The sequence below is a fragment of the Kryptolebias marmoratus genome, linkage group LG15 (genome assembly GCF_001649575.2).
Source record: "Kryptolebias marmoratus isolate JLee-2015 linkage group LG15, ASM164957v2, whole genome shotgun sequence".
Taxonomy (NCBI): Eukaryota; Metazoa; Chordata; class Actinopteri; order Cyprinodontiformes; family Rivulidae; genus Kryptolebias; species Kryptolebias marmoratus.
The window spans coordinates 6,770,047-6,914,225 of record NC_051444.1 but is presented as its reverse complement, the minus strand read 5'-3'; the positions used below and the strand labels follow the sequence as shown (position 1 = coordinate 6,914,225).

The following is a 144,179-nucleotide window of genomic DNA, read 5'->3' as shown; positions in this document are numbered from 1 at the left end:
GGCTGATGTATTTTGAAACACTGCTATGGATGATACTGATGAAAATGATGACAGGTGCACTTGTTCCAGGTGCATTTGTTTGATAATGTGATGCTTAATTTCCCAACTTATCTCATTCTGTGTATTCACTACACTGGTAGCTAACACATTCTTATTCAGTGCAGCTGGGAGCTGGAATTATAGGGGCCCCTGAGAGAAAGGCCCACCCAGGGACCAGCCTCCAACTCCTTAAAAAGCCCACCGCCCTCCCCATGAGTCAGGAAGGCTAAGCAATTTTCATCAAGATCCTTTACCTCCCTGTGAACCAGCTAAGTCGGCATCACAACATGGCGTCAGTGCTTTTAATTGATCAAAAGGCATTTAATGAAACACCGAAGCAGATGCAACTGTTTCTTCTGCCATGAAAGGTTGACTGCCTGTAAGAGCAGCTGTTCCACTGGTAACATGGGAGCTGTGTGCTAATCAATGGATAACAAAGTTAGTTTAATCAGAATTTTCAAAAAAAAGGGAATAGTTTATCACAAAAAAAAAATATAGCATCTATTTTACTTTGGGATCACTGATTGGTTCATCTATTGGTTAAGTCAGTTTTAAATAAATAGCATTGATGTGATCTGAACATACTAAGATTATTAAAAGACAGGTACATTTGTGTACCGAACAGTGCCGTTACACTCGACACTGCGCCCTTCTGTCAATTTACTTTCTGTAACAAAGGTGCCTTTCACAGCAGGGCTGTTTTTTTTTTTTCCAGCACAACAGAATATTATACTAGCTTGGAAAAAAACTGTCATTATCAGGGGAATGGTAAGCTCTTTTTTGTCTTTCATTGCTTTATATATTTAGTTGGTTTAAAGGGAAATGTTACTTTTACTGAAGAAGTATGGACTTCTTTACATTTGGAATAACATTCAAGCCTCAACAAGTTTGTATTAGTCTCCATATCTAAATCACTGACAGACAATAAGTGTTTGTTTTAATTCCAATAAATTGAAATGTTTGTGACTAATAAACTGGTAAATTTACATGCCAAAAACAAACAAATCAGCTTTATAAATGGGCCATTGGTTGCCCTCATTTCTAAATATCAGAACTGGCCATTGAAAACCACCATCAGTCAAATTTTTACCTTAATAATTGCTTGGTTTCTGAAAACCTTCAACATTTGTCACTTCAACTTAGCACAAATTAAAGAAGCAAAAAGTAGCAAAAAAGTCGTGATGTGATTATTTGGCGTAATACTGTAGTTTATGTTAAATTGAAAACCTGTCAAATGGATTGATAAGAAATCTGTTTTTACTTGACTCAATACAACATGCTATTCAAATGCTTTTAAAAAAAAAAACAGGAACCAAATCTTTTTCACAATGAAAGTAAATAGAGGTTATGAGTTCTTTTAGTTTTGCCGTGTTTATGTAGTAACTGTATTTTTCTGTTTCCAGACTTTTCCATGAGTGCTCTATGCAGCAGCGTATTTTCTCTTAAAAACTTCAATATATATAAGAAAAAGGTTAGTGGACAGATTTGGTTGTTTTGATAGCTGTAAAAATGGAAGCGTAAATAGGGTAACAGAAATCGGATGCTATCTATAATGAAAATACATGCTCCGACAGAGCGCTTGGGCTGAGTAAAAACTAACTGTACATATTCTTTAAAGATGTAATCTCAAAGAAAGAGAGCGAGAGAGATGACAGGGCTTTACACACAGTACTAATGGCAAATTAAATTCCCCCCTCAGGACGGATATTTGGCAGGACAAGTGCTGTCTTTCCACTTTGAGGGGTAAAATGCATCCCTTGTTGGAAGAATGAATTGTGATGTGGAGAGGCATGCTTTTGGTGACATCAAATGACATCGGAAGGTCAGCGGCACTTGTATCTGTTAAATGGAATGGATTAAGTGGAGGCTGCCTCCTAGTCTGCTGCTTCCTTTCATAATGCTGCTTTTCTTTCTGGAAGGTGCCAAGAATTGGAGGTTCTGTTCTACTTCACTGTTTTGCAGAGTGGTGACAGGTGCAGGAAAATGTCTCGTGGCATTAAGGAGAATTGAAAAGACATTTACTTTACACAATCACTTTCTTTTTGTCACAGCTGGGATTTTTGTTTGTTTGTTTGTTTGTTGTTTGGAAGGTTTTAGGTACTACTGTTTTCCAGAAGAAGCTTTGGTAGAAGACATCAGACTTATGGTTGTCTCAGCAATGGCTTCAGGAAAGAGGTGTCAGTTGAATATGGAAACTTAGACAGCTCTACAACATTTAGGACCAAAGGACCAGCATACGTAGAAACAAATGTCAGATTAACTGCAAACATAGAACCTGAGACCTATTAGACACAAACTATGGTGTCGCATTAATGACGCTGTGCAGAGTTTTAAACATCCAGCAGTGGCCATAAGCAGCATACAGTAACTCCAGGATAGGTTAAGCTTTGTCCTTTTCAAATGTGATGTAAAAGACACACAATATGTTTGAGTGTGTGGTGGGTGGTGGTCTCAGCCAATTAGGAGTAGTTCTCAGGAGGTGGAGGAACGACCTTTTTGTATAATTAGTTCTCTTATTTAAAGCAAAGATTTTGAGTAGAATAACTAATTAGGTGTCATAAAAGGCAAATTAAAGATTTTTGTGATCCTTCAGGGAATTGCAGCAACTTTTTTTTTACTGCTTAACACAAGCTCTGAATCACACATGTACACATACACACACAAGCTCTCCCCTCATTAAGACTGTTTTTAGTTCTGTAGAAGCCTGTCAGGCGAGCGCTGCTGGCATACCTGCAGAGAGCTCCCCTAACAAGGCATGAAATACAGTACAGGTAGAGGAGTCCGCCCTTAGTCAGTGTGGCTTGAATTTGAAGCTTTTTAGCTTCATTTACACTGAACATTAGTATTTATAGCAGGTTTTGTGATCCTAATGCGGCAGCTTCAAGGGGTCTGTTTTGAGGAGGGAGAGAGATGAGGGAGCTGGAGGGCATGCAGAACACTAATTGATGGCTCCCATCACTAGCACTGGACCAATTAGCCTCTCCTTTCTACTTCTGATAAAGAAATAAGACTGCTCAACACCACTGGAGCACTTACACTGACATACAAACTAGAGCCATAAATTTGAATAACAAGCTTTCCTATTTCTTTCACATCTAATTTAAAAGGGGAATGCTAATTATATCATACTCATAGCAATATTGATGCAAGGATGGGTGGAATTTCCAGGGCAGATCTGGATACAATAATTCCTTCTTCGTGTATGTGGACATGTCGCACAGTTGAAAGGGGGAGAGAAAAAAGGATTTTCTATTCTGAAACAACTTCTTCTGAAATGTGGTGTAAGATTTTTCTGGGAGAGCAAACTCAATAAACTTAGCTGAGAAAAACAGCACAGACTGAAGCAGTCCCTTCTTACCCGCTGAGGTTGTTTTTTTATCGCGCAGCAAAGCAAAGCCAAATAGCAGGTCTAACTACACAATACGCCGTCGCTGCTCTGCATACTTTCCTGCCAAAGAGATGGAAATAAAAAACTTTTATCTGAACTGCTCGTGATAATAAATCAGTGAGTTTTTATATAAAACTTTGTATAATGTGTCAAATAGGTCTTTACACCCACTCAGACATACAAAATGTTGGCCTAACCCCCTGCGGAACAGATGTCCAGCCCATTTTTTCCTTTCTTTTATTTTTTTCTTAGGAGAGAGACAAATGTGTTTGGAAAGTAGAGTTGCAAGTGGCGTCCACTGTGTGTTCTTTTAGACGGATCAATAGCTCAGTGTGTGAGAGAGTGTCTTAAGAGCTGTTGTCTTGTGCTTTCAGCTGTGGCAGACCTGTTAGTGCTACAGAGGGGAGCTACGCACCCCTGCCTCCGTACCAGCAGTGGCCTGAGGGGGGCTTTTAGTCCAAACACAAATGTCAGCCACACATAGACTATTAGTGTTTAGTGCAGTTATTAAATGGACTTTATTTGTCCTTTAGGAGGCTAAAAGGCGCACTTAAAGGGGACCTGCGTGACAGCAGGGCAATTTGCGAGTTTGGTAACTTAGGCTCGCTCATTGCAGACACATGAGTACAGATAAGTGTAAAAGGAGGAAAGGCTGTAATGCTCACAGAGTGGGGAGCATTGTGTGTGTGTTTGAGGTTTGTGCGCACTTGTGTTTGTGTGTCCCTTTATGAAACACACACAGAGTGAGTGTATGCTAAAAGGCACTTAGGCCATAACATATCTCACTGGGGTCTGGCAGCAACGTTTTTGTGGTCAGAGGCTTTTTAAAAGGTTAATGTTAATCTATACCAAACAAAGCCCATGAGGAGCTTTTACAGCTCTGGACAGTTGAGTGAAATGGGTTTTGATGAAATGGTAGGTAAGTAACATGCTACACAGCTTGTTGTAAATACCACAGTAAGCTAAATACACATTGTGTCTTATATTCTCAGAAATTCATGAGACATAGCCCTTCCTTTGAAGCCCCTAGCCAGTGATCATGTAACTTTTGTAACACAGCATGTTCTTAGTTGAACAAGTAAGTCAAGGCGGTGTAGTCCAATGTGACCTGGGTGCCTATCTACATGGAAGAGTGTTTTCTTTAATGCATATGAAGCAGGTAGGCAGTGTGCCGTGGCCGTGTGCGAGGCCAAGCTTAGACGCCCCGAGAAGCAACCAGCTTATCAAAAAGAGAACATGAAAAGTCACTCGTGTTCCCGGGCCGTAAATCACGCGTGGCTGTTTGTCTCCTTATCACTACAGGTGTGCCGATGCTCTCTGTCCAGCCCAAAGGGAAACAGAAGGGGTGCGCTGGCTGCAATCGCAAGATTAAAGACCGCTACCTGCTCAAGGCCCTGGACAAATACTGGCATGAGGACTGTCTCAAATGTGCCTGCTGCGACTGCCGCCTGGGGGAGGTGGGCTCCACCCTGTACACGAAAGCCAACCTCATCCTCTGTCGCAGGGACTACCTAAGGCAAGAAAGACACGCGCTCATTTTCCTCCATTCACAACAAACACAAAACGCCATGCCTTTACAAAAGCTGTGTGACTTGAAAGGTGTTTTCTTTTAATCTCTTGTAATCTCCTGTATCTATGTAAATCATGCAACGACTTGTCAATGTTGTAACAACATCATGACAGAACCCAAAATGAGTCTGTTATCTTTCACTGCCTGCAAATTGCAGAAGGTAACACATTGTTTGTGGAACTTTGATCACGTGCAGAAAAAAATAAAACACACAAATGTTCACGCTAAACCGTAAAAAGTATTTTTAGCAATTTTTAATGTAAAATTTATAGCATTAATTTAAGTTACGAGGTCCCATTAGATCTAATAATTGTAGTTTCTATTTTATTTTGTATCTATAGAGAACAATTGCCAAAATTGGATATAGAAAAGCAAAGCACATTTGTTTTTTCTTTTAACTGATATAATACTTCATACTAATTACAAATAACACCAAACTGATGTACATTATTTTACATCACACAGTCTTAGTGTTCTTAGCTTGCCTTAGTGTCTATAATATTATTTTTTTAAATGAACTTATTTCAAACATTTTTTTGTCAAATAAGTAAATATTTAAAAAACTAGTGGGATATATTGCTCTTGGTTTATTTTGAGTGGTTTCTTTAATTTTTTTAGATTTATCACTGATGGGACAGCAAGACTGTTCAAAAAGACATTCTGACTCTGTTGTTGATTTTTTTGTCATGCTTGTTCCCTGTTTACATGAAAACCAAGACCTCTGTCATGAAACCTCTCAATATTAGAAGAGCTGTAGACTGTGACAATCCTCCAGGCAGGCTTGTTGCTTTACCACTAACACCCCCAAACAGACACACACATGCACACACACATGCACACATACTCATCATATGCCCCTGCCATCTGCTTGTTAAATTAAACATGACCATTTCCTGGGCGTTAGGTCACATTCCCCACCATTTATCTGAGAGGGAATCCCCCTGAGGCCGACTTAGGGATGCCGGTGCCCTGTGCCCTCCCACCCTCCACCCCCTTCTCCTCTCTTCCAAAACTCCTTTTCCAGCATTGTCCCTGCCTCACCCCCTTTCAGTGTGTCCTTTTATTTTGTGTCTGCTTGCCTCTCAACTGTCTCACTGTTACCTTTGACCTGCTACCCCCTTGTTAGCTTCAGATTAGCTGAATGTTTTAGTTTGAAAGGCTTTAGGAAACAATTTTAAATTATACTTAAAATCCAGCATAACAAGAACCCTAATGAGCTACAGTATTTTTCTAAAGCAAAAAAAAGTTGGTATTTCAATAAAAGCTGGGAGGAAACAAGACAACAAGAGGAAAATCAAAGATAATGTATATGTTTTATTCTAAAAGAAAACAATGTAGTTTGTAACTGTGACATATTATTCCACAACAGTGACTAATTCATTGTGAACCACTTCAGATGAGCCTGATCTCCTGCTCCATCTTGTATAAAGACATTTTTTAGAAGAAAAAAAGCCCTGTTAGGAACAGAAGGGGTTTTATCCAATTACATTCAGAAGGGATTTTAATTTGATAGACTCCAGGGAGTCTGTGATATTAGGCTAGTTGTAACTTTATTCATCCACGCAAAGCAGTCGCTCTTAGAAATCCATCATTAAAATTTAAACATTTTCAGATGTCCTTTAGGCAAATTTTGAAAAAAGAAAAAACAATGGAAGGACCCGTTTTCTTATTAACAATTTACCGTTTTCCCAGTTTAAATGAATGCACTTCCAGTTGACTTGGTACACATATGAGGAAACAGAAACAAGGGTTTATGTGCACCTCAGACCAATTTAAGGCCTGGAATAACATGACAAATCAAGCTAAAAATGAGAATGAGAATTAAAAGCCTGCCTCTTATAAAGGGCTGGCATCCTGTGTAGTTAATTAAATAAAGGCCTCAGTTTTTATCTGAGGTAATACATTAACTTTTTTTTCCTGTCTTACCCATGGTTTTCAGTAACATTTTACTTTCATCTTAGCTCTTCCTCTGACCTGGAAGGAGCTCGCAGCCCACTTGAGAGGCGCTCAGGGACGTTACGTTGAGATAGGCCATTACCATCCATCAGTCCCCACCCACAGTTAATGCTTTTAAGATGCAGTGAGAGGTCCACTAAGACCTGATGTTGCCCCCAGAAGGGGCAGATGGCAAAGATGAGGTTATAATAAATGGGAAAATGACCAAGAGAAGGCAAAAATGATGAAGCTCTTAGTTTCACTTAGTAAAATACATCAGCTGAAAGGACAGCAACCCCAACCCTGAAGCTGTAAGTGCCTAACTGGCATAGTGAAGGGAGAAGGAAAAGCTTTCTTGCACATTAGACCGGTAAGATGTAGAGGTCAGGCAGGGGTTGAAAAAAGGAGAGTGACATATGAAATCAAGAGTTAGGAACACTAAAACAAGAATAACATGAAAAGAGGAGAGGGAAAGAGCTTCCTGTGCGCCTCTGCTGCCCCAGATTGTCTAATGAAATCCATCCAACTCGGCTGCTCTTCAGCCTGCGACAAATGCAGAACACTTAATGGCTGAGATGCTTGAGATGAATTCTATTATGGAGCAAATTAAAAACCTTGCCTTGCGTATAGAGAGAAGAGGCAGTTCGAGAGACCAAAGCATTTGAAAGTAGGTGATGCAGTGTCCAACTGGCTCCAGTTGTATTTCCATTCCCTCTTTTTTGAGTGTAAGACAAAGTCTGCCCTCACCTGCAGTAATGAAGTTGAATCTGTGCACTGAATTAGCCTCCTGCACTTCATTAAATACAAGCAATGGATCAAACACACATTTCCCAGGCTTTGGAACCCTGCCATGCTCACATTAATTTTTATAGGAGCTCCATCTGTGATTGTCCTTCAGTGGCATTAGCAGCTTGAATTCACTCAGTTTTTGCCTGGATCTTTCTTTACAACACACACACGCACACTCAACAGAAATATCTGCACACACCTCTGCTAGTGTTCCTTCCTGCTCTTCCTAAGCAAACACCAAGAAGAAAGTTCAGTTCCAACCTACACAACACTCACTTTCTAAGAGTTTTTTTTCTTTTTTAGGCAAAATCTTTCATCAGAGTAACAAATTAATTAGGCCCTCATGTCCTGGACCAATATAGTTATCATGTGATAATCAGGACTTGAAGACTGATATAATTCCTTTCATGTCCTGTCTTTCATTTGTGCTAGAAATGACATAATAGTCATCAACTTATCAAAATGGAGTATAATTAACTGTAAGAAGAAAACGTGCTCAAGATAAAGAACATTATAAGCTACTCACCAACCAATCAAATAGTAGGGGAGAGATGATAGGGGTGAGAATGTTTTTCAAATGTGTCCTTTTCTCACTCCTTTAGGAAGTAAAACAGTTGCTCTTTTTTAAGATAAGACAGATCAGAAGAGGAAGGTTTACACTTTAAAAATGACACAATGGTTGGGGAAGGTCAGAACATGCGATGCATGCATTACCAGCTTTCCCTCCTATGAAATCTGAAAAAAAAAACCTTCAGAGGCACAGGGATGTCTCAAAGAGCACAGAGAACAGGTAGAAAACTTCAAGAGCCACAGTCCAAACTGAGGGAAGCAATACAGAGAGGCAGCAGACACACTGCAGGAGCTTTAAGGGTTTGAAGTTAGCAAAGCAGCAAGTTGAAAGGACTAAGAGAAGGGCCTCTTTTCTCTGAAGACCCAGAGTAATAAGACAATAACAGACGAAGGAGAGCTTCCGTATGGTGCTGCTGTCTAACTCTGATCACTATATCTACATCAGCACACACCGTTACATATTTAGCTACTAAATAATAACTCTTCTAATGAGTACAGTTGTTCTTGTGAAGCATGGATCAGGCAGAAAGACATTCTGCCATATAATTCATGTTGCTGTAAGAAATTATTTTATTTCCATGCTTCAAAACAAGCCAATAAAAGTGAAAAAACTAGAGCAAAAGTTTTAAAAGAAAATGTATTGTTTACAGATCAAAATGTGTACATTGAATTAAATCTAAGTTGCAACAGCAAAGTGTCAAATCCTTTAATCAGAGACAGCAAAATTATAATCTCAATGAGAAAGAATATAGAAAAATATGTTACATCTGTAATATGTGCAGCAATGAGAAGTGGATGAAAGAAAACACAAGCTGAAACTTTGTTACTTTGTCCTTTAAACACAGGAAAGGAAGTCATGCAATTTTATTTTACAAATAGTCAAGTTCAGACCTCCAAAATGATATTTTTCATGAAAATAATTCATTTTCAAAAGCAGCTAGCAGTCTGTCTTATTTTAAAAGGCTGTTGCTTAGAGAATGAAGCTTATCAAGTGTATTATAATGATTTGTGTAACAGTACAAATCAGACAATCTTTGCTTATATTTTCAGTTTATATTTCCTTGTCAAGACTGTGAAAGTATGTGTAAGTTTAGTACATCAATGGTTTGTGTAGGGAGAATAGAACATATGTGTCTCTGTGTGAGAGAGATAATTAAAAGATAATTATGTCGCATGTGGATTTAAAATGCAATATTTCCCAATTTGTATATACATGATAATAAATTACTCAAACAGGATCAAATCATAAATTTAGAATTAATTTTAACAAAGTATGTTGAAGTTTAAAAATATGTCATGCCACATACTGTACAGAACTCAGATACATCAGCTGTTGGCTGAAGAATAAGTGGGACACAACTATATCCAGGACACTTTCTTACATTACCTTTGAAACTTTGTGACAGATTTATGCCTGCAATTTTAAATCAGAAAGCAATCAGGTTTGCACGAAAGACATTAATAACTATGTGCTTCAAAGACAATGAAGAAACAACAAGATTTATTTTAAAAACCATTGCACAGTGCTGGAGTTACAATCAGGTTACTTAAAAATCTGCACAGAGAACTTACAGTACCTTTCAAATCTTTATGCAGAATACTTCTGGTTCCTCAACATCATTAATCTGGGGATGTGGATTTTGAAAAAATATGGGTAAACCAGGTTCTGCAACTTCAAGGTTGGAAACGTTGAGGTCCTTTAACTCTTACAATGAGACTATACTCAGTGTTTTGAATGATATATGTAGCTGCAAGTTAATAACTAGCCAAAACGTGACCTGCTGCTTTCTCTGAAGGTAGAATTAGCATCAGCAGCAACCTGGACTTACCCAGGTGTGTTCACAAGCTGAATGTACGAAGTGTGCACCATGTCTGCAGCTCCACGGGATGTGATAGAGATGGGTTAGAATAATCCGTCAAGGTGTTTTAAGTGTGTGAATAACAGTCTGTATAGGTGACCAGCACTCTGTAGGTTCTTCTGTGGCCTTTTCTACTCTAAAGAGAGAAAAGGACATCACCATGGGTGACCCAACTCAGCACAGTAAAGTCTCTAGAGGGAATGTCATCCCTTAAAGCTCCTAAAAAACAAAGAGAACGTTTTATACATATAATCGCAGCATCATTCAGAAGTTGAGGGGCAATAAAATAAATAATATGCTAAAAAATATTTTAGCATCATTAGTGATTACATTATAATTACTGGCAAAAACATTAGGCACCCCAAAGCAAGATTCCAGTTTGGAAGTAATTTGGTCCACATGCAGACTAGTGATGTCTGGGTGAATAACTCAGTTTGCAAGGAGGGGGGCCATTTAGAATGTGCCCTAGATGGCATAAGTGTTGGCATCCCAGGTGTAGATATAGTGTTATCAGCCAGTTGCCAGAGCAATTGACAGTTGGGTAAAACCGTGATTAAAGATCAACGGACACAGAGTGCCTTGTAGACACATTTTGACAGCTTTTCCAGGGTTTGATAGGAGCCTCATTGTGGGTCATGTTCAGTGTACCTCCATGTGGGGTGTACAGATGTCACAGTAGCCTAATATTAGACCCAAGGTCTTCATGGGACCATGGCCTGCCAGAGTCCCCGATCTTCCCCTAGTTGAACACGTGTAGGATCAGCTAGGACATCACAAACCAGTGCAGATCTGCTGGATCTCTTGTGTCCAACTTGTGAGATGACTTCCAGCTTTGTTATGCATTTAGACTGGAATCACTGCAAAATAAAAAGTTACATAACCTTTTAACGCATTTTTGTTTTTAATTTCCACCACTCCATCTTGATGCTTAACATTTTTAGTCATAGTTTTTAATAATAAAAACAATTCTGTCTCAAAGGACACTAAAAGGAAATGCCGATTCCGCTAGAGTCAATAGTATTAGAAACATTAAGTCAATAAGGAAGTGGAATAAAGTGGAACACCACTAACAGTCACTAGGAGCTTGCTTCAAGACATTTCAGCTTCTCTCAGAAATTACTTTCTTACAAGTCATTGTGTGGTCTTTTGCTAGATTTTGCTTTTGGTCGCTGTTTTGAACATCACCGTAAAAGTAATTTTAAAGTCAAATAGATTTTAATTCTCAAAGAGACACATTTTGTTTCATTTTTATAGCAAGTATCATCCTTTTGCTATAAACATGTTCTTTTCTTGCTTCATGAGGCCTTGGAATTAGCAGACAAATGCTGTCCATTTTTTATGTCAAGTTATTAAATATCCTTATTTGATATACTTATCCAAGTTCTTGAGATACACAATAGCCTCTCTAACAACTTTAAACAGTGCATTTGTTTGTTAACTCACAAGGCTTCTGCTTTTACTCATTGCTGGATGAGTTTCCACAAACAAAAAAGGATAACTTTTTTTCAGTGGTGAGTGGGCTGGAGGATGAAACAGAGTTGTGTAAAAAAAACCAAACAAAAAAAAACTTGTAGTGTGATTTTATTTATAAATATTAAGAAACAAAAGAGAAAATAAACCTTCCTTTTAGCAGAAAACTCAATAGTTTTTTAAAATGTGTGTGTGTTTTTTGCACATACTTGTCTCTTACAAATGCTGAAATATAATGATAGCAAGGCCAATCCGTGTAGCACTAGTGTTTGATATGTTTTTGGATCAATACTGAATGCTGCGAATTCTTTTTAGATGTCTGACTAAGCGAAAGACTTTGTGTATCTCTGAAGAAAAACACATTCTTCGTGTTACAGAGCACCCTGTGGGTGGCAGATGCCTACTGTATGAGAACATTGAGGTTTTTATTTTTACTGAAGCACTAACCAATTGTAACAATGTCTCAGTTTAACACCCTGTGAATCCTTCTGATGGAACATAACAACCTTTCTCTCTCTGTTTCTGTCTCTGCTGCTCCTCTGGGGCAGTGGCCCCTAATTAGGAGCAGAGCTGCTGGATATACATTTTCCCTAACAAGGTGAAAGTAACTGAATGGGACAAGCAAAAACTAGGCAGAGTATCAACACTCAGGCTCGTCTGTCTCAGCTCTACAAGTTTGGGGAAAAGTGTTAAACATACAACTGGAATGACAATCTGCTGTTGTCTTATCCTCCCTGGCAAAGCTGTGAAACGGTCCTTCTCCTGCTGCAGAATATATAAATCTATCTGTGCTCCAAAATCTCCAATTTAAACATAGGGGCAGGCGCGTGGAAAATGAAAATGTAAATCTTACAGGGAGATGCATTTGAGGTTCCTTTGCTTTGAGGGAAGAAGAAATATTACCCAGTGCCTCTTTTTCGTGTTTATGACCAGTATCATTTGCCTCCTATCTAATAAACCTAAACAGTCTGCAGTGAGATTTGATTCTGTTCACACTAAAACATTCAGTTTACTCTTCAGCGCTACAGCTGTCGTTTCTACCTAAGGTTTTTCTCTGCATGGAAAGGAAAGATGGAGGCAGAGAGAATGGATTTGAGCCTGAACACTTGTAGCAGAAATCATTTTGAATTAATGGCTACCTATAAATCATATCTAGGTGTTTCAGACAGAAACTTTCAACTGTTCAAATGATTTACGTCAGACCTGTTTTTGTGGGAAAATTCTTATAAGGACATTTAAACCGTGTGATAATTTTATTTAGATCATAAGTCAATTATAAAGATCTATGGTTGTAAGCCTCATAATATTCATTGAAGGAATACATATCACTCGCAACCAGAGTTTTAAACTGAAATCATCTTATGCTAAAACAGAACAGAGTTACAGCCATTTTGGTCAAACCTTGAAGATGATGTTTTGCACAATCCCATGTGATATTGTGAGAATTTACAAGCTCTGTTAGAACTCGGAGAATGTGCTGAGGATGAGTTGTATCTACTACCACACCAAATTTTAGCTCAATATCTGTAAACTTGGCTGAGTGATGGACATTTCTGTGTTTTCTATTGTCATCTAGTTATGGCAGCCATCTTGAACGAAGTGGACTACAAGAGTTAATCAGTTGTAGATGTACATCTAGTAATTAATTTCTCAGAGTTTCATTAAAATCAGTCCACCGATTTTTGAGATTTTTTTGCTAATGCTACAGACAAATGAACACACACACGCACACACAGGGACAATAAAAAAGGCAATAAAAAACAAAAGTAGAAGGTTTTATTTTTCGTCCTGCATCTTTCACTAAGTCTTGTGTTTAGATTTTTGTTTACTATTTCTCTAAATTTTTGTTGGTTTCTTATGACACAAATGTAAAAGAACAAAAGGTGGTCTAATCTTTCGGTCTTCTCTCTCTGTCATTCAGGCTCTTTGGTACAACAGGGAACTGTGCAGCCTGCAGTAAACTGATCCCAGCCTTTGAAATGGTGATGAGAGCCAGAGATAATGTTTACCATTTGGACTGTTTTGCCTGTCAGCTTTGTAACCAGAGGTAAGAATGAGGATCATAACTGCAGGACAAGACTGCATTTAAAAAAACATGAATGGAGCCTAATAGCTTAAATATTAGAAGGTGTTTTTGTCTGCAAATGAAATTTTCTGTTTAATTACATTATAGCAGACCACAGCTTGTAAACTTGGTTGTCTCGTTGTGCTGTTCTACATTTGTAAAACCCTGCTAATTATTTCCACTATGACGTTGTGCCAGCAGACTGTCTTTGTTTGTGGCTAGATTTGTAAATCTTTAAAGCCAGCAGGATGTAAAATTAGCTCTTGTTCTTATGTGTGAGGTACAAAAGCTGCAGAAGTGAAGTTCTCCAGAAGTGTCTTGCAGCATAAAGGGGGAGAAAAAAAAGATCAGCACAGGGGTAACATGGTGTCTCCAAAGGGAAAAGGTTATGGAACTGGTATGATGTACATAGAATATGACATACCCAAATATTGCTTTTTCCCATTAATATATTGTCAGTAATGACACCAGTCACAGAGTCCTTTGCATGCTTGTCAGGGGTTCTGTGACCCTGTTCCTCCACACAGCACAAGCCCATTAACCTTCTGCAGGCCAGATTCAGTTACCATAGTGAACACCTGCTGTAAGGGAATTATGACTGCAGCCTCTCGACTCAGCTGGCAGACACAAAGCCAGGCCTCATCTGGCACAGTATTGCCATGGCTGTGACTGTTACCAGCTTTATTTACCGTGTTACCAGCCTGGCGTATTACTGAAGCCAAGCTATTTTCAGCTATGTTTTTATCGTCACTCGCTTTCAGTCACATTACGGAGCTGTAGCCAGAGAGTCACACAAACAAACAGCAGCATAGAGGGGAACATCAGTCGGACAGGCTGCTCTGTGTTATTTCCCCCTCTTCAATTGACTTTAGACTTTAGAGGAAAAATGATTCTGAAAACTGCAACCAAACTGGCATCTGAAAAGCTAACCCCGTGGCAGAGTTTTCTTGGAGACTCCCATCCAGTTGACCAAAGAGAGTTGACCTGCGCCAGCGCTCACATTTGTTTGCTTTCAAATGGGATGGGCTTTTAATCTCATTTCATTTGAAGGCTTCGAAACAGGCTGTGAATCTGACAGACTGCAAGTCCTGATGTGCGGGATGAAAAGTGTCTCAAACCAAAGGTGGATAATCAAACTGAACCTGCACTGCTTGAGCCACACACACTAACATGCAGCCCTTTGTTAGGATGCTGGCAGTTGCCGTTTTTGTGTTCATTACAACAGTCTTTTGTTTTGTCTTCCAACAGGTTTTGTGTGGGGGACAAGTTTTTCCTAAAAAACAACATGATTTTGTGTCAAATGGACTATGAGGAGGGCCAGCTGAACGGGAGCTTTGAGACACAGGTTCAATAGTTGGAACCTCAAGGCAGCAACAATCGGCTCTACACGTTACACACAAGATGGATGTTCTGCTGCACTTGGATCAAGACAAGCGTCCGTCTGCTTGCCTGCAATACTTTTTAAGACCCCTTTATCAGTCCCTAAGGACTCTATTGTAAATGTTCAACTTTTTGCCCCTTCCACACACACCCCACCTCCCCAAACACTGAGCAGTTACAAATTTTGATGTACAGTTGTGCCTGCTAAGCTGAGCACTGTATTGCTTGTATGTTTTGTGAAATTTGTTTCTTTTGTTTTTCTTTCTTTCTTTTAGAAATGGTTCACTGGAGGGTATGTACAGTCTGTTTTCTCTGTATATATAAACTGGAACATTTATTTTATGAAATGTAATGCAATTTTATTACTAGTGTGAATTAAAGATTCTTAAATGTTCATAGTGAGTTTATTTTTCCCCTCTTACTGGAGCCAAAGTTGTTGAGAATTTGTATTGATATACAAATATCAAAGAAATACAATCTGATAAAAGGCTTTTAAGACATTATATTTAAAATTCTGTTTAAATCATGATGAAACAAGTTTTATTACTTTTCACAAGGTGTCTGATGGAATTGGAAGTGCTGTTTAAAATGAACTCAGTCAAATTTTATTTGGAATAAAATAATGATTCTCCAAACTGTGTTGTTGTGAACATGCAGGTGTCATGGAAGTGAGATAAGCATGAGCTGCTCTCAGTGAGTCATGCTTCACTAATTGCCATCTGATTATCAGGGTAAATTGGCCTGGAAATGAAATGCAACAGCAAATAAATTAGAGAGAAAATAAATGCTCATTGAGTTTGAGCTCACTGAAACTCAGCGACAGAAACACGGGGCTGTATTTAAAAGTACTTTTCCCAGAAGACTTTGTTAATAGAGATGCATGACAGTGTCTGTTTGTCTGATGAGGTTATTTCTGATAATCACACCAGGAACCAATGTACTGTCAAATAATTATCTTATCCGTCAAGTGATAATCCACTTCAGTGAGTTGGTGCATTATATCTACTTGAATAAATTAACCTCTGATCTGAAAAAAGTAAGATATTGTTAGGATGATACTTTTAGAAACACCAATGCAGTGAGCTCTCATAGGGTTTAACTCAGATTATTTTCTGCAGCTAAAATTCATAGATGTCCACTAAAACATTTCATATGATTAAAATGAAGGCAAAAAAAAAAAAACATAGTTACCATTTTATTTGCACCGATGGGCTATCAGGAGCAATGACAGACTATCAGCAGACAACTCCTCCCACAAAACACTTTCAAGTCAGATCTGAGATGCCTTTAACCAGTGTTGGTGGGATGTATGTCAGGACCATGAACAGCTGAAGTCGACTCGTCGTTGTTACTCTTCTGAGCCACCGAGCAAGGTAGTCACAGAACTGAAACCATTGGTATGTGTAAGGAAAGGATGGCATTATGGCTGAAGGGTGTGATGTGATAACATTCGCTCTGTGTGATCAGTAACTATACTACAAAAGGGTTTTGTGAAAGGGGTTAACAACTAAACTTAAACATAAGAACCTGTCATTCAGACCACTTCATACTTGGCAGTAATATTCACTAAGGTAAAAAAAAGAAAAAGTCAGATAAAACAGTTATTGAAGAAAAAAGTGAAAATCTAACTAGAATGTTTGTTGTGTTGTAGTAGCATTTGTACAAAAGAAAAACAAAAATCTTAGTTTCTTGTCATGTTCCTGCTTAATCACATAATATTCATCACACAAATCTGGATAGGTGCTCTTCGAAATTATTTTTTCTTTGGAACATTCTGTTACCAGTCTGCACGTATATTCCATAAAGACTGAGGAATCTTTTCTTTTTCCAGTGTACTGTATGTGTAATACAGAGCTTAAACATAAAATCAATGCTTAAAGCTTAGATGTGCTAAAAACTGTTGCCGCTCAGGGCCTCAAACGCATTTGCACAATCCCAACGAGGGAAAAAGCAGAGACAACTGTCACAAATATGGCTAAATGTCCTGCATTTAGACCACTTTTTCTAGACTTATGATATGCTTAAAGCTTTGTAAAGCCATGTTGACTCATTCAAACCTTTATATTGTATTTTTTTTTGAAAATCTATAAATTAAGGATGGATTCATACCACATACTCCATCATCCACTTTTACATGTGAACTTAGGATGTTGGATATCAAACCTCAAATCACCTGATTAGCAATTGACAGCTCTAACTCTTGAGCCTCAGCCTTCTATTCTGCAAATTAACTGATGTTTGAATTAATGTGCTGTCAGGAGTATAGAAAAGGCCTTTAAACTGTTGAATGGTCATTACTTATTATTACCTCTGTACTATTCACCGCAGTGTCCTGCCTTTTTGAAATAAAAAAAAAAATAGCAGACGAACTTCATATTTCAGCCCAGGTGTGACATTCTGTAGACGCTTTTCTACCAGCAGGACACAGAACAACAATATAATTCGCTAACACATAAATGAGGTGTGCAAAGAGCATTAATTAGAAATTCATTAAAAATTCAGACTCACTGGCAGGTGTGCAAATAAAGGATTAGGCCGACATCAATTATACCGCATAAGAGAACATTTTAATTGCAATTCCTGAACTGATTTACAGAGGGAAACAATCAGGCTTCATGCAATATGCCTGATTGCTCATTTCCCTGAAAAATAATGAGGAAAAATCTCACCAGGTAACACTGTCTCTGGCTTTATACTGATGAGGATTCAGAGTCGTGTGTTGTTTCCAAAGATACATGCAGGTTTCGTTTTGTTTTCATAATATTCAAATCTAGCATCAACATTTTATGTATTTCTGTCCAGCATTCACAGATGTACAATGAACTGACTTGCACAAAGACGTTATAAAAAATACACTCATTAAGAATGTAAAAAAACACCACACACACACACGTGTGTATTCACACACACTTGAACACACATTTGCTGCAGTTTGGTGTTCCCATCTGCTTGTGCTGGTGGAGAAGTTCTTGAGCAGCAAATGTTGCACCATTATGACTCAAGTTTGTGAATTCTCCAGCCTCTTCCGTGGTTCTGATTACTGCATTATGGCATCTGCTTAATTAGCTTGGCTGGTGTCATGTGTTGCACACAAGGGGGTGTTAAAAAGTGCCCTTCCCTCTTGCTCATTATCTGCCTCGATTCATGTGATGTATAATCTCTCCTGACAGGCATTCATATTGACACAGGGACAGCTGTCAGCAGAGCGCGGTCATAAAGGGTGCACGTAGAAGAGGAAAGCACAAGTAGGACAGATAGTAGGAAAGGCTGCCAAAATTCAAGGCAAAACTAGTAGTTCTGTGTTTCATTCTGGATCCATCAGCATTGCTGCAGTCCTAATTATACTAAATTTAATTTTATGGTTGAGAGTTCTTTGGAAGAGGAAATTGATAGTAGGCTATGCATTTTGATTACTTCAGGTAATATTGAAAGTAACCTCCTGCTGGTTTATTTTTTTTAAATTGGAGAGGTGTCCAACTCTTGGCGAGGAATCAGCCTCATCACTGCCATGTGGGAAATGCTGATAATTATCTGCAAAACAGGTCCAGACTTTTCATTCCATCAGTTTCTAACAATGTAGAAGTTACTTTGGTTACTTTGAGCAATGAAATTTTTGTCTAGAAATATTTATTATTTTTAAATTCAGGATAGAATTGTTTCTCAATACAAATGGTTGATAACGCATGCCTTAAAAATAATATCTTTTTTATCTTCACAATTACTCCACAATCATTTCTGCCTTAATTGTTTTACTAATACACAAACGGCTGTGATAAAGGGCAATTTTATTAAAACACGCAATTGCAATGTTATTGGATATTACAGATGGGGAGATATCTCAAACATAATACTGGCATCCATTTTTTCTTTTGCAATATTCACTATTCAATACACACTGATATTGCAATGAGGATAAATTTTCATTAAATTGTGTAACCCTACTGTGTTTATCCTAGAGGTGTTGTGGAAATGTAGGATGAGAAAATCTTCCATTCTAGCATCAAACTTTCCATCAGAAGTGCAGCAGAGCTAAACTTAACCTTAATGACCAACACCATCAAAAAAAACAACACTTTTATTCCACCTCAAGGTTACTGGGGGTTTTTTTTGTCCTTTTCTTGGAAGCTGTGTAATTTTAAGACAAACTTTATAAAAAGATTCATGTTGTTTTACTGAATCTGTTCTCTTTTATCAGCTATTATGGTACACTTTACCCTTCTGTATTAAACTAGAGTGTCAATATGTAAAGCAAGATTAATAAAACATCTTTAAATAAGCTTTATAATTTGTATATTCTTTTAAAAGTTGCATTTAATTTAACTACTTTTTTCTCTGATAAGTTCTTGTCAGGTTGGAGATACAGTATAGCTTGTCAAAATGTACAAATAATTGCTTCAAAAACTTTTTCTATACTGCTATTGTTGTGTTTTATTAACTAGCTGTGATTTTTATTTACATTTGTACTTATTGTCCATTTATTCCTTGTTTTATGATGATAATTTGATTACTTGTGTGGTTACTGTTAGCTGCATATCAGTTTACCTCTGGTGGATAGTAAATTCATTATTGATCCCATTTAACACTGCAGCATACAGAGTGAGTGTGGGGGATAAGTCTCATGGTTGGAGCAGTAAAGCCTATAGTTCTTTTTGTTTATTTTGTTTTACTGAACACTTCTGTTTGTTGTGCCTTATTTTCCTTCATGGACAGGCTCTGCCGAGACTGAAAACCTAATAAAAATGCGTATTTATGTGTAGTTTATAATGCAGATACCTGCTCTGGCAATAACCACTGGCACTGGAGGCAAATTACAACATGAGCAATCCAATACTGAGGTAAAGAGTGAAACGGGCCAACGGCACATATGAGTCCATTAAAGTGCAGGAAAAATCTGCATTGGTAAGTGAAGTAGATTTGGTCATTTCACCAAAAAAATCTTCTCACATGGGGCTGTTATTTATTTGACTTTTTCTTTACACTTTATGTGTTTAAAATTAAATATTGTCAGATTTGTGTCATATACAATTAATCACAAAAATATGCTAACTATATCAGACAAAATTCTAAAAGTTTTGACATGATATTCATGATACTCATGATATGTCAAATCAACTCTTTACCAGTCTTGGTTTGACTAAAGAAATGTGCCCCTTATTAACAAAGAGACAAGAAATATGTTTACTTTTTATTTCCAGGAAATTTGAATAAGCAAAACCTAAATTTCCATTATACATATATTATATAATATAATTAATATATAATTTTATATATAAAAATACAATGAATAAGGCAATAGCATTTACACCAACATAGACAAAGACTGTGCCAAACAACCTGTTTCCTCTAAAACCGTGCCACTGTTTAGATCACTGTGATTGTGATCTTACCAAACGTTTTCCATGAATTAGTCCATTCCAAGACTCTTTTTAAGTCCACCACAAAAACCAGGAAAAGTAGAGCAAGAGAGCAAAAATGGCTTTGGTAAGAAGATAGTACTTATGCAATCCTTCTGTGTTTGTACCTTAGAGTGCAACAATGTATCTTTAAAGGTACTAACAAAAGGTACAAAAATGAACCATTGTTATGGGCACCATGTCTGTACCATTCTAGGACACAGCTGGTATATTCCACCATGATTTCTAACTGTGCAGAGACCCATCTGCACTTTAACAGCCTTAATTTCATCTTATCTATCCCGTACCTTTGAGCTCAGAGGAAATGCAAACAAGCCTATGGCTGAAATATTCTTTTACCTCTTAGAAAAATGCTTCAGGCTATTGTCCCCAGAAAATCCTGACAAGTGCAGTAACTCGCATTTCCCCCTGCACCCCTCCATTTACCATGCTGAAAACTCACTGCACATTAAGTTAATTATATGACAGCAAGTTTCCTATCTGAATTTTAAAAGGTTCTAAACCAGCTGAAATCACAGCACAACTGGTTTCTTTAGTATTTTGCCAGATACTGTTATAACAGTGTGGACCACTGACTCTCTGGTAACTTTAAGTTTTACTGACTAAATTGCAATTTATGGTCCATTATATGCTCGACCATCTGCTCAGTTGTGGGAACCATGAGATGCAAATGTCATTATCTATGAGTTCATGAGAGTTTCACCTTCTTGAAGCCAAGAATTATTAAGCAGAGTGGGTCGTACATGTCAGCATTACATTTACTGCAATATGACTCACTTTAAATGGTAGCACCAAATACAAAACATATCAGAAAACCAGGAATATAATACCAAGCCACTGTTTTTTAATGAGATGGTGAGCAAGGAGATACCCTGTTTTCCACATTTGTATTAATTATTACTCAGGCAAAACAAAGGCACAAAAATTGTCATTTCTGGGGAAAGAACTTCACTCAAATCAACGCATTATTGACATCTATCAGACTGGAGTGTGAAACTGTAGACTCATGACTCAAAAACTGTGAAGCCACAGCATCAAAAATGCATAGTATAAACCTCACGCTATTTGGACCTTGTATTCATGCTAGCAAGGTTCAAATAGCTTTGCATGCTAAAAAAAAGTCAAAGCCTTTACATTTTACTTTTTTTTTGCTTGTTTTGAACAGCCAAGAATTATAAGACAGAAAGTAGAAAAAGTTAAGCATCCCATATAGACCGGCTTTATTTGTATAAAAATAAACTTTATGAAAGCACAAAAGGAAACAGAAAGGAGCAGATGGTAAAGACTGACATGGGTTAACTTATGTAGAAAAAAAATACTTATTATATCACTTATTGTGTATCACCATACTGCCATTCTGTTACCAAAGCCTCGTAAATGTGTTATGAAAATAATGATATTTTAACAAATAAATTATAGTCTTGCACTCCAACCGTTATTCCCAAAGTAAAGCTACTGCATTTGTTTTAATATGTGACAAGCATAAAAATATATATTTGCAGAGATGTGTACACTGGTCAAGTGACTGTTATTCCCTTTGAAACTAAGCAGATTTTCATTTGGCACTCAAAAAACTCCAACATATGTTCTGTTGATGCCTAATGGACCTACTTGTGCTATGAGCAAAAGACTGGAGAGGGCAATTAGCTACATGTGGCTTTGATTAGCACCAATTCCACAACAGAGCTGGAGGGAGTCAGGAAAACAAAATACTAAATTACTGTTGAAGCGCTTTGTGACAGAACGCAATAAAAAAGGGAAAAACTATTTAAATTCATGGTAATAACAGGTAAATGTGAACACGTTAACTATAGCATTGTGCCTGTGGCTAAGATTATGCATATTCTACCTACAAGCAGCTTGCACCAAGCAGTGCATATAAAACTGAAATAAATGGCTACAGATGCATGAACTTGCCCTGAAAGAGGTTTGCTTACTCTGTGATCTCATTCTTAAATGAAACCAATTTGCCTAGAAATTGGTTCTAAGGCCTAATGTTGAACTCTGCACATCAGCTACACAACACACACACACTCACAGTTGGCTTTTTTTTTCACAAACACACTTTCACAGTCACACTGCTTCCACCCTTTCCCTCGCTGCAAATCATGTTTGACTTTGAAGTGCTAATTTTGGAAGTTTAGCCAATTTTTATTTGCTGCTTTGAAATGTATCCCCTAAGCTGCTGCACCAGCAATGAAATATACAGACCTTTACAATGAGGGATAAGTGACCAAAATGAGAAGCGCCTGGTTTTCTTCCTAACATTATATAACTGTGAATAATCCCCACATTGCATTTTCTCCTGTGCCATCACAGCCTCAATTTATTTTTTCTGAAAGATTATGCAGTTTTTACTTTTTTTGCTCATTTCTCCATCATCCCTTCCTCAACTTGGAGCTAATTTAAGATAAGTACTATGCAATGCTTTTATATTACTATGATTCTATCAGTTTTACAAGAAAGCGTAACTACAATAGGGAGAGTGAAAGTAATCAGAAAAACACATCTTCACATGGTGCTGAACTTTGTGTGCTGAACAGCAAAAACACTCTGTTGTTATAGCATTTATCTGAAGGTGAGGACGGAATACACACCTTATAAAGTGCTAACTTACTTCAGTAGCGCATGGATCTGATTATGAATTCACACTTTAGGATACATCAGCTGTTCATGAGCATTAAAGTGACACCACAGCATTGAGTTCTGTTGTGTGAAAATTAACCCTAACATTGAAAATGGCCTTAGTACAGTAATAAAACATTTATTATTGTGATGGATGCAAGGACGACCTCAATCACAAGCCTTTTTTTGACTCCTTTCAGTGGGGGGTTGGGGGTATTGTACAGTAAAATAAGTTGATCAGATTTGGCTTCTCACCAAGCAGCCCAGCTAATAACACAGCAAGCAAAGAGCTAGAGGGAGAAAAGATTTGGAATGAGAGCCCCTTCACTTTCCAGCTCTGCTCTGCTTTAACATCGTCCTGGACTTGGCAGTAAATTGGTTTGGTAATCAGCTTTCTGAAAAGCTTATTTACTGCTTGTTTTGTGTTTATTGTAGTTCTCAGAATCAAAAATAAAATTGGATTTTATTACTTGTGCAGTTTTCTTCTCTCGTAAAAGATTGGTAGAGCGTGCATGACCTTGTCGAGTATTGATGATCCATAAAAGACACATACAGTATCATTATCTTGGTTCTGGTGCTGTTTTCTTAAGCTCATATGGATGGATCGATGGAACTGATGGAAGCATTTCATGGATAAATTAAAGGCTTAGAATTACTTGAAGAACTGCATAATGCCCACCACATTTCATTTATTCTACGTTGATCTTTTGTTGTATAACAGAGTGATAGCCATTTTGGTCAAACCTTAACAATAACATTATGCACAATCCCATGTGATATTGCAATATCTTGTTAATGTTGCCATTAACTTTGCAATTACTTGTTGAACTCTTTCTGTTAGCAAAATATCTAACTGGGGTGTATGAGATATTTTGGTAAACAAAAAACAGGGTTGACACAAACAGTTAATGCCAATGCAAAGATGGTGTATAATGTCATTTGCACAAAGTGTGTGTTGTGAATGACTTCCAGCTACTACCACACTGAATTTTAGTTCAAAATCTGTAAAATTGGTTGAATTATAGCCATTTTGTGTTTTATAAGGTCAGTTGGCTGTGGCAAACGTCTTGAAAAAGTTAACGAGTCATAGATGTACAGCCAGTAATTACTTTTTGTAAGTGTTATTGAAATCTGTTCAGTGATGCATGAGATATTTTACTAATGGTACAGATAAACAACTACTTGCACACACTCATATACAGGCACAAATATAATCCCTTTGTCTTTACCTTTCATGCTAAATATAAATATTTAGCACTAAATATAAATATAATACCTAAAGTTTATAACATACTACACATACATGTAATATTAGCAGTAAAATCAAACTTCAAAGGTATTTTTATTTGCAAATATTTCTTCTGACAAATCTGTACCTTGTTGTACACTAAGAGGATGCTGGTTCACTTCCTTCATTTTAAGTCTAAAATAAGTTCCAAAGAAAGTTCTACTCATATTTAGCAATTACTGTGGTGGCACACAGATACAATGAAATCCAAATTAGATCTCTGTAGCACTGACATACTTTCTGCTAGCAACTACAGGATGCCTCATATATGATTAATTAATTGCGGCAGCCTGCCATCTGTGTTTTAACTGATTAAATAGCTCACAATGTGTGATGCACCTTTTGATGTGAACCATTGGGGAACTGCTTCTGTATTTGTATTTCTACCTTGATTAAGCACAATACCCCAGCACCTCCACAAAGATTCACTTTCAAAGTCTCTTTATTATGAGAAAAAAAGACAAAGGCATTTTAGGGTTGCTTAAAATGTTGCCAATTTCCAGTAGTCAAGGCCTTGTCTCTTGCTTTTTCCATTTGTTTTGTTAGTGGTTTTTTTTTTTCTTTTTCTTCTTCTTCTTTTACAAACTGAATGTTTCACTGGGTTGTGCTGGTGAGCAGGCATCAAGCTTTCAGATAAAAATTGATTCCAGTAAATTCTCACCTGAGATCCATCACAGTGAAAAGCTTTAAAAGGTCACACATGTAATAAGTTCCTATGGTCTCAGTCCCTCCAATAATAGGCCTTTAGTCTGCAATGGAAGGCTGGTATATAGAAATAATTGAGTAATCTGTGGACCATTCAATTCAATAGTAGGACTCAGTGACAGTGCAAGGCCTGCTGGGCGGTGAAGAGGTTGTTCTGTGGCGTCTCTCTCTGTTGGCAGGAAAATGGTTTGTCCCCTAAAGCCATGCACCACCATCTTTACAACAGCACAGTGGATCACATTTTAGAGGCTCTTTTGAGTCTGAATTCATGTCAGCATTTCCACCAAATGGAGAAAAGAAGACACGGCAGAAAACAATAATTTGAAGGAAATTTACAAGAGACTGATACCCTGTGAGTTTTACATTAATCTGCAAACATAACAGTCTTAAGCATTAAAACAAAATTCACATGAAAAGCACTTGTTCAATTATACAAAAAAGCCAAAACGTCACTGATGATTTCTGCACATTGTTCTATTTAGGTAAATGTAAGAACATCTTCTCCAGCTCATGAAGCTGTTATTTACAGAGCAAATGCATTTTCAAATCATCATACCGGCTGGAGATACGCACTAGCTTCCCACGACCCGGAAAGGAGAAGCGGTAAAGAAAATGGATGAGTGGATGGATGGATGGATGGATATGGATATAATGCAATACTGTGTTATCTTGTGGGATCAGTTAGAGTCAGAGTATGTGTTGTGATTGACTGTCATCAACTACTACACATAATTATGGATGTGAAGATTTTTTCAGTAGGCTAAGGTTGATTAGCTGCAGTTGTCTTCTTGAACTGGGTTAACTCCAAAAGTTAATCAGTTGTATTTGTTTAATTATTAATTTCTGATAGTTTCATTATAATCTATCCAGTGGTTAATTAAATGTTTTGCTATCAGACAAACAAGGCTAATGCCAAGGTTTTAAGCAAAGATGTTGAGCAGTAAAATGCTCATAGTATGTATTGGGGATGATGCTTTGTTACTACCACACCAAATTTTAGCTCAGTATCTGTAAAATTATTTGAGTTACAGCCATTTTTGTGTTTTATAAAGTCAGGCTGTAGCAACCGTCTTTAATTGGTTTGACTTCAAATGTTTATCAGTAGATGTACATCCAGTGATTACTTTCTGAAAGAGTATTTAGAATTCATCTTTTGGTTTCTGAGATATTTTGCTAACAGACAGAGTTGATTTCAACAGTTAATGGCAACGTTTTAAGATTTCACAGGTCAGACTCAGCTATTATCACACCAAATTTTAGTTCAATATCCGTTAAAGTTACTGAGTCATACAACTTCTAGCAAAATTTATGGAATCACCACTCTTGGAGGATTGTTTAATTTTGTATAAAAAATAAATTAAAATAAACCACAGACACCGCCGTTCTGTCACCAAACCCTGATAAATCCTTTTTCAAAATTCCAAACTTTCTGGTATTAAGAAACATTTAAAAAAGAAAAAAGATATATTTGTTGTAATCAGTCACAATTACTGTTTTTAAATCAAGTAGAGGAAAAAAAAGATGGAATTACTCAAATTTGAGGAAAACATTATAAAATCACTCCGTAATTCACAGTTCTAAAACAAACACCTGCATCAGAATAAATCTGCAAATTAGTTTTTAGACAAAAAGAATCCACACACCTTGGAGAGCTGTTGCACAAAACACACTGACATGAATCATGACTTCAACATGAGAGATGTTGGTTGAAACAAAAGAGAGGATTATGAAACTTCTCCAAGAAAGAAACTCTACACAGAATGTGACAAAAGATGTTGGTTGTTCACAGTCAGCTGTGTATAAAATCTTGACCACGTACAAACCAAATGGGAATGCTGTAAAAAGGAAGCATACTGGTAGACTAAGGAAGACATCAAAGTGTCAAGATAGAAAACTTACAGCAATATGTCTTTAAAACAGAAAAAGCACAACAACATGAATGAGAAACAAGTGGGTGGAAACTGGAGTCAATGTCTGTGACCAGAGTGCCAAAAGAAGAGACAGGATTTGCATAGAGAAAAGTCAAATGAAATTCATCATTAACACCCAAACAAAAATTAATGAGGAAGAAAACATGTACATTTCCAGTCATTGATGATACAGGCCTGCAAGTTAGGTAAAGGCAGAGATAACAGACATTACTACTTCAATAAATGCTAAAGTCTACATTGGAACTTTGGACACTTTTTTTATTCTATCAGCTGAAAGGATGTTTGGTGGTGATGACTTCATTTTTCAAGTTGATAATGCATCTTACCATACAGTAAAAGACGTTAAAATTTTAATTCAAGAAAGACATCGAATGTCAAAGGCATGGCCTGCAAATAGTCCCAATTTCAATCCAGGTGAATTTTTCTGGTGGAAATTGAAGAAAATGGTCAATGACAAGGCTCCAACCTGCAAATCTGAAAAGACATCAAGAAAAGACAGTTGGAGCCGGAGTGATAAAGAATATTGTTTGTCATTAGTTAGGTCTATGCCTCAGAGAATTCAAGCTGTTATAAAAGCCAGAGGTGATGCAAGAAAGAAAAACATACTAATGGAACAGTGTTTTCTCGTAACTCCATCTTTTTTTCTTCTACTTGATCTAAAAAAACACAATTAACCTAGCCTAACTACAGCAATCATATCTCTTTCCTTTTTTTATTGGTTTCTAATGCCAGAACGTTAGGGTTTTGAAAAATGACAGTTTTGTGGCATGTCTGTAATTCATTTTTTTATGCAAAATTAAACAACTGAAGGAACATCCTAAATGTTTGTGTTTGCTAAGATTGCAAACTGTTGCGGCCATCTTGAATGGGTTCATTCTAAAAATTGATCAGTTGTAGATGTATGTCCAGTAATCACTTTCTGAAGGTTTCAATAAAATCTGTTCAGTGGTTCATAAGATATTTTGCTTGTGGTACAGACAAACAAACACATGCACACACACACGCACACACACAGACATGAGCAAAAACATTGCTCTGCCCTCAACGGTGGTAACAGGTGATAATTTGGGCGAGCATTAAACCTGCTCAGCCAATCAACAAACATCTATGATTGGATCAATCACATGCCAATATGTCACTTGTCTGTTTTATTGAGCAACTCTGAAGTAAGAGATTTTAAAAAATAACTCCATAATGACAGTTTTATGAAAAAAAGGTGAAACTGCCTGAAATTGATATTAAAAACTGTGAAAAGGTTACATGTGATCCAAAAGCATCAACTTATGATAAATACACATAAGCATATATAGTAGTCCAAGCCCATCCCTCTTGACTTTGGTTCCACTAGAAAAGAGGTAGGGACAGTGGGGATCTCGTTCATCCTTTCATGCTTGTTACCAATTAGATGACGAGGCATTTGTCTACCTTCATAGTCATAAGGCGAAGCCCTGACAACTTCTGGCCCTTAACAACAATGCCAAGCTTTTATTTTCCCATAGCAAACAAGCTATTTAGAAAAATCCTTTTAGAAACATTTCTTCAATGTAAAGTTTCACTCAGATTTCTCCTTTGCTTTTAAAGTCATCTTAATCTGTATAAATTGCTGGAGCTGATGCATATTACATAAAGTAGCAGAAGTAGATGCACAAAAACTGTATATAATAATGTGATTTAGGTTTAAACACCTGTATGTAATACAAACATGAATACTCCACATGGTTAAATTTGAATATTACTAACTCTAAACATGACATATTCAGGTTAAGGTAATTAAAACAAGGGTCTTTTTCTTGCTGTCTTAATCTGTTTAATATAGTAATTTTGATGCACATGTAAACATAACACAAATGCATCTTTAAGAAATTACCACTAAGGAAGAAGGAAAAAAGTGGCAGTAAAAAACACCAGTGTTCAGTTAAAAAAAGAAAAAAACCTAATGTTGGAAAGTGATAACATGCAATTTTAGGTTGGAATGGGACAGCATAATCCCCCTTATGTGAAGGAGGCAATTCTCCTTAGTGATGAAAACTGTATTGCAAGGCCTGAAAAAAAAAAAAGATATTAGAGAAAGTGTGCTTTAGAAACCTGCTGAAGACCTCTGATGAAGGGCCACCTTTACACCCCCTTTAATGTTCTGCACAATGTGAAGAAAAGTAAAGTATGTTGGGAGAGAGGAAGATGAAGTATGTTGAAGGTTTTCCTTTGAATTCGTTTAAATAAACCTCCTTCATTGTTTTTTCACATTTTACTTCCAACTTGCACAGGTTAGAACTTCAATATCTTAAAAACAGCTACGTTTAATGGTTAAAACTAATAAATAATGTCCCATCTCATTCTAATATTAAATTTTGGCTTCATTTTATCGATCCTTTCTCAACTTCTTGCAATAAAACCCTTGAGCGAAGATCACTCAACCCCCTCATCTGTCTTGACGTGTCACTGTCTTTTTTTTTCTTCTTTATGATCTATTTATCTGGGACAAAATGGTACAAACCTTCTTGTGTTTGTGCTACAATAAAACTGTGACAGCTGTCTTGTAATTAGCATACTTCAGCAGGATAATTTGATGACGACACTTAGCTGTCCGTTACTATGCGACTAATGGCAGGGAGTGTACGATGGTGCTCCATCTTGGAAAGTCTGCAAAACTCCAACAGCTATTCATTAAAGTTACAGATGTCACAATAGTCTTTACACAACGTTTTATTTTCTGCAAAAACTGTTGCCTCCCATCAAAGAAGCATTCTACCCACATCCACAGCAACTCATGCACGACATGACAGATTTAGAAATATGAATTAAACCAGAACAGATGGGCCATAAAAGTAAAACAAAGTAATTCAATCTGTCTTAATGGGAGGAAAGCCACAAACTCCTTAATTCTCAATTCTTTGACTCAGAAACTCAGCTGAATTGCTTCTCCAGCTTAAATGCCCAAACCCTCTGTCATAGTGAGTTTCTGTGTTCCCCATGCATATTATAAGACATTTAAAAGGAAAACACTGTATATTTACAAGACATGCCCCGCCATGTGCACAGACAGGAGCTATTAGTGCCTAGACAAAGGGGGAAATGTATCGTAATTGATTGTTACAAAAGATTGCTCTCTTCATGAAAAAACATTAAGCTGTTTCAGAACTGCATTTGATGCCTTAAAGTGCTGCGCAAAGAAGGCTCTTTCAGCACCACACATTCACGCTGACATGCAGTTTGCAAAACAATTACCATCCGCTCTTGTTTGATCTTTGTCCCCACTTTGGCTCTTTATAAGTGTGAGTACAACTCACTTGCCAGCCATGCGTGCATTAATGGTTTCCATCAAGAGATGTCAGTTGTCAGAAAATGGAATGCATTTTCCCAACACAAGTTCAAAAGCTGCAGTAAGGAGTTACTTCCATCACTAAAACAATCATATACAAATAATGAATTGCTATCGGAAGGTTTTGGCTTTGTGTCTTCTGTGGGTATTTTATTGTGTCTTTACCATGTTGGTGTCCAAGATGTTTACAGGTTGAAATATCAAATTGTTACTGTTGAGGTGGTATCTCACTGGCCTGTGGCTTCTTTTGGTGACAAGTTGGTGTCAGGATTTGGGTTTTTGTTTGGGTTTTTCTTTTGTTTTTATTGTTTCTGTTATTTTGTTATTTAGTTGCCTTCATGTTTAGTCTGGATTTTGTTCAGTCTTTGTTCCTTGTGTCTTTGTTTCATGTCATTATTCACTTGTCCTCTGTCATCACTTGTTTACCTGCCACACCCATCTCCACCTGCTCGTAATTGTAATCACTCACCTGTGCCCACTTCCCCTAATTACCCTCTGCTTTTAAAACCTGGTCATTTCCGCCATGTTCTTGCTGGTCCATTGTTGTGTTTCGCTCGCTGTCTTGTTCGTCTCATGTTTTGCCTCCGACTATAAATTTGGTTTGTTTTGTTTTTGCTGCCTCGTCAGCTATTTGTTTTTGTTTCTTTTAGTTTAAATAAATTAGTTTATTCCTAGAACCAGTATGAGTCTGCGTACTGGGTGCGCAGCAATCTCCAACCAACCTAACAGTTGGCGACTCAAACTTGGTTCAATATTGTGAGAAATTACCTACATTTTCAGTTGAATCCTCACTGAATTCTGAGTATTTGCAACCAAGAGACCAGCAAGCCACATAGCTGAATTTTACATGGCATATTTTTAAAAATCTGATTCTTTTTGTGCATATGAGTTGGAAAACCACATTCTAGGCTGTGCACATTGTTTTGTTGCCCCCCTCAACCCTTGTCATATCCACCTTGGCAGCCCACCAATACAATTTAATCAATTGGAATACAGTTTTGAAATGAGGATGGGCAGCTCTAGACCAGTTCTTTGATAGCTATTATTTATCATTGGTGTGGGTTTTAACCTCGGACATTTTAGCTTTGATTTTGAACAATGAAAGTAAAAGCAGTCGCTTCGTCTAGCTTTATTTATGTTTATGCAGTTGACAAAATGATATTGCTGGTGTGAAGCTCTCCCAATTAACTGACTTAATCTTGAATCAACACCCAATGAATCTCATTAATGGTGAATTCATACAACTCTAAGGCTTTTCATCAAAGAGTTTTCTGAGGTTAAGCAAGCTATAACATTTGATTTATAAGAACAAAACAGAACTGCGTCCGGTTTTGACTTTTACTTTTTTGAAGTTTAGGAAGAAATCTTGGGGAAAAGAATGACATCTTGCCTTTTTTGAACTTTAAAACAAATCAAATATATGTAGAAAAAAATTACATGAATAAGTAAAATGAGCAAAGGGAGGTGTGGGCAAACATAAAGTTGAGATTCTAATTAGATAACAAGTTTGATCAATGAAGCGGCAATTTAGGTTGGACATGTCTAGTCAGTTTTGGGGGAGAATATATCAACCTGCAAAGCTGCACCCAAACTTTCATACCTTACTGTTGACAGGTTTTATGAGTCTAATGCACTTTGTGATGTATAGCATAATAACCCTGCCTATGACTTTAGGGCCTTACTCTTAATATTGGCTGCCTAGTGGATCATGCAAAATTATTGTAATGAGACCAAATTTCCATACAACAGCAAAATAAGTTCATTACTCTAAGTTACATTGGTGAAGTTACCAAAAGATATTGATGGTTTTATTAAGCAAGAATTGAGTTTTAGCCATAAACAGAATTAGGTGAACATGCAGACTGTGAGATGCAATAATAATTACATCAACTTTATTGAAAATGTTATCAGAATGGCCACTGCTGCTTCATATTCATTGTTTTGAAAAACAGGTAATGTTTCATCGCTCGGATACCTTTAGTTTCCAGACATTACAGGGCGGGCTGAAATTTGTACAGTTGACAATCACAACTCTACTCTAGGCTGCAATGCTGCATGTAGAAATCCTAATTCTTACAACTCATCAATGCCAGGCTTCTGTTGTACGCATTTACAAGATACCCAAGGCTAAAAGGTAGACAAACAACTGAATCTGGAACAACAGGCTTTCACTTTGACCATGTCTTTTACTCCGCCACATCCTTTCCAGGGGATTCCAGGTAGAGTTTCAGGTTGGAGATGTTGCAGGACATCATGGGCCTGTCTGTGGTGTTCTACAGATTGGGCATGACTTCATAATCAAATCCTTGTAGGTGAACCTGTGCAGAAACTGTGGGCTTCAAAGATAAAGAAAATAAAACAGAGGTCCTAATTTGATCTTACTGAACCATTTTCAGTCATGGCCCAAGTGATGTTTCGATCTAGTTACAAATATTATGGCTAAAATCTCATAATATTATTAATAATAATATCCATTACTGGACCAGTTCTTATTCTCCTTCCTCAACTGGCCGATTTGAAAAGACACTTGTTGGACACTTTAACACTGCACAGATAAAATACTGAAATTCAAAAGATGTCAGCAGCTCTTTGAGTACTATTAAAGGATAAACCATACCAGCATTGTTTAAATAACCTGGTACACAAGATGCTAATTAGAAAATCTGGAAAGCAATGTCTCATCCAAAAAAATTAATTTCCAATTCTAAGCACTTCAACCAAATTTTAGGCACTTCCAAAACCTTAGGAATAGCACATTAAAACGTAAGGATCAGGGATTTCAAGCACCAATGAGATACAAGCCTTAATAAATAAATTAAATGTGCCCCTGACACAAATATTTGAGTGCAATAAATGGTGAAACATTGAACATCATGCAATTAAAAAGCCTGTTTCCTTTCATTGATTCTGAAGCTGTAGTCTATGTTTCCATTAAACAAATTATCTCTACTCATTCATCCCAAGGTTACCATCTTTCTCAGTAGCTGGCTGTACTCTCTAGCTGTCCACAGAGGACTGCCTCAGTGCATCCTCTACATCAGCTGATTATGCTATCTTTCAAGCCCAGCTGTCACTGCCCGTTTAAACCTTTGTCAAGTCCTACATGCAATGCAGCCCACAGCAAACCACATAATTGCACTTTTGTATTCCAGCACCTGAATATACACCTTGTGCATTTCTAAAACATAGAACCAAGACTGTTGCACTCAAAGAGTAAAAACTGGAAGTTGTGTTGCATTGGTGAAAGCATAGGTTGTAGTCCTGATGATGAACACACTGGGAAGAATGTTAAGGAGGACATTGTTGTTTGTTTGTTTTTTTTGTTGCGGTTACAGCAGGCTAAACGAAGGAGAAACAGATGCCAACCTTTTTTTTTCTCTTTTTTTTTTTTTTTTTCTTGTTGCCAAGGCACAAACAGGATGCTGGCAGCTACAAAGATTCAATTATAAAAAAGTACAGAAAATAATTAGAAAAATAATAGCACTTGAAAAAAATTGCCCCTCCAGAAATTGAGCATAACAATAAATCCGTTAATTAGCTCATTAATATTCAATTGGGGTCAGTGGACTTAATGGAACCTTTTTCATGGGCCAAGGAAATGTTTAACACTCGGTTTTTCCTGTGCCTGTTCTCATTATCAACTATGCACAGGCAGGCCTTATCAGTCCTCCAGATGGCAAGGAACAATGCAGCACCATTATCGTCTTACAGCAGCATGTGTGCCTTGTAACCGGTGTGTGCCTGGGACAGTGAAGTATAGATACTGAGGCATTTAGTGTAATTGATATGTGGTATATATTGTATTGTTTAGGCCTGTTTGTTTGCTCTGCTGGTATTCAAGGCGAGAGGAGAGGCAAAGATTGATTTTCACCGCAGCCACTCCCGCTCTCACCACAGGTCACAGATAACTTGTCAACGCAGTTTTTTGGGCTGGTGTAAAATGCATCAAGGCTAAACTCTCCCGGGCATTGTGGAGGATAGGGAGTTTCATCTTTGCAAACACAAGCCCCCTCGCTGTCGTTACCTTGTGCATGAGACAGATGTTTTATTCAACATGTTCATGTGATGCTGAAATGTCCAAGCAGAAAGCCTTTTTGCATTTTTACCTTGTAAGGTTTTCATTTGAGATTACTGGTTTTGCAAGCACAAATAATATTCAGGTTGATTAAAATGTTTATATATTAAAAGGATTTTTGTCAATTCAGTAGTTTGGTTCCAATTTAACAGTTAACTCTTATTTTTTCTATAAAACAATTTATGTTCATGTACTAACTAAGAGTATGCATACGAGAACCTGATCAAAGCATTTTTATTGATTAGATTATGGATTATTAAAGGACACTTCATTGTCTAATTTCTGTTGTTTTGTGTCAGCTTTGACAGCTGCATGCTGTGTAAGGTAGCTAGCATTTGGGTAATTAGCATATCCACACAGGCATGCATTACTTCTTAAACACTGCAGCTAAATTTATTAAGTCATTGATGTAATAGTATGCACTGCACCTTACATGCATGAGTAAAACAGATGCATTTCATCAATACAACTGATTGGAAATAAATGAGGTAGAATATAACAGTTTCAACTTTCAGTAACCTAGGTTTGAAGTCATTGCAAAACAAAATACGGTGTTTAAATTCATGTGAGAACAATAAACATTTGGTGTTATAAAATACCACAAATAAGTATGAGCTTATTGGTGGGTGGTTTTGGCCCAGTTTAAGGTCATCTTCCAATAAGTGGATCTGGGGTTTGATCCTCAGCCCCTGCAGGGTGATCTAAGTGTCTTTGGGCAAGACATTAAACCCCCACTGCCCCCGGTGACTGTGTGTGAAAATAGATGAATAAGAGAAAAGGGGCAATAAAAGTGCGAACCATTTTATTTTAAGGTTTTAATATTGTTTTGTTAGAAATGGATTCCACTTTCACTTTTGCAATATAGCACAAAATGTAATCCTCAACGAGATTAATAACAACTGCTATTATGTTTACTCTGTGATTTTTATGTTTTCTTTGAAAATAATCTAAAATGTATATTGCACCAAAGCATTCTCAAAAGACACTAATAAACCTTTTAAATTATTATTTTTTTCATGGAAAAAAAAGAAAACAAAAAGCTCTTGCTTACTCGAGGGAGGTGAACAAAAAGTTACACAACATTTTTAACACTATAATAATAAAAAACTTTTTTTAGTGAGGTTGTTCAGTGTAATTCAGAGGATTTAGTATTTTGCCTGCTGTAAACAGCAGCCAGAAAAGCTAACAACTACTCATCTTGAACCACTCAAATTAAAAAAATAAAAAATCGCAACAGTTTGAACAATTGTTTTATAGTTTTGCACCTTACCACTCATGTGTGAGACACTCATTTACATCCTATTTTGTTAGCCAAACAACATTCATGTTGCTGCTCCTATCTTGTGCACAGAAGCCACTTATTGTATCCTGCTGCAGATCAGCAGAGTTTTAATTCTTCCAATCTAATCCCAAAATAACCAATACGGACAGAAAAATAGGATATTAAGAAAGTGAAGACAACATTCCTTTTTTTGGTAAAAGTCACAGAATATCTGCACTGTAAAAAATAAAATAAAAAGCGGAATTTACAGTTAAATACCAGCAGCTGTGGTTGCCAGAATTTCACCTTAAAACTATTATAAAGACAGTACAGAGAAAATAGCTGCACTAAATGACTGCCTGATATAAGTGACGAGTTCCTCTAACATCTGCTTAAATTCCTGGAATTATTTAAAAGTTAGTTGTTTTAAAAGGCAGAAATTTTTACTTTGCAGGGCCTTGTTCTGAGCAGCTGTTGGTTGTAAAATGTGTCTCTCATCTTCCAAGCTAAAATTACTTTGACTTTTGTCTACTGCAGATAAGATACTTCCAGATCCAAACCCCTCCCCACTATCCTGTTAGAGAACTGCTTAAACTCTGTGATTGTTTTGTTTGTAGTGCTGAGCTGCTGAAATTCAGAACTTCTACAAGTAGGTGTGATGACTGGGAACTTCTTGCATCTGTTCTTTTCTGTATAAAAGCTTCTCAAACATTCAGATTACTTCAAGCTAATTTTTGCAGCAGACAGGATTAGCTTGTCATCAGAAAACAGGCCAAAGCAGAACCACTTAAGCCAAAATTATCATGTCAAAGTCAACACTAAAGCCACGTTTAATTAATGTAGGAATAATAAAAGTTAATATGAGGGCATTGCATTCTGTGCATATGCTGCCTTTGTTTGCATCTCCCTGAAAACTGACCAACAAACGTGTTTGGATTTGCTGTATAAATTCTCAGATTTCATTTTATTTTTTTGAACAAAAAAAAATAAAATAATCTGCTGAGAAATCTTCATTCACTTACAGTAAAAAGGGAAAATGATGCCACTTGTTACAAATATTTAGTGTGTTTATTTTTATCTGCTTTTTCCCATAACACTGTGGATTAACGTGCCTGAATTCAGAAGATGAACCGTGACATTGTCATTTTCCATTTACTTGCTCCATCTTGTGTATCCGTTAAAATCTACATTAAATGTCAGCCTTTTGAAAGCCAACATTTTCAGACTCATCCTGGGTATCTCTCAAAAAAAAAAAAAAAAAAGGAAAAACATAAAAGCGTAGAGTTACTTTCAATCTCTTTAGCAAAGTTGGTGTTTTCTAAGGTCAGTTGACTGTAGCGGCCATCTTGAATTGAGTTGGCTCTAAAAGTTAATAGGTTGTAGATGTGCATCCAGTGACTATTTTGCTAACAGACAGGGTTCACATCTAACAGTTAAAGATAACATTTTAAATAAATATGTAGCACAATCTGTTAGTGCTCAGAATGTGATGGGCTTCGGTCCCAGCTACTAACACACTAAATGTGCAGTTAATATCTGTAAAATAACTGAGTTATAGGCCTTTTTGTGTTTTTGAAAGTCTGCGGCGTCCATCTTAAATTGTATTGACTTCAAAAGTTAATTAGTTGTAGCTGTACTTCCAATAATTGCTTTCTGCAAATTTCAATAGAATTTGACTGGTGGTTTACGTAACCTACACAGACACACAAACACTAAGAAAAGAGCAAAAACATTATCGTCCGCCTTCGCCTTTCAGAGATAATGGCTAACATTGGCTTTCATGTGTGTGACATTTCTGGCTCACACTAAATGTGCTGAGTGAGTTCGGGCTTTCCCACAAATAGAGGTGATTCTGAATCATTGGCTTTAAGGTTGCAGCTTGAGAGCCCAGGTGTCATGGATAATTCCTGCTCAGATATCCACAGCCCTCACTATCTCACCCCACTCCCCTTCTTCTGGCTTTTCTTCACCTCTGTTTAGGAGACCAGCTGCTGTCCCTCCTCACACCCAGGTATGAGGGCAGTCGCTAAACCTGTGGGTAACGGGGAGGACGGCACTCCCCACTGAGCGCAATTGGGATTTAAAAAGTTAAACACCTCTCAAGCACAAAATTCCAGCATGGGCAGCAGAGAGGGGATTCTGTCCTCAGGCCTCCTCACATCCTTCTGATCAGAAGGTCACTCCCATCATCGTACTTCTTGCCCATCTTGCACTCTTTCTGTCTTTAAGAAACTCTGAAATGGCTCAGCACTCTAATTTCTTCAAACTGTGTCGTCAACAGTTTTTGCTGTTCTGCTTGACTCAAAACTCAAAAAGAGTTCATATTTTGAGAATTACACAATGGAGAAGTGAAGGACAGGAGTGAAACAAGAATAAAGACAGAGGGCAGATGTTTAACAGTTAAACTAAAGGAAAAATGTTTTACAAGATAAAGAAAATCTACAAATGCATTCAGAAAAAAATTTAAACCCCTAAAGTATAAAACCAACCAATAATTCTGTCCAAAGTTGTCATTGTAGCACCTTTTAAAATCACCATTTATCTATTTACCATCAGAAAATGCTTAAAACCAATTCTGTTCTTCAGTTTTTTTTCAAACAAATAATTTTTTTTTTGCTCTGCATGTGTTGTGTTTTTGTAATATATGCTACTGAAGTACACAAAACAAAGTGAACTCTTCTCTCAGGTGCTATCAGGCTTCATAAGGTAATCTCATAGTAAATCAAACCTAAAAAGTGAAAACACAACATGAAAATAAAGATTAAAAAAGGACATTTAGATTTATTTGATCCAGCTGGTTCAAATGTAATGAATGCATTGTAATTATTTATTTATTTATTTTCACAAAATAGTATATTCATATTAAAATTGTTTTTCATCAGAATGGTAGAGTTCTATGATTTCCAAATAATGAGCAGGGCTTTTATACTATTTTTAAGCAACCAAAAATAGGAAAGCTTTGTATATATAAAAAAAATACTTTGTAGAAAGCTCCTAACAATTTGTTAAACTGCAGCATATTTTCAAATTATTTCAGAACAAAACATACTTATATAAAATAAAATGTAAACTTATTAAAACATTTTTCAAACTTGTTTTACTGATGTTTGAGATGAGACCATTTCTTCCATTAACCAGCTCAGAGAAAGGTTTATTGGGTTCATGTCCTTCCTTCCTGTTGTTGAACTCAGTGGTTGTTTTTATCACAAGTGTTAAATGGGTGACATTTGAAAGGTCAACAGCAGGCTCCATGGATACCCTGACCACAAGTGGTTTGTTCATCCAAATACTCCAAAACCAACAATTAAATGTTTTTTTTTTCTTTAACATTTTACCCAGTGCCTTTTATCTACTCAACCATATGGCTCTGCAGTAACACAACCTGCAAGGAGGCGTATTTAAGCATATCAGCACTACAAAAACAGCCACATGTTTACAAGGACAAGACAAGCATGTTACGTTCTAACAATGCAGCACTGCCTCCAATCCAGCGCTCTCTTTCACTTACAACATGGCACCCCCCCGGGGTTAGCAGACCCTCCTTTATGTTCAAAGATTATCTGTTAATCCAAAATGTGCAGGAGCATGAGACGACAGGAAAGGGACCAAAACTCTGGGGGCAGGGAGGGATGCATGGCTTTATTTGTTTGTTGGCTTTCATATTAATCCATTGGAACACAGTGCATTTCCCCCTCTTCTCTGGGCATGTGTAAATGTTTTAGAACCATTAAATGGAAGATGAAATTTTCAGTGGATAGCATGTAAAAGTATTAATTGTAAAGACCATTATTTGGTGTCCATGAGGCTGAATCAGCTTAGGCACTCCATTCCCCCATTTGCATACAAAATGCTTTATTTTGGCAATCAATGAAAGTGCTCCACTGTATGTGTGGCTTATCACATGCTTGCAGGAAATGGATTCCTTAGCCATCTCGTTAAATTCTGTTGATGCAGAACAATTTGAAACATGGCACAGGCAGCAATGACATTTAAAGATGCCTTGGCTTAATTATATTTTGCAAACATTTGGGCTGTTTGTCCTCAGGGATAAAGCGCCTCCACTACAAAGTTAACTTGTTAATAATTCAAAATGAATCTCTCTTTTTGTTGAGCACCAATCATTATCTGCTTTTAAAGCTGGTTAAGGGCATTCAAGGTGCTGCAAACACACAGGGGAGACATAGCACCATTCAATACTTAAAATGAAGCAGACTCATGAAGCGTAATAAAGTTTGTACATTTAAAAGAAAAAAAAAATTGGCAATTGTTTTATGCCAGGTGCCCTTCCTGAAGCGACCTGGGCTTGAACCTGCAGCCCCAGAATTACCAACACTTCTAGAAAATGTGTAATTAATATTGAAGAATAGTTCCAGTTTAGTAGCAGATGGATTTGGCGTTATCACGATACTAAACTTACAAACTTGATACCAAAAGAAAAAAAAGTGCTACAATCATCAATAAAAAAAACAAATAAAATAAAAGTTTTTAATGTTTTTTTCCAGTACCAGAGCTTCTAAACAAAAGGTTTTAAGAGCACCAGTACAAAATTTAGGGGCACCACTTACTGTGACCTAGCACAACACTTTTATATTGATGAATAAACACTTTATAATAAAAGATTACCAAAATGCTGCTTTAATTTTTAGGAAAAAGTATCAGAAATAAATAAAATTTGTTTTTTTTGTTTGGCAGTTTTGGGAACACCAGGATCAGTTAAGTAATCTCTTAAAATACATTAGTTCCCTTGACATAAAAAACATTAATTTGGTGTTTCTGTTGGTTAATGCAGCTGTTTATTACCAATATGTTAAGTAATGCAGTCCCTGCCACTCACACAGTGACTGCAGGATATAGGCACCAGCTACCCCATGACCCTGAAAAGAAAAAGCAGATAAAGAAAATGGATGGATGGATGGATGGATGGATGGATGGATGGATGGATGGATGGATGGATGGATGGATGGATGGATGGATGGATGGATGGATGGATGGATGGATGGATGGATGGATGGATGGATGGATGGATGGATGGATGGATGGATGGATGGATGGATGGATGGATTGCATGTTTGTAAATGGAAAGTTAAGATTTTTTGAAGTGGGATTATGTGGAAAGGTTATAAATGATTAATAGTTAATTAACCTGTTGTAAATAGCTTTTTGAATAGCCTCAGTTTGGAAAAGCAGATTTTATTGACAGCAGAATTCACAACAATTCATGCAAACAGTAATTTGCTAACTTTTAGACTCCCGTCAATTTCACAAGACATACGTAGTTATTCTGTCAGAAATATTATAATATTCCCACTGTAAGTGCTACAGCTATCTGCTGCTGTCACCCTTTTCACTTGTAAATAACAAAAGAATTCTATACAATGCAAAACTGACATTAATGTGAAGGCTTATAAAATGGCAAACTGCGAAAACATTTTTATAACTAAATTTGTTTTAAGATGGCAGCAATCTACTGAGATCTTGGCTACACTTGGAGAAGCCATTTGATTGTTTAATCAGTCATAATTATCACCCACCATCATTAAAATGTAGACAAATATGTACCTGCTTGTGTGTTCACCTGTGTATATTTCTGTTAAATATATCATGAACCACTGTATGAATTTTAATGAAACTCTCAAAACATAATCACTGGATGGACATCAACAACTTTCAGAGTCAATTCATTTCAAGATGGCCACTACAGCTAACTGACCTTAGCAAACACAAAAATGGCTATAACAGTTAAATTTACAGTAGTAGCTGAGAGTCATTCACAATACAATCTCTGAGTGTTGCATGAGATCACACATTTTGTTACTTTAAGATCTGACCAAACATCTTTAATGCTTCTCAACATATATAATATTGATCTAAAAAGTAGTGGGCAATATGAATTCCTTTAAGGATTGCCAGGGTTGTAATTTAATTAGACATAGAGAACTAATGAATATAAGTTTAACAAAATATTTATTAAAAACCTTAAACAGTATGTCCTAACAAGCACATATATATAGAAAATTGTTTGCATGCATGCTGTGGGCTGTGGGCTGTGTGCTGCATGTGCAATCACAAAGACTGGTTCACATTCAAATTCCCAACAGAACGGGGTGAGCATGTTTTGTTCATGACAGTACACAAAGGCAACACAAATTTAAATTGCATCTCATGGTGATAGTCTGTCCTTCTCACACAAATAAATTAAAGTGTGCAGATTGGCAACCATACAGCTAAAAAGACAGTCAAGGTTTGGCCCATATTGTAAAACACATTTCAACTCCATTAATCCACTTCATTCACCTCTCACAGCTTTCTGTCTTCCATGAATATACAAGACTCAAATTTGTGACAGGGTGTCCTTCGTGACACTCAAAGCCAGGTGCATCCCCATCAATATCAGCAAAAAGAGGAAAAAAATTAAACCTTCTGAAAACATATACTGTAGGAGTGCAGTGATTTAATATACTGCCATAAGCCCTTGCTCCTACACTCGACATGCAATTTGGAAATAAATTGACTGATTTAGATAGAGGCACAGGGAGGAGAGGAAAAAAAAACTGATGTAAACCTGGTTCGCTACTATTGAGTAAGGTGACATTGCGCAACAAATCACTTGCATGAATAGAGAAAGAAAACGATTTCTATTTCTAAAAAGTAATTTTGTTTGGGGAAGGTGTGTTGATTGCCATGTGTGTGAATCTATTCCTTACTCGGCTCGAGGAGCCTGAACATTTTATACAAGTCAATGTTATATTTTGCTGTTAGCATAATAATCAGAAAGGCCAGACTTTCATCCAAAGAATAACAGAATCTCATTTATTCCAAGTACATAATAGAAGACCAACTGCAACAGCGTATCTCTCCCATTCTTTTCATATCTTTACTGTGTGAGAGCAAAAAAAGTTGGCTTTTACAACTGCAGAGTCCATTGTGTTTTAATTGAGCCCAATGAAGAATAATTAAGCAATTAAAGGCTTGATAAGAGAAAGGCATAGTAAACAGATAAAAGACAAGTGCTGGGACACTGCAGAGTGAATTAGACAAACCTCCAGTGTGGAAACACCAAGAGAAGACAAAAGATCAAAGACAGACACTAAAATGGTCCCCCAGTCTGTGTGTCATCTCTTTAAAGAGCTTGTGGCTGAATATGGTGACACATGCGGTCAGACTCAAAATTTAAAACTTCCCAGCTGGATTTTGGGAACGGGAGTGCGCTCTGATATTTTCACCACTCTGACATTAGTGGGTTTTATTTTTTGAGTAATTGCACAGCTTGATGTGTACTCAGGGGTTTCCATGAGAACGATGAAAGTCTTATTTCAACAATGCTGCAATTATGGGGGGAAATATGGAAATACATTTTGAGCCAGTTCACAGTTGAGTTGCCAGGCATAATAGGAACAGAAAACAGAAACAGGGAGCAAGGGTGAAAATAGCTATTTGAAACTCAACTGTCTTTAAAATAGCAGCTCATAATGACTAAAGAATCCTTACTGCCACAATCCCTAATACCCTGGATTTGTCAAATACTGCAGCACATTCATATTACCTTGAACTACTTTATGGTGCCACAATTTGCCAAACTGTGGTATCAGCTTTATTCAATGTACAGCAGCCATAATCTCTGTTGGCATCATATGCTGGTTGGCAGTGATAATCTATAATCCATTCATCCAGAGAGGGTACACAAATGCATATTTGTTTCCTGGGATTAAAAGCTTATGTAGGGTGTATGGCATGGCCAATAATGTTCATCCATGAATGCAGTTTCCGCTTTCCTGTGAATGCAACATATTCTTAGTAAAATAAAGTATGTGAAAAAGACATTTTAGGGTAAAAAGTCATAAGTAATTGTTTTATCAGTATGTCTCTTAAATATTTTGGTATTTGGTGAAATTTTTTTTTGTTTGGGACTAAGCGACGAGGACACCATAAACATGGACACTTTTAGGAAATCACAGTGTGTTTTTGAGTGGATGGCTTGCAAAACTGTCTTCTAGGCACATTATTTTGTTGCCCACCACTGCCCATATCATACTCACCTTGGCTCGCTTTGTGCTCCCATTGGCAGCTGTTTCCACATTTATGATTTAATCTGCTGAAGTACACTTATGAAATGAAGATAAGCAGATTTGGATAAATGTTTTAATAGTTAATATTTCTCATTGGCGTGATTTTTAGACCTGGAAATGCTTGGGAGCGCCCATACAGGTGTCAAAATTCAACTCTAGTGCTCGTGAAATGGATTGGAGATGTCAGCAACAAAATTGAAATGGGTTTGAGACGCCCACAAAGACTGACTATTTTGAGAAAGAAACTGTCCCACAAATTTTTTGAACGTGTTCAAGTGGCAAGATTGCATTGTATCTGCAACTCACACAAGAAACTGCGTTTTTCTAAGACATTTTAGAAACTCTGCTGCTAATGCTGATCTGAAAACTAGTCAGCAGCTGTCACAGAACAGTGACATACTGCCTTCACAGTAAAACTGTATGGACTTTACATGTGGAAATCTTGCGTGAAAAGATGAAATTAACATGTGAAACACACGTTCTGCACGTTTCCTGTGTGATTTTGAAACATTTTCAACATGTTTACGTGATCCCATGTAATAATGTTTTGCCACATAGAAAAACATGAGAAACAATTTAAATTCATTTGTTTTTTTCACTGAAAGAAATTGGATTTCAATCAGAAAACAGAAAGAAATAACAATGGATCCAAACCTTGAATAAACTTACTCTACCAAGCCTCTTCCAATCATTTAAATAAAATGCCATTGCCTATTTAGATTAACTTTAGTCATAAAAAAGATAAGAACATAAAAACTATTTTCTATGATTGGAAGAAGACATACAGCAAGTATGAGGTTTGGACCAACGCAAATAATGAGTTTTAAGTTTTCCTAGCAAGAACCACCATGAAATGGTTGTTTAGTGTTAAATAACCTCTTTCATATTTGTCAATAAACACCATTTAGAAAAATATTTTTTAAGTGCTTAAAAGGAGTAAAATTGAACCCTTGCAATGCTCTACAAGGTTGAGAGGCCCTTTTGGTTCACAGTTGTTTACCTCATCATTTTTTGTACTTGAATTAGTAGAGTGGTCCTCTACAGACTGATAGGTCACATTTTTCTCTGTAGCGGCCCCTTTTACTTTCCCAAAAATAAAACCAGAAAAAAAAAACCAGCTCATGGAAATTTAAAGTAATCATCTAAGTAGATGTAGGTGTATTTCGAAACTATTTGACAAGTTTTACAATTAGTTGGTTTGCTAAGTGTTTATTTAAAGAAACGAAAGAAACTCATGTTGCCCAACAATCCAATCAGATGGTGTCATGTTGTGTCGTGCAGCGCTGAAACTCAACTGAAACGTTTTCTTTGTTACAACACCTACCAGAAAACAAAACAAAGCAAACAAAAAAAAACCCATTCTGAGACTATATTTGTTATTTATGACTACACAAAAGTGAACTCTCATCCTGGAAGAACAAATCCAATGAAGTTAAGCAAACCATAGGCCCAGCTTCAAATAACTTTTAACAAACTTCAAAATTCAACATTGTAGCAAGGATGTGTTTGCTTTTAGAGGTTTCAGTTACAATAATGAGAATGCATTTTTGTGTTTGAATAAATCAAGGGATGTCTTTCATCCTAAATAACAATATTTTCAGTTATTTGCATTTTAAGAACAGTGGGTCCCTGCTGAGAACTGTATAATAGTTGGAGTTACAGGTCATGATCATAATCAAGAAATCATGCATTGGCCTAAAGATGACAACATAACGTAACATGACCCCTGGGAGACCTCAGGAATAGAGCTGAGATGTCCACTCAGTACTTTTGGATGACAGCATGAAATATCAGCTTGGGTCAAGAACTGTGAACAAACACTGCAACAAAAGATAATAGGTTTAGGGTTTGTTAGATCTTTTGGGAGCCCTACAATAAAGCTTATCAAATTTAGTAAGATAAAGATTTTCATTGAGAGAATCTGAAACTGATCAGGGGAGTGACAAAGAGAGGCTGCTTGTTGAATGATCAGTTCCAAAGTGGAAAAGCATCGTCTTAGCTACAAGTGTAGCAGGAATATTTGAACTAAATCCTATTACATTATTTTTATTATTATGCTTGTGTTGATCAATAACTACATGCACCTATACCCTAAATGTAAAGTTTGTTTATGAAGAAATTCCACAGGGACTCCTTCAGTTTGAGCTTCATGCAATATTGTTAAATTCAGTTTAAGAGTGAATCCTTTTGAAAATCAAATATAGGTCTGTTGTGATTCTGAACTCTCTTTTATTCCTGAATCTATAACTTGATTCTCTCTGCAGCCAACATTCACCACAAGAGGCATGTGAGGCAACTGCAATTTCAGTCCGGGAGACCAGCTTTGACTTTCTGTTTACTTAGTGCTGAAGATTTGGAGTGAAACTGGGATAATCTGAAGAGACAAAAGACACTGAGTCACAGGAAGTAATCATGCTGACATATATTAAGCGATAGATCCTGCATAGATATGTACAATAAAATATGTTCACCTATTTAAAGACAAGGCCAGTAACATCTGAGTGAGATTTTTTAGATGTGTGCCATCAGTTATATTCATGTCCTTGGCAAGGCTGAATACTTTGCTCCCTGATTCAGTCTACCCATAAACTTTTAATTGATCTTTGTTAATAAACCTGACCTTTGTGCGTGTTCATGTAGAATTCATTATGACATTCTTTGCACTCAGATTCAGTCTTAAAAATAAGATTTTTAGGTTTTGTCACCTTCTGTAGCTGATTGTCAGTCAACAATATTTAACATATGATCAACAACAAGGAATACCTTTTCAGATTGTAGAGGTGGATTATCAATAACTGGCCAAGTCACCTGTTTCATTTCAAACAGATTGAGTTTCTGGAGACCAATTGGCACAGAGCACCTACAAGCAAGCCCTTAAGAAGTGTTGCAGCGAAGGCCTGGGAAAATGTCACCACATCGGAAGATACTTTCTGTACTAAGAATTGGCAACAAAACTTAGTTTGATGGGTATCTGTTCAGTCACTTTTATATTCTTAGCTTTAAGGGCTGTTTAAATTTTTAAAGGCTGCATGTCCCATTCACACAAAGAGCAAAGCATTGTTTTTGCACAGTTGTTGCAAAAAAAAAGGTCTTCCGTGAGCTGTCACTGTTCTCTTTGGTGATTCATATGGACAGAATAGATGTGGCTCAGTGAATATCAATGTGTGTACAAATGCCAAAGTCAGTTTTGCAAAATCGGTTGGAAAGAACAGAATGCTGCACCGCTGAGACTCCCACTTGACACAAACACCCCAGCTCGGCTCTGACACCACCTGCAATGTCCACTCAGAGGCACAAGCATCAACTTTTCCAACAGAAGAGGCAGAAGCACAGAGAGTGCAGAACAATGCTGTCAAATACTTGTGCTCTCGACAATGAAGACTGATTCTGATTATCAAAAATATTATTCTGGAGTACTGGACTTTGAAAAAAATAAATAAATGCAATGAATCACGCCTTTGAAATGAGGAAATTTCACTATTTTGGACATAATGAAATAAATAAGTTTGGCCTTAATTTTTAATTTCCTTTTTGTAACATAATAAACAATAAAATATTTATTTTCTTGTAAATTAATGGGTTTTTGTAATATTCTCTTTTCTCTGTAAGATTTTCTTTTTATTTTCTACATCGTGGACAGTAAAGTTTAAAAGTGACTAAGTTGTCTCAGTTTCCGCTGACCCAATAAGAAAAAATATAATTCTTAATTTTTTTTCTTAAAATTGCAGCTCACACAGGCCTCCCAGTGGTGATGCCGATGAGATGATTTGTTAAAGTTTGACTCAGGTGCGTATGCATTACATAGTTGTGTGTAAGCTGCACCATTTATAGTGAGCTCCAGCACTGATTTTAAGAAAAGTTTTACAAAAAGGTCTCAATCAGCAAAAAGCCCTGAAAATTTTGAAATCAGATCTGTTTAAACACCATAATTTTATTGAGTTACTTTTGATGATCTGCTGTTTTCCATCTGTTTTCCATTTGTCCCTGAGTCTGCAGTGCCATCTGCTGCTCTGTGGTAGAAAACACACGATCCTCAGCGTTGTTGGGTCGATAGGTCATGTGATGCATTCAAGTCCTCACTGTTATGACCTAATCTGTAAATGTCTGTATTATAAGCATTCACTCTAAATTGTTCAACTTGGATTTTGTTGTTTTGTTTTCTTGTTTTTGATTGTGTTTTATTTGTGGGAAAAAGCATCCATTACTGCATTAATATTCATTATTTCTTCTGTGCATCTAAATCTCAGTCCCCCAACTTTTCAAGATGTTTTGCAGCCCCAAAATTTGATTCAGAGAAAAGGTTTCTGCAAAGCATGATGATTGAATTCATGTTTAAAAGTGAATTTGTGTATACATTTAATTATAATATATATTGAAAGAAAATGCATTAGACAGGTTTAAAGATTCTCCTCTTCAGTTGTGGGTAATAAATCTCAAATCAACCTAAACTGACAGCAGCTGCCAAGTGGTTTCCTTTCATGTAGTGGTGGAACAATAAAGGATTTAGACAGAAGCAGCAAGGGCTACTACTGAAAAAAAAGGATGGCAGATAGGTTCATGGCACCCTCCTTGGGGATTTGCAGCCAATATTTCCAACAGCACTTGAATGCAGCCACCTAATCCGTTCTAATCTGGGCTGGAACGTCATCACATGAGAGATGACATCTGAGGATACTAGGCTTTCTGTTCAAGGGAAATTAACAGGCGTCTGTTATTTTCTGAGACAAGATGACTATTACAACCTGCCAGAAGGTTACGCTGATATCGTGCTCTGTTCTCTGTGTTTCTCTCTTCCTGCCCAGGATGCTTTTGCCCAGAGGGAAAAAAGAGAAAGGCCAGCCTGAGGGTAAGGTGGCTTATCGGGTCATCATCCATCCATCTCCATCCTCATCCATCCTCACTGTCTCTTTCTGTTGCAGCAGCTGTTGTTGTTGTCAGCTACTGTTCAATACAAAATTTGCCAGAAACCCACCGAATACAAGTATCACTCACATGGTCGCTGGTAAATCAAAGTTCTTGACACTAAATTTGAAGCATTTAAATGACTCTTTATTGAGCTACTGTATTTATTACATTTAATTTTTACATCTCATTTCAGGCATAAAACAGGATTAGGCTGCTGCTTGTTTACTTGAATCTAAAACTAAATGTAAGGACAGGTTTGGATATTTTAAACTCTAATTTTAATCTTTAAATCTCTCTTAAACTACTAATTCAATTAGGATAAAGTTAATGTTGTGGTTTTACCTAAACAAGAAACATTCACATATTGAAATAAACCAAACCAAACAACATTCTCTGTTAGAGGAATGAGCTATTTATACAAATCCAGTCATTATGGGAACCAAAGCATATTTCAAATGTGCACAGTTCTGTTTTGATACAAATGAAATCTGCATTGCTTTAATTTAGAATGGAAAATGTTGTCCTATTTTAGGAGGTTTCAAACAAGATTTTATCACAGCCTAGATCAAAGTAAAAATACAATTTGAAGGTTTATTTATGAAAACAAGCAAAAGGCTGGCTGCTCCTAAGAAAATCTGCTTCAAAGTATCATAAATAGTAGCAAAAACTATGGTTGATCAGATTTTTAATGACCATATTGATCATCTTCACAAAAAAATCAACCAAGCATTATTTTGTTTGAAAAGAACTTGCATGAGGTGCTTTTCCTGACTGATGACAGATCAGTTATTTCTCTCTTTCTCATTTCATGTGAGTAATATCTGATACCTGAAATAAAGAGATAATATCTGATGATGAGATAATAAATACATTTGATTGAGGCTTTTCTTCACAGGGAAAATTGAAGAATAAGACCTCCAGGAACTTTGTCAGAAATCTTACAAAATTACGACTTTGTAAATTCTAGGAACCAATCTCCCAATAACTCAGAAATGAAAACAACTGCAATAGCCATGTTCGATGAGGAAGTTTGGATAAAACGGCCAAATAAATTTGTTGTAATGAACAACTTATTTATTGTTTTTTGTCTCCTCCAGTTGGGCCTGGGTTCTACCATTCTGTGATCCATCAGTTCTCGGTATCAGATGACCCAGAGCAGTGGGACATGGATCCTTCTCCTTCCCTCACACACACGATTGAGGCCATGGTGAAAATAAAAAGCATTGAACGGGGCAAAAAATACAATCTGATGGGTCAAGTGATTCCTATATACGGGTTTGGGATCTTGCTTTACATCCTTTATATTATCCATAAGGTAATAACTGTGACCGGCCTTTATTGAAGGCAGACTGTATGATTATAATATACAGGGAAACTTAGTTTTGAGTGCCATATAAAGGATTTTTTGACTTAATGCTGAAATAAATGACTGCATTAAATCTATTAGTGATCTTTATGTTCCCAGCTGTCAAATAAGGAGAAGATGAATAAATCAGGAATCTACACAGCAGTGAAAATGACCAACATGCCAAATAAAACTGGTGAATATCTTCAGCAATATAAAACATAAGACACATTCTGTCATCCAGTGTAAAGTCATGCATGTGGAAATGTTGTCCGGGAAAATTAGTTTCTTTTTCTGAACAAATAAATCAGGTGAGTGGGGGGAAATCTTTAGTAAATAACTTGCCTAAATCAAAAGTAAACTTGTAGAATATTTCATTTTAAAAAGAAACTGATGAATAATTGTTAATGTTATACAATAGTACAGTTAAACCCCTGGTCACTGTGTTACAGAACACTAGAAATTTTACTCACTAATATACTTACTAGTTTGTGCATGCAGTGTTTTTAAAGTCTTGTTTTACATTTTAATACAGAAACAGTGTCTCTTGTGAACTGTTTAGGTTCTGATTATGAGCTCACCAGGCTTCAGGAAAGACTTCTGAAAGCAGAGATGATGATGGAGAGGATTACCTCCGGGAAGAGCCACTGTTCTTCGAGGTCAGGGTTGTTTTTACAGTTCTCTTGTTTGTTAATGGGTGTATTCCTTGATCACAGAAAATTAACTTCAGACAGGGAAAAATTACTGAAAAACATTAGAAAACACAGCCATATTTCTCTTTTGTTAAAGTGCTTTTTTCTTAATTATTTCCTATTTGCTTCCACATTTTACAAACTTATTTGATCAAACTTTTAATTACAACTTATTGTGGATCTCATTTTTTCATTTTTACATTTACTTCAAAAAAAATATTTATAAAACGCTTTTTTGTCATGATAAAGTTTAGTCAACAGTCATTGATTAAAATTAGAAAATAATCAGGGTTAGAGAAAAAACATTTCCTTTTTTCATATTAAAATTGCCATTTCCCTCTTTACCTCAGTAACACATAAACACCGTAAGAAAATGTGATGAAGTTTTTTTTTCATTCCCTGATTGTGTTTTAGAGATAGACACAGAAGCCTAAATCAAGTTCTCCTTACTTCGCCTCTACAATGATTTGGAAATGATATATGATTGAGCATAATATTCTTCAAACATAAATATTAGTCAGTTTTCCCACAAACAAAGAGGGAAAGTTCTGTATACCTGTTTGAAATGACAATAATCAATAAGAAGTAAGACTTATAACATTTACAGGGCTAAATTGTTATTTTGATTAACTACGTTTGGTGATTTTTACTTATACAGAAAAATGAGGAAAACAAGAAGAAACAAAAGAAAGAGTACATTTATAATTACATGTCAAATTAAAGAGTATAACATTATAACCTGGTTTAAGTTGATGTGCCAAACATCACTATCTCACCCCTGACTCGGCTGCCACATTCGTGCTGCTTGATGGTTGCAGAAAGCGGAAGGGAAAAATCTCAACATCAAAGAAGGAAGAGAAACTCCTGAGGCAGATTCGACAGATCACGCTGCTGATGCAGGAAGGTCGGTTGGAGGGAGCCTCCCCAGAGAGGGAGGCTGAGGAGGTCCCTTATGGTGCAGACTGGGAAGGTACGTGTCTCCTAAAGCATTTCTCATAATTACACACAACACGTTATCCTAGCAGGGTTTGCCTCCAGTGAATCTGAATACCTTTTAATGATGTGAAGCTGTCTTTTCTTGTATTTCAACACAGGCTATCCAGAGGAGACTTACCCGGAGTATGATGACAGGGATCCCAGTTACAGGCACAGGTTTGAGAAATTAAGACTGGAGGAACCCCCCAGTCAGCTCACTGCTGAGGCGTTGGCAGAGAGGATGGAACAGGAAGAGGAAGAGATTATGGCAAGGAAGCTATCCATAGTGCAGGAGGAAGATGAAGAGGAAGATGACAGAGAGGAGGAAGTTTTAGATGAGGAGGAAGAGGAATTGGATGAAGAAGAGGAAGAAGCAGAAGACTGCATGGAGGGAGTAGAGGAAGGTATCAAAGAGGACGAGGATGAAGAGGATGAGGATGAAGAGGAGGATGACGAAGAAGAGAAAAAGCAGTTGCTCAGTCCTTCGCCTCCTGTTGAGAGAAAACAGGAAAGAGTTGGTTTAGAAGTGAGCAGAGAGCTGCAGCGTCACAGCGGAGGGAGGAAGCAAATAAGCTTCAGTGACCGTAAACATGTCTTCCACTACCCCAAAGAGGAAATGTATGAGGTGGAGGAAAAGGAGACGGAAGATGAGACAGAAGAAGATGATGATGGGACAGTGATGGAAGAAGAAGAGGAGGATCCACTGACAGAGGCAGAGAGTCTACAGTTCAGCTGCGAAGGCTCTTCAAACCCAGAGGAAGATGCAGAGGAGGAGACAGAAGAGTATTTGCTAATGTTAGCACCAGTGGGGGATGAAGGTCATCTCCAAGCAGACGTGCCCAAAGAAGTTGGGCAGAGTGGGCTGAGGATGCGAAACAGAAGAGAACATAAAGAACTTTTCGGTGTTTAAAGTAAGTTTTAATCGTGAAGTCAGCCTCTCCGGGTGTCTCTCATATGTTGAAAAACCAAAAGTGTGTTTTTATTAATGAAACATCTTATTTATTTGGTTAGAGTTAAAGGTTAGATTTGACATCAACAAAAATCCAAAATAAAAGAACAAAAAAGGTTAGGCATTAGATGATCAGAGTATGGGGTAAGGACTCTATGAAAAACATGTTTGATCAGATAAAAAGGTGTGCATCTTTGTCAATAGTTTTGAATAACTGTCAGTAAACAATAAATTTATATGTCTCAGGGTCACAAGCTTATCAATGGAGCACAGGACCCCAAATTATTTGTACCATTAGTGACACTTTCGTACATACTTTATCTCAGATATTTCTCAGAACAACGAATGTTCAGAACATTAACGTACAGCTGAGACCATTGATAGGTAAAGAAAGTTACACTGCTCATCTTGGTGTGTTCTGCTCAAAAAACTTGCATTCTGGCATTAATAATACTCCAATGACACCACCCTGCAACTTAATAGGCCCTAAAGTCAGAATATTGATACCAAACATTCTTTTTTATGTGACAAGACATAAATTTACTCAATATTATGCCATTGAAAGATTTAAGGTTTTTTTAGAACCATATCTGGCTCCACTTAGTGGTTCATAATGATTTCTCTCGTGCTACAAATACAATAAGCACATCTTTCAAGAATGAAAATCACACATTTATTTAACTCTAATATTTATGGCAGAATTAGTTCAAAGCATGAAGGGCAAGTGCTGCACAAACTATGTGGAGAGATATTCAGTTCAACTATTCCTTACTGAATAGGTTAGTATTAAACAGACATTTGCTCACATGCAGTCAACTATTACTGATACATATATCAGTTTACAAGAGTGGATGTCTTTTTTTATGTTTGGCTAACTACTGTTAGGATGTCTGCTTTTTATTATCTCTTCATAGAGCATCATGAGTGGTAAAAGAGATTTAAAATAGGTTTTCTTCATGGATGATCAAGATCAGACAGATGCATACATCTGAGTCTTAGAGGAAAAACACTTTGATGGTAAATTTGTAAGATCAATCACCAACCCCCACATGTTCAGAGCTCCCACTCTGGTGGCACAAGTATGCAAAGCAGAAAACAATACCATCAAAGAAAAAACAGGGCTGAACCACAAGAACAGGATGTCATATGTGTCTTTCCATAACATCATCATCGTCCCAAACATCTGTGTATAATCTGTGTAGACTATCAGTGCAGTCTACTGGTTGATAATTTACACACTGTCTCTCCTAATCGCTCAAACAGTTGGATAAAAATAGTGTATTTTTCCTATCATGCAACCTAGTTTTTTCATGTTCTTGTATGATTCACCAAATAGTCTATACCTTCCTAATTTCATATAAAACAATTCTTCAACATCTGCCATGCACCTAAAGCTTGACTTTTGCTTCCTAATCTGATTTAAATATTAATAGGCTCAGTAATGAACAGGAAGAGTAGCTCAGAAAAAATATGATTAAATATTTTTTAAAGGGTACTGATGAAAGGAACTGGGCTGAAATGTCAACATGCTTTAAAAAAGAAGATTTGTATATTTTATTAAAAAAAAGAGGAGATATCAGTGATATGACTGCAACAGTAGTGAGCTTAAAATTCAGAAGTACCTGCAAAATTACCAGCTCTCTTGAAAACCCAAAGCAGCTTCTCCAACAGAAACAGTTTGGATATCACCCAGGAAGAAACAGAATTGGCTTCCAGTTGTTTTTCAGAAAATAGTAAAAGATCTTTAAGATGATAATGTGAACAGAGATATATTCTTAGACCTGAAAAAGATCCTTAATACAGTGAATAATGAAATGCTTTTAAATACAATAAAAAGGTTAAACTTTTCTTAAGTTCTCACCTGGTTGATTGTTTTACTGTACGTGAATGATTTACCTGAAAACGTTATTTGGATAGTCTTCAGTTTCTGTTCAAATTTTAATAATTGAAATAAATAATAGTAATAACAAGTTAGCCAACTTTAGAAAATGTTTTTATGAGGTGAAACAATAAATAAAGACAAATCTGTGAACATTAATATACAGCACACCATAAAGCAAAAACTGGTTAGTTTCTGCCTCTCTATGTATTACTGTTTGAATCCTGATCTTATTTGTATTATTTTATGTTTGTGGTTATTAAAATTGCTTAATTGAAACTTGTTTTAATGTTTTTAGTGGATTATATTTTTGTACTGGTAGTTTCAGAAGATTAAGCTTTCTTTAAATCCTAACCACAGACAAGGAATGTAAATTAGCTATTAGCTAGAAATTTACTGTGTTCATTTAATATATAACTTTGTTGTCTTTTTTAATACCATCACTGTTAAAAAAAATCAAATCAAATCAAATAAACACATAATTCAAGAGAATATATTATTTATGGTCTGACTCATTGCAGTTTTATTTTTTCCATGAAACAAAAGACTGTGTCAATATCACCAGAATAAATTGCACACTATTTACTGTACATTACAATGGGCGCACTGAAAAACAGAAAGTGAAAGAACCTTTGGTTCCTGGACACATGTAAGAAAAGCAGACTTTACAGCAAGAGTATCAACATTTTGGAAATAGAAATTTAAAATAGTTACAACACAATTGAGTACAAGAATAGCGCATTTGCTAAAGTTTTTTTTTGTCTCATAACCCACAGTAACAAGAAGCCGTATCAGAGATTGTTCTTTGCTGTCATTCAGCTTTTTTTTTTTCTTACCGTCATAAAATATAAAATCTACTGCTTTATGAGAAAAGATACTGCTCCGTAAGAAGCAAGAAGAAGAACACTGAGTAAAAATGTGAGAAACATAGAGATTTACTGCCGCTCAGATGAGGGATGTATCAAACTGTACCTCAGTGGGGAATAAAGTTAATCAAAGATGTAAAGAAAATTATGAAATAAGTGTTCAAACCAAAGGTGGATTTAAACTCTTTGTTGGCAGTAAGTGAATCTGTGTTCAGTTGTAAATAAACTTTGGAGTAATGAACACAAACTTAAGCCTGAGTGCCTTTGATAGTTGCTGTATCTGTTGTCTGATGTACACAACAGCATAAATAATTACACATCTCTGTTAGTGCAATGGGTTGTAGGCCATTAAATGTAATTTTAAAATACAGATGAAAGGATATCCAATTATATCCTTTTGGAATAGTAGATCCAGGATGTTTTGCAAACCAGGGTATTTAATCAGCCTAATTTATAAGCCTGAGACAGGCTGAATTTAGAGAATTACAGCAGGAAATGTAATCCAGTTCAAATTCAGCTCATTTTGTGGCTAAAGTTTAACACTGGAATTAGTCTTAAAAAGGCACAAGAAAGAATGTCAAAAGTATCTGTTTTTCATTATAGTTTCACAGTATAGTGCACCATCGTCCTTCACATTCACATAGAAAACATTATACTTTTTAAGTTACGCAGAACTGTGGAACATGCTTTTTACCTTTTTCATACTCAGTCTCTAATTGATTCATGATGGAAGCAAGTGATTTTCTCGCGATGCTAATTCATGAAGCACCATAGAGCTAACACTGTTAAAGATGTAATAAATGACAGTAAAACAAATCATCATGATGTAAAAATAGAAATAAGAAAATAAACACTATGATGAGAAAGATATTTTTGATTTTACCAACTACGTAAGACATATCCATGCTTGCTGAAGTGTGTGAGAGTGTCAGAAAAAATCCAGTGAGTTGTTAAAACTTGTGTGACTGTTAATTATACTTTACAGATAAGTAAATGTTAAATGTATATATTTACTACATAAAGAAACAGTGTTGGTTTTTATAATGCCATTACAGTACAAAATGACAATAGGTATCAAGACAGTTTCATTTCATTTTGCAAGAAGATTAACATTTGTGCTTGTTTTCTTCCACTAACCAAAACCATGCCCCCCCCCCCAGGCACACACATAGACATAAAACTTGAGGCCCACAAAGCATTTTGGATTATGCAGGACTTCCAGGGAACTGGGAGTTTTGGAGATGCCCAAACCAGCCCAAGAGACACATTAACAGCCCTTAAGATGGACCAGATCTTCTGACCTTCAGGCCTGCGTCTATTCACAGGCTAACTTGCTGTCAAAGCTGGAGAGGGCAATGGCGAAGGCCTGCAGGGCACACATTGGGTAGTTATAGTCCATGGTGAAGACATCCTCCGCCACGCGGCCAAACTGCATCACAATGTAGTCGGCTGCAGAAAAAAACACATTTTAAAAAAGTGCAAATAAGCCTTGCATGGTTTAACATTCATCCTGAATCAAAATGTGTCAGACAGCTCATATTTTGATTCAAGAAAGCTATGCAACAAGATTTATTTTCACTTTACATTGATGAGCACATACATCAAAGTGCAGACTAGACTAATTGTAGTTAGTGTTGCATAAAGTTGTCTGGTGCTATACTGACCATTAGATATCAGACAAAGCAGCCATTTGCTCTTTTCTGCACTATAAATTAAGAATACCCTGCCTTTCCAGATATGTTTTAAAATCTTAGCAAACTTTTGGACCTAATAAAAAACTGGCATATGAAACTTACGGTCGTTGTCATGAATGATTTGAAAATTCTTAACAGAAGCCTGAGTGACTCTGCCGTGGAAGTTTAGCACGTAGGATTGTGTGTCATCATTCCACACAGGCGTCTTGTTGTGAAGTTCGATCACACTCTCTGTGTTCTTGTTCTGCCACCTGGCCAGCAGTGACTCATGCTCCTGTAATGAAGAACAATCAACTGGCTTCAGACGTGGACGTCGCTGTTCTCTGATCAATTACACAAGTATAAAAGTGAGCCGAGCTGGTTAATATGGCGAAGCGGATACAAGAGAAGAGGTAAGACTTACGTTCCGCGGTCGGATCGACACTCTCTCATGGTCCATGTTCATTCCAGGAATAATGACGCTCATTTTACGAGGTCCCTTGAATCCTAAGACATTGGTTTCCTGGTTTAAAGACAAAGTGATGAAGATGTTGGAAGACAGAAGCAGGAGAATGAATAATTCAATAAGATCATATCCAAATCATTAATAATGATAATTAAGCAATAAATAATAAGTAAATTTCACACTACTTTGAACCAGATAAGATGTTTTTGAATAAAGCTAATCACATTTTTACTGATATATGTTTTTCATTAGAGTTATACAATCATGTTTTAGATTATAAATAAATGTCAATTAGAATTTCAGTTTGTTGTTTAAATCTCTAAATACAATCAAAATGACTTATATGGCTGGCTTAGTGGGTGGTTTCTCCTGTAATTCTAAATTGTCCAGTTTTATTTTGCATTTTATAAAGTAAGGACATTTAATTTAATCCTGTAAACCAGGCCAAGGACTGATAAAAATATATATTTTTTAATTGATAGGATTTTTTTTTGTATGCATTCGTCTGCAGGGTATTTCATTTTGAAAAATGACCACTTCTGTTCACATCTCTTTATCGTATCTGACTCAGTCACAGTTATTTTTCACATACAAGCAAACCCACAAGCTAACACTGGCAAAAATGAGTAAAATAACTAACTTTTTTCCCCACACTATTTTGTGAGAAGTTGTCTTGTCAAAAAAAGCTTAGGGACAGCTGTTGTAAGAAATATGTCTATTGTAATATGATAATATGATAAACTAATGTAAAAAAAATCTATTCAATAATAAACATTAGAGAAACTATAAATGCAGATGCAGATTTTAACTCACGTAGCAAATGGCTGCTAGCTCTTGACGCAGATTGCTAGCTTCAAGGCTTGAGGTGCTCTTCATGGGATTCAGACCGTTGTCATAAACAGTAAACTTGGTTCCCATGAGATTAGACCTCCAAAAAACAAACAAATTAACATATTACCATGGAGTTGAATTAAAAAGCATAAGTGTACAAATACAGGCTGTAAAATTATCAGCTGCTATGAAGTGCAAGTAAAAAAAACAAACAAATTATTTTAAAAATAGTATACAGCATATGTTTATAATTTATGATTTTGAATAGTTTATAAGTTGCAGATAAAACTAGCAGAAGGGCAAGACGGTGCAATCACAAATCCATCTGTTGCTTTAACACCAGAGATTCAGAGTTGTGCCTGAGCTACTGATTTCTTGAACTTGAAAAAAATGTAGGTCAGCTTCTGGATTTGACTGAAGTTCCAGAGGTTATCAATTCAATACAGTTAAAGGCAAAAGTCCAGAAGGCCTGTTTTATCCTTTTTGTATGTAGGAAAATAATTAGCAAATCAAATTTAACTTTGGAACAAATTCAAATCTTGGTATAATCATGTAAACGTGTGCAAAAAAGTGTCTTATGGAGATCCAATCCTGTATCTGCAATGTTTAATCCTATAATTAAGATTCTTAATACTCCTCTTGTGGATTAAACACTGCCTTAAGCCCTTATATTGTATTTTTATTATGTAGAGTGAAAACCACTGGATTAATAAAATACAAACTTTTACAGCTCTTTTGTTACTTCTCCTAGGGCTGCGGATTGCTGTAAATACTTTATTATTAACACTTTTTTTGTGAAGAACATCCATGGAAGTTATAAAAAAAACATTATTTGAAAATGAATTTCCTAAGCCTAAATCTACAAATTTTTACATCACCTCAAATATTCAGAGGAGTAGAGGAGGAAAAAAAAAACTAAAACTGAATTAGAAAATACTGCAAAGCCAAAAGATAGTAAAATGATTTCAAATAATAATAATAAAAAGAATCACCAATTATATGTAAACCAAAGAAACAGACTTTGTGGATTTGAGACATACACATACACATTTTGCATGTCAAATGTGGGTAAATGTGTTTCTCATAGCAAGAAACTAAAAGTCAGAAATAATGAGATCATCTGTTTTTAAAGGCTAGGTTTTCTGCATTTCTTTTTTTCACAAAGCATTTAATTCAGTGCACCTTGCTGAGCAGCACAAACATTGATCTAAATGTAGTGTTTTAAGTTAAAGTCGGTCTTAAAAGAAGATGCTATTTTTTTTAAAAGTGCTTCACCTTCACATCTTTAAAAAGCTGTATGACTCTTTTTGAAGCCATGCCTCATTTAAGCCAATCTCCTCAAGGACCCTTGAAAAGCGCAAGCTGAAAGGTAAGTGTTCATTCACATTTTGATCTCAATCATTCAAGCAGAGTTGTAGCTGCGGAGGTTTGGAGCAGCACGTTGACAGGCGGTCAGTCCCGCTCTGAAGATTAAAAAGCTCCGCAGAGCCACGTTTGATTGCACTGCAGAGGAGTTCCCACGGAGCTGCTGGTGCTGCTTCAAGCTTCTCACTGAAGAATTCAACACTTTTTACACATTCTTCAGCATTAAAATCTTTAAAAATTTAAATGAACAGCTCAAAGAACATTTTTAACAATGAGTTCACATGAGGATGTTAAAAATATTTTTCAAAGTTGTACGTCTTATGTAGAGAAGCTAAATGAATACAGCACATAAAGGGATGGTTCAGATCTTTGGAAGTGGGGTTTTGTGGAAAGATTATGAACAATTAATATCTTACTTGTTGTGGGTATCTCTTTACGCTTTTTAATAAACCTTTACACCACCATCGATTTTGCATAACATGGTTAGTCCAGCAGAAACATAAATATTTTGCAGAAAGTGTCCCAAGCTGCACCAGAAGTGCTACAGTTAGCTGCTGCTACAAAAAAATCATATAATTTGTAATGTAAAACCTTGTTATGCAAAATTGACAGTGATGTAAACATTTATAAAATAAAATTTACATGAATAATTCTGATTTTTTTTTTTAAACTGGAGTTGTTTTAAGATGGCAGCAATTAAATTTGGTTTTGGCTCAGCTCAGATTAACCTCTGCCTCATTAATCTGGCTAAAACTAATCCATATATCTTTAATCTGAGATGTGTGAAAGAGCTATCTACAACAAGTGAGATAATAATTATTCATAATCTTTTTACAGAACTCCACTTTAGGGTATCACACATGTGAGGATGCCCTGGTTTGTTTTTCTCACAGGTCAACTAAAACTGATCACACACGTCAGCAAAATATACCCTATAACCCACTGCAGACAAGTTTATAAAAGCAGAATAATATTAAATGCAAGCAGCACTGTCAGCAGAAAAGTTCATTCAAGTAGAATTATTTCTCAGCCTAAATCACTCCCAGTGCAAATTATCTCATGAAGCATGCTGAGGCGTTTAAGGATTTACCTCAGTTTACCGATGAAACTCTCTCCACCACGGGACAGATCAGTGGGATCGATGGAGATGAGGTAATTGGAAGTTTTACTCTTTTTCCTCTTCCTGCCAGCTAACAGGAACACCTGAGTCAAACCAAGTCAATAAAACTAAATTTCACAGAAACACATCACACTGAGGAGTCCCATTTAAATCCAGAAAACTGCAGCTTTTAAATCTTTTGAATCCCTCTCACCTTCTTGCCATCCTCCCTTTCGAGGTGAAGGTAGTAGGTAGGATACATTCCTCTGTCCATGCCCTTCTTGTCCCTGGTAATCCTGCATTTCACTCTGACCCCCTGCGGTGCGGGTCGCAGAGAAAACTCCTCTAAATCCTCAACATCGATGGCAGGTTCGCTGACAGGCGGAGTGGGTGCTGAGGCCACATCCTGCAGGAGACAGCAGGGTGACATACTTAACTGATGAGTGATGCGTTAAAGTAAACTTTCATTAAAACAAAGTGAAGCAGCGTGATGAAGCAGCTTCATCACGCTGGTAATGAAGCTCATTACCAATCCCCTGGGACTGGTAATGAGCACACTGTGTCTAAAATAAGGACTTGGTGTAGGAAAGAAGATTGAACCGACTAAAGGAAAAGATTAGAATAACGCAGAGAAAGATTGGTCATTATACCAAAGCAAAGGTTTTGTTTTATCTCAAATTATGGTTCTTGTTTTGTTCTTGTCTACACTAAATCAACCTTCCCATTGTAATAAGTTAATAAAGGTTAATAAAAGATTAGTGAGACATCGAGGAGTGAGCTGAGGCTGCTTTGATTAGTCATCCTCACTCAGACATTTTTAGTTTGGTATTCAGAAGAAGCCTCAGCAAATCTCAAACGTGTTTTTTTTCAAAAAGGCATCTCAGGAGACTCGTGCTGTTGATTTGAAAAAAGCTGTGTGGTGAAGTAATCTTCCAGAGCTCAAATATTGATCAGTTCACAGTTATAGATTTGAACGCACAAGCGATTTAGCTCAGTGCGTTTTGTTTCACTCTTGAATAGGACGCCGGACTAAAATAACTTCATAGACAGTGTGAAATGGTAAGTTATAAGATTTAAAGAATAATTTAAGTTCTTTCAGATTTCTGTCTGTGAATCTCAAAAGTTGTTGTTTAATCCACTCAATAAACCATTGAAAAGCATTATTGTGCTTGGTGTATGAGCATCCACAACATGATTTTACTGTTTTTCATTTTTCCATACTGTTTTTGCAACTACTTCTGCATACTTTGTGCAGTTTTAGACATTTATATATCAAAATGTTCAGCTCATTTAGGACAAAGGTGCCATGACTTTTGTTTTTGTAACTTTCATGCATTTCATAATGTTTAACTTTATTTATAAATATTTTCCACATGGAAATACACTGAGATCTCTTCAGTTCCTTCAGAAGCATGATTCTTTTTAAAATCTGCTTCAGAATACTTGCTCTATTTCGGTCTTCCTATGCTACTTTGAGTTTTTAGCAACCGATAGTTTAAGCTTAAACTAGTCTTTGGCTACTTTTAGCTTTTAGCTAGCATTTTGCTTCTTCTTACATTAAGTTAGCATTTTGCTCCTTTTAGCTTTGTTTACAACTCACTTTCAGCTTCTTTGGCAAATTTCAAGAAAGCACTCAGCATTCACACTGCATTTTTTTCAGAAAATGCTATTTCTCTACTTATTGTGATGCTTTTCAATCAATTACTATTGATTGTGTTTATCTAAGGGTTTCAGACAAAGCCATTTTGAAAAGACAGTCAAAATATTTTCAGAAACTTTGTGCTTGGTTGCAGCAGTCTCAAATGGGCCTTTTTCTGGGGCTGCAATCTAAGTCTGTATCCTAAATCCATTACAGTACAAATTCTGAAGTTATGAAGCATGAAATATTTGCTCTACAAACTTTGTGCACGCACCAGTTATTTAAAAAAATATATAGCGCTTGCTTTGAGATAACATTTTGGTGGCAAATAAACACAAATAATGCTCCCAGGAATGGCAAAGAACTTAATTTCTAATAAATTAAACTGTAATTGTCAATTACTCTGCTTTCAGGCATGAAATTGTTAAGAGTCAAGCTGAGCAAAATGATTTAAATCAGGTTTTCTCTGCTTATTATTCACAGGCACATAGTGCTAGTCCTGGTTGCTGGGCAGAAATACACGTCAAGAGTTACAGACAAGTGCTGTGAAATTCATTTTTACCTTGCATGATTTCTTGCTGGTGGCAGAGCCTGGTCTCGTGTTGCTGTTAAGCTGTGAAGAACTGGAGCTAACTTCATCTTCATCATCTTCTTCTTCATCGAAATTCATACTGCTGGATATACCTGAAGATTTAAAAAGAGAAAAACACAAAATGAAAGGAGGTATCACAGCCACTGACTTTCTGAGCTGCACTGATTCACTAATGGTTCAAGATCCTAATAATGTTGAACAGGGTCATTATCATCACTTCAATCACCCTTTAATGGCCACCTTCAGTAAATGATCTCCCTAATTAAACAAAGTGGATACATTAGAACATTGTAATAATGAGTACCTGTAAATAAATCCAAAAAATAATCCTCCTACCAGAGTCATCAAAGCAGTGAACCAGACTTATGTGGGAGTAAATAAGGGCTGATGTTATCATAAATGAAGTGAGAGTACCTTTCTTTAGCATGGTGACACGTAGATCCTGTTTACTCTGCGACTGAGTGCAGCTCATGACGGGCTCGGACTCGGCCTCCTCTGTGGTGGGATGTCCCACCGTCAGGATCTGAATCTGACCATCGTCCTGCTGGGCAGCCAGGCCGTCGGTCGCTGCTGGGCCATCAGCCCACAAGAACAAACTCTGTCAGAATGCTGTTACCTTTTTATTACTCTACATGCACAAAAGCACCTCAGCTAAACAAAAACCAAGGCAGCTGTTTCCTAAAATGAAGACAACAGTTCCATTCATTCCAACGGCTGTCAAGCCTGAGAAAATGTGATAACATTGGCTTATATCAGCTTTGGGTATGCGCCTTGTTTTTATATTTAACTAGGTTGTTTTTGCCTTAAAATACAAATAACTTCTTTTGTTTTCCATTTTACTTTCTTTCCTTTAGAGGTGTACATTGAGGGAATCAAGAATATTCTAAAACCGCATGTTAACGTATCGCTCACCATAAGTTTAACCATAATGTCAGTGTAAGTAAATATTATCTAACTTGTTTCGATGTCCCTGCAATTTTTTACTTAATTCTAAATTTTATCTGGTAATTCCAAACATAAACATCTACTGAACCGATTGTTTATGTTGTCATCATTTTGTCAAAATGTCATTATATTATTCTTCTAAGAACTAAGAATGTTCATTAATGCCTCATGACATCACTACAAATACCTGAAGAATCCCTTTAACCATTATGGTACTTTACTAAAACATGCTTCATAATGTGAATGCTAAAAAAAACTATATTCCAAAAAGGGAAACATGGCTCTATTTTAAACTAATAAAGTCATATTTTCCTCTTCAGTTGCACCTTTTCCTCTTCGGTTGCACATCATGTATCATTTTGTTTTGTGTAAGTCTAACACATATCACAGCAGAGTAACGGTTGTTGCCAGATATGGATTAAAAAAACCAGCATAATTAACAATATCTGAGGCTAACAAAGAGGGTACAGTTGCTGGATGATCATTTTATTTCTTCTCCCTCATGTTGTGAGCTGCTTGAATTAACTCAAATTTTCAGTTGGTCTTTAAAATTGACCAATATATTACATAACCCGTGAGCTGTTTGTTTTAGTCGTGGCAGGCTGACCTTTGTGCTTCCCCTTCCTCTCCTTCTTGTCGCTGCCTGTTTGTGGAGTGGAGCTGGCCGATGCTTTGCCTTTTTTAGCTGAGCGAGGCAGCTGAGTGTCCGATGTCACCTTCACCTCCTCCCGTTCAGCTTCTTGCACTAAACACAGAGATGGAGAAAACCAGCAGCACACGCAGATGGATAACTAACAGAGATGAAACAATAAGGATGAACATAATTGTAATTGCTCAAAAAAATATTGTTCATTAACAACAGAATGACAAAAACGAGGCTGAAATAACTCCACACCTCAAAGCAAAAGAAGGTCAGATATTTTTTATTAATTCTTTGGCAGCACTGGTTGGTTTTATTCCCCATCTCTCCTTTGAATTATTTAAAAATGCAGAAAAATATTTTGTCAACATTTTCCTGTTCTCTTGGCAGGAAATGAGACAACTCGTGGCCTGAGGCCCAGAAACTAGAGATTAGAACTGGGAATTAGACGCACAGCTCTGGTTTCTGTGTGAAGATAAGAGGACTTCATCAGTCCCCACCCAAACACCACTTCAGCTCTTGCTTGCTTTGGTTTGCATGCAGCTCTGTATCAATGGCTGCAGCAGAAATGTTGACAGACTACATGAGAAAATTTCTGTTACTGTCAACTGAAAACAGTGAAAGACAATCTGAAGAATGATGCTTTGTTCTAAAAAGTGAATTTAATTTTAATTTTTATGTTTTTAAACCCTGAGTAGCGTCTAACCCTTGCCCAGGGTCAAAAGGCCCTATCCCTTTAAACCCTGAGGAGACCCTGACAGAAAAAGGTCTACACTGTGGATGTTGATTGTTAGAACACGTCACTGAGTTCAAGTATTTACAAATTATTGAATTTTGTGAAGCTTCTCAAACATCAAGAATACCATGATAGATGGTGCTGCTGTTGCTGCTGAGGTACGATTCCACCAGCGGAGCCTGTTCCTCGCTCTGTTTGGTCCGACGAGTCCGAGACCTCCCATCCACATTAGACTGGACCATCAGAGGCTCTTGCCTCTTCTTCTTCTGTTTTTGTTCAAGGAGTGCTCGCTGGCATTTTAAGGACAAAAACATACCCAGACACAAGGAAAATGAGTTTGGGCAGATAAAACATGTTACATTCTGATATTATACATCACTAAACAGAAACAATTCAATCCAAACTAAAACACCAGTTACCACAATAAGAACAACATGTGCTGCGGGTTGTATCAGAGAATCTGACAGTCATGTCGGAAACTCTTATGTTTATAAAATGATGATGTTGTTACTATACTTTATTAGGATTATCCAGAAGGTGTGCAACTATTGTTTTACAAAGAGCCATTTTAAATACCTCACTGAATCAGAGGGCCACAGATTGAATTGAAACTTGTGCATATTGTGCAACCTGCATCTGTTATACACAATATCACATCATCTGCAAAAATACACAAAGAATTGCTTCCTTTCACTTGATAACCTGAAAGCTGCATTTTTGTGGATTATTTGTAATGTATTTCAAGATAGTTTTCTTTGTATGAAGACGTTGGGGGGTGGATTGAAATGATCCAAGGGCTACTTCTTATTGCCCATGTGAGATATTAATGAACATTTCTATTGGTATTTGGTTGCTAATAAAACTAATAAACAGCATAAATATATATAAAATCAAAATTTTATGTATATAGATTACAGTATGAAATGTGTGAACAGTCCAGTATAAATGTTTTTGACCCTTAAACTGAAATACTTTAGAGAACCAATGAAAAGAATTTTGACTAACAATGTTTTAAATAATATTTCAATGATTTGCAATGCTTGCAATGATTTCAACATTCCTCTGCAGAACAGAAATTTTTTGTTCGAGCTGATTTGACAAACATTGTAAACAAAAGTAAGATTGCAGGAAAGGAAAACTAGCAGTTGTCACCGTACTTGGAAAAGAAGTGAGAACATTTTGGTACAGTGATGCTGACAACAAATAATCCCAGCAGTATCATCAGAGGAGGAAGCACCCAAACATCAGGTTGTTTGAGAAATTCTGCACTTTCTGATTCAGATTTGTGGTTTTACACAAACACATCTGTTATAACTTGTGTTTTTTTTTAGAAATATCAGAGAAAAATATTTAGTAAGATTCAAAATGTCACTAAAAACATTCAGCTTTTTATTTATTATTTTGTTGTTTCAGGTTTGAACCGTTTCATCAGAATGACTATGGAGCCTACATTTGATTTTGGCTGATTTATGAAGGCAGAAACACTTTGTGATGATAAAGCTACCCTGCTATGATTGATTTTATCTTTTGTGTTTCTTTGTTATTCTGAAGAACAGCTGAGGCTCACCTGTCTGTCCAGTTTCTGTTGCCGGAGGTTTGTGCCCTCATCGTCTAAAGTGCTGCAGAGAAAAAGAACAAAGGAGGAAAAATAAAGTAAAATACTAAGATGAGTCCTTATTTTTATTTGGTGTTTTTTTTTTACAAGTGAAACAGTTTCACACGCAAATCAACTTTATAAACACCACAACAAGACATTAGTTATGCATAACATTTTATTTGTAATAAGGTTTACAAAATATTAGCAATTATCTTCTCATTATTAGCTAACCACTCTGAGCGTTCATCTGCTCTTTTGGCAAGTATATATTAAAGATCATTGCAGCTTCTGAATAAAATTAATTCATTTGTATTCATAGACAATTCGCCTGCTTAAACACGAATCACAAATTCACGATGGTCAAAAATGGAATTAAATTCAAGCCGAGAGTGAAAATAAATTATCGAGTCATTTGATTAAAGATTACTTGATGAAAATAGTCATTATGTAGTGAGAACAAAGCTGTGCTCCAAGATGTTTTTTACAGCTGCTGCATTCATTATTCATCACTTAGGACCCCAAAAAAGGAGAAAAAAAGCCAATTATCACTTTATGTATGTGACTTCAAGAGTGGAAGTTTAAAATAAAAAGAACAAAACTGACTTCATTATAAACATAGTGATGAACTAATAACTAATAATAAAAGTCATGAGATTAAAAATGTCAACTGGTTTGATATACTTAGATAGAACCTTATTTTACCAAGTAAAATGAATAAAAAAAGTTCTGTTTTATTTGCTGTCTTATAAAATAAAACCAGTTTTAGTTAAATAATCATATTTTGCCTGATGACAAACATGGACAATCCTTACCCTGACAAAGCAGGGTTTTGGACTGATGAAGAAAAGCAGAGTACACAGCAAAAACGCAAAAAGAAAACATGTAAACTGCTCCTCCTGTCTTTAATTCGATCATTCATGGATATTAATCCTGATTTTGATAACTGCTAGAAGTCATATCTACATGTTTATAACACAGGGCTCAAACATAATCTGATATTTTAAGGAAATTCATGTTTGTTTTTGATGCTTATAGCATAAACAATTATAAATTTGTATTTGTTTTTGACTACAGTTTACAACATTAATACATGATTTGACGGATTAAATGCACTAAAAATGTGAACAGTAGTCTCTTAGTCTCCTTGTACCCCTCATGTATCCATGACACTTTCATTAAATAAGCATTTCTTTTCATTAAAACACAATTTTATTTTATTATAACCAAATGATTCAGTTTTTAGCAGGCAGTCAGCAGAGACATTATTAAATATCAAAATGTTCAGCGTATCATCTGTGAGTTCATTTGCATTTCCACAAAGATTTTGCAAAAATAAAGCCTTAGACGCTGTCAGTTACTGTGACTAGAGATACAACTACTCATCTTCTCAACCTTGTCTGACAAACAGTTTTTCCAGCAGTTTTTCTCTGACTCCACATTTTGGAAGGCTTCAGAAACAGCATAGACAGTAGCATCTCTCCTAAAAACAAAGGATCATGTACAGTATGCATACATATTGTAAATATGGTGATATGTGCTATTCATGGCAGCATAGATTCGGTTTTAAAAATAGTTAAGCTTTCTTCTTTAGCAAGCTACTAATGTGGAAGGGGGAAAAAAAATGAACAGCAGCTTCCCTAACCCAGCTTGATTATTCATCTCTCTGCTGTCAATTTTCTCCATGTGCCCCAGTTTGACTCGTGAACCTCTTGAAGATCCCTGGAATCTGTGTCACCATTTGCGCTGACTTTAGATAGATCATATTAGATGAAGGAGACTTGCTGTGCCCTGCATCGCCACAAAACCAGACGAAGAAACTTGCTCCGAGTCCTGATGTTGCTTTGCGTGTGCTAATAGAAATGTTTGACATCTCTCAAAGACAGCCATGTGTTGTTTGCATGTAGGATGTGAGCACAAACGCAAAAAGTCTGCTTGTTCAAAAGGCCCAGTGCACAACCACCTTCACAATATATTCCACTTATCTATTCTTGGCCTTTTTAAAGGCTCTCTGAGTGCATGCTTTAGCAACAAAATGTCTTTATCTGTGGGATGACTTTGCTGGAACACCCTGACATAATGAAACGGTCAGCAAAACAGGCAATGCTGGAAAGGTTAACAGGAGTTTTTTCTGTCTTTACTAAAAATACTTGTGAATGTACCAGTTAAATTATACAGAATATGAAAAATAAGAATTTAATTCATTCGTATTCATAGTATTTTTTTAGTGCTGTCTTTAATATTTGATGATCTAAAAACCAAATATTAGAATAAAGGTCCATGCTTGGACAGAAGTTGTAAAAAAAAATGCAATATACATAAAAACATAAACAAAGCATGTAACCACACTAGACTGTAAAATCTGAAATTTGCAGTGGAGAAAAATGACTCCATTTTAGCAGGAAGAAACGTTCAGCAGAATCACAATAAGGAACAGTAAGCATCTACCTAAGATGGTTGACTGTTATGTTCTACAACTAAATAACCAGTTTAAAAGTTTGCACTAAAATAAATACTTCACAACCTTACCAGAGCCAAAAATAATTCAAAAGTCAAAACAAAAAATCTGCATTTACCTAAAAATGAGTTAAAGAAAGCTGATACTTTGTTGCGATAAATTGATTTTAAGTTCCTCCATAAACCAACACATAATAACTGATCAGGACAAAGAAAAATACATGCAACTTTTTCTAATTAAACTAAAATCAAAGACACAATTTCTAACTCACCGAGGCTTTTAGTGTAGAACTCCAGACCTGCAGTCAGGTACAACCTGTTTACTTTAGTTTACCTTGAAATGTGAATTAAAGAAGTGAGTCTGTCTGTGGCAAAGACAAGCAAATCACACACTGCTGTGTCTAAAGTTCAACAATGCACCAACTGATGTAAGGTTAAAAAAAAAAGTCCAATTTAAACATTGAACAACTTCGGAGATCAAACTGTAATAAGTCATAGGTAAGGGTATAAAGTACTTATTCATAGATGCACCATGGCCTAATAATGGCATATGGAAGAGGTTGTTTGTCTAGGGATATCAGACGTTTTAGACCAGTTTGGGAGAAATAATTTTGATTTTTTTGAACTTGTTATTTAGAGCTAGACACCTAGAAATTTATTTAAGCAACAAAGTGTCCTAGCTAGTTTTATTTAACAAATAAATAAACAGACAAATGATGAAAATAATTCTCTATCAAAATATCACTGTTTGAATGAAATAAATGATTTCCACATCCTGTACCCTTTGTGCTCTTTACCACAGTAGCATTCCTTCATGTTTCTAGCTGTGAGAACTCATCGCCGACGCAGACTCAACATCTGTAAAGTGCATGTGCAAAAAATAAATCTGAAAAATAAATGTTTCTTCTCGGGGAAAGCTCTGGTGGTCCTACATGAAAACAGCTTGAAACCAAAATAATAGAAGGATGCCAGTTTCAACATAAAAAGTCCACCAAAGACGAGGAACCTAAAACCTTTCTGACATATTCTTCTTGTCTATTTAAGTCATCTCTGATATGTCAGCTTGTAGAATTAAATTGAACATCAGTATGCAGTAAGAGTTTGTCCATCTCTCTGTCTGTGTTACTTGGACATGGAGAACTAAGTAAAACTCATTCAAGGTAAACAACCACAGATCAAGCACCACACAATGGCAACAAATCCAATTATGAATGTATTTGGGACAATGTGTGTTCCACAAACAAAGTTAGAATTTGACAGACGCCAGTATTACTCTGTAACATCGTTAAGCATCCTTCCCCCAGACATCAACAGCACTTAATTTCTATTGCCTTTTCCTGTCTCTTTATTGAATAAAAACATTAACTGTAGGCTTTGCTTCTGACAGAAACCAGACAGGTTTTAAATCTTATTTTTTTAGGACCACATGCTTTAATAGAGTCTAAAATTCAGGACCTCATTCGTCTGCTTCTGCAGACGATCAAACCCTGCTCAGATTTTCTTGTGACCTCCACGGGGTCTTGTTCTGCAACTGCAATGCCTTAACAGCATGTACAGGTGGATAGAAAAACAAAACAAAACAAAACCCCACAAAAAAAAAAATCCAGTTAACAAAACAACAGGATATTTATCCAACACAAGAGATGAGTTTGTTGCCTTTCTGCATCCAGTCTTCTCTTCAGAGATTTTAATCACTGGTGACAAACCTGCTCATTGTTCCCGCAGCTCTTGTGGCTGAGCATCACAGTCCACGGAGAAACCTCTATGGCTTTAATTAGAAAGATTTATGCAGAAGATACAGAGAGAATTAGCTGGAGCAGAGGAGAAAAGATGAAAGACAGAGAGGTAGAGGTGTCCCTTGATCTGTGATGAATAGGGAAATTACATAAACTGCTATTTTTTCCACAGAAATTTAGTTTTCGTCCTGCTAATTTTTATAAGCAACTTCAGAAAATCATATAGCTTTCAATTAGTGCATTTGTTTCTTACTTTATATGACTTTTCAGTAATAATTTAAGAATATTTGGAATTACTTTTACACACTATATGTTACCAGGAAATAAAGAACTATTTCTGCCCATACTTGATGAGCTGACAGTGATCCACACTGAAACAATGAAGGACTCAATGTAGTGGATTCAGTGCGGATCAATGGGTAGTGCTTGCCAAATACTTAATTTTGCTGATATTTTAATGTTAACATTTTGTGACCCAATTCATCATTGTGCCTGCTGCGTTTTACATTAACCCCAAATGCAAATTCAAGAAATGTGTTAAAAGAATTGTTTGAATCATCAGCAGTTACATAACAAGATAAGATGAAGATATTTTTGTCACGCTTGACTTTAACCAAACAGACATTAGAAATGTTTTACTGAACTTCTGTCCTTAATGACAAAGCGTACCATAAACATTTCTGACAGTCCTGATTAGACCATATTTTACACAAACCTGATGTCAGCTGACAAAATAATCCAACTTCTTACTAAATAAACTGAAATTTGGACTTGATGGCAACAGCAGAATGGAAAGCATCTACTTGTGTATTAAGTTTACTTACATTTTTTTCATTAAAATCACTCATTTATAGTGATTTATAGCTGTTAGAAAGATAACTGATCTTTTAATGCTGGTATGGAGTCCATGCTCAGTGGTTAAACAGGTGTTTCATATGTAGAGGCTGTATGTCCTCTGATGCTCCTCCTCCTTTGGTTCCTATTGTTCTGTATTCTTTCTTTCAAATAAAAACCACCAGTGGCCACGACACTATTCAGAAAACATTTGTTTATGTTAGTTATGTTTTTTAAGTCTTTAATTGTTCTGTCAAAGGCATGGAAATGACAAAGGAGTCTTTAGGATCCAGCAGCAGCCAATAAATATTCAGGGTGCTACAAGATGACAAAAACCCACGCAGCTGCAATAAAAATTATTTACTACCCACTTTCTGTCAGACATACTGACAAACAAAGCACTCAATGTCTGCAATCAGAGTAATCAAGTGTGAAAATAGGCATCAGACGGGAAGATAATGACACAAACATGGCAGCACTAGTGCAGGTCAAACAGCTCATTATCATGTGAAGTGTTCTGGTTACTCTTGTCCTATGTCAAACTGATGGGTTTTCAGATGGTTTTACATTCTTTGGAAACAGACTATTCAATAGATCTAACAGAAAGCTCAGTCTCTCAGTCTGGTAAAGCATAAGTTAAGTTTCCTCAGTTTCGACAAACCTTTTAGCTAAAAGGTGAATTGAAAGTCAGAGTAACACTGAAAATTCTGAAAGATTACAAAATTGACCAAAAATTCACAGATCTTTGTTGTTTGCCATTTTACACTCTAAAAATGATTGCAACTATAATGTTAAAATGTCCACAAGGGCTGTATGCTCAAAACTTTCACTGTAAAAAAACTGCTAAATGCAAACCTACTGATGTGTTCAGCTATCATTTCTGTTTTTGCAAAAGTAGAAAAGAAACAATCTGAATGAAAACCTATTGTCTAGATATGCAGTGATTACTTGGCAGGAGAATACAATAGCAAGAATGACCACATTGACTGACATTACCAGGGACTAGCAGATTAAAAGCACTACTTTAGTTGTATTGTCCTTGATTGCACCATAGCTCAATTAGGCTAGCAATAACATAATGCTGGTGTAGAAGTTTTTTAAAATGAAAATTCAAAGTTAGCCACTTATAATATTTTTAAGGTTTTTAAATATAAACTTAGAGGAAGGTGAAAGGGCTACTTAAAAGAAACAAGGTTTTCTACAGAGGTATATTTGTTGATCTTTTAAAAGTCAGTAACGAAAAGAATAAGTAAGTCAACATCTTTAAGTCCAACCAATCTTGTAAAACCTATAATTTCTGATTTCAAAATGTATTTAAATTGACAGTTTGTAGAGAAAGGTTTTGTCTTAACTGGTGCACTGTCAGGTTTCAAGATGGAGGTAAAAAAAAAAAAAGTCATGGTTAAAGAGCTCTGGTAATATATTGTAGAAAAATAAGTCAGTAACCTAAAATATCTTTAGACAAAAAAAGAAACAGTAACCTGGTGTCATTTATATATACTTTTTTTTATTTTATTGTTTTATTGTCTTTTACAGTCTTTTATTATTTTGTATGCTTTCAATAATTTTTTTAGAGCAATATGAGAGGATTCAATGGGTCAGAATATGACTAAATAATAATGAGAATTGGCCCTGAAAATTGTAATCAGTGCATCTGTACCAGCTGTCATGTGCTGCCGGTTAAAACATTTGTAAAATCCAGGACTGATTAACAACAACTAAGCCCGTAAATGTTGGACATTTTAAACTGAAGAAAGAAACTGTTTGAATTTGGAGTACATTTAGTACCGGGTGGAAGTTTGACTGTCATACGTCACTGACACTTTTAAAACAAGCGTCGTCTTACAAGCGTCACCAGATTTCACACATTATGTGTCACTGAATGACACAAAATTAAGCTTAATTTTTCATTTGCATGGTGCCATCTGTGAAATTTGATAGTGTGAAAGGAAAATGAAACTGATGTGCTCTGCACAGATGTAAATTGACCTTGAAAGAATGGAAATAATAATGCTTACTATACAATACTATTTTGTTTCCTGATCAACCTTAAATGAGAATTTCAAATGAATGAATTATGACCAATATTTATGTTTTAAAACAAAACAATTCCACCACTTTATTTTTGAAAGAGCTAAAGAGCTTGTTCTCTCCTCTCAGGGAAAACCACAGAACAAGAGGTTTAGTCTTCCGATGCTTAAACAGCTAATCTGGTGAATTCTGTCCCTACAAAGAAGAACCACTGTGCAGCGACTGCCTCTTTGTGGACGTGTGCATTTGTGAGATATGCTTCCCTCTTTTTGTTGATTTCTGCGAATGCATGGATTGTATATCTGCACGAGATGACAGAGCAACAGAGTGCAGATGCTTTCTAAACTCTGCACAGATGCTCGTGACATTTTAACAACAGCTTCACATGATTTAAGGAATAAAAGACGCTCAATGAAAAGTCACTAATCTCCCTTGATTAAAACAGCCTAGTTTAATGTTTGTATTTCTTTTGTAACCCAGTAGTTTTTCTTATCTTTTAGCAAATCTTTTCTAAAACAAAAGTTAATCAATGAGGAGGCAAAAATGCGCAATTACCAAATTAATTATTGGCTATTTGTCAAGGTTGATTTACTTCCTAGCCAGGTTTCTAAATTTATTTTCTTCTGTAAATATATAGAGACTGATTTCTCTTCAATCTTAGGATCAAAACAAAGTCCGCACAGATTTTAACTGTATCTTATAGCAACCATGAGCCAATGGCATCAAAGCAAAAGGGGGAAACCATGGCAATGGGCTTTCAATCAGAGGAAAGAGTCAGCAATGTTGGTACTGCACTTGAACCGATTAGAGCAGAAACAGGTTTGACAACAGGAGGCCGTAAGCTCATTAGTGTTCCAATTTAATTGTTATCTCAAAAATATATATCAATTCTTCTTTAACTGGAATGACTGCATCAGCCACATGGCCCAGTAAAAGATCCATGTGAAACATATTGATGCAAATGCGTAAAGCACTTTTAGACACAAATTATTTTAAGAAAATGGGATTTAAATGACAAAATGGTTCAAATTAAGTAGCTAAATTATTATAATTCTGTAACTTATACCTACATTAATACACTCCAGTTAAACTTAAATTCAATTAAATATTTTAACACAATAACAAGATAATATAAGAATACAAGGAAAGATTAAATTTTCAAACATTTTTATAGCTAAAGTTCAGTAAAATGGTTTTGTCTTCTCTGCAGTCAAAATTATAAATAAATCCATATGAGCAACACTTTTTCCTCTGAACGCATCATGAAAAAAAATCTAATTTCCAACACTAAATACTTTGATTTTATCACTTCATTGTTTCTCTCATCAGTCTTATCTCCTAGTCAGAAACTACTAAACGCTGCTCAAATAGACACAAATTGAACCGCTGCTTCAGTGCCGCGTTCTTTCATGTGTTCTGGTGAATGCAGTACCATACCTGTAGGGAATCCAGTCGGAGGAGTGCTTGGAGCTCATTCTGTATCAAGTGCGAGGCTAACGGCCTGCAACAGCACCAGCACGAGAGCTATGAGGTCTGAAGACGGCGATCACAGCCAGAGAGCTCACATCGCCTGTTCATCCTCTGCTCACAGCTCTGTATTCCCAGTGTATCTTTGGATGTCCTCTAATAGTAGAGTAGCAGATGACCAACAATCCTCTCAGACAGCCGCTCTCTTCAGCCTTGCATGCTGAGCACATGAAATAGCCGTTTCTTCTCATCCATGTGTATGCTTCCAGTCAATGCCTCTCCTCTTCTCCTCTCTCATCCGCTGTCTCTGCTTCTTCTCTGCGCTGGCTCCCTTCCCTCGCTCTCACTCTGTAGGCTCTGTATGAATCTCCCTCCGTTTCTTTCCCTTTAAATCCCCCCTCCCATTCTTTATTCTCAGTCCAAATCTCGATCTCTGCCTCTTTGCCCGATCTAACTCCCGTTATCTGTCTTGCAGCATCACCTGCAGCGGCAGTTAGAGCAAAAGCTTAAGTAAAAAATAAGGAAATGAAAGAATGCCCTCTGCTTTGGGCTCCCTGAAGTTCCTTCAATGCTATTTCTGCACAATGCCACCCACTCATTCTAGTGCTACCCTCCACACACACCGTTTCTTTCTGCATCTTTTCTTGCACACTTATCTGCATTGCACAAAGCATGTCTCAGATGTGTTTTCTGGGTCATAATTTATTTATTTGCTCAGAAGAGACATTAGCATATGAGAGTGCAGACTAGTGCCAACAGTCTTTAATTCAACACTTTCCACAGCCAGACAAAGACACTCTGTGATAGTGCCACAGCTCTGAAGCTCTCTCACACACATCTGCTTCCGCCCTCCCTCTGTCCCCACAAACACACACCGCTTACTGTGCTCTCAGGGCTATTCAGAAGTCCATCTATAGACAGTTAAACCCAGCATCTTCCTTGTAGCAATTTACAAGGAGCCAATTCATGCAACTTCTGTCACAACGAGGAAAAATCTTAATTTTAGGTGTGGGATCTGATGTGTGAAATCACCAGCAGTGGCCTTGAAAATGTATTTCTAATAGGTACAGGTGTGATAAGCATCCTGTTCTCATCTTACTGCAAAAATATCCCCAGGCTGCTATATAAATCTTTTGTTTGCTGTATTGTTGCACCAGTTGTTGGGTTAAACTAAGGACTTTTGCTGAGCTGCACTGTTTTCATATACAAGGTGTGGGCACACACGTGCTCACAGATAATGGCTGAGGCATTTGTTATGTGTCAAGGCTTATATTGTAATGTTCATTAGCCCAAGGTCAGAACATGTGTAATTTTCTGATCAGATGAAACACACACTCACACTATAAAGTTGCAATACATAAATCAGTTTCGCGAAAAGTGTATTTAAGCAAAGACAAGACATCATTGGAGCAACTATTAGGTGCAATCAAGCATCTTTCCTCAATCAATTTTAGCATCTAAAAACAAGAACCACTTACTGAGTCTGATGGTTAAATGCCAAATAAAACAAGCGAGCCATAAAACTGAGCCAAGCTCTACTGGTGTAGTTTCAATGTATTTCGCAAGTGAAAATAAAATTTAACTGCACAATCAAACACATTTCAGATGTATATCCTGAATGCACTGCTTGTATTGTCAACAAAGAATCTGTTCTGGTAACCAATTCTCCCTTTGCATTACAGTATTTCATTTTGATCACAAAACTTTTGTAGCATAGCATACAAGACAAAATGGTCTTGCGTGTTGATGAGAGTCTAATATTTTCCAAGACTTGTATTCAAAAGTAAGAATTAAGACATTTTAAAACAGCTTTGTTCAAGTACTACATTAATAATCAAAAACAACTAAATGGTATGAAAAGAAACTGACTAATCACCAGCAAGCGGAAGCTGTAAGCACTACAATCCAGAGAATGTAAAGTTCACGTCATGCTCTGCTGAATTTTGAGCAACTGGTTTTGATCCCAAAGAATCCCTTAAACATAAACAAAGTCCTTTTCATGCTGGGACCCTGCCTGCTAACTATCAGGCTTTTGTTCTTCAGCTGCAGAACTACACTCTAAAGTTGTCTCAGGTCATTATTTTTATAATAATTTATTTTTACAATAATAATATTTTCACATCTAAAACTTTATTCTTCTGAATAACACCTATCATCAAAAGCATTTACAAATGTCTTTCTTACTAGCACATTACAATTCTGACTGCATTTTCAAATTTTCTGGCCTTTCATGAATGTCAATTTCTAAATGAGAATCAATTTGAAACCTAAAGAAATTAACAGTGGCAATTAAATAAACATGAAGAGTGAGAAAGTGTCAGAACTACTTCAGTAATATTTAGGTTCTTTGTTTGTAACTTCTCAAAGCACTGATAGAGCACATTTTCTGACAAAGCCATTGCCCTGTTTTGCAATTTTTAAAATGTCCATCAAGCTCTTCGCATAATTTGGGGAATTTTCTTTTGCCAAACTATCTTTTGCTTCAATAAATGACAACCAAATCCAGCTTGAACTACTGGCACCTATTACATACAATTCTGTACTTGAAACAAAGTTGGATTTTACTCCAATAAAGTCAGATAGCCCTGCGTAGCTTTGCCGGTGCTTATTCTGCATATTATAAGATCATTCTCAGTGAATGTCCTTCTGTGTAGAAGGGAATATTCTCCATGTGTTTCCATGGGTTTTCTTCTATTTTTCTCACAAAAACACAAATCATTACAGGTTAGTTAGTTGATTCTAAATTGACTTTGTATGCTACCCCTGTGTCAAAAAAAATCTGAGCTTTATTTTTAAAGTCTCCAGCTCAGCAGGACACTGATGTTCAACCCTTTATGAAGTTACTGATGACTATTAACTATTTGTTATAATGATGGAGTTAATAATACTAAGCTGCAGGTGGTGTAATGAACACAAATCAAATTGCTGAATGCTAATGTCAGTCATAAGCTGTGTATAAGTTGGTGTGATGAAAGTAAAAAGAAAAGAAACTTCACCAAAGAACAGGTATAAGCACAGCAGCCTCTCTAATGCTGCGGTGAGAACCTGTGACCGTGGGAGAGGGGAGGCAGACTAACTTTATTTCTCTTTTTTATTTCCTCCTTTCTTTTGCTTTTGTGGCCTCAGTAACTGTCATTAAACAACAAAAGATAAGATCATTTTTGAACAAAATAAGTTTTCCACAATTTGTCCACTGTTCCTTGAGGCATTTTACTGTTTGTAACAGGAGATGAGCAGTACCAGTAATTATAGTAATGCTCCTGCCATAGAAGGCACACTGATGTGAAAATGGATATCTGCCTTGTGTCTGCCTGTCTTAGATGACAGACACACAGCTGCAGAGCACACGGCCTTCATAAAACTGAAGTCTGATAAGCGATGCAGGACATGTACCAACAATGGCTTCTGTCTTTGTCTCACTTTGTTTAAAAAATGTTTATTTTTACTTCGTAAATCAACCTAAAACTATGTTGTTGCACAGACACAACATATTCACAACCCACCTGATCCAGTAAATAAAAAGGCCATTTCCAACATGCATGAGTGACTGCAAGCACTGAAGTAATTTATTCATCTATTTTTGTCATGTCAAATGTGCTCCCTCATTTGGAAGACAAAACTAATACTGGTGTAGCTTTATAATGCACGCACAGATTGAAAGATTGCTCCTTGCTTGGAATTTGCTCTGTGACTTATGACTTGCAACGTTGGAAATGAAACATTTCATTGACGGAGAATTTATAGAAGGAAAACCCTCAACAGAAATTGATTTGTTTATTGCAACAAAATGTGATTCTTTTTTTTTATTATTAAAGAACAAACACAGAAGTGTTTTATTAATGGTATACTTCTTAAACGTGCATTGTTTATTGTTCTATCAGAATGATTATTTAACAAACCAGTCTCATAGCAAATGTGTGTAACAGCAAGAGCAAACACACTAATGTGACAGAGAAGAGGAAAAAATGGGCAAAAAAAGTGAATTGTTGACAAATAAGAGCAGGTTAGTGGTAATCAATTACACATCCCAGGCGTAAAAGTGTGACAGGAAAAAACCTAAACAAAAAATAAGGAGTTCTTAAAAAACGAGTACTAACAAATAAAATAAAGAAGGAAATGAGGAAATTCTGAACTGAACATAAAATAACAATTTTACTGAAACTGTTTTCACTTCATAATTAAACAAAAGACACAAAGATTGATAGCTGGAGAAATTTATTTGGACGATTAAAATATGGGTTCACATAGTTTGGACAGTTTTGCAATCAGGATCTGTTCTTCTCAGAGTAGCGCTAATAATACTTTATATTTACCTCAGAAAATGGAACTCAGATCTGAAATAACATCAATTCTGACTTAACTGTGTTCTAGCTGCAGATCAGAAAACCAGTAGTAGGATTTGCTAAATGTTGTGCTCAGTAAGCAGGCTGCTACATTAACAATACAAGTGGATAATGGATTTCTCTGCATTCTGTGCATTTAAGGGGTTAGGGTCTTTTGGCCCTGGGCTAGGGTTAGGGTCTTCTCAGGGTTTAAGTAGTTAAGCATTTTTGGGCCTGGGGTAGGGTTAGGGTCTCCTCAGGACTGAAGGGGTTACGGCCTTTTGGCCCTGGGCTAGGGTTAGGGTCTTCTCAGGGTTTAAGTAGTTAAGCATTTTTGGGCCTGGGGTAGGGTTAGGGTCTCCTCAGGGCTGAAGGGGTTACGGCCTTTTGGCCCTGGGCTAGGGTTAGGGTCTCCTCAGGGTTGAAGGGGTTAGGCATTTTAGGACCTGGGCTAGGGTTAGGGTCTCCTCAAGGTTGAAGGGGTTAGGGTCTTTTGGCCCTGGGCTAGGGTTAGGGTCTCCTCAGTGTTGAAGGGGTAACAACCTTTTGGCCCAGGGCTAGGGTTAGGGTCTCCTCAGGGTTTAAGGGGTTAGGGCCTTTTGACCCTGGGCTAGGGTTAGGGTCTCCTCAGTGTTGAAGGGGTAACAACCTTTTGGCCCTGGGCTAGGGTTAGGGTCTTCTCAGGGTTGAAGGGGTTAAGCATTTTTGGGCCTGGGCTAGGGTTAGGGTCTCCTCGGGGCTGAAGGGGTTACGACCTTTTGGCCCTGGGCTAGGGTTAGGGTCTCCTCAGAGTTGAAGGGGTTATGGCCTTTTGGCCCTGGGCTAGGGTTAGGGTCTCCTCAGGGTTGAAGGGGTTAGGCATTTTAGGGCCTGGGCTAGGGTTAGGGTCTCCTCAAGGTTGAAGGGGTTAGGGTGTTTTGGCCCAGGGCTAGGGTTAGGGTCTCCTCAGGGTTTAAGGGGTTAGGGCCTTTTGACCCTGGGCTAGGGTTAGGGTCTCCTCAGTGTTGAAGGGGTTACAACCTTTTGGCCCTGGGCTAGGGTTAGGGTCTTCTCAGGGTTTAAGTGGTTAAGCATTTTTGGGCCTGGGCTACGGTTAGGGTCTCCTTAGGGTTGAAGGGGTTACGGCCTTTTGGCCCTGGGCTAGGGTTAGGGTCTCCTCAGGGTTTAGTGGGTAAGGGTCTTTTGGCCCAGGGCTAGAGTTAGGGTCTCCTCAGGGTTTAAGGGGTTAGGGCCTTTTGACCCTGGGCTAGGGTTAGGGTCTCCTCAGGGTTTAAACACTGGAGCAACCACTAAAAGTGGCTGAAGAGTACTATTGTACTATACACGTGTGACTGGATTACTAAGACATAAACTGACAGAAGTGAAAATAAAACGTTTATTTCTGCAGCTATCACACCTTTTTCTGGCAGAAGTCAGCCACATTAAATGTTGAGGTCTGGGCTGGTCAGGAATCTTTCCCAGTTGAAATTTTGACTTCAGCGGTCATTCCAGTTGATTTTTCTGATATGGAACTGGTGAATTCTAACTTCCAAATACAAATATGTTTCACCATAATACTTTCTCTATTATCTCTATGGCAGTAATAAGATAAGTGTGTTTTCATAATATTGGTAGACATTCTGACTCCAAGCGCGGTCACTTCAGTCACTTCAGTTTCATTTTACAATTTCTGGCCTCCACAAATCAATGCCATAGGAAAACCAATAAAGAATTTGAAAACTAGAACTGGTTAAGAAACAATAAACAAAACTAATCCCAAAATATAACCATAGTCATGCACCACGACAAGGTTATGGTTAGAAAAATACAACTGGCTTGGGTTAAAAGTTATTGTGTAACAACTGCATTAAAAATGTGCTTTTCTCTGGATTTGCTCCTGGCATGTGATCTGCCACTTTCCTTCTGAGATACAATATTTGAAAGTTGTGGAGGGTAGCATTAAACATGTGTTTGTACTGACTAACACAAAGTTTTTTGTTTCATTTACTGTATATTTGCCTTTTTACTGAGACTGGGCTGTTATTACTCACACAGAGAAACATTTCTCTCATGTATTCTTGAAGCAGGTTTATGGTGCAATTAGCAACATATTACATATTGGACCTTCTATTTTCATGCAACAGAAAGCTGCATCTCTGCTGGATTTGGAAACTTTTTATTTTTACTTGCTCATCCTTGAAAACAGGACTTTAAATTAGGACACAGCTAAGAAGTGAGTCACTGACTGGATCATTAAGACATCACGTCACTCACAGGAGCTGCAGCACTTCAGAGAAAATGGACTGAAGCCAAGGGATCCTGCTGAAAGCATCATGCCTGCATCGGGATTTAGAGGATGGATGGTATTTAATAATGCCCTCCTGCTAAATTATGTATAAACAAAAAACAGCTGAGAAACAGAGGGGTGAATTGGCTTCAGTAGATATCAGATGGTGCAACATCTTGTGAAGCAGTGAAACTTGATGTTACGCAGAAATAAAGGACTGTAAACTCACATACTCTTGACTGTGTGATCTATTTAGTTTTTAATACAACTAGTGGAAAGAGTATGTCTAAAATAGATATGTAAGTGTTTGCTTGATCAACACCTTTCGTTTCCATACTCTAAGCTTAAATCTATATTTCAAAGACTGTTTATAGAGAGGTTTGTTTAAAATTCATCAATAATTTGATCTATAAAACATTTATCACTAATAAAATGTAAGATATCTATATTTTATAGCTACTGTCAGTATATTCTTATTTATGGAGAGAAAATAAAAAGACATTCACAGTCCTCCCAGTAATTATGTTTATATTTTAACATGTCAGAACTTGTAAAAAAGAATTTTGCATTTAGTTTTTACAAGTATTAGGATTACTGTTACATTATTATATTTAGATTATTATATAGTTTATCAGATATTAGCTACTTTGCATGTATTAAAGAAATGAAAATAAACTATTAAATGATTAATTGTGAGAGTTTAACCACTTATTGTAAAAGTAAACAAACAAATTAACTAACTAACAAAAACAAACAACCTTTCAATACAAACGTTTTGGAATTATATGAAACCATTGCATTTACATTTAGTGCAAGGAGAAAATTCTAAGGGAGCTTTTCATGAAGAAACATTTTTAAACCAATAAAATGCTCTGAGGAATCAGGCAGGTTACTGCACTCATTTCACTCAGAAACACCAGCATTTTAAAAACAACGAGGCTGTATTTAGGCTAGAAACAAATTATTGCTGTAAGAATCATGCATGCAATGAATGAAAATGATCTTCACAGAGACATTAAAAAGAAATCATTTTAAAAGCAACAATATGTGACTTAAACAGAATAACTCGTCTACTGTATGAAGGCAGCTGTGAGGCATTTGGTTTAAACAGTGACAGATTTATTTTAGGCAGAGGTGTAAATCCTCAAGAGGAAGAAAAAAAAACAGAGCTAATGTGTAAGTGTGAGTGAAAATTAAATCTACCAGCCTCAAAACAGAAAGTGTGTGGATTTATGCATGAAAAGAAAAAGAGGCACCGAGGTTTGTGTCCACCATTTACCAAAATGCTTACTGAGATGTTACTAACATTTAGCATAAAAAACAATCAACTCATTTCTTCTCAAACTGAGCTAAAGAATCAGAGTGAGTGATGTTCAAACCTCACACACTTCATATACAAATACACACAGTTCTTATGTCAACATAAATCCCTCCGTGTCACTGCGCAGTGGCCATCTGAGGGCATGCATAAAACATGATTTGGGTTAGAAAATGTCATGCTGGATGGAAGAGAGTCCCAGCATCCCAGAGAGGCAACCAGATGGACAGTTTCAACCCACTGAAGTTCCTCTATAGTCCCTAATCCACAACACAATATTGAGTATTGTGTTGTGGAAGGGGAATATTCAGTATTGTGCTTGTTTATTAATGCTACAGAAATAAGCACAAACATTGAATTGAAGGATCCTAATTATGATCCAGACCACCATCAGAATTTAATCACTGGTTTGTTATGACAAACTCAACATTTCCTGAAAATTTCATCAGAATCTATTCATTAGTTTTTAAGTAATCTTGCTAACAGAAAAAAAAACAACGCTGCTGAAAACATAACTTCCTTGATGGAGGTAATGACAGAGTGCAAAGCAAAGTGTAGCACAAAAACATGATCGCCCTTTGGGCTTCATCAGCAAGTGACGTAAATTGAAAAAAAAAAACAAGTAGTGTGGTCATGTTACACTACATATCTCTTACTAAACATATTTTTCTCCTCAAAGTAAATTTGGTCTTTGAAAGCTTTAATTACGATTGGTATATCTCCAGCTGTTTTACATCAAAAGTAACACGACTGAGCCCGGCCCCACCTGAGGTTAAACTTTAATCCAGATCTGTTCATTTATTCATCCTGCCAAGAAACAATCAATCACAGCAAACCAACCACATGACCTTCTGAGCAAATGTAATAAGATATGAGCTGAACGTTTCATAACACTGCTTCAGGACCACGCACAGATTGGAATCAATAGCTCAGCGTGACAACCCAACAAAGACAATATGTCTCAGGTTTTGTTAAATTGCTGTTTATGGCAGGGTTCCTATTTAGAAACCACTTATATTCAAGGGCATCAGGCAAAGATGAGCATCTTAGTATAATAAGAAGCACAAAACCAAACATGGACTGATGAGTCATGTTCAAAAATTTTTCCTTTGTCTATACAGATTTGTTTCAAGTTCTACTGAAATTGTGGCTGAAATGTCATGTGGTTTTCCGTTTGAGACAACTGCGGTGATTAATTATACTATATCTCCCAGTTAAAGGTGCATATGCTGACTTTCTTCTTACACAGCAAATAAAACTCCCTACAGAGCACATCGTGTCATTGCTTAGGTTAACGCCATACCTTTGGTTGAAACAAGGGGATACAACAACATCCCACACAGGCTGGTTCACAAACATATTTCACACCTTGCTGACAGAAAGGCAGCAGGGAGGCAGAAATGTTAAATGACAGTGTCGTCTTGTCTGGTACAGTGCAGAGTGTCAGTCCTGCATCTATCTTTAGAGGATTATGTACATGTGACTCACTCTTCCCTGTCTCTGCTCACATCGATCTGTCTTCTTTCTTGTTTTACTTTAAAATTATTGCTGCTAGTGTCGCACACTCACAAAAACCATCTCTGCTGGAAACCTCCCAGTAAAAATTTATTGACATAAAAAGAAAGAAGCAACAAATTAAGAAGGCTTGTGGTGGCATTGATCTTCTGGCAGACACACCACAAACCATCAATCAGCCTGTTCACTAAGAAGTGCACTATATTTCCATGAAGAGCAGAACTGATCATGTCCCTCAGATGAGATGAGTAAAATGAAAGCTGTTAATTCTGTGTACATACGATGGAACGAGTGCTGCGATGTGAATGTTGCACACGTCACTTCCTAACTCAGCATCTTTGTGAGGAGGCAGCGGCTGATGTTGTTTTTTTTTTTTTTTTCCTACCCAGTGTGTCACACTGCTTCTTCTGCCGGTTCGCTTTGGTGACCATGGAAACAGCTGAATCTAATTACTATTTAAAAGCTCACCAGTAAGCCATTTAACCATAACATCTACCTCAGGGAAATATAAAATGCCCAAATATAAGTGCATTACCATCTTGCCAGTTGCCATAGCTATGATGAATTAGCATCTGGCTGTGGCTCCAGTGTGATGCAGCAGTCAAACAGCATAAGTCTGTTTTTTTTCTCTACCATAAGAGGGCGACATTAGACTGTGACAGAACTATGCAGTGACAGCTCACGGACACATGGAGGCGCTGTATGATAGCTTTGGATTACCTTACTCACACACCCTATAGGAGGCAGCAAACACATATCTGCGTAATAAACATGTAGAAAATAAGTGACTACTTTCTTGATCCCATGTTGTTTTTTTAGCACTGCAGTTTTTACTTTCTTTTCCACAGATATCATAAGGTTTAAATCAATTAAAAATAATAAAATGAGATACTTCATGCCTATAGCTTTTAATCACAATCATCGTAAAAAGAATCTTGATAATAATTACTGTAGAAGGTAAAACATAACATCTTAAACTTTATATACTGTGCGCAAAGATAAAAGCAGGTAAAAAAAACTCTTGTCGTCTCTTGTTTTAAAATGTGTTTTTCCTTATAAGTCATCAGAGCAAAATGTGTCCTAGAGGCACATTTTGGAGAGTGAATTACCACAAATTTAAGAACTCTAGTGTTTATCTCTCTATTGGCAGACTGACAAAAGATTTCAACACAAGAGTCCAAGATGAAACCACCACATCTTTACAGGTTTATAGCTAATGTAAGAAATAATGTGATCCTGAAAAGTCAAACACATAATAATGCTTATAGCAATCACTTTGTAGTCATGGGGCATCATGACAATTGTGATGCCTTCACAATATGTTTGAATAGGTTATAATATGAGGGAACAAAATTGGAAAGACAAACATTTGACTCCCAGTTGTCACTATGCTGCAGACAGTCTTTTATTGTTACAATGCTCTTGATCAAGTGTGGATGTTTAGCTCATACAGTATGTAGAATAAACTTTTTAAAACCAGACCTCTATTAAACATACAGAGATACATTTAGACGTCTATAAAACTTTCCCTTTTAGGCCAAATTTAGCATAGCTGTAGCATAGACATCTTTTCAACCCAAACTGTCTGATTGTGGGGGTTTTTAAGTCAAAACGTGGGCGAGCAAACAACAAGTTTGCACCCAAGAAATGCTCTTGCAGTTGCTCCTTTTGCACTGGTCTGGCATTTCTTCAAAGTGTTGCTGAGCTGTAATATTTCTGGTCTTTTCTATCTGTCTAGTTGTGCCACTGAGATAAACATCTTTCATTGCCTGAATCATCACAGGAGAGAAAAAAAAAAAAAAACGGTTTGTGATGGGATTGTGCCAACTGGCATATTTGTTTATTTCATTCTTTATGAATTTATTATTTATGGAAATGGCTTTTCACAAGCTAAATTCAACCCTGAGAGAACATGATAAGCCCCTGAAGGACTTTAGTGTGGGTAATGTTTGGAGACCAGAGGGGTGTGCACGTAGCACCTTCATTTTGTCCCTGAAATCAGGCCTAAAAGCCAAATTTAGATGCATCGGCCATGACACTGATTGAATGTGCTTTCTCGTGTGTTTCTACATCATCATCAAAACACTTATTTAATTACTGAGTTGTTTGCCTCTTTTAACTTATTGCCTTTCTTATTGAACTGGATAACCATTGTATTGATACTTTAAATATCCAGACATGTCTTTAGCCCCCAAATAACAATAATAAAAATAAACATTAGATATGGCTGAATGGGTTGCTATGTGACCTGCTATTCCCTCTTGCTCATATGAAGTTACCAAACCAAACCCTTAGTAGTTCATGTCTATTCATCACCCCAATTTACACCTTAGTCCCAACTCTAACAAGGAAATGATAGAGTGCCTTATTAGAATAAGATGTTGTTACATATAAAGCCCACATGTCCCAAAATGAATAATTAATACACCAAAAGAAATGTATACAAGTCAACAGAACAAGAACTTACAAACACAATTCCGAACACAAGGTGCAAGCACTACCAGCTACCCAACCATGGCCTGTGATCTGTCTTTTTAGACCTGGTCTGTCAATTTATACAACAAGAAGCTACTTTACAAGCCAGAGTCAACAAAGGGACAAACTGCTTTAAAAATGTGTGGAAAAAATCTCTGGCTCTGCACAAATTGTTTGAATGAATCAGTTTTCAAATTTGTGTTCTTGTTTTTACTCAAGTCCTCTTTAAACTATTATATGGAAAAGTAGAAAAGGATCTGCACATCATATTTAACCCTGACAGCATCTGCATGACTCCTTTTATTCCTGAAACATCTGCATTCCCCACATTTAACAGACCAAAGAAGAAATCCACTAACTACTTAGATATTTTGTTTTGTTCACAGTTAATCCATTCCCAATGAGAATCGGTACAGAGCCTCTTATGTAGATAAATGATCCTCTTTTCAGCTTAACTGTGACAAAACAGCACATCACAATTTATTAGGGCACAACAGGACTGCATGAGCAAATTTTGATCAAAGGTTTATGATGAAATTAAAATCTAGAGAAGAAATCAGTTTGTGACATAATGGAGATAGAAGCAAAACCAGAAGAAATATAAATGAGTTTAAATCATAAATGATTTAGAATTTTTAACACTCAATATGAGACAAGGTTGTCCTCTGTCCACCAGGGGCTAAAGACTAATCAATCACAATTCTTCAAAGACAGTGTCAAACTAAAACGAATGAATAACAATCAATATCTTCACATATATTATAGTTTATTAAAAAATGAGGACTAATTAGTGTTTAGCCACATCTGTGTTATTCCTTTTGGTAAATTAAGGTAGAAATGACTTAATTTCCTGAAGGCAATTCACTTACCAGTTCAGTTTACAAGGAGTCTCAGGTATTTAAGACACTGTAGGGCATTAAACCTTGAGTGTTTAATCACTTTCTAATTAGGATTGTATAATTATTAGAATCTAGATGATTGACATTTTAAATCAGTAATATTAAGAGGGTCCTAAAAGCCTCCAAGTGTTCCTAAAGGCAAGAGTACTAACGTTTCAAATTTCTCTTTTATCATCTCTTCAGTGGTTAAATGTAGCATACATCCTAAACTGACCAAGCTACACTGAATCTGTATGAGCTCATGGCACTAGTGCAGCACTCCATTCAGAGAAGTGTTAGTTTTCTAGTGATTTCAGAAAGTGAATAGTAGGCAGAGCCATCTGCTGTCACGCTTCTTTCCTGTGGAATCATTTTCATGTTTCAATGTGGATGGTAATCTTTTTTTTTTTAGTTTAAACTTTCTTCTGAGGAGCATCACAAGCTGAACTTTATTCACGCTTTAATCAGAAGCAACTGATCCAAGTGGAGAAAATAGAATATCTTCTGTGCAACCAACACAGCCACTCACTATGTTTACTTTGGTCCCGATTGGTTCAAATGGAAGAAACTTAAATGCAGATTTAGGTTTCTCTACCCATGTCAAAATAAAATGTGTTACTACATATTTGCACATTTACTGACATTAGCTCACAACATTTAGCTTAATGCTACAGGTGTGTATAGATATTAAGTGGCAAAGTCCTCTATCAGGTAGTATTGTTATATGTTTTGTCAGTGATTGCACTCATGGATCATTGAAACACTACAAAAATGATTAAGAGGAAAAGAGGAAAACATAAAATGAAGAAGCAGTTTCTATTTGTCTCTGTTCTCCACAAAGGGCATAGAAAATTATTTCTTAAAACCCCCATTTCTCAAACCTTAATGTCAGTTCCCAATTTACGCCATGATGTCTCACCATAGCAACCAGCTCCAGAAGCAAAACCTACACACAACCACCAGTGGCACCGAGGTGCACAGCAGAGGATGGAGAGGCAGAAAACAATAGCAAGAGCAAGAAAACAATCCATTTTGTATTTTGAAATCCTTTCAAAACATAGTTTAGGTTTAGAAAATCAATACAAAATTAATAAAAAAAAGTCCTCCTTCCAAAGAAAAATCTATAAGATGTACACAGACATTTTACCTGAGACAATAAAAGCTGATTAAACAATATTTTTTAAAGACTAAAAGCTAAAGTTTATTTCTATTGCAGATTGAAAAACAACTTTCATCAACCAAATGAGTTGATCTGTTCATTAAATTTAAAGTTAAAAACCACATCAAGGTTTCTGGCAGATGAGTGAAAATAGGACAAAACGAACTAATAGCTCATTAAGGCTAGATTGTCTAAATACAATGACTTCTCTTGTGCTTTTGTTCAAACAAAGGAAGTTTATCTTCATCCATGCTTGTAAAGATCTGAAACAGTTCAGCAGGGCCTGAATAGATGTGTTACTGATTGCTGGAATAGATTTAAAGACCATGTTACGACCCGGCTCAGCCAGGGGAAAGGAGAGGTAACATTAAACCAGATGGAATTGGTTTTGAAAAGAAAAAGTGATTTATTGTTTAGTCTTTTCAGTTTTAAACAAAATGAGAACAAAAAGAGGAAACCATTAACAGTACTAATTACCTTTAGATTCGGATTTAGAACGTCTAACAAAATAACAAACAATTAAAGTGTAAGTAGTGTTTAACCAAAATTTAATGTAACACATTTACATTTACATTACTTTGAATAAGAAAACATCCAAAAGCTTTTAAACTCTAATCAAATTAACAAAAACAAAGATTCTATAAGTAAGACTTCTGGGCCTGTAACCAGAAACTTAAAATGTTTTTTTTGTTTTGTTTTTTTTGTTTTTTAATACAGCCTGCACAAAAGACAAGCCAAACCAAACCTGACAACAAGAAGTTTGAATTAACAGACATTTTAACCATCAGATTAAATCACAGCTGCCTTTATGGACAGGAAAGTTGGATTTAAATAGATGGGCCACTTCTGTGGTTGGACCAGCAGCAGATGAACAGTCCAACCAGAAAACAGAGGGGTGTTTATTGGGACGAGTCAGAAGAGGCCAGCCAATCCAAAATATGGAACCAGACAACAAGGCCAGCAAATCAGCCACCTGCATCTGCACAGCGTTACACAAACCAAAAGGCCTTGGGCCATAACAGACCAACAGAAAAGCAGTGAAGGAAGATGTCGTGTTTTCTGCAGATGGACCCCAGTGGAAGCATTTATAAAGAGAACAGAATGAGACCCAAGATGGAGCCCTGAAGGAGCCTACGTTAAAGAAGATACACAGTGGAGTACTTTGCCAACTGAACAAATAAACTCCTCTCTGACTGGAACCATTTATGAGCCGTCCGATTAATGCCAGCGCAGGTTTTTCAGACATTAGAGAAGAATGGTATGACCTGCAGTGTCAAAGGTTGCAGTCAGACTAACACAGATTTCTCAAAGGAGTCATTTCAGCCAGGGGTTTGATACATTTCCTTTGACAAACACAGCTATTTATTTAGTCAAGAGGGACCACTTTAAGAGCTATTATGTACTATGTAAAGCCACAAAATGATGGTAAATCACAGCAGTGAAGGTTGAAAAGAAATTCTGATGAAAGTACTGTAGGAGGATAGAGACTAAAAATTAGACTAAATGACAAGATAAGAAAATATCAGCTTAGAAAAAAATTCTTATGAGTTACTTTACATGACATAAATGCAAAACAAAAATGTCTTGGAAGATTTATTATTGGCACCCCTCTCGATACCAACAGGGTGTCAGATCAGTTCTCTTGGTTCTGCATAAGTTATTTATTTGTAATCAAATCTAATCATCACTTTTGTAGTATTAGCAAAATAAGATATTTTTTTCACTACTAATTATGTCTTTGAATGCAGATGATTAACTCCCATTAGAGCTAAATATATACATTTACGTAGGCAGCCTGCATGTTACATGTTTGACACCTTGATTTTATGACTGCATTTAAAAGTGGGTAAAAATCAGCAGAGGAAAATAAATATGGAGCAACAATAAGATTATCCAAAGTCTTTTTTCTGAGTTCAGGGTGGACAGAACCTCTACTATTGGTGTCACTAACTCCTTTGGGGAATGTGAAGCCCTAAAACAATCCAATAGTTTGATGACAGAAAGGAATATTGTAGGACACTGTAGGAAACTGTAGGAGTATATCATCTAAGGCTCTAATATTTAAAGACAGTGACTGAACAAAATAATTAAAAGATTAGAAAGCAGTACCATTTTAATCTAGTATGGTACTAAATACCTTGAACTTTCCCTGAGTCAGTATTTCTTTTTAAAGAAATCACTACTAAACACAGGAAGGTTTGAAAGTCTGTGGTTAGCTTGTTCCTGCAGAAATTCATAAAACGACAACTTCTTGAGCTCTGATTAGATGAGTTGGAATTTCAAAGGTGGAAACTGTTTGACAGTGGAAACTTAACAAGCAACTTTGTTAAAGCTGACACACAATTTTCCTTTTTCAAAGTATCAAAGAGTTAAGAAAGAGTTAAACGAAATAAAACAACAGAAGAATATTCCAATTAGTTTGGCCTGAAAACACAGATGACAACACAAAACAAACAAATAAAGCAAGTATAGATTGTGTCAAATAAGTGTTCCACATCAACTACTTACAGAAAGTTTTCAGTTAAATCTGGTTTGTCAACCTCTGCATTGTTTTTCCCTTTTTCTCAAGAAACTGTTCCCAAGTGGATTACAATTCTGCATTATTTGCCTTCTTTTTTTTTTTTGGTCTTAAAGCACCCATATTTTTGGCCACAGCTGGATAATCGTGCTGCTTCAGATTCCTGCTCTGAAAGCACACCTGCTGCTCAAAGGGCAATGCAACAGTAATCCACTTTGATGTGAGAATAACACCCTCTTCTGATTTTAATAAGGGACACCAAAGGCATCAAAGTGACAAGGCTGCAAACACCGTCATACCATTTAAAGGTGATTTTAATTTACGAAGGGAGGCAATTTGATTCTCTTGATGACGACAAATCTAAATATAGAGAATTTGTTCTGGGTCAAAAAATGATACTGACAATAAGACTACCTCACTTGTAATTATGCAGGTCAAACTTTAAAGTTCTTGATCATAAAACGATCAGCAAGGTTTATACAAGGTTTCAAATCAGGCTTTTTATTATTTGTGGCAAACATGAAAACATTTAGACTTTTATGATTAAAATGTTATACTGGACAGATGTTCTTTTCTCACATTAGATACTTTAGAATCCACACAAAAACCAAAACAGCCTGTAATCAATGTCCACCTTATGAACTGAAAACAAATTTTAATTCTTTTTGGAACAACATGCAACAATCCATTTCTTTTTGCATTAGACAGAACAGATAAACTTCTGAACCTAGCACATAAACGCCTCCACATCTTTCAGCAGCATCTTCAGCGCACTCTAACACCACAGTAATTGTTTTCTCAGACACATCAGAGCAAAGAATCATTAAGTGTCACTGCAGGACGTTTAAGAGGTTCTTTAATGGTCTAAACAACATCTGCATTTAAAATACATTCATGTACTGAAAACGAAGGCGAACAATAAGATCTTTTCAACATACCTTTCTGGTTTGTTCTTGTTCCACTCTAAGCTAAAATATCTGCCAAGCAACTTTGTGAAGTTGTCCAAATGACATGCGTTGTCTGATTGATTTGTTGTTACATGTACACATTTCTTATTAATAAAATTCACGAACAGACAAAAAGATTACAAAATAATTATGCAGTCTATGGCACTTTATTTATTTAAATACACACAAACCTTGACCTCCTTACAAAGTAAAGCAATCAAAAACACATTAGGTTCTTCCAGACATATATGATTTATGACTAAAAATTCAAACAAATTTGTCCTGTTATTGATTTCCCTTAAGTGTGCAGTGTTTGAATGCACCCCTAAAGTCTCATTTGGTGAATAGAGTTCTGGAAGGAACCAAATGCAGGCACAAAGGAGGCAGTTTACAAGAACTCAGCTGTACTTTTAATAACAAAAATAAGGCAACAGGAGAACCAGCACACAGGAAGATGCATAAGGGTTGACAAGAGGTCTGACAAAGAGCAAAGAAAGCCAGGAAGTTAATGTACTGAGAAGGGTGATTATTGTGTAAAAACAGGTGTGCTGATTACTAATGAATTACAGGTGATATGAAAAAAGATGGAAATAAGGACTGAAGAAAATCTAGTGATATGATCATAAGAACAGATCATAACTCTGTTGATTAAAATGACCTGCCAAAACTCACAACAAAATGCAAGAAGCCCAAAGATCAGTACAAAATGAAACCAAAAACCATAAAAAGACACAAACCATTAACTTAAGAGCAATGACTAACAGATCAGTTTCAACAGATTCTGATAATATGAAGTTAAACATTTCAGGTCAAAAACTAAAATGTGTTTTTAATCTGTGCAGACTTATATATAACAAACAGTAGATGCCTAAAACCACACCAGTGCTTATGATTTTGTTACAACAAATATTTGTTTTTCAAGCAGTAAAGATTAACCATCTTTTCTCCTCTTCAGATGCTCCTCCAGGCACTCCCCTCAGGAGAATTAACATATCCACCAATCACTTTGCTGTCAATTTGCCTAATGACGACCATCCTTCTCAGTCCAGCACCTAATATGGATATAAATACCTTGTGGGTATTTATACTGTAATTTCTACCACTATGTTGTCTTTTCTCAAGATAAATTAAATGTCAGTTTGGCACAAAAGTTAGTTAGTTTGATTCTGTTGTTTGATTCTTCCTTCAGAAGTCACAAAATACATAAGAAAAATCAATGAATTAATCTTCATAAGACCCTGGTTTTATAGCCAGATAAGCAAAACATAAAAAACAAGTGTGGTGGCTTTTTTTCAGAATGTGATCAGCCCGTGTTCCAACTTATTTTGATGATAAAGCAAAACAAAACATGATGCCATTTAGTGCCAAATGGGTATAACTCTTCTGATGCTTCCTAATAAAAATGTGCATAAAGTGTTTGGAGATTAATTGGCTCACATGATTTGTATTTTGATGGCCATATTATATAGCATTGAATTGTAGATTGACTGCATTATCACTGCTTTAGGAATCATCTCCCTCCCTCCTATCAACATCACACCGGAACAGAGGCAGATGTCACACATGAAACTTCTCCACGTTTGCACCTGATGTCAGTCTGCTGACAGAGGTGCTGTGGAAGATGCTGATTCAAAACCAAATCCATTCTGACATCTTCACTTCACTTCTGAGACAATGTTTTCATTGTCATCTGCAAACAGAACTGGACAGAGAGGTTGATGTCACTGTAGTCTTACAAGCTGTCTGTCTTCACCTGTCTTACCTCCATGTCTATCCACTATTTTTTGTTTTACTGCAAACACTATTGAGATCAAACCCAGTTGGTGCAACATTACAGAAGTTTCTCCCCTGTTCTGTCAGTGGTTACTACAGAAACTGGTGGACAGTGACTGTGCAGTGAACTCACAGAGGCCTCAGTGAACAGGAGAGTTCAAGGTCTGACAAATGAGACTAGAAACAATGAGACAACTCACTTTGTTTTCATCCAGGCAAACAAACATTTTACCAGTGATGAAGTACTTAAAGTATACAAAAATAATTATACTCTGATTATTATTTCACAGAGCTGTTGTGGCCAAAGTTAATTCTTGTACAAAGCAACAACACTGAGTTGTAGTTGTGGGAAAAGGGGCAAAGAAAAGCAGCATTGTAATTTGGTTATTACCATTTTATCAGTGTATTGCAGTTATATTTTCATATATTTCTGTTTTGTTTTTTTACCATCTCTTAGTTTACTACTGCACATTTTTCCCCTTTTTTTCTCTACTGTGTATCCAAGTAACTCATTTATCATTGTGGGACACAGGCAGGAACACATTTGGCCAACCTTATACACAATAAACACTCAAACTTATACTCAAACCTGTCATCTCCCTCCCAAAAAATAACAATAATAATACAATAATTCTTGGCAGGCTCATAAGCTGGATAAACTTATGTATAATTTTGTCTTATTTTTATTCTGGTAGTCTTGCACTGTTTAGCTAAAATAATGCTTCATGTTCTGTTGTTTGTTTATTTATGTTTACAGTAAAAATACGTGATAATATGTGATACAGGATCTGTGCACCACATCAGGGAACCAAATTCCTCACAATCTAACCGATTCGTGGGCAGACTTTGACAGCAGGCTGCGTGGTCGCTCTAACACTGTCTGGACACAGCTGTCACTGGAGCTACTCTTGTTAGTCGTACTGTAGCAGAACAGTCCCAAACCACCAATACAGGAGCTGCACTGAAGCAAAGCAATTTTCATCAAACGTTTGCTGACAAGAAGTCTGACGGTAGAGGAAATCTGAAAGAGAACACGCCAGAAAACTGTGCTTTCATCAAATGTCCTCTCTGAATTCAGATCGTCTGCTGAGTCTGAATGATTGACAGCTGATTAAAAGGACTATGAGGAAAAGTGTTGAAGCTCTTTTTAACAAACTAGTCTAAACAAACTTCGGTTGGCGGAATACTCAAACACTTTAAAACCTCATACAAAATATGTTTTTTTAATTCCTATGCATAGCGAGCACCTCAAGTCCAAATAGTTACTATTCAAGATGAACCAAAACTTCAGCTGATAATCAGAATCAGATGATTTTCAAATTGACTGGTTGCTATTGTATTCTGTTGATTATAGTTCTTTGAGAAAAACTGCCAAACTTGGTATTGATAAGTCAGCTGTGCAAGTTGAAAATTGATAACAGCACAAAAAAACAAAATTAGTTAGTATAATCTTTGTGTTGTTTCTTTGCTGTTTGTTTGAAGCATTTTGTTGTGCTAATGCTCTGGTTTATGTCCAAATATCTTCATAAACTTTCATTAGAAGGTCAAAGTTCATTTGTGACTCATTTTTACCAAAGCCCTTCATAAAGCCCAAAGATGAGGTGAAATCACATTTCAGGAGTTCTTTGTCTGATTCAAACCTCCATCAAAAATATGATTCGGACTGAGGACAACATGAGGCACAGCAGAATAACGACGGGTATCAAATGAATATATCTAAAAGCACAATTCTTCTAATCATTTTTGCTCAGCAGCTTCAGCAGAGGATATCAGGAAAAACAACCGTAAGGCTATTTGACAGCTGGACAGATTTTATAACAGCTAAATTCAGTGACATTAACACAAGTCTGATGGGACTGTCCACTGATTTAAAAAAAAAAATCCATTAAGAAACACAGATTCCAAACAGTATATGACATTTAGTGACTCATCACAAAAAAAATGGAACAGTTTTTGATTTCATTTTTTAAACCCAATCACAATCCCAGGACTAATAACTCTTCTATTCTCTGAGTGAGGCAGAGGATTGCATTTACTGATGAGGTGGTTTATATATAACTTTAGATACCAAAATTACTTAGATTTAAGAAAATTCCTGGTAACTCTGCAGTTCTTAAGTACCTAAGGCAACATTATTGCAGTACAATCTTCATCACTTTCCCTAAAGCTTATTTGTTTTCTTAGTCATCCAGTCAAACTCAAAATGCAAGAACAATCAAAGCAGAGTAGAGTGAACACAGATAGTTTAGAAAAAAATAAGAGCTTCATTATTAGACAGAGGGAAAAAGAAATAAGTTTTAGACCAAATTTAGCTCAAATTTAATCTATACATCTATGGTTTAGACTTTGTTTACATGTCTTTTTAATCCAAAAATACTCACTGAGGCTGTCTCACTCTCATTTTACTCATTTTTATTTTATTCAACTTATTTCAAACCATCTTATTTAGTAATTATTATAATTTTAACATTCTTTTCTCCATTATTTCATCTTTCTGTACCATGATTCACAAGGAAAATCACAACAAAAGCTTCTCAATCAAAAACGAAAGAGCAGAAAATTGTTTAACAGTTTTGAAAAACAGCACAGCATCACAAATGTCATCTATTTATGAGAAATAAATAAAAATGAAGTAGCCGTATTTACCAAAATTATGACTAATCAAAGGCCAGCCTCTGCGCGGTCTGTTTAGAATAATTCTGGCCCTTGAGCGAATTTTGTTGATGACCCATGCCATTTATCAACATGGCCGCTCATATCAGTGAGCAGAGTAAAGCCCATTCACAACAAACACTCTATAACTGCACTACAAAGCCAGGAGGGGTGCAGAAGACTGGAACAAATTCAAAGGTTGCTCTTTCAGGGGATTAGATCATCATTCAGCTGAAGATGAAGAATATATATATACCAAAAGTTCTACTTCCTGTCCTTTTTAAACCTGATTAAACCGTGTTTGGTGTTGTTAACACAATGCACACAACAAATTCAGGTAAAACTTTATCTTTGAATAAAAACATGAAAATGTCACAATCTGGAGGCTCTGAATTTTATCTCGTCAGGCCACCTTGCCCTTCCATCTCTTGGATAATGTTTACTGAGTAGGTGCCAGGACACTGTGTGATTGTACATACTGTCAGAACAAGAATGAACACCATGAATCACAATGCCTACAGAAACCCACTGAGGCCGACATCACATGACCATTATCTGGATCCTGTAGGAGAGTCCTAAAGGATGAACAAGGCGGATAATTATCTACGCATTCCCTGTATGAAGTGGCAATTCTATTGATAAAAACACTCAAATTACAAATTGATAAAGTAGTTTAAATACAAAACACATCTCTATGACATTGACAATAATTGCTTGCTGCTGCCTGTTGCAGTAGTTGTTGTCCATTATCTCTTTGAGCATCTTTTTGAATTGGTTTTACTAATATTTTTGGTTATAACTCTTTTTTAAATGCATATTTTATTATGTTTTGGATGCTATGCTGCTCGAGAGATTTTTAGTTGGCAGTTTTGATGTTTTAACATCTGTTCTGATCAGCAACTATTCAAATGGGAAAGTTGTTTACATGTGGGAGCAGTTGATTCAACTTTCCAAAGTCGATGTAATGCCCAGAATGAAGGCCCAAATCCAAACACATTTTAAGAGCAGACCCCTGGGATGTACCACGCAGGGAAACTGGGGATCAAGGAAATGGAAGTTGAAGCCATTTCTTCCCTTAATCATCACTGCAAACGTGAGATCATCAGACACGCAAGAAGCACAGAAAAAAGATGTAGCAGAAATATTGAGATTCACTGTGAGCTGGCTTCGGGAACACACTCCAGACTTCAACATCTGTCGATCCAACTGACAGTCTGTACGATAAGAGTAAAGCAGGGACTGCAGTGTTGTTAGCAGATGATGTAATTCTGAACCAAAAAAGAGCTTTTTTGCACTCTGAACACCTCACTCTCAGTCATAAGTTTCTATTCATGATGTATACTGAAATAGTTCACAAATTACCTGCCAGTGCTGCTTCAGTCCAAGTGTGGATGAGCTAAAAACACAACATCTGGGAACAATACCTGTGATGATTTCTAAATTACACTTCCAACTTCCAGGCAGGTTAGCTTTTTTTTCTTCTATTTGATATTATTCATTTAGTAGTATTTTTTTCTGTTAAAGAAAACAATAACATAATAATACAATTTATCTTTGGGAAATAATAGAGCAGTATTCTGTTAAATTCACCTCAAATATATTTCACATGAAAAAAAAAACGGAATAAAACTCATTTATTGCCAAGAGATGAGTAGGATGACCAAACATTCCAGAAACTCTGAGTGTTTCAGAGATACTGATGAGCAGGGCTCATGGTTTTGTGAAAGGACCTGCAGAATATGAAAAAAAGTATTATTATTTTTCTTAAAGTAAAACTGCAAAGAATGTGGAGCTTTAATGATTAACTTCCTACATAGGAAAACCTTTTTTTGTTAATTGGTCCCAGACTGCATGTGGTCTGAACAAGATTCTCCAATTAGTACTGAAAATAAACTGTTTGTGTTTAAATTGTTTATTGATCCAATTACATTGGAGTCCCTGAAAAGAAAAGCAGCAGTATATAAACCCTTCCTCCATCATTGTTGTAAACACAAACTGTACTCCTGCAGTACTACATAGAATCTGGTACTTTTTGCAGTCCAACATATTGCACACAGTAAACATGATCACAAGGTACTATGACCAATCTTAGAAGGATATAAGACCAGTGGTTCAGGTGACGTATACTTGGGATGTCCAAGCACAGCTTCAGAATACAAATGATACTGTCTGAGCCAAAATTTATAACACTGTCAAGGTTAAACCTCCACAACTGTGCCTCTGCTGATCAATGGAACAACAACTAAACCTTGAAGCATTCTGTAATTCATGCTGGGGGCTCAGCTTGAGTAAATAGACAATGAAATACTGACTATCTGTTGAAAAAATAGCCATGAAGATGCGGGGACTGACTCATTCACACTTTCCACTGACATGATTAAGATGGCATCACCCACACACAGTGAGCATCCTGATAATTATTTTGTTTGTACTCCTTATTTACAGACTGCCCTATTATTGTTGATCTTATTCAAGAAAAAGAAAATTGTCTGTGTTGTTGGTTTGTTAAGTACTGATCACAGTAACCTCTGCTCAGATGGGCAGCCAACTTTCTGACTGATTAGTCCAGGTCTTAAACTAAAGCATCTGTGCCACTGATACTGAGCAAATATCAAGTCTATACAGTTTATTATAGATAGATAGATAGATAGATAGATAGATAGATAGATAGATAGATAGATAGATAGATAGATAGATAGATAGATAGATAGATAGATAGATAGATAGATAGATAGATAGATAGATAGATAGATAGATAGATAGATAGATAGATAGATAGATAGATAGATAGATAGGACTGTTTGTTTATTATTGTTGTGATGATGTAGGTTGACTGGAGATGTGTCAACTCACCAATAACACAGAGGCAAACAGTCATCTGCCAGCAAACATATATTGTTGATACACCCAAACCAAATTTCTATGAACTACCTGAGGGGTTATTCCCACCAAATGCAGCCCCAATCCATCAAATATCGGCCTTCTTTGAGCACAGAAGCGAAAACGCAACAGATCAGTTTGTAGCTCTGCTCGTAGCCCACACTCACTTGTCGCGTCAGAGGCGCTCGCTCACCTGTCATAACTCCATCTGCTGTACGACATGCTCCTGTTGCCGCCGACCCCCTCCATGTTCCCGGGGAAACTGGACCGAGCGGACCGGGTGCTGATGACACGGCTCCTGTCAAACACCAAGTCCTGGAAGCGCCTCGGAGTGAATGAGCAGGGAGGCTGAGCACAGCTTGACGCTCTTCTGTGGAATATACCACCGCGGAGAGGGGCGCGCGAGCTGTCAGCTCACCGTGCGCGCGCTGCTGCCGCTGCTGCCGCTGCTGCCGCCATTAATTCATCCACGAGAGGCGTTTGTCAATAGCAGACTGTACCCTCCGCGTGGGAAGCACGAGACTTACTTCAGCCTTGTTAAACAGTGCAAACCAGTGTTTTCCAAAGTTAGGGTCGGGGCCCCACTTTGGGTCGTACAAACGCAAAGTGTGTGGTCTTAAAATAATGTCTAGAAATCAGATTAGATTTATAAATATTACTTAATGTTCACCATAAATGTTACAAGAAATGAAACAGTAGCTTCTTGTTTAATTAGCTTGGGCTATTAGCAAACTTCATACACCTGAACTAGTTTATACTTCTTTAAATGAATACTTGTGTGTGTGTTTGAACAATTTTGTTCATTTTTGCTTTTGTATTTAGGGCAACTTGTAGCATCTGCCCAAGATCAATAGATTAATCTATGAATCTATCTATGACTATATTGATGTAAATATACATATTCTGTGGTAGTAAATCTTTTTGGTTTTATTACAAAATCAAAAAAGTAACTCCTTCCCTTTTCACCATGATCATCAAAACAGAGCAAAATAGGAAAAGCATGAAATAACAGGGAGATACAAATATGTACATGTCTGTATATCTATGTATACGTGTGTGTGTGTGTGTGTTATATCTTTGTCTCTCAACCAACCTTAAAAATGAATGGCATTTTGTTGGTCAAACAAGTACAAAATTTGAACTGGAAGAAAAAGAACAAAATACTTCTAATATAACTTTGGAAAAGAGGAAAATGTAAACACAAAAACCCTAATGCAATCCAATGTGGATATAAATACTTAAGTAAATGTAATCTACATAGTTTGAAGGTCTAGCTAATTTTTATATTTGTGCCCAATTAAAGGAAAACACTGCTTTAAAATGTTGTAGAGGTTTCCAAACCTCAAGTTTTTACAAAAATGGGCTGAAAATGTGGAGCTGGAAAAAAACAGGATGACAGTAAAAATGTTTAAAAAACAGATTACTTCCAGTTTATTCCCCGATGTTTGTGAGATGACAGGTTATACTGATTCAGTGTTACTCATTAGAAATGTAAATATTGATAAGAGACTGCAAGGATTCCTTATATTCTGTTCATTACAAACAAATCTGCAGAAAAAAAATCCTCGTCTGGCTCAATAACAGATTTTATTTTAGCAACAAAAGCTAGACACAGGGCAAAAGACACTTACGTAGGAACAAAGAAAACACCAGGATGTTGTAGATGTACACTACAGTAGGATTTTCAAAAACAGATTGTAAGAGGGTGAGGATAATTATTCGTTTGCATGATCTAGTTTTTTTTTGGAATCCACAATCATTCCTAAAAGCAGTTTCTACTTGACCTGGCTGCTCTAAAAACCTCAAGATAAACATTTTTTTACCCCAACCCAGAATGGGGAAAAAAAAAGAAATAGAAACATCAAGGTGAGAATCAGATTTTTTCAAAATTTGGGCAGCAATAATCTTCAGCTTAAAATCATCAGAATTAAATATTTTTCTTTACATATAGACACAACCGCGCTGTGAATGTGAACACGTACTCACTTATAAACATATAAAAATACTTATCGACTAGTCTGATAAGAAAATAATGTATAAAAGTAGAGTAGAAACATTTAATCAAGTCCATTATTTCCATTATCTGATTTTCTTGTTTATAATACAAGATGGTGACGATATGAAAAAAACAAACTGCGGTACTTCATCTGAAAGCCTGAACAGAAGTACAGAAGAAGGAAGGGATGTGTCTGAAGTGAAGGGAAAACTCCTCGGGTGGAAGGTCCGGTGAAATCACGTTCCTTACATCTTTCATCTCAAGGCTTCTGCTCGTCCTGTGTTTTCAACCAGCAGACCAAGCGGGACAAAAATCAGAGTTACACATAGATTCAAGGACACAAAACAAATACATTGCCACTGTGTCACTGCTGTAACAACTACATGATGGATTCCAGAGACTAAATCTGAACTGATGCACTCAATGAAAAGCTTCTTGATTTGCAACAATATAGAGCAAACAGTGTCCATCTGTGTCTCCATCTGAAATCGGATTCAGTTTTAAAGCTACACAATGTGCTACCAATCATTTTGTCCCCACTGCTTCCAAGATTTCAGAAAACAGACAATGATGTTCATCACTGAGGTTCCACCTTCAAAGGGGGGGGGGGGGAAATCAACTGAATTTGCTACTTTCTGTAATTTGAGAAAATGGAACAGGAATACAATCATTTCTTTATATAAGACTTGAAAAGAAACAAACAAACACTGTAGACACTTCATATGTGGCGACTGAAATGAAAACAAGAACCAAAGAAAATGTGAAGAATCCACTGCAGAATGCCAGAAACATGTCAGTATATCATTAAGGGATACCCAGGAATTATATTTATATACATACATATTCAGTTTCTTATACATAAAACCCAACTCCACCTCACACACTGCACTGTGGTGATTTAATAGGTCATTAGAAATACATTTTGTAAATCACAACAAATGTCACATATGTACAGTAGCAGATTAGCACATGGGAGTGAAGGTGGAATATGGCACAACATACACAAAGCTTCATACAAGATAATCTCTCTGCTCTGGTCAGACACTGGAAACTAAAAGTCATTAACATTCTGGATATATATATATATATATATATATTTCATTCAATCTTGGTAGCAAGTACAAATGTCACTACAAGGCAAGAGAAGTCCTTCAGAGTATAAAACATTAATTTTGTCAGGCAGATTTAGAAGGCAATGTTTTAGTGTTGGTATTCTCTCGAGTGAATTAAGATTACGGCTGAAGGTAGAGTGGTGTTAGAATTTGGCATTGTCAGGTGTCCGTAGCGATGTCGTCCCGGAAACAGCAGCTCCTGGTCAAAGGATCTCAGAGAAGGCCGTCTGAAGTCATGCACATGGAGAAGGCAGCGGTCAGTCATCCACAAGGGATGTGATGTTAAGCAGAGTGGGCGGGGCGGTTGAGTAGCTGCATGAGTTACAGTGATAAGGCAAAAATCAGACGATCACACAATGGCAGCCACTCTTGTCTTTCTCTTTTCTTGTGGGCTCTGGTGATGGTGGACATTCCTGCTCTTGGAATTTTCTAGAAAACAAAAGAAAGCGTGAACTTTAGTCCAACATAGGTGACTTAAACTGAGCCTTTGTGAACGCTGAATGTTAAAGTAAAGTGATAAACCTTCACTGTGTTCTGAATTACAGACACAGAAACTAAATTCCTTGGTACCCTTAAAGTTTATTTTAAAAAATGCTTAATTTCTCATGCTAAGTGATTCAGTTAAAAGCAATTGTCTATTGTACATTGACATGCTTTTATTGGGTGATAGAGTAAATACAAAGATGTGAAAAGAAGTGATTTGTTGTTCCTTTTACAAAAATATGCTAAAACAGTCTGAACAGTTTGTTGCCTTTGAAGAAATTACTAATCATTTTATTATAGTCATGTTTCCCTTAATTAGTATCGCAGATGCCTTCAAGCTTTTCGTCAGCCATTCATCCTATTTAAAGGGAACACACAGCATTGGTATTTTTGTCTGCACCACACTGAACATGGAGCACAAAGCAAGGGAGAAAGCTATCTGAGGAGCTCAGAAAGAAGATTAGCCAACTTCCCAGGATGCGGACGCAAAAGGAAATGCGACCCCAGGTTTATCAGATACATAGAGTGGATGGTAGAAAAGGAGACAAGGAACTCACCCAAAACTAAACAAGCTGAACTGAATCAAGGTACGTCACTTTGTGATCTGTCAAATTTTCCATCATAAATGGTCCCTTGAAAGAAGACCACCAAAAAGACCACAGAAAAACACAAAAAGCCAGACAGGAATTATCAAAATGCATATAGACAAGCCCAAAAGTTTCTGGGAGAGGTTTCCTGGACTGATAAAACTGGAGCTTTTTGGCCAAACGCATCAGATGTGTTTATTATTATTGTTAAAGGGTACCAACAAATGTATCTGCATCTGTATTAACTCTTTTGGGGGAAAACAACAACAACAAAAAACGACTGCAGGTTGCCTTTGCAGCACGCTTACCTGATTACCCTAACCAGCTCATGGAAAGCTTGGTCTACGTTCATTCGAATTTTGGCTGAAGCCTCCATATATGTGACCTTTAACTGTCGGGCCAGCTGCTGGCCCTCTTCCTGGGTTACCTGAGGCAAGAGGGAAAAGGAAATACTTGTGGGAATGATAAATTAGGCTTGCACAAATATGAGCAATTTCGATAACCTCAAGAAACCAGCAATGAGTCTGTGAAACATCATTTTACAACAGGCTGAGTTCAGGAAAGCAGCTATAAATGTTGTACTGGTGTAAGTTTTAGGGCAATTCTTGTACTGCTTACATATCGTTTGTGATGGGTTAGTTTTGGTATTTAGAGAACAAGGCAGCCAATTGCCAATTTATCAAGTCAATTTGATGTCTTAGACCCATAAACTTAAAAGTTTAAAAATCATACACATTTCAATTTAGCAGATTTTGAAAAAGGCAAGGACATAAAGCCTGAAATGTGTTGATTTAGCCTTGGTGCCCGATGTGGCTCAGTGCACGCTCCTACCTGTGCTGCAGTTTATTGAAGGTTGGCTATGAATGCAGCTCCAAGCATATATTTATCCATATTTTACCTCCTAAAGCAACATTTTCTCTCTAATCAATAAAAGGATCTGACAGAAGAAAAAACGCCCCAACCCTGAAAAGCAATCCTACTGCAGTAACAGGAACAAATCGGCCTAATTAATCAGCCGACTGATCAATCAGTCTACTGCTACAGTGACTAATAAACCCTAACATTTAATAAAAAACCCTATAATCACGTTAAAACAAATATTTATTCCACAAAATACACACAAACTAAAACTTTATCCTTTCTCTTGGTCATTTTAGTCTCTGATTTCTGAGTGTTTTTACTGAGACATATTCTGGGTCAGCGTTGTTCTGTCCCCTACAAACAATAACATTCCTCAGTTATTTAATAATAATCTTATTCTTATAATTGTTCTTATTAAAGACTAATAGAGCTCAAAACTTGAGCAATTTAATTAATATCTAGCATCCATCTCGCTGCAGAAATTTACATTTAAATTTATTGTGATAAAAAAAAAAATGTTCACAAATCTGAGAAAGAAATGCTGAAAAAATAAAAATAAAAACAAAGAAATTAAAAACTGCTTTCAGAAAAAGTTCATTTTACCTGCCAGCAAGAGTTGTTTCCTACCATTAGGGGGCAGTATGACTTTACTACAAGAAATGATTGACTGAATATCAGCAGCAAAAAGATTCATCTATTCATCACACTCCCTTTTCCCATCAATCCTCCCCTCCTGACACCACCGTTTATACAGACTCTCCTATTCTTTCATTCACATCTTGTTGTATCTTAGAAACCAGCTGCAGCTGCAACACTTTCACTGTAAAGCATGCAAATGCGAATCCCTCCAGACTGCCTGCTATTTTTCTGGATGTTTGTCAGTCAGCAGGTTCAGATCTCTGCATTCTGTCGGACTTACTTGTCTCTGTAGTTCCAGATCTGCTTTGTTTCCTACGAGGATCATCGGGAATTCGTCTCTGTCTTTGACTCGCAGAATCTGTCTTTGGAATTTGTAGATTTCTTCAAAGCTGTAAATTAGACAGAATGGAGTTGTGTGGCATCTACTGAACAAACAGACATGTAGATGCATACATTCATCACCATACATTGCAACAAGACAAAAACCCTCCGCCCCCACACAAAAACAAACAAACAGAGTCATTATCGCTGAAGTTAAGGTCGTCAACATGTCAGTCCAAAAGACAAATTCTGCTACAATATTACGGCTCCGAAATTGTTTTTACATCTAAGACTCTGTTCTCTGACTGGCTTGTGGCCCCACTGTAACACAGAGGGCATGTGATGGGACATTTTCAACCAAACAGCAAATAAAAATGTCAGTCTGCGGGGAAGAAGAAGAAAAAAAGAGGCAGAATGCAACCACTAACCCAGGACGGCATTCCAGCCGTGGTGAGCACATAGTAAATCTGGTAAGGCTTGACTAATATAAATGGAGGAAGGAAAGACTGTTTACAACATAAACATTGGGAGGGGGCTGTGGGTGGGAACAAGGGAATGCAGCTTAGTGTGCTGTTGGGCAGGGACACGACAACACGGAGGATGGGCAGTGATAGGCAGCCCACAAGAGAACTGCTGTTCAATTCATTATTCAAAAGATGGTTTAAGCTCAAATACATCTCGGAGAAGTAAAATAGATGCTCAATTTCTAGAAAAAAGAACGAAACAAAAACACGACTTTCTCCCACTTTACTCAATAATTATGCTATCAAAGCCTATTATTGTTTGTCTTAACCTGAGCTGCCAGCAGCGGCTTCATGAACGCTGCCTGAGCTCCACGGTGGTGGCGTAAACAGATACACCAGCGGCACATCTGTTGCACTTGCAACAAAGCAGCAGGTGGAAGAAGTTACGCTTTCATTTTAAACCCACTTGCTGTTGCCATGGTTACCACAGGTGTCACCCAATCATCCAGGAATGAAGAAAAGTGACAAGTTTCAGAATGATTTGGTTTGTATCTCTGATGATCTGATTTCAATGAATATGAAAGACGAGTCAAATGTTTGGCTGAACCAAGTGACTGAGTAAAGGACATTTTGTGCCTGATCGTGTTGTGAGTATATACATGTGCGCGTGTTGTTAGTGCATACATGCTAAAATGAAACTCCCAAAAAATTCTCGTCCCCCAAATGTTTCCTCTGTATTTACGCTGCTGTTTAAGCAGCAAATCAGCTTTAAATAGACAGCCAAAGGTAAGTGAATAGGTGGATTAAAGTGAGTAGGGTAAGGGAGGAAGCGCCGCAAACAACAGAAAACAAGAACAACAAAAAGGTCCGGAAGCACAAGCGGCAACAAGTCAGAGTGTCAATGCAAGATTTATGGTTTTAGTAGAGGCTGAGGAGGAGACGGAGTGAGAGTGTGTGCCGTTGTGAGCGGTAAGCACAGTTCTGCAGAGAGAAAGGGAGGAACGAGTGTGTGTGTGTGTGTGTGCCTGCACGATGAAAACTGTCACTTACCTTCCTCTGTCAGTGACTGAGAAGACGAGCAGGAAGCCCTCCCCTGTCCTCATGTATTGTTCTCTCATGGCTCCAAACTCTTCCTGTCCAGCCGTGTCGAGGACTGCACAACATCAACACGTGCATTGGCACAAACACACACACACACACACACAGCAAAAATAAAACTTTTTAAAATATCCGCTCCTCACATGAAATGCAATGCAGCAGAAACATGTGTGTGTTTATTATCTCTTATGTGTGTGTGTGTTCAGCAAACTGCACTTACTGTCGAGCCTGGCCGGCCGCTCGTCGATCACACACTGCTTGGTATAAGAGTCTTCGATGGTGGGGTCATAGTCGGTGACAAAGTATGACTGAATGAGAGATACAGCAAAGGAAAAACAGAAGAGACTGAATATTTCAAGTCAGCATTCATTCTTAAAATAAACTGAAACTATAAATAAGTCTGATGTACAGTTTTTATCTGATACAAAATATATGTTTTGTTTTTTCAGTTTGTGGTGAGCTCTACAAAAACCAAAATAATTCTGCACTGTACCTTTTATCTCTTTATACCATGACGATTTTGACTTAAAGGAGTCAAAAAGCAACACAAAGAATCGTAACCCCTTCATCACACATATTATCATATTTCCCTTGACAGAAAGCAGTTCATTTATGGTTACTGATTTTGTGCATGCTTGACTGTTTTGTAAAAATATCATGGATGTTTTTTGGTTTTAAAAAAATATCCGTCAAGACGATTATCTTGGGAGACATTTTAGGAAAGTTTTCTTTTTTTTTTTTTCTGGCATGAAGTTAGTTTCACATTTCTCATGCTGGGCCAAAGGACAAACTTCTACGGTCCCTAAATGAACAAGTTTACATCTCAACCTTTGGTTTAAAAAAAAAAATACATTACTTTATACATTATAACTATTTTTTTGTCCTCTTTTAAACCCCAACTTTATTCATTTATCTAATAAAATAGTTTTAAATGATTTTAGGTCAAACATAACAAGCACTTTATGTTGAAAAACAGTAAAAGGCTAAATAGACTTTGGTTTTATTTGACTCAAGATTCCTTTTCAAACACAATTTGTTATATTATATATTTTAAATTTGTTTTGTTTTTATATGAGAGCCAGAAAGGGGTGATTTTAAGGCCACTTCTGGCCCTTCTGGCTGTATTCTGACCATCTGTGCTGCAGGTAGACCGACTGATTTGTTAGGCTAATCTTTGCTCATTTTAAAATAGTCTGCACTAACCACATCTGATCATTTTAAACAAATCAAAAGGCAGGCACGCCTGCAGGCAGCAAACTGTTATTATAATCGACACCACACCCTTCTGTCGGGGTGCTTTTTTCAGTACAACACCTGAAATCCGCAAAAGAAGTTGATAAGAAAAATGTGCTAACTTTTCAAGGTGCGATGCTCTATTTAACAATAAAATAACTCTCATCTTTCAGAGCCTTATATATTTCGTTGGTTACTTGTTTGGAACTGTATTCATCGTAAGCCTTTAATACACTGTTACACTTGTTTTGGTGGCGCCTCTGAAGTTATTTCACCATCACTCAGTAAAACTTTCCACAGTTATGAGCAGATCTTTGTGCACAGCGTGATCCACCAACAAAACACTCCAAAATCCGGGCTTATAGAGCTCTGCTCTCAGATGACTTTATTTTGTTATTTCAACTAATTCTGCATAGAGGGACTGCCTACATAGATGTCTGCATGGATGCCTTCAAAACCGATAGGGATGAGAATAAACAGCCACTCTGTGCTTGTGTTTTGGGTTAAAACAGCACAGACCGCCTCAGTGACCTCTACCTTTACTGGCACTCTGCAGACAGAAGGCAAACACACCGTCTGTGGACACCCGCACAAAAAATGTGAAGTAAACACTCCTGCACTCAAACCACATGCACAGCTTTTCACAGCAGGCTGCTTTTTTAGGCTTCGAACACTTTTACTGGATGTTTCCTGAGTTAAAGCAGCTATGAGCTTTTGGATTGTTCAATATCTGGTCTCATAGTAGGCTGAACTGGAAGGGTGGGGCCGGGCTGCCGAGCTGCCGGGATAAGGAGGAGAAGGAGTCATGCATTTTTTACATTTTTCCCGTGTTTTGTTGTTCTCGCACCCTTCGGGGACTTGTTAAGTGGTGACAGCTGAGGGGAGTGCTCAGGGAATGTCAAACCAACACCCTAAGACACTGAGAGGTCACTAGAACATCATGTCCAGACACATTTCACAGACACTGGAACAATGAGACAAACCTTTACTGTTACTCCTGCGACTGAGTGATATTTCACAGCAGCGACGGTACAATGACTATTTCCTTTTATTCAGAAGCTGAGGAGACAACAGAGAGGCTGAACTGTATTCACTGAACATCAAATCTCAGAGCATCTATAGTGACAGACTCTTTCTAGTGAGCTTTTTGTTATAAACTTACATAAATGGCAGAGAAACGCAGAATTCTGAACATTCAGTAAACAATTAAAATGCTCGCTTGACAAATGTCGAAAACCACCACCTGAACATTTGTTTGGAAGTTAACTAGTTATCCCTCTATTTGAGCAGTTTCAAAAGTTAAGGTTGGGTCCTCACTGTGGGTTAGAAAAGTCTAAGTTAGAGGTTTTGAGATCATTTCAGGAAATCAAACAAAAAATTTAAATAATTCTTATAAGCATATTTTTATTGTAATTTTTGCAAATAAATAAATAAATAAAATAATAGCCATGAATGAAAAAAAAAAGTTTAATATGAGTTTAAGGTATGTGTGTTGTCATTTTGTGTACTTCAACCAATGATATTTGGAAACTAAAGAGCTTGAGAACCACTGCTTTATTAGACACTATGGTCTTAAAGATGCTTACTGTAACATAAAATAAGACTGTATCTTTGTTTAAATAGATGATAATGATTTAAAATTGTTTGTGTGAATGAAGTAGCATCATCTTCATTTCTACCTGGAAGAATTCCTTGTCAGTAAACTATTAATGCAAGTAATTCACATTTATTTTAAACACACACATTTAAAAACATTTTCATTTTAATTGTTAGTTTTTTTTTCCAATTTAATTTAGAATTTTATATTTGAAAGTCTGATTATTAGGTTATGTTTATATATATAAATATCCCTAAGGTTTCTCAAAACTTCATCATCTCTGTGTTAAAGTAGATTTTTCCTTAGAAATTGTGTTCATAAAGCTCAGCTACTAGTACTGTTATGTTTACATGTGTATTTTATTCTTTCCAGCCTTTACTACATAGTCTTTATCTGACTTGCAGCTCTGGGTTGTTGCAGGAAATGAGGGAATCTCTTCCACACTCTCTGCTGTCATTTCTGCGGCGTGTAAGAATGCTCGCTCGTGTCACTTTCATTCACCGCTGTTCAATAATTCAGCAGTGTTACTTTGCATCCTCCAACGTGCTTCACTGCACTGCCGATGCAAAGAGAAGGAGAAAACATCCACATGCGTTAACACCTCTTCGACTCTCCCAGCTGAGGATTTAACACGTGACCTCAGTCTTGGTTTTTAACCTCTTATTCTCATTCTGTCATCCTTCAGAGAGCCGCATTAAGCACTGCACTCCTCTGGTTAGTCACTCCCTCCCTCCACATGCATGGGCAGCTTAGCTGCTGCATCCTGCTCTGGCTGAGCTGATTGTCTCTTTCCAGTGATAAATGAGACTGTTCTGCAGTGCCAGCAGCGCTGGAGCCAGCACTAAGAGGGCTAAAGTCCAGCCTGGCATGGTTTCAGCTGGGCAGCGACGGGCTCGGTCAGAGAGTACAACACGAACCACGAGGACTATCAATAACTACGTGACATAAGCCAGTCTGAATCATGACTGATAAATTTGACCTATAAACTCGGCAGATGCACACCTCAAACATAATGGATCTGAGGCGGAGCTACAGAAAAGAAGGAAAACTGAGCTAAAAGTCAGGAGGGAATGCTTTGTTCAATTGTTTGTACATTTTTGATGATATTTTCAGATTCTGGTTTCTGTGTAATGATTATTAGCATTCAACAACGTTATAAGGCAGCGTTTCAAGGGATACAGCTTTATTATTAAAAACATTTTTTCTAAGTTGATGACAAATATCTAGTAATATTTTTTATTTAATCATCGCTGCCTGAACTGACATGCCAACATAAAAAAACAACTTTTCTTGTCTAAAATATCTGCAGCTGAACCAGTCGTGACGTCAGTGTCCTTTTTGTAATCTGTAAGACCGGATCACGTGCACATACCAAGGAGGTCGACGAGTTTCTGGACACATCTTGGACAGAGAATAAATAGACACAAAGCTGAGATCTTGTTTTTAACGTGCAATCAAAAGTTTTGCTGTGTTGGAAAAAGAAAAATACAAATAAAGGAAGCAAAAGGATTTCCAGCAGATCTGTTCTGCAGCGACATCACGCAGCTGAGGTAAGCTGCTCTTCAAACACAGCCAACTCTCAGTGTAATAATTTATGTAACTACTGCGCAAGGGGCTAAAAGTGATGCTAAAAGAAAAACAAAAATTCAACTCAAAGCCCCACTAAGGCAATAATTAGACCAGTGCTGACATGAACACACGGTGGGTGTATTTGTAAGCTGTAAAACCCGGATTATCGGAATCTTTGAGTTTTAATTTTCAGTCTGAAGCCGGCAGTCAGGTTAAAACTTGTTTATTATCAACCCCCTACCAAGGTGTCTGAACTCTGTGACAAATAATACAGTTACCTAATTTCATGGAAAGCTAGAGAAGCAAGCAGTTTTAATATTAGTGGAAAGGTGGGTCAGGCCCCACTCAGTCCCGGTCCACTCTGCAGGAAGGAAACTCCACCTCTGCAGCAGTCTGCTGGCCCAACCGAGCCCTCGGGAGGTGGTGATGTCACACATGACACATTACCCTATCACACCTACCTACCAAAATCCAAACCAACACACCCACTCTCACCCCCCCCNCATTAGAGCTATTCTGCATATCTCAGCAATGAACACACCAGCCACAAAAACATCTTGGGTCTGTTTTTGTCCCGAGCAAGAAGCCCATGGATCAGCTGAAGCTGCTGGTGCTTGTGAGACAAATCTAGCTCACCCACACATAAAAATCAAAGCCAAACAAAGATTTATGACATTTTTCTCTAAGTCAAATCAAGTATTGGATCATTTTACAGATTATCATATTATTTCTTGCTGATTATTTGCAACCATCCAAGGTTTTTAAACTGAAATTTCTGATAAATAAAACAGAAGCTGAAATATTTTGTTATCAAATTGCTTTTAAAATTCTTTAAATAAAATGTCATGTTGCAAACTGTTACATGGTGCCTATGTTTAACAATGTTATGCATAAAACACTTTAAGATAACAATAAGTAAAGCAATTAAAGATTAGGAGGATTTCTGAAAGGTTTTCGCTACTTAAGCAACAAAAATAGCATCAGACCATCATGTGGGCGCGTTTGTCTTCAAAACAAACTCAAACAAAGAACAAATGCCAAAGCACCTGATCGGGTTTCACAAAAAGTGACTCTGGAAAGCAGTAAAATCTTCACAACTATTGCCTGGGAGTCTCAAGAAAAGCAAGAATGGGTTATATGTGTAGGCGTGTAATCAGCATCATGCTTGCACTATGCACCCACTTCCTCTCCACACAAACTGCTTTACTAGCACTAAATATAGATCGTTTTCCATCTGTCAGTTATCCTACCTGAAGAGTTAAAACAGTCGCTTTGACAGTGGCCTTTAATCATGATATGATGTGATTCAGTATGAGTTTTGTGAGTAATATACTGAGTATACTAATATAACAAAGCTAAAGGATGATTTCGTGACAGTTATTGAAACCAATTATTTTACTGTCCAATAAAAACATGACAGGTCTTGTTTAAAATTGCAAATCATTTTTATAAAACTTGACTCACAATTAAAAAGTAATACACATAAAGTGAGGCTTAGTCCAAAATGAATAAAGCTGCCAGCAGCAGATGTGTTTCGTACGTTTAATAACTCAGCAGTGAGCAGCAAAATGTATTTTCTACATTATCAAAAATAAAACATCAATTAGTCTTTTTTTCCCTTGAAACATTAGTTGATTCACATTCTTTGAAGCAGATTTTAAAAGTGTCTGTTGCTGTTTGCACCAGCGCTGCTGCAGTTATCCTCAACAGTAGGAGTTGCAAATGAGGAAACATCACCTCTCAGCAGCAGAAACTGCAGCCACAAGAAGAAGAGAAATCTTTCAACACAAATGTAACTACACTAACATTTCTGTTTTGTTTTTTTATGGTGGATGCCTCTGAGTAGAAACAAACCTGCAGCTGACATTTAATTATTAAGGGGAGAAGATTTTAATGGTGCAAAGACTGAATATTATTTTTTAATAATGTGATTTTTTTTTGCTGATTTGTTTTATTTCATTTTATTTTTATTGCTTTGTTATTTTAAATATGGCATGGACTATTTTTTGTCTTGAAATAAAGTTTATATTAATAAACCAAATGCTAGATTTAATCTTAAAACTGCACTGGTCCACTGCTGCTCTACCAATGCCGTCGGATTGTGCGAGTCCGTGAATCGGTACAAATCGGTTAATCTTCACATTCCTTCTGCCTACTACACTATCTTAATGAGCAGTAATGCTGAGCTAAAACAAACAGTCCTCAACACAGCTGGGAGTTAATAACCTTTTACATATGGCTCAACCCCTCGATGAAAATGAAAATCATCACCCGTGGTTGTTTAATTAAGAAAAATGGAAATTGAAAAACATTAAAATGTGTTACTCTAGGAAAAAACTGTCATTTTTGCCAACTTCTTCCTCCAGCTGTCACAGCACACCACAACCTACAGCAATTTCTCCAACTACATACAGAAAATTGCTGGATAGCTCAGAAATAACATGAATTTTCACTAGTGTTATGACTCAGAACTCCCATCTTAGAGCTACAATGAATCAAGACTAGATCTAACAATGATAATATAACTTTATTAAGACTCATGCACATGCCTGCGTCAATCTAATCAGCAACCTTTAGGATGTTCTTATCACAACCTAAGCGACAGATTCTAGTTTTTTCGCGTTGCAGGACACATCGAACACATTCAGCTTCAAAACGTTACAATGTGCTTACAGGAAGATGCCGCTCTATTACTCTGAGTGTTCGGCTTTGCGTCATCGAGTGGGCTGCTGGTTCTGCTGACACAGCAGTTCCAAAGTGGTACATACTGAGGGATCAGCACAGAGAAGCTGAGCAGTGGTTGGTGCCACCGAGGCGGTGTTGGATGGAGGCTTGCCCTGCAGCTGACAGGTGAAACGTGCCTTTATGTGAGACAAGTTCAGTGAGCCAGAGTCAAGAGCAGCAATTTCAATTAAAGAGCCAAATTGAATATGAGATAGACCAGAACCTGCCAAGTGGGCAGAAACAGAACATGACAAACTGGGCTGATCCATTACTGACAAGACAAGAAGTCTAAAAATCTACATTTATGTTCTACATTTACTTATCTTTATATTCGCTAAGCTATCAAATATAAACTATCAGCTTTATTAGCTATTAAAATTAAGAGGAGGGTGGTGGTATCAGAGAAAACGATCTGACCAGCAAAACTTCCTGTCTTTCAAGCTGCACAAGTTCAAACTTTTGGGGATGGACTGTAAGCAGCTGTCTGTAATCAAACAGCCACCATCTAGGTTTAATGTTAAACACATGAAAGTGAGGACCAGACCCTTTGCATCTTTACATCGACCATCCCACTTTTAGTATTGCTTTTCCACACTTGCTTTCCAGTTTCACAAAGGTGGTCCAGAAATCTGCCCAAGGAGCTTTGTGTCTTCAAGAGTACTTTAGGTGAGAAGTAGGGGACAAATAATGCAGAATAAAAATGGTTTGAGGGGGAGGGAGACTGTAGGCTCCATGGAGAGGGAGCGCAAGTGAAAAAGAGGGGGAGGGAAAAGCATTAACTTCCTGTGGAAACACCCACTTTTCCCATGAGCTCATGCAAACCAGAAAGGTCACTTATTCAATACCTAATACACATGGAAAGAAAGGGAGCACACAATGTGTCCGCTGCCTTGAGGAGCCACTGGGGAGCATTTTGTTGTAGCTGGGAAAGATTTAAGACCAAACACATTACTGTTGAGAGCCGCATGGAAATCACAGAACGTTTTCAAAACTCTCTCATCACTACTGTACATCTGAATGAGGCATCAATGGTAATAGGATTTTCACTGAATGATTATAGCCCGAATGCAGTTTGCTTATAGCACTACACTTTGGCTTGATGCCGAATTAAAAGAACCCATAACTCTTATAAGCTTGCTTCCTTCTAATGTGCAACAGATCAATAACCTTTTCCTTTAATCATTGGCCTGTCCTTAAATGCCATCAGACCAGTGAAACTGCCCCAGCAGACAAAATCTTGGCTTAAAGCTCACATCCATCCAGAACCAATTAACTTACTGAAAATTTATGCCCTGCCACTCTGGAGTCAAAGGATGATTTAATGTTTGATGTTAAACTATAAAAAATAAGATTAAAGCTGTTGCAAAAAATGTTTTTGGACTTGCAGATCAATGACGAACAAGACTGTTAAATTTGATTTTTTTTTCCTTTGGACACTTGACAAGCACATGCACAGACAAAAAAAGAAGAAAAATGAGACAAAAACTTCTATTAAACTTTGCATCCACACTCAATGTTATCCACTTTTTTAGGAGTTGCAGCACATTCTGTGTGGATCAGAAAATATATTAGATTATATAAAAGTGGACCGTGGTTCACTGTTTGCTTTTTGTTAATTTATTTATGGATGTATTTCTTTCAGAAGACTGAGGCAGTCAGAAACCAGTGATCCTCAACTGCTGGTCACTGGGCCATATCCATCCAGCAAGTTCATTCCATCCAGCCCCTGAACTACTAATTAAATAATAACTTGAGCACAATCGGATACAGGAATCGGCTTGGAAAGAAAACTCATGTTCACAGGATGTGACCAGGTCTGTATGACTAATTTTAGATGTCTGCTAAACTTTCACTTTTAGATAAAATTTTTGCCAAATTCAAGCCTTATTGTTTATGGATAGTTTAGATGTCATTTAGAAATCCTTTCAACTCAAAACTGCCTACTGAGACTTTGTAACTCAATTTTTATCAATATTTTATCTAGGATATATCAAAAGTTTTGTTTTAACATTTTTCCCCATATTTAACACTTAATAGTCACAATAAAAACTTCTTAATAAAAAGAAAGCGTTAAATGTTAATCTTAATCTCTTTTAAAAAAATGAGATTTTTGGCAAATGTTCACTTTTTATTACAGAAGAAATTTAAATGCTGTATATGAAACAGGTCAGCCATTATCAGAAACATGGTTCGTCAAAGGCTGGCTTCTGCTTAAAACAGTTCTGTCCCTTTTGTCAATATTCCCAGTATTGATAAATCATCATCAAACCTGAGGGTTTAACGAGCAAATGGAAACTACTGGGTTGTGTTTTTGAGTTGGAGAGTTAGTAAGGTCCACAGTTATTCAAATATATGCTTTCAAACACAGAAAGACTGACTCTTTTCACAACATGCCCCTTTAATCACAAGCAGAGAACAGGACTGAGTATTTATTTGACATACTATTGTATTCTAATTTAAAATCAGTTACCTACAGCGTGATCCTGGATGGCCCAGTTAGCGCTCAAAGCAGTTGAGTAGGGGATAGCACTCATGGAGAGAATAAAGAACAGGATAAATGTCCCACCAAGCAGGCCAACTCTTGGCACAGTCAACCCCCTGCTCTCCTCTAACCTCTCTGGCATTAAGACTTCAATCACACTGCTAAATATCAATGCATGCTGGACTCTGAACACTTTTGAACCGTCTCAAAGGTGCAGAATCAAAGAAGTGCCATTTAAAGGCCCTTTTTTCCACTAGATCACTGGGCTTAGAGCAGCCTTTTCTCTCTGTACTGGTCACACTACAAACCTTTTCTTTATCTCCATTTTTAAGCACATTTTGTTCAATTATAAGTGCAGAACTGAGTAAACAGTCCTCTCATAATAAAACCCATTAAATAGAAAATAACAAAAAACCTGGAAGCTATTTATGTGACATCATCAATGATGCTTTTCCTTGCAATGAGTCTGCACTAATCTTGAACATCAATAGGCTATCAATGAAATTTTTTCTATGGTTCATTGTTGTTTCTCCTAGAAGCAACAAAGTATAAAATTTTATAAAATCAATTTACTTAAAAAAAGTCAGATGGAATCTAACTGAATTTCTCTCTAATGAATCAGCATTAATCCAGTTTTTAGGTATGAAAATAAACTATAAATTAAGCAAAATGAATGAGAATAGAGGAGTGACAGTCATTTAACACCAGATAAAATGAGAGACAAACTGTAGACCAAGCGTGATCAGTGATCAGTTGGAACAAAAAGGCCGTGATGTTAGACAGTATTGTGTTCGGTCATGTTTTTTGGTTCATTCAGGGCTTTATTCAGTTCTTCTTCCTCTGCTTGTCTTTGTGCAGAAGTAGGATTGCACACGCTCACATCAACAAAGCAGTACTGTGATGACGGCCTACTGGGAGGACACAAACTACTGCAGTGGCTGTGTGGACAGAGAAACCACTGTGCGACTTTTATACAAAGTCATTCAGAGAAGTACGGCTCGCAGCCTCTGGTTTTCAGGGAAACCGTATGACTGACCACAAAATGGTATGCTGATCAGCATCAAAAGAAGAAAAAAGTCAATAAATCCAACTAATAATAACTAAATCCAAATGACAAAACAGTTTCATTTTGCAATTCACTTTAAAATCAAAAGCTTTATTCTATTGATAAAATGTTTAACTATCCAGGAGCTAAAGAGAAGATTTGGTTTATTGCTATTCTTTCTTCTAGTACAACAACTGCATGTACTCATGCAGACTCCTGTATTCTGTTGCAGATCCTAATTCTTAGCAGAGGGTGATATAGGGCCACTCACTGGCATCACGTCAGACCCAGCAGCAATACTGCTGGGTGCTTTTAAAGCCAGCAGCCCTACAACACAGGCAGCAGATATTGTATTACTTCAGCAGGCAATCCTCATAAATAAGACCTAATGGACATCATTTTCACCCCTCCTGGCTTGTCTGGTCACTGTCACACACGTCATAATCAACAAACACAACATGCTGAAGTGAGGAGGATCTTTTGAACGCCACTCTTATATTAAGGTTAAGCAGTAAGACCTACTTGCTATTTTATTTTAAACTAACAAGTTGTTTGAAATGTGTCTCTAATGACAAAACGTTTAAACTTAGGTGAACCAAATCTACCAGACCAAGAATGCTTATATTACTATCAGAGCTTTTCACAATAAGGCAGCAGCCATCAGAGACAACACTGAAGAAGAGAGAGAAGCTGACAAACCTCAAAGCAAACAAAAAGTTAATATTAGTCAGTCTTTTACAATAAAGGAAGCTGGTTCAGAAAAGACAATGGGTCACATTATAGAAGAATGAGCTGAAGCAGAGCTGACTGGTCATTAAACAAAACCTGTAATTCAGAGAGATGATCATCAAGATTTAACAAGAACTGATTTCCCTCTTTGTGCTCTACAAACGCAGCAGAAACGTTTGTAAATCTGCTGCATCCTCTCCTCAAACTGGATAAAGTTAATGCACTGGTATTTCTAGCAAAATATTTTCAGACAGATCCTCACATTTATTAATTTACTGTAACATCACTTTGATCTGTGATGTGACATCAATACTGTGCGGTGCGTCTCTAATCTAATAAATAAAAGTGAAAAAATTATTAAAAAGCTAAAAATTACAACTAACAAGACAACGTGACAGGCAATACACAGACAGTTTGAAACTGGAGAAAAATAAATGACATTTTCAGAAGTATCAAGTATTGGGTACAGTTCAACTCTATATTGTATTGTTTTCATTTAAATGTAAGTTTAGCTTTATATAAACATTTAAAATCCAGTTGAGGCTGCCTGCTATCAAGATGAGGGGACCTGAACTGGACATGTATTAACATCTACAGAAACCTGGCTGTGAGAGTACCATGTTTTGTTCAGACATACCACACAAAGATTTTAGGCAGCTGTTGATTTAAGAGGGAATCATCATCTGCCAATTTACAGATCTGCTTTGGGTCAGCCGGCACCAACAGGGGTTGTGGACAAAGTCGCACGCAGTTGCTGTTAGAACACTGCAACAGTCAGACAACAGCTGTGTCCCTGACACAACCAAATATCACTGAGCCTATCGACCGCTACACCTGATGCTCGCAAGAAACAGCCACTCTGAGAGTGATCTGGTGTCCTAACAGTGGGAGAGAAACTCAGAAGCTCGTTTGTTGGCTCCATTTGTCCGCTTTCATGCTCACATTTGGACAGCAGAATATGGCTTGCACCGTCACCTGTTGAGGGGGTTGTCTCATTCCAAGCCTTACCCTCCGCCCCCCCGATGGACAGCAGGTGCCCCACAGACTTCTGGACACTGTCTATAAGAGACGTGCCAAATGTCCACCAGCTGCCTGGCAGACAGTTCAAGGCTCAGCATCAGCAGCAAGCAAAGATGTGTAAAAAGAGCCCTTCATGGGGATCTGTTAAAACCTGCCTCTTCTATGTGTTGCAAACTATTACTTTACAAACTGTTTTAAAAAGGCATGCATACATGATGTAGATTTAGACATTTTTAATGTTAGGAGATGGTGGGACTGGGCTGTTAAAATTTGATTTTAGTTTCCCATAAGCAAAAAAGTTGCTATATGACTTAGATGTGACACCTGATACTTTACCAGTTCTTCTGAAACAGACACTTGTGTGAGCACAAAACAATAGTCAGAAACAACACAGAGGAACTTGTCCTTTGTCTGACAATGTGAAACGCAGTGACCAGAACACAAAGAGAACATGGAGCACTTTTATTTACAAAAATGTTAATGCTGCTCATTCAAAATACATACCTAATATGTAAATGAATAACTTGTTTTGAAAGGCTGAACCTCAAATAGAAACTTCTTTATTCAGAATCATGTTTAGGTAGCTTTATATGGCTATGTTAAAGCAACAGAACCATTTTCTAAATCAATTTTGTCGATTAGAAAAGTTACTTATTTGGCAAACATAAACAAAAGACATGCATCAATTGAATACAGCCTAAACTTTAAGGAAATAAACAGAATGATAATTATGTTAGGCTAAATCCTTAAAATGTGAGTACCATTTAGAATCCTCCCCCACTGTTTTCTATGCAAACAACATAAATATATGTAAAGGAAATGTGGCTTTGAGGTGAAATTTGAGGCGAAGCAGAAACCGTCTTTGAACAAGCAGAATGACGTGACAGAGTTCGAACAAAAACAAGTCCGCGGCTGCCAGAGTGAGCTGGTTTCAAATTATTGACATTCGCTTCCAGTTGTAACACTGATGAGGTGTGAATGGCAGTTTGTGTGCGTCTCCATCCTTCTGCTGCACATTTTAACCTGCACGCTCAAAAGACCACCAATAAACAGTTGGTCTCAATCTCGTAGAAGCGCCAACAGCTCATACAGTGCATTTTGTTTACCTGCAACTTTATTGTTCGCACAAAAAATTCAATATGCATCCTTAAGGAAATAAACACACAGTGTCAATTAATTCACATTTGACCAAGGTTTGCTCAAAAGATCACAACATAAAACAATCATACAAATGAGAGTACCAGCTAATGTACGAATTTCATTTGAAAACATGCAGAGCTTAGTTCAGAAATAAAAACGTACCATATGTTTTTGAGGGCAAAGAGTGATACTTTCTGTTGAGATGATGTGAAAGATGGAAAAAAAATTCCCTTAGTGGGTCTGAGTGTACTTTGTTGAACGAGACAAGAGTGAGGTGTGTGTTCAAGACGTTGGCCAACAAACCCTGAGCAAATATGAATCTGGTTACAACGCTGATCCAAACAGAGCTGCAAGAAACTGAATGACATCACTGGTTCTACAAAAAGTGGAGGATAGAAAAGATGTAAGCCTAGAAATTAAATAAAAGGCTGCTGTACTATTTTTCTAAATATAAATGAAAGTATCAATTGAGTAAAATATCTCAAGTCCATGATTCATTACAACAAACTCGTGAATAAATCATCACTAAAATGACAAAACAAACAAAACTGTGCATGTTACACAAGATTATAGTTGACTGTTCTTAACTGATGATTTTTCAGCCATGATAAAACAATAATTTGCACAGTTCAGAACAAAGAGAAGTTATATTACAGAGCTCCACTGGTACCCTAACATTACTATGACATGTTGGGTGGAATGACAGAGGAAAGCGGAGATCAGGCACCAAATCTGGAGCAATTTTCATAGCTAAGGATCAACAATACTGGAATGCAGTTTGTCTTTACATTATTGTGTGATCTTTGCCTGCATTTATTGATGAAAAAGTAACTCAAAGCAACTGTACAGTAAACTAATAAGACTTTGAGATGCATCTACATATGTCTCTAGATTTACCTAATTAACAGATTAACTATAAAGTAACCAAATTTCTGAGGCTTGTTTTTTAAAACTCTGTACTACATTCCAAATAAAAACATTGTATTTTTCAGCCAATCAAAAAAGAGACACTGTGAATCTAAGTAAGCATGTAAGTTTAACAAGCAGCCATTTAAAGATATTTTAGATTTTGACCGTAATGGGTCATCCTACCCAACAGCTAATGGTCGTTATATTAGTAATCACTCTCTACAGTCACTGCCTGCTTCCTGTTATTAGTTCAGGATTGGTCAGTGAAGTTGAAAACAACTTTTCTTGAAGTTTAAATTCAACAGGCTGAATTGGCCAAAAAAGTACAGATTGATGGACTCCAAAAATGCAGATGATGCACACATGAGGGCGAGGGACATTCACCAACAATCCTAACAGTCGATCGTCAATGATTCTCACACTGATTTGTGTCATTATTGTTCCATTCCAGGCTACAAATGACTCAGAGTGTGTGTGAAAGAGTGAGACGGATGAATTATGAGTATTACAGAAGCCATCACGTGTTCAACTTTTTCACTGAAATAAGAAATGATTGAGTAAACAGAACTGAGTTGTTTAATCCTTCAGACAACAGCTCAGTGAATGGAAAGGGGGGAAAAAATAAACTAATTTATAACAAACACATTTGATGCCTAATTTCCAAAAGAAGCATGCTGAATGAGGAAGACCATAATGCCCACTGTTCAGCTGACTCTAAATATTCAAACATAAAGAAGTGCAGTGGTGTCCCTTTCTGCCTTAAAGAATCTCTTGAAGATTTATCTTCTCAGAGAACACCTTCACTTTTAATTAGAGATGCACCAACTGCAGATTTCAAGGCTGATTACATTCTCCATTTTGCTGTAAAGCTCTGAGCTGCCAATTCAGTTTTGTCCAACTCTGATTTCTATAATTAAAAGGATTCTAAATATATTTTTTTCTAGTTTCTTAAAGCTTTGACTGTGGTCATAATGAAACAACTAAAATGAAACAACAAAAAAAAAACTTTTTAAATTAGTTTTAAACCTTCTGAGTCAACATGATGAGCTGTGGTTAGAGCTGTTACCTCACAGCAAGAATGTTGCAGGTTCAAAACTCTGCTACAGCCTTTTTTGTGCAGAGTTTGCATTTTCAGTTTACCCATGAATGAGTGTTTTTTTTCCCCGATTACTCCTGTTTCCTTCCACAGACAAAAAGCATGCACATTAGGTTAATCGGAAACTCTTAATTGTCCCTATTTGTGAGTGTGTGTGTGAAAGGTCTGTCTCCTCTGTCTCTATGTGGCCCTGTGATGAAGTGGTAAATTATCCTGTGTGTACCCCATCTCTTGCCCAGTTGGAGATAAGCTCAGGCTCCCTGCATGGAAAAGCAGGTAAAGGAAATAGTTGGATGAAAAGAAATTACAAAACGCCCTTTTCATAAATCAGATTATAGCTCCTTAACCTTATCAGTTTCCACATGCTCATTGAAATATCATTGATTTTATTATAACTCTATGCACAGACTAAAGAGAAGAAGAAGAAGAAAACATTAAGATTTTAGGTGTCAGATCTGCTGGTCAGTAAGACCAGAAAAGGGCCTCTCTTCTCTGATAGTTCCCTAAAGAAAATATCACATATGTCAGTTATTTTAAAAAGTTGGGATCGGCTTACAGTAAAGCTGTAACTAAAACTGCCATATTATCTTAGAAGAATATGGGGAGAGTTGTGATTGTTAATGTAAGACCTTGGTCAAATCACCAAACCCTGATGACTAGCTTTCACTGATGAGGAGTACCCTTACTCCCTGGATAGTTATTAGTTTTAAATCATCTTAGAGCCAAAGCAATGACCTTCTAGTCCCTTGAGTTTTCCAAGACGGCAGAGGGAGTGTCTTTAAGGATCCTTAACTCCCTTTTGCATGAACATTCCTTTGGTGTGCTGCTGGGCATTTTGCCAGAATCATGTAAATTGCCTCAGTAATAGGGCTGTGCTTATCCATGTACTATGACAACACACACAAAAAAAAACCCTTCATTAGATGGGTTTGGAGCAGCAATGTTCATCTGTTGCAAAGCAATTGGACAGCTAATGTTACCAGATTTATATTCTGTATCTGTCAAAGCAACACTACAAGCAGGCTTCACATTGTGACCACTGATGTCTGCTAGAAATTCTTACTGCCTTTTCGACACATTGATCAAAACAGACTGCAGTTACTAAAAACATCCCAACATTCACAAACTTCAAAACCTTGACTGCATATCTAAATACCAACAACGCACGTAGCATGTTCTGCTAAACAACCAAGCCACAAAATGTTTGTGAATTCATATCCGACTGTTCACATAAACGTATTTAGAAATAGACATGTGGTTTGTTTGGTTTTATTTGGTCGGTTTGATGCGAACTGAAGCCAAGCATGTTAAGATGCAAACTGACTGTTATTATATCAAAAAGAAATTTGCATGTGGAAGGAGAGCTACAGCCCAGAATACAAAATGACCAGTTAGGACCAGTTTCTGATTTCATTTTATTCAATCATGTCCAGCTTTCCTTTTTCTACTAGAGTTACCAGTTATTTCATCAAAACGAACACACTAAATAAACTTTGTGGGCATTTAACTTTAAATGAGTCAGAACGTTATATTTTGTCTCTCACTTGACTGAAACCCATCTGTGAGAATGAATATATATTTAACAAAACACACCGAAAAATGATCCAAATCTTATACACAAATTCTATTTTTTTTTTAAATAAAGTAAATACACCACAAGTTACTCACTTCCCCAAATAGAAGATCCTATAAAATAAGTCAACAGACAGGTAAAACTTAATTTTACTATCATATACAGTGAGGGTTTTGCACATAAAACTATTTGTGACAAGAGTGTAGAACTGCCTTTTTAAAATGGTTGTAGTTTTAAATAATTGAAGATATTTATATGAATAGTGATTGTAAAACATGCCACCAAAATGTTAAGTCTACTTATACTTACTGTTTAGTCTATGTTTACAATTTTGACAGACCAAAATTTTAAAAAGACTTAAAAAGACTTAAAAATACTAAGAACCTATTTTCCTTTAATATAAAAACTAACACTTCCTTGTTGGGTAGTAAGCTTGTTGTGAAAACAGCTGAAGGGCTTATTTGCTCTAACTGTGCTTCTGCCCTGTGAGAAATCAACAGGTGTCCCTCCTACAGAGCTAGACAAACAGCGTACACTCACAGACTCGCATAATAAAAAAAAAACTTTACCATCGTATGCTTCAGTCTGACAGCAAAAAAGATGAAAACACACAAAAGATGCAAACTCTTTGTGTAACCAACCACCCGTGTCTGATCATGACAAAATCCACCATACACCTTTTATACACACACCACTATTATCGTGTCTGCACATGATTTGAATCATTGTTTTTTTTCTACTGAACTGCAACTTTTGGCAGCATTGCTCGAACTGACCTCAAAGGTATGCAAGAAAGTATGTGAGACATGTGTGCACTGGGCGTATATGTAAGGAACCGAGAGCTCACCTATGTGCTTTAGCTGTGACTCGTGCTGAAACAAACACAAATCCTGCCGATCTGTCTGGACTTGATCAGTCAGGATGTGTTCTCATAGATTAATCTCCACTGCCGAAGGCTGACACCACACCGATATTAGCAAACATGTGAGCACACAAAGTTCCTGCCTTTAGCTTGAAATAGGATCACCTTAATATCTTATTACGGAGATCTCATGTTTTTATAATTTTTATTTATTTTTTTGATACTTTGAGCAGCTCTTTGATGAAAAGAAACCTACAGACACATGCAATCTTCACATGGTCAGTGTGAGTCATGTTTTCCCTCACTCGGGATGCGTCCTCCCTCACAGACATCAAATTAAACAACACACTGTGTTCAACAACTTTGTCAGATGACTCAATGTTGTGTCATCCTGATTCTATTTTGACTTGAGTCAACTGTCTGGCATCGGGGAGGCCAGTGACTCCAGAGACCTGCCACTCTGTTATTGCTAGTGACATCATCTTTTACCCTCAGACTCCCCAAAATCCCTGCTTCAGCAGTCCATTTTGTCTATCTTTGACTCAGAACCCTTAAGATCAGCACTGTATGCCTCAGGACTTTCAAGTGACTAAACCGTGACCAAAGGACGAAGCTTGGAGTTATTGGAAGTTGGCAAACAATTCTTAGTATGTTTAGATGTTTCCTGAACTAAATCACGACTTTGTTTTGGCAAAACTTTATATTAAATCATCATTATTAAAATTTTGGACTGATACAAGATTAGAATGATCTTTATTTGATTCACTATAAAAAGGCGACTCTGGATATCCTGAGTATGGAAATAATTGTTGTACAGTATACCCAATTCAGCTTTTATTTTTTATTCTATTTGATGGACATTATAATATCGATTATGTGAAATATGTTGCAAGAGCTAGAGCCTTAGCACTAAAAATTGCAGTTTCTAAACATGTGAATGATCTACTCTCCAAAAATGTAAAACAACAAATACCAATGTTTTCATAAATATACTTTATAAACCAATGAAAATAAAATAATTTGATGTTTTTCTAAGTACAAGACCTCCTTTTCAAAATTTACTTTAAGCTGCCCAGCCATGTTTCTACAGTAGCTTAAAAAGGGACAACGTTGTATACATGACAACAACAATCGGATTCAATGAGATCAGTGATATCCATGTAAACAGGTTGTTTTCTTGTTGATTTGCTTCAATAAACATAAAAAAAACATTAACGTTTTCACAGATTGTTCTTTTGTAAACAGGGCCAAAATATGGTCACAGTTTCTTCCACATCTGAAAACAGAGGGCAAAGTGAAGAGTGTCAGGTTAGGGATGCCCTACTCTGATCTCTAGTATTTGACAGACTGGAGTCAGGGTCACTGAATACAGATCTTGAACTTTATTGTTGTATGTCAGCCTGAACAGGATTCAGTAGTTTGCATGTGGCTAGTTAAGTTTTCAATAGAGTTTTCAATACTATAGACAGTTCATCATTTATTTATTATGTGTTTATGTAACTGACAGTATACTGTAGATGTGCAATACGTTTAAATGTTATCTTCGCCTAAGAAGAAAAAAAACCCAACATAATTATCAATAAATAATCGGAGAAATAGTATCACTGAGGTAAGCAAAACACCAACATATTCCAGTGCAGCAGGTATATATATATTATTCACATTGTAAAATAATAAATAAAAAAAGGAAAAAAAGAGACTGATCACACTGAGATTTGTAACGGTAAATAACGCCATCTTTAATTTCTCGGCTCAGTTACAGAGACAAATACTCTTATTTAGGATATCCCTGGTTCACTTAAGTGTAAACTACCATGTTGCCAGTAGATGCCACTCCATCTTCCACACTGGGCCTTTTGCTGATAATCACTCTAAGGCTCTTTTCACACAATGGTTCTGTGATATGGTCACAAAGACGAGCCCTTATTTACACAGCCTTTGGTTGTCCACACAAACACCTCGAGCTGGACATGTCCCCCAACGACGTGCCTACAAACATCAACCTGGCATCACAGAACCTTTGGTTAGAGTGGAACATTGCAGGTTCTACCCTCTAATTCACCCATACTCACTAACTCAACTCTGTGACTACATCCGCCTCAGGCTCAAAAGCATATCACGGGTGGGGTGACTTCAACATCTTGTGCCGCCTCCGCCACTGCACCCACTACGCCGAGGCCGGGACAAGGCGTCTCAGGCCCAGCTTTAAAGTGTTGTGTGAAAACACTTTTAGTTTCAGATTACTGGTATTTTTGCTTTTTACTGTAATCTTTTCTACTTCAAATGCTACAAATTGCTTTCTTGCTATTAAGCTCTCGTTTTCTATTTGACATGAAAGGATGGTAATATCCACAGATATGAAATACCACAGGTTAAATTATAAAATTTAAACATTGATACTATAACACTATTGGCGAGAAAGACAGCACACAGAGAAGCAGACAGTGACAAAAGTATAACATTTATCATTTAATTCAGCTGCTATTACCTGGGAAAATGACAACGACAGCAGCAAGTTTTAAAAAATGCTCAGATACCATCTCTGTCTTATTTAGGTAAACACTGGTCTGAAATATAAGAAGCATTGAGTGCAACAGTTTCTCATGAGAATTTCATCAATTACTTTTATATGATAACTATGGAAAAATATATGTCACCGAATCCACCAGCCTACACACACACACACACACTCACACACTTCAGTGACTCAGGAAACAGGTCATGTTTTTCCTTACAAAACTAGGAGGTCCTTTGAGCAGCAGTAGAGGGACTTCCTTTGCCAAAGGGCCAAATTCCACATGGTCCATGACCATTAACCCACCCAGGCTGACTCAGACCCCCCCACACCCCCAACTTCACAACCACCCTATACTCAGCACGGCGAAAACCCCAACTTCACAACCAGCTGTCAGGTCTTTTCCTCCGGCAAGAGACTTCGAGAAACATTTGAACAGTTTGTTGGTTCTCTTCCTGCTAACAGCATCTGAATCTTTCTTACTTGTACGGAACAAAATAACCCCACCAGCTGTGAGGAATATATATCCCTAATAACGCATTTAAGCAACTAATAGTATATTCTGTTTCTATGCATTTGCTTTCCAAATTGAGTCTATTGCAAAACTCAAACTGTTTAATAATGCCTTCAAAGAACCTGACAAGTTGTGTTAAACTCATTAACACAACTTAAAAGAAAAAAGCTCTACAATTATTGCGGGGCACTTTTAATTTTAAGCATCCAATATTTTAACACTCCTAAAGGATTCCTAAAGTTTTATTGCTGGTTAAATGTTCTCATATAAGCCAGATTGTTTGTTGTGCTCAATAAAAAAGCAGATATTAAGAGTGACCTTCTGCCTACCAGCACTAGAATTTCTGCAATGGTTACGGCATTTATGAAGCAACAGCGTGTGGTGGTTTAATACAAGTGAGAAAATTACAGTGCTATTTTAGTGTTATCACATTAGTATGTTAGACGGAGCGAACGCTCTTGTGAAAAGTGTTTTCTATGCAGCGTTGCATGTTCCCCTGCTTCAGGTCAGTAGGCTACGGCACAGTCATAGCAATCCCTTTCTCACTTGGTATGCACTTAATGAGCTTTTTGAACTCTTATTAGACGCAACTCCCCCACCGAATCACACACACTCATGAGCTTTTCACCCCCACCCTGAAACGTGTGCCTGCCCACTATTGTCTGACGGTGTGGAGACATGCAGCTGCCTGCCGTCTAGTCTTCTGCAAGCCAGAAACAGCATCAGTAACACGCTGACGCGCCGAGGGGGGTGGACGCGCGTGGCAAAGGCCAGCGTTTGTCATCTCTTTCATGCAGAGAGTGTGTGTGGGCTGGTAAAGAAGTCCACTCCTAAGTGACTATTATGAAAGCCGGGAAGGTCAAAGCGAGGCAGGCTGTGTCTGGAGTGTACTGGAATGCAAGCAGGGATGGAAGGAGATAAACTGTTTACGTGCCTTTTATGTTCGACATAGTGAGTTTTTGGAGTGGGCTGCTGTAAAACTGATGAAGTCATTGTCTTTAAAAGAAGCGGGTGCCAGTTGAGTTCCCTCAGTAAGTTTAAACGCCGTTAGGAACCGCTTCAGCTGGGATTGGTTTGAAATGAGGTTAACCTGCTGCTGCCGAGAGTCTGCATCTGAACACAAAAGTTAATCATCACTCAATAGACACTTTGTGTAGGAATTTCAGAGTCACTCAACCCAAACAGATTTGCTCAGTTGAGTTCCTGGTAGCCACAAATGGTTTGGCCCCCACACGATGGCCCAAATCCAGCAGCCAGGGGCAGAGGAAATATCTCAGTCTGCCTAAGATGGGTATGAAACATGCCGCTTCCACTCCTGAACCCTCTGAAGAAGTCCCCCCACATTCAGGTCACCTCACATGGTCAGGTGCCGGGCCAGGTGAAGCTAAAAATCCTCCAAACTTGACCAAATCTGGCAAACTCTGCTGGACCAGGACAGGGAAATGATGCCAGACCACTGGGAAAGTTTCACATGGCTCTTAAAATGAATCTACAAGCACTTTGTGTCCTTTACAAAGTTACCCTACTTCTGATTATTATCGTCTTTGAAACTTGTTTCTTTCTCTTCTAGTGTTTTCATGCTTCTCTGAGTTGTTGCAGCAACTTAGTCTGAAAACCTCCTCCGGTTCTCTTCTTTCTCTTTTGACTACTAGCGGCTGTAGAGATTATAAAGTGGAAGTGGTCCGTCTTCCCAGCGTTCAGTTCTCCCCACGTTGCTCTAAAATCGGTGAACAGTTTTAGGCCTCAGCAAAGTACTGAAAAAGAACAGACCCGGTCTTTTCTTTTTTTATATAACGGGGTTCCCGTTTCTCCGGCCTTCCTCCCCGTTATGTTTCTGGCCGTGTTTTCGGATAAGCAGCAGGCAAAAATCAAAGCAAAGGGAGAGAAGCGCTGACGCCACTGACCTGAATAAACTGGATAGTCAAGGCTGATTTTCCGACCCCTCCGCCTCCGACCACAACCAGACGGTACTTCTCCTGCACCGAGCCGTCCTTCCAGCCAGCCATCGAGGACACTTCGCGCCGCCGCTGCCGGAACACCAGTGAGCTGCAAACACCCACTTTCACCCCCCCTAGTTGGTGTAAAAAAAAAAAAACTGAAGAAGAGGCCCTGCGGTGGAGTAACACCGGAACGCAAGAAGCAGAGGAGCCCGGTTTGTGTGCCGAAACGAGCCGTCAGTGTTCCGGTTCCCGTGTGGAGCTCGGGTGGACGGCGCGGGAGGATGCGGGCAGACTACGGCCGCCGGTCCGTGAACGCCTCACGGTGCTCCAGCCTCGGTAACACTGCGCCGCTCAAGATGTGGATCCGACAGTGCGAGGAATCAGCCAGGCCACTACTTACGTCTGGCGCTAGGGGCCCTTCTACAGGCTGTTTTAGTCTAACCCCCCTCCTCCACTCAACTCCCACCAACAGACACACACACACACACACACACACACACCTCTACAACCCTAACATCGTCCCCCCTGCAGCTACATTCCTCTCCTCACTCATGTGTTCGTCTTCATAACAGCAAAACTCCTTTTTGTTAAATCCTTTTTTTTTCTGAGTCTGATAATCCCTAATTTTACAACATCATATGATTTATAGAAACACATTGTTTCCATTGCCCTAACACACTGATTAGAATATAAACATACCCATATTATTGGCAACTATTAAAAACAAACAAACCTTTCTGCTTCTCAAGTAAAAGTCATTCTTTTCAGTCCTTTCATTTTTGTATAAATGCTAAAAAGAGTAAACTTTGCATTTAATAATTTAAGAATTCCACCCACTGTTGCACTTAAACCTCATCTGTTAAGAGAGCAAATCAACCTGTGATAAAATCACAAATAGTTAAATTAAATAAAGCAACATGTTGAGTCAGACTTGTATAAATTTATAATCACTGCAACTTACGTTTTCAGGAAGACTTTAATTATCGTGACTTACTTCCAAATTCTGATCATTATTCACAAAATAAATTATTTAGCACTTTGTTTTAAAGTACCATAGACTTCAAAATGTGTATTATTACAAACAGTTACTGTAATATGCGAAGCTATATCTCTTTACAAACGTCAACATAAAATGTGAATGACTGAGGTTTCATATGTAATGAAGCCATTTCTTATCTGATGCTACAGAAGTTGGTTAAGTCTGTAAAACCATTGCTTGTGTGTCATCATGTGGCATGTTTTAATAAATCATGTGGTAAAGGTGTTTACTTATGCTGAACAGCGCCACCCAGTGTTGAAAAGGTCTCAAATGATCTTCAGTTGAAATAATGTATAAAACAGTTTGACATTTAACTAATTTATTGCCATGTGCTGTAAGAGATGGAGACAATTAAAGTCATCTGTTGTGCTTTTAAATAACTATAAACAAGCTAGTTAACCATTCAGAAAGCAGTGGAAAATAATTTCACTGAAAAAGTAGTGCATTCAAACAGTTTTAGTACAAACCACAATAAAGTCACAATAACTTTCCTGTTTAAAAGATGGTAGAAATCCTTGCACAAAGATGAGAGATCAAATACTACACTAAACATTTAAAGGACCAGTCGTTTCACACAGTAGATGGACTTCTGCAGAGCTGCCAGATGACCCACTGTTTATTTTCACAGCTCAAATTCTGACCTCAAAGCAACCTTGCCGCCCTTATCTAACCCCCCCGCCCCCAGAGGGCCAGATTCTCCAGATATTGTAAATGTATGACCAAGGTTGTGACCCTTTAGACTGGCCAATTCCCAGAAATGTCTCTTTGCTCATAAATTATAAACAGGAGGGCAAATGGAACATTCACACCTGCGTTGTCTCCATCTCGTTATCAGAGCAAACTTACAGATCGCTGAAGTTATAAACCAAAATAGATTGTCTTATAGGTTAAAATATATTAGATCTATGCCTTGGATAAATGAGGTTTTGTTCAGTTTGGGGGGTACTGACAGAACAAATTCCAGTCTGTTTCATGCTGTGCGAGATATCACAAGAGGAATGTGGGGAATTTTAATTAGTACCTACAGATACAAAGCTCTGACGCAGAGTCCCTCTGCTTGGAGGGCACAGCCACCTTTAGGCAACAGTAACAAATTCTTTGAAACTTTTTACATGTTTGCTAAATAAAAAGACAGATTCCATTTTAATATGTGTGTTTATTGAAAATTAAGATAGACAGAGAAAGAAGACTGCAGAAATGTAGCGTTTACAATAAGGAGATGTACAAAACAGCCACACTAACACATAGGAAACAACATGTAAGCAACAAAAGTACTTGACTGTATCAACTGTTTTTGTGATTTAAAAAAAAAAAAAGAAGGTTGTTGGATAGGTGATACAACAGACCAGCAGCTGGTTCAGATATTTGCTTTCTTCTGGGAGAGGTTGATCTTGTCACCCAGACTCAGGGCCATTCCCTGTAGAAGGAAAGAGGATTTATTACAACACCTGCCACATATTACCGAATCAGATATTAAACAATGACACCATCAGGTGCTACAGTGAATCTTATGGCTTACATCAGATTTTCACTTTTCTCTGCGAGTTATTAGATTAATCCTCCGAGCACATAAAAGATAAATGCCCTGCACTATTTACATTTAGGGCAAATAAATTCAGGCCAGCCTTTAGTTCTCAGATTATTAAGAACTCAGAGAGCAGCAGCTGTGACCCACCTGACTTTTGGCTCTGATGCGTATGTGTCCGCTGACAGGTGCCTCGGGCCCCAGGTGGATAGGCTTCTCGATGCTGACATTAGCCAGGGCGTCTTCTCCAAAGATAGAACGAGCATAAAGGTTGGCAGCCATGAAGCCACAGAAGCCAGAGAGTGCCTGGTTTTTAAGACAAAAAGGAAGAGACTTGTTTTGTACTTCTTCTGTTTTGTCCAAGAGAAATAACCTAAATTAAAGAAAGACACAAATAACTTTTCAATGTGCACAAGTAAGAATAAAAGAAACACATCACACTAACCTTTTCAGGAGTCAAACACTTCATGTTAGTGGATTTAAGGATGTGCTGGAGGTATTCATTCAGGTCAACGATGTTGGTGTTCACCGTCACCTACAATAAAGAAGAACAGATGAAAATAACTTCAATTAGTGGCTTTTTTTATTAGCAGAAAGCTGAATAAATCTAGTTTTAATAATCAGGAAGCCAAAGTTTACCTTGTTTTCCCACTCAAACTCTGCCCACATCTGTCTGAATTCTGCATCTGTGCAGGAGGCTGGCTGGATGTAGTCCATGATGTCAATGTGGATGTCGCTGAGGACAACGCAGTTCCTGTCGCTAGCAGCTCCAGACACATCATAGACTGGGAGGAAGGAACCAAACGGATTATTTAAAAAGACAAAAAATGATCTGAATTCATTTTAATGGACAACAGAAACTAATCTCTTACCAATGTTGCCAAATATTATGCCATTTTCAGTAGAAGCCACTTTGACATTAGCCTTGATGTTAGCAAAGTCATGAGGGGCCAGAGTTAGAGGTGAAGGCTTTTCAACTAATTTGAGATCCCCTGCAGAGAGGAAACGCTCAGTTTAATGCAAAGAAGGAACACAAATGTTCAGGAACTGTCTGAAACCAAATTCACACTCAGTGAGGTGGAAAATAAACAGCACCAACCTAAGGTGGCCAGCTCAAGGGTGCAGTTTTGAAGAGTATCACTTGTCTGGTTGACCACCAGCACATCCAGCACAATGTCGTACTGGTTGACATGAACGTAGGCTTCAGCGTACACTGGGTCTGAGAAGCCTGTCAGCTGGGTCACCTGGTTTCACAACAGAGCATTTTATTTGTCATCTGTAATGCAACTGAATACAACAGCAAAACATTTGTATAACAAGACCATAAGCAGCAAAGAATAATGAAAAATGACTACACAAGAAATATATTACAATTCAAAACTCTGAAAATTTTAAACCGATATGCATCTTATCCATCCTACTGTGGAGAAACAACAGTGCCCTCTGTGGTAAATGATCGAACAGGCAAGATTTATTTCTTCATCAAAGCGTAAATAATCATCAAGCGTATACCAACATGTCTCCCACATCAGGCTGTTGTGCAGAGTTCATGGTGTACCTTGTTGAGTTTTGATGCAAGAGGGTCAGCAGCCTCCTTCCTCTGAGTGTTGCCCATAGCAGCCAGCAGGCTCAGCTGAAACTGGTCCTCCTTGGAGGTCATCTCATTTTTGGCTGTGAGCTGCATGAAGGAGATCGGGTCGTCCGCTTGCACCGTCACGTTACGTTTCTCCGATTCTTTCTGTGGTTAGAATGACAAACACATGAGTCCAGTCTTTTTTTACCTCATCAGTTAAGCTCTGAAATCCTTTGTGGAATAAGAGTCACAATTAATGGCTAAAAGTATGTCTAACATTTGAAACAACGCTGCATAGATTTGAACAATATTAGCTGAAATATTATTACTTCTCAGTTTAATGAAATCCAGAACAGCATTCACCATAAAAGTTGAGCAACATCTGGGTTTTTTGTTGTAAAAAGCTAACTGAGATTGATTTTTTATTGGCCAAAACTGAAAAAGTTTAGAGTGCAGGGTGGTATATAGTGTCTTATTTGTTTTTTTTTCTCCCAAATGATAAAGATAAATGTATTAAAATGTAAAATAAAGCTGATTGACTCAAAGGTTTAACACTTTTGTGTCAGCACTGATTCAGGTTTATCTATGTAGATTTTGCATATATCTACTAAGTAAATGTTTAAAAGTTATTAAAAGAAAAACATTACTGTACATCAGCCACAATGACAAGCCTGTTTGTCATTTAATTTGTCATTTCCACTTTCTACAAATAATCTGGGGCCACTTCCTTTAAATATTTGGGAGATGCTGTTATCTTGACAAGCCAACCAAATATAATAATATAACAAAACAAAAGTGTGTTTGTTTATAAACAAGTGTCACGTGTACAGCCAGAACTGTTTATCTGCAATAACAATCATTAAGAGTTGAATTTGCTCACTTCCTGCACTGTGATGATGCTTCAGCTATGTTTAGGAGGTTAAACACTGAGTCAGCTGTCATTACCTTCTGAGACAGCTTCTCCTCCTCCAGCCTGACAGTCAGCATGTGTGACAGGGATTTGCGGCACTCCTTGTTGAAAATGTCATTCATAAGTGGCGAACACTCTGACAGGACCTTCAGGCATAACGAAATGCGGTCCACGTCATCGTCTGTAATTGGCTTCTTGGGCAGAGAGGACTTGCCCAGGTGCAGCACAGTGACCATTATCAGCATGGCTTCAGCGACGAACGACTGCAGAGGCACAGAGAGAGCAGCGATTAGAGAAACCAAGTGAATGAATGAGCCTTTTAGTGAGGTGGAAACCGAAGAGCTTACATTTTGCTTCTTTTTGTCTTGAACAATTGAAACGTAGCGCAGAGCCACTTTGGTTAGTGTGGTGGCCAACGAAGCTGCAACGTAGAAGTCTCCATCCATCAAAAAGCCTCTTAGTGGAGGCCTAGTAAAACAAACAAAAACATTACAAATAGTCAAGAAAAAACAATGACCTAATAATAAAACTCATCTACATAACGGCATTCTTACCTGTCTTCTTCTTTCTTTGAAGGCCTGGAGGAGCTCAGAGCACTCTGTGTCACATAGGTGCCCATCTCTGTGACTAACTTCTGAGCCGGAGCTGCACTAACTTCATCTTCTGCTTTCAACTCGCCCGTCTCCTTCTTTATCTCGTTATCCACTATCGGGATCTGTTTAAATCACAGAGAGGTGTAGAATAATCATCACAACTCTATGCAGAAACTGACCTGTTCACTTTGGTTGCACTAAAATCTCACAACTACAAACAAACAAAGCATACCTCTCCCAGGGACCTGCGTACTTCTGTCATCACACTCTGGATGTCTTCTTTGGTGCTGCAGTATTCTCCTAAAATCCAAAGTGCTCCTCTGTAAATCCTGAAACAAAGCAGTTGTTACAAAGGTCACAAATAACTACACACAGTTATTATACACATTCATAATGACAAATAAAATGCAAACAGTCAAATAAAAGCCTTAAAATATGCCTCCAAAAAACTTCATAGAGCTAAATTTATTTAAACTGCACACAATAGGGCTCTTATACTGTCCCCCGAGTCCCACTTATTTGTGTCGAGCACTTTCAAGGTGAATTTGGTTTGGTTTTGCAGCACCTTATTGTAGTGATAAGCAACATCCTAAATGAACAGCATTTAAACTTTTTTTTTGGTCGAAAAAAGAAAGAAATTTAAGTGCATTACTCTTTGAGAAGGAAGTTTCTCTGCTTCGTAAGCATTTTTAAATGGCATGTTTATATACATTACATAACACCCCTGCAGTGAATCTTTGTATAAAACCAGACTGGAGCTTTCTGTGCAATATCAATTTTAAGTCCTTTTTACCACTTTATCCAAGATTTTTGCATGTTTCAACCCTTGGGAACATCAAAATTAAATTTGTGATTTTTCAAGGTTTTCAATTACCAATGCAACCCTAAATTTACTGAAATGTACCCGTTTCTCACAGCAGTTAAACAGACAACACATTTTGCTTGAATTAGCAGATCAGTTCCATTTAGCTCACAAAGTTTTCAGTTTCCTATTGGCACTGATTATATAATGGATTATTTATAAAAGGATAAATTTTTTTCTTGTTACACTCAGATGAGAAACAAAAACTAACCAAAGTCATTTGTATAAGACCTATAACTGTGCTTCTAAAGCCTTACTTGACAGTTTTGATGGCGTGAAACACCTCCAGCATCTTCTCGATGATCAGGGGTCTTAAGTTGTCGAACCTCTGAATGGCCTCTCGCACAAACTCCAGCACATCAGCAGCAGCTGCCTCATTAGTGTCACTCAGGAATTCCATCAGCTTTAAAATGACACACACAGAGTTTTAGGAACTGAGAATCTGTTAAACCAAATGTAAAAAGGAAAAAGAATTGGAAGCTTTTTTTTTCTTTTAGAGTGTTCTCCAGTAATAGGAACTCACCACAGGTATGACATTGGCTGCCATGTCGGGGAAGCGCACACTGCAAGAGTGGAGAGTTCGCACCAAGAGCTGCCTGTATTTATCAGTGTCTTCGTGCTCCGTTACATTGTTTGTCTTGATCACCTCTTTCTTCAAAACAATCACCAACTGAAAAACGGACAGATGTCGAGATGTTTGCGGCTTAGTAAAGCTTTACTCTACGTCAGCGCAAGACAGGAAACAAACAGCAAAAATGCAAATGGAGCCGACCTCCTCTACGTTACGAGATGAGACAAGGTCCAGAGACAGCTGCAAGGTCTTCTTTCTGACTTCCAGGTCAGGAGTGCTGAGGACACGCAGGATGTCCATCACAAGGTCCTGAAAAAGACAAAGTTGTGTTGATTAAAAGAAGTTTTAACTCTTGACATACACAAGTTCAAAATCTATTTTGTTTTAGAAAATTACACTTAATGTGCTGTAATATTTTTTGAGATCAAAATGAAATCTCAGATAACTACTATCTAAAAACAAAAATATACATTTTTGTCTTTATTATTTGTGAAATTTAAGGTTTAAAAAAAAAGAAAACAAAAGAGCCATTTTAAACCTACTTGAAGCACACGCTCGTGAGTTGGATGCTCCTTCAGTTCAATCAGACGATCAAGAACAATCAGCTTCACGTTGTTGTCGCTCTCCTTAATGATCAAATCAATGTAGCACTGTGCAGCAGCCTGGAGTCCAGCAGAGCACAGAACTCATTAAAAAGGGGCTGTACTCTAAGGACATTTATGGCTATAGTTTGGTCAAATGCAGAACAATAGTAGAACATTCCGCAGATGATCTCTAGTAAAACAGAAGATGTACCTTGATGGCTGTGGGAGCACTGGAGAGGGTCACAAGAGTACCAGCAGCCTCGTATTTAACAGCTGGGCTCGAGGACTGCAGCAGGTTGTAGATGCAACGGATAAACCGGGCACGTTCAGAAGGGTTAGCATGGCAAACCTAGCAGACAGGAAGAACCCAGATATTTAATCTGGTCTGACTGCATTCTGCTTCGTCTCAAAGCCTGAGTTAGACTAATAAGGGTCTCGACTCCTCACCTTGTAAATCAGCTCAACAATGACCAGCTGCAAGATGTCACCAAAAGTGTGAACTTGGTCAATACATGTGCTGAGGTAATCCAGAGCTCGATCCTAAAGGGAGAGCCAACACAATTTAAATGAAGATTTATGAGGGTGACTTTGAAGATCAGTGGCACACAGCAGTACAAACACTTACAGGAGATAAATGTGCCACAAACCTGATCAGCGTGAATCAGCATCATGAAAGCATTTCTCTTACAGCTGGCATCCTTCTCATTGACAAGAAAGTCATGGATCAACTCTGGAGCGTCGGGGATGAGATGCTCAAAATTCCTGAAAAATTCAGATTGGTCACATATGAGTAGAGCCCAGAGCTTAATTTTACGTGTGATGGAAACATAAAATATTTTAAGGTGGTGGTACCTGTAGATGGTATATATGGCCAGGACGGCATTGCGGCGCACATAGCTGTGACGGTGCTCCAGGCAGGCTCGGATAGCTGGCATGAGCGGCTCAAGCAGCTCAGACTCCTTCAGCTTGCACAGAAAGCGCAGAGTGGAGCCACGGATGAACTCATTGGGATGCTGAAGGTCCTAAAAATGAAATAAAAATTAACTGATTAGTGCAAAATTATTTTTTAATTATAATGAGAATAAAGTTTCAACTATAATAAAATTTTAGCTGTTGAAATACTATTCTTACTAGAAATTATGTGGAATTATAAATCACAAAAACTTGCCATTCATAGCCAGTTAGAGAAAAAGATTTTTTTTCCTTTGTGTGTGCATTTTAACTTACCTTTCTGTAAGCATCGCAGACCAGGATCATCTCTTGAAGCAGCTTGCCATCGGGAGTTGTTTTGGGAACAATTTCCCAGAAAACAAGCAGCAGCTTCTTGATGGTGTGGTCTTGAAGTGGCAGCACAAAGCGAATTATAGTCATCAACAGTCCTGGCAACTTCTCGCCATTCAGGATCATAATTATGACTTTCTTCAGGGCTTCAGTCTTGGCTTTGATTTCTCCCTTCTCTGAAAAAAAAAGATTAATATTAATGTTAAACAATTTTTTTTTATCTTAAGCAGACTTTTCAAAATTGGATTGCTCTAATACCTAGATCTGTTTTTAGGCTGACTTCGGAAGGGGGCTCCGAGTCAGATGTTACATTGATCAGAGTGTAACAAACATTTTCTGCAGCTGTCATTTTTGCTGCTGGGGCTTGTATTGATTTAGAAGAATCTTGATGAAAGTTCCCGTGTAACAATACCTAGAAAAACAGAACAACACAGGGATTAGTAAACAAATGGCAGAGAAAACACATGCACAAAAAAATGAGATATAATTGTTAAGACATCAACAGAGACTCTCCGAGTATATAAGCATAATCTAAATATAGTAAAGAAAATCAATCACAGTTTATGTTTTGTATCAAATGTTATGAATTTGACTTTTTCTAAGTCTGAATTAGTTAAATTAAAAAATTGCAACAATGTCATAGACATAATGCTTTACACTGTAAAGTTTTTTTGTTGTTGCATTTTAATTGAAAAACTGCTGGCTCAATCCCCAACTTTCCCAATTCACAAGTTAGAGTGTAAAAGGCAAGAGACTGACACTGTTTCTCACTTATAAGCTACTTCAGAAATGGGTAACTGTAATACTGAATGTAATGTAAAGTCATTTTTAACTGTGCTGCAGGGTCTTTTGTAGGAACTTTGTGTTACTTTAGATGGCGCTTTTCTACTGAGTAGTAGTGAAGGACTTCCATGAACAGGAAATGTGTTCTAAGATGTACACAATACTGAAGGATACCCACCCAATATTACAATTTGTATTACCGCAAGTTGTTATCTGCTGTGATATGTATGTTTGTATTTAACTGGTAGGGTCTGGTGGCTTTAATCATCTCTTAGTGGCCAACAATAACAAACAAACAAAACTATTTCAGAGTAAATAACTCCTCTTCATCATTATCAACTGGACGTTTACAACTAAAAACATATAAACGGAAAATTAATTTTCACTCCTGTCTGTGTATACAATGACTTATAAGCCATCCAGGACATACACAATGTAAAAGTAAGAATACAAACTGCATTCATGTACAATGTTCTACATAAAGATAATGAGAGCAACTATGAAGCTAGGTTAATACGTTTTGTGCCGCATTGCTTATTTACTCATTAAAATATCTTTTGTTATGACTTTTGCATTATGACTCCAACTGTTTGCGTTTTAAAGAACAGGCTGATATAATAGTTAATAATAAATAACCTAAAGCTTATTGAGCAGCTGAAAGTTGGTGACTATTTTCCTAAATGAAAGAGCTTCTGCCATCGTGTTATTTTAGAGTCTAAACGCGTGTTAATATGTGACACTGAGTTTAGTATCTCCCTGTATTTATCTGATGTTTTAAATACCAAAATATGAGAGCCACTGATTGTCACAATCGAGAAAAGAGCTTTTAATCAGCGGCTAAAGTTACAACAACGGTAACGCGCTGCTAAAAATCACTAAAACTGCAATTGCCTTTGCGTCAAACCTCGTTACCTGGATAATAAATACTAAACAATCTTAAGAAAAAAACACAAACATTGTCTAATAGTCGCCTTTACGGCTAGTTAGAATAAAAGTTCACAGCAAAGTAGCCACCGTAAGCTAAGTAGCCTAGCTTTCGCTCAGGATCATTGAAATGGAGGACAGCAACGTCAGCTAGCAGCTTTATCGGCTAACGATGTCCAAAAAAAGAAAATATCACCAAAGTTGGAGTAAAATTAAGCTGCATAGCCTACCCTACCTTCTGCACTGCTCGTGTCTTCAAAAGTAGCCTTCAATAACCAACAACAGGTATTTACATGTGTAAAAAAAATAGAACGAAGAGCTCCCGATGCTGAAAGTGCACCTCTCGGCTCTCCGCTACTTCCTAATGACGTGGAAGACTACCTTCTGACAGCGCCACATCACTGCTACGATGACCCTGAAGGCTCAAATCGCGCGAATAAAATAAATTAAAACAAAACATGATTTGTCTTAATCTGTCAAAGAAAATGCCATCTATCTAATCACATTTGGGTAGCACTGTGTTAAATTTATTGTAAATTTTCAAAGAAGAAGGCAAAATATTCAAGAAAATATTAAATACATTACTCTTAGTAAATTAAATATTAGTTAAAAAAACAACCTTGTAGCCTTTACTACCAATTACATCTCCAAAGTAAACATTTTACATCTCATAACTGCTTGGTGTATCGTGTCTTTCGATCCCATTCTGTATTGTGAACATCTACAAACAACACGTTCAGGAAGAAATGCATTACTTTACCGCTGTGATAATATACCGAAACAGGTCCATGTGCTGTGCAGCGCCCTCCAGTGGAGGCTAGCCTGAGTGACACAGTGGATGTAGAGAAAACTGAATGAGCCTGAGGTGCAAGCTGAAGGGTTTGCAGGATCCTCCCAGTCCCAAAAATATTGATCTGGGGATCAAACTAAAAGAGCAGTAAGAAAGGGGGTATTTTGAATATATAGGACATTTTGGTTAAGATTTTGAAGAAATGTATCATTGTAAACTGCATGTCTTCTGGAAATCAGGCCTTCATTTGTTCCTGGTATTTTTTTTAAATGACGCTCAAACTTTTGCATGTCCTCGTTAAAGTGTCATTATGGAGTCAAGATTACAAGCTTTAATTTCACTGATTTTTATTTTTTATTTTTGCACACACTAAATGTTATTTCAGAGTGGAGAGTGTTTTAATGACCTTTGATTCACTGACCTTTAAGCAGACATCAGCAGCAGCTGGTGCAGCTAATGACATTAGAGCGGCCTCCGTCTGACCAGTGAACAGCATGCACAATGCTGGGCCAGAAGAAGAGAAATTATGTGCTGTTATTGTTAACTTGAGAAATGACGCATGCTTCTTTCTGCCGTGCCATGTTAAAAATCTGCAAGAAAAAATATTGGATCAGAAATGGTATCACTATACAGTTTGTTTTCTGTTTTTATAATTGATTGAATCACAGTTACATGAAAGTAAATTGAGTCATGAATTGCTGAGAGTCAAGAGCAGTGATTCAGAGTGTGTATTCCACTGGTCGTGACAAATAAAGGTTTGTAGATTAGATTAAAACTTCATGTTGCTTTCACATAATCCTTTAACAATTCTAATGTATGACCAAAGTGCTCTACGGTTTAGCCAACAAAATGTTAAAGTACAAAAATTAAAAGTGCAATAACATATATATAATACAATAAACATGAATAAAGAAAATACAAAATATAATAAAAACAGAATGATACCTAAAATGTGTTAAGCTCTCATACATCAGTAAAAAGGGAGATTATCAATATTTAAGATGAACAATTCTTTCAATGAAAATGAGCCTCAAAACAAAACTTGTTCAAGTTGACAGTAGCATACTATGTATAGTTGTTTTTACTAAGTAAAATAGGTAATTTATAGAGGTTTGTTCAGACAGTCAGCAGCAATATTCCCAGTTTGAATCCCAGCTGGTCTCAGTGTGCAGATGGTCCATCCTGGGATTCCTCCCACACTCCAAAAACAAACAGGTCAGCCATGGCTTAAATAAGTTTGAGGCTGTTCACAAAGTGACACACATTCTGGTAAACAATTCTCAGAAGTGCCTCTCTTCATAAGACTCATTTTAAACATGACCCAAAATGGCAAAAAACAAAACAAAACAAAACAACAACAGTGGAACAGATGGCAGTTTTTACTGTTACACAAGTTCTACCATCTTTCAGTTTGTTTATTTCCTTAAATCGACAGTTGTTGTTCTATTTTGTAGGCCTCAGCCAGGAAAACCAAACGATCCCAGAGCAGCAGGATGCAGATGACTCTGGGCAAAACAACCCTTCACCTGATTGGGTGACATATTGTCTTACTTATACAGTTCATTCAGTTAGGACCTTGGTCATTTATTCTGAATAATTTTAAAAGTAACTATATTAACCTATATCTATTTTGTACATCATCATCATCATCAATAACAACAACAACAATAATATAAATAATTGACATTTAAAAGACTCCAAGGTGTTTATTTCTGTATTGTGTACCCAATTGAATTTGTTTTAAATGTTTAAAAGCTACTTATTGCAAAGCCATGAAGACCGGACAACAATAATCATAAAGTAAATGACAAAATTCACAGAATATATTTTCCCACATAAATGATTAATGTGTCCTTAAATTAAAAGTTTGTCAGCAAAATTTGTGATCGGCTGCCGGCTACTACCTGTGTTTGTTTACTTACAGAAACAGCTGGAGTGACTAAAAATAGGTGAAACTTTAAATTTACTGGCCATGTTTAAACATAGGCCAATTATGTGAGTCAAGCCTGGTGCTTTGTTTAGACTGAGTGTGGACTTGCATTTTAGAACTACATTCAATATATGTGG

The 144,179-nt window shown here is 37.1% G+C and overlaps 5 protein-coding genes across 8 annotated transcripts in view; 2 read left to right on the top strand and 3 right to left on the bottom strand.

The window, feature by feature from the left end:
* Window positions 1-15,459, top strand: part of lmo1 (LIM domain only 1) — a 24,230-nt gene extending 8,771 nt beyond the window's left edge. The window contains exons 2-4 of the mRNA XM_017405028.2: window positions 4,730-4,943; window positions 13,542-13,667; window positions 14,934-15,459. Of these exons, the coding sequence (XP_017260517.1) occupies window positions 4,730-4,943; window positions 13,542-13,667; window positions 14,934-15,039 (446 nt within the window). The 3' untranslated portion in view covers window positions 15,040-15,459. The remainder of the gene's footprint in view (window positions 1-4,729; window positions 4,944-13,541; window positions 13,668-14,933) is intronic.
* A 32,955-nt stretch (window positions 15,460-48,414) lies between these two features.
* On the top strand, window positions 48,415-55,138 carry ric3a (RIC3 acetylcholine receptor chaperone a). The gene is made up of 6 exons (XM_017440789.3): window positions 48,415-48,595; window positions 49,752-49,969; window positions 50,120-50,195; window positions 50,562-50,658; window positions 51,510-51,661; window positions 51,786-55,138. Exons 1-6 carry the CDS (start codon window positions 48,478-48,480, stop codon window positions 52,574-52,576), a joined length of 1,452 nt encoding a protein of 483 aa, XP_017296278.1. The 5' UTR covers window positions 48,415-48,477; the 3' UTR covers window positions 52,577-55,138.
* A 174-nt stretch (window positions 55,139-55,312) lies between these two features.
* On the bottom strand, window positions 55,313-100,517 carry tub (TUB bipartite transcription factor). 3 transcript variants are annotated; one of them, XM_017440027.3, is made up of 12 exons: window positions 100,362-100,517; window positions 66,914-66,965; window positions 65,474-65,636; window positions 64,578-64,715; window positions 63,440-63,595; window positions 62,996-63,117; window positions 61,009-61,200; window positions 60,786-60,898; window positions 58,313-58,427; window positions 57,458-57,556; window positions 57,157-57,328; window positions 55,313-56,809 (listed from the first exon to the last, which is right to left on the bottom strand). In XM_017440027.3, the coding sequence occupies exons 1-12, from the start codon at window positions 100,415-100,417 to the stop codon at window positions 56,676-56,678; spliced, it is 1,512 nt and encodes a 503-aa protein (XP_017295516.1). In that variant the 5' UTR covers window positions 100,418-100,517; the 3' UTR covers window positions 55,313-56,675. The 3 variants fall into 3 exon arrangements, with proteins under 3 accessions (XP_017295516.1, XP_017295525.1, XP_017295533.1); XM_017440036.3 differs by having other exon boundaries at window positions 63,440-63,592; XM_017440044.3 differs by lacking the exon at window positions 100,362-100,517 and adding an exon at window positions 75,436-76,054.
* Window positions 100,518-103,043: 2,526 nt separating this feature from the next.
* rras2 (RAS related 2) lies at window positions 103,044-131,069 on the bottom strand. Its single transcript, NM_001329380.1, is given in 6 exon segments — window positions 103,044-103,705; window positions 104,655-104,773; window positions 106,127-106,235; window positions 107,682-107,784; window positions 107,950-108,037; window positions 130,642-131,069. Coding segments are annotated over 6 exon segments (609 nt in total). The 5' UTR covers window positions 130,744-131,069; the 3' UTR covers window positions 103,044-103,617.
* Window positions 131,070-132,852: 1,783 nt separating this feature from the next.
* Window positions 132,853-142,677, bottom strand: copb1 (COPI coat complex subunit beta 1). Of its 2 annotated transcripts, none has more exons than XM_037979691.1 (22): window positions 142,534-142,677; window positions 139,874-140,027; window positions 139,562-139,791; window positions 139,187-139,356; window positions 138,982-139,096; window positions 138,782-138,874; window positions 138,546-138,683; window positions 138,293-138,412; window positions 137,952-138,059; window positions 137,703-137,849; window positions 137,437-137,582; window positions 136,550-136,646; window positions 136,279-136,439; window positions 136,072-136,192; window positions 135,760-135,987; window positions 134,800-134,979; window positions 134,341-134,485; window positions 134,114-134,233; window positions 133,881-134,026; window positions 133,687-133,776; window positions 133,392-133,547; window positions 132,853-133,133 (listed from the first exon to the last, which is right to left on the bottom strand). In XM_037979691.1, exons 1-22 carry the CDS (start codon window positions 142,606-142,608, stop codon window positions 133,074-133,076), a joined length of 3,000 nt encoding a protein of 999 aa, XP_037835619.1. In that variant the 5' UTR covers window positions 142,609-142,677; the 3' UTR covers window positions 132,853-133,073. The 2 variants fall into 2 exon arrangements, with proteins under 2 accessions (XP_037835619.1, XP_017297507.1); XM_017442018.3 differs by lacking the exon at window positions 142,534-142,677 and adding an exon at window positions 141,558-141,698.
* Window positions 142,678-144,179: the final 1,502 nt, after the last annotated feature.

What these genes read in the sequence shown, in the direction of transcription:
- ric3a (XM_017440789.3), top strand. Translation starts at nt 48,478, where the DNA reads ATGACTATTACAACCTGCCAGAAGGTTACGCTGATATCGTGCTCTGTT. An exon ending in CAACATGCCAAATAAAACTG is followed by an intron (nt 50,196 to 50,561) that starts GTGAATATCTTC and finishes TGAACTGTTTAG; the next exon opens with GTTCTGATTATGAGCTCACC. An exon ending in TTATGGTGCAGACTGGGAAG is followed by an intron (nt 51,662 to 51,785) that starts GTACGTGTCTCC and finishes ATTTCAACACAG; the next exon opens with GCTATCCAGAGGAGACTTAC.
- tub (XM_017440027.3), bottom strand. Translation starts at nt 100,417, where the DNA reads ATGGAGGGGGTCGGCGGCAACAGGAGCATGTCGTACAGCAGATGGAGT. An exon ending in GAGGAAGGGGAAGCACAAAG is followed by an intron (nt 63,596 to 64,577) that starts GTCAGCCTGCCA and finishes CTGATGGCCCAG; the next exon opens with CAGCGACCGACGGCCTGGCT. An exon ending in AATCATTCATGACAACGACC is followed by an intron (nt 56,810 to 57,156) that starts GTAAGTTTCATA and finishes TTTTTTCTGCAG; the next exon opens with CCGACTACATTGTGATGCAG.
- copb1 (XM_037979691.1), bottom strand. Translation starts at nt 142,608, where the DNA reads ATGCTGTTCACTGGTCAGACGGAGGCCGCTCTAATGTCATTAGCTGCA. An exon ending in GCCATATATACCATCTACAG is followed by an intron (nt 139,097 to 139,186) that starts GTACCACCACCT and finishes TGAATTTTTCAG; the next exon opens with GAATTTTGAGCATCTCATCC. An exon ending in CACGCCATCAAAACTGTCAA is followed by an intron (nt 136,647 to 137,436) that starts GTAAGGCTTTAG and finishes GCTTTGTTTCAG; the next exon opens with GATTTACAGAGGAGCACTTT.